This window comes from Ipomoea nil, unplaced genomic scaffold (assembly GCF_001879475.1).
Source record: "Ipomoea nil cultivar Tokyo-kokei standard unplaced genomic scaffold, Asagao_1.1 scaffold1407, whole genome shotgun sequence".
In the NCBI taxonomy this organism is placed as follows: domain Eukaryota; kingdom Viridiplantae; phylum Streptophyta; class Magnoliopsida; order Solanales; family Convolvulaceae; genus Ipomoea; species Ipomoea nil.
Window position 1 is genome coordinate 2,767,626 of NW_017617835.1, and position 142,153 is coordinate 2,909,778.

Genomic DNA, 142,153 nt, shown 5'->3' on the forward strand with positions numbered 1-142,153 from the left:
AATAGTAACAATAACAGCAAGAATCGCCGCCGTGCTAGCCTCTTCGACATGGTGGAGCTGCACAGCATCAAATCACAGCAGGAAGAAGATGATGATCAAGAACAGACCCCAAACAAGCACTCTTCACCTTCTTTCTTGCAGGCTCATGATAATAATGCAGCTGGAAAAGCCCTCAATTCCAGGGTTATAATGTCATCATCATCCACTGGTTCTTCTTCATCAAATGCAGTTCTTGATTTGGAGCTCACCATTGGAGCTCCCAATAAGAATGTGGGCAACAATAATACCTTCTAGCTTTCTCCATTGCACGTACAGCTCATCTGGTCGACCAATCTGTTTGTTTCAATTCGTGGGCACCCACAAAGTGTAGGGTTAGTTTGATTCCTACTAGCTGGGAGGTATAGGTCAGAATCGACTTATTACAGGTACCAGTGTACAAGCACTTTGAAAAATCAGTAAACCGTTAATTGGGCACCTCCTAGGTCGGTATGTATGTATGTAGTTTGTGTATCTTCAATAGCATTGTGGCTGTGACCATGAATTACATTCTTGAATTCCACTAATCTTCAATTTGTTTGACTTATTAATTAGGAGCTTAATTTAATTAATTTGCTGAAAATTTTCTCCATTGCACAGCTCATCTGGTCCACCAATCTGTTTGTTTCGTCGGCACTCACAATGTGTAGGGTTAGTTTGATTCCTACTAGCTGGGAGATATAGGTCAGAATCGACTTGTTACAGATACCCGTGTACAAGTATTTTGAAAAATTTGTAACCGTTAATTATCTAGGCACCTCCTAGGTCGGTATGTATGTAGTTTGTGTATTTTCAATAGCATTGTGGGCTTGTGGCTGTGACCATGAATTACATTATATTCTTTAATTCCACTAATCTTCAATTTGTTTCACTTATTAATTAGGAGCTTATTTTAATTAATTTGCTGAAAAAACAAAGGGCTTGATACTTGAAATAACCTAATTTATGCACTTTAATTAAGACTACTTTATGTTCTCTCTGGAAAAATTTTCTGTCATTTTCACATAGTACATTCACTTTTAAGAGATTGTGACCAATGTACCAACCTGGATGCAGGCCAGGCCTTGTTAATTAAAGCTAAGCCTTTTCACCTAGACAAGTATATATATATATATACTCCTATATACATATTTGTATGTATATATGTATAGATCTGTACTCACATATATATATATATATATATATATATATATATATATATATATATATATATATATATGTTCACATGCATGTTTATGGTGTGGACTGTGGAGCACATATATTTGTCTGCTTCTCACACCAGCATTTATGTGTTCCACATTTATTTGTTTCCATATCTACAAATTATATATAATGAATTTATATATCCCTATTATTCTTAAGTAGTATTCCATCAACTAAAAACCTATATTATACTTGGACTATCAGTTAAAAGTTTAAACTAATAGTTAAATTACAAAATAAATTTAGTCATACGTCATCAACTAGATTTGGTTGTATTACATTATTTTTGTTGGGCGGAGGCTTGAAGGGCTAAGTCTTGCATCATGTCATCGAAAGATAGTGCTGACTGTTATGCAAGTATAAGAAAATAAAGTTGCGTCTTTGTTACTTGCTATAAGTTTTGACACACTGGTAAGCGCTTCATCTATTAAAAGCATGTTGTGCAGTTAAGCGGCAAAAATTAAGGTTTTGTAAGGGTAAAGGTTATTTTATGGATTTTTTTTTTAATGATATCTTCTATTTATGGATATTGTTGCATGCAAGTTAAAGGACAAGAGGGGGGGTTTATTTACTTGTTTTCTTGTGATTCCATTCAGACGTACAATTCCTAGTCATCATTTCTGTTTGTTACAGACTTGGACCATTTGGAGCAGGACCAAAGAGGAGACTAGAACCTTTCCCTGTAAACTTGGGAAAAATTCTTATTATTAGACCCACAATCTCAATCATTGTTCTTATTTGATTTGATGTGGAGCATTTTGGATCGTCAGATCTCACCTTCAAACACTTCACTTTACCCTAAAAGAATTTATTTTATTTTATTTATTAATAACTTAATTTTCAAGTTTTGTCAAACTACTATACATATCTATGCACACAAAATTTTCACCATCACTAATCGGTCAAAGACTCACAAGTCACACCTTTCCGAAAGTAAATATATTATCCGAAGATAATAAACTTTAACAAAAATTATGAGAAAATGGGTAAAAACAAGCTCCCTAAGTGAAATGAATAGTGCAGTTAAGTCCATAACTAAAAAAAAAAAAAAAAAAAAATCTTTAAACTGAAAAATGTGCAATATAATCGAGTGCAAAGTGACATATTCAACAAATTACCGCTAATGTTATTTCAAAAAAAAGTAAAAAAAAATTACCGTTAATGTGAGGGACACAGGACTAATGTGAATCTAGATATAAAAATTAGGAATAAGGGTCAAATAGGCCATCGAACTGCACCTAATAATGCAATTAGGCCATCGAACTTTAAAAAGCAACAATTAGCTCCCTGAACTAACTAATTCTATTCAATTAGTCCAATTTGTAGGTTTTGGAGGTTATTAGCAGGTCACCCCTAATTTATAATATTTTTAAAAAATTATTATTTAAAATACTTATTTAAAATTTAAAAAAAAAAAAAAAAAAAAAAAAAAAGATACCGTCTGCCGGAGACGAAGAAACCTTCTTCGTCTCCGGCCATGGAGACGGAGTTAATTTCTTCGTCTCTGGCCGGAGACGAAGAAGGTTCCTTCGTCTCCGGCCAGAGACGAAGAAGTTAACTCCGTCTCCATTGCCGGAGACGAAGAAACTCTTCGTCTCCATGGCCGGAGACGAAGAGTCTCTTCGTCTCCGGCCATGGAGACGAAGATATTCTTCGTCTCCGGCCATGGAGACGAAGATATTCTTCGTCTCCAGCCAGAGACGAAGAAGATTTCTCCGTCTCCATGGCCGGAGACGAAGAAACCTTCTTCGTCTCCGGCGTGTCAATCTCTGTTTTTTTTTTTTTTTTTTTTTTTTTTTTTTTTTTTTTTAATTTTAATTATTAATATTAAATAATTATTTTAAATAATAATTAATTTTTTTTTTTGAAAAGAGGTAACCTGCTAACAACTTGGAAACCTACAAATTAGACTAATTGAATAGAATTTGTTAGTTCAGGGACCCAATTGTAGCTTTTTGAAGTTCGGTGGCCTAATTGCATTATTGAGTGCAGTTCGATGGCCTATTTGACCCTTATTCCTAAAAATTATATATATACTATAGACACACTAGATAAACTAAAAAATAAAAATAAGTGTATGGATATATTATCTTGTATTGGTTTAGGTGGTGGTAGGAAGTTATGGATTGGGTGATCAAGAAAGTTGCACATGTTCTCAACAAAAAAGAAAGTTGCACATATACATTATCGGCTTTTTGTTAATATCGTTGGGATATATATAAAGCTGTGAGGAAAGCAACCTGAGACAACCCACATCAGGACACTTTATGGACCATCTGTAATATGTTGTGCAACACGACAACTGGTGCTTGTAAACAAATCTATGTTCGATCCTATACAACCTCAACATATCCTCTCCGATGTTTCAAAAGAAGTGGATATTATTTAGTATGTGTGTGTGTGTATATATATAGGATTATATGAGAATAAATTTTTAAGAGAAAATAAAAAATCAATCTCAGTTTTACATCTCGAAAAATCAGAAGGATAAAATCAAATTAAAAAAAAAAAAAGTGCGGTGGTATTTCGTAATTATCATTAATTTTACTATGTAAACTTTTTTTTTTTTTGAATGCACTATGCAAACTTGAAACACTAAAATCTACACTTCTCAAAATTTTCACGTTTACACATTTAGTATTAACATATTGCACATTTAGTATTAAAAGATTGAACTTACAAAAATGCAAGAGTGCATTACACTTAGAGTTTATAGCTCTTGATATTTTTTTTTAAAAAAAATTTATCCAAACTTGCATATTTAGTTGTTACAATTGTAACAGATTCAAAATTATATTGTGGGTTTTTTTTTGGAATAGAATAAAATTATTTTTTAGAAATTGTTTCCAAATGTTTGATTAAATAAAATAAAATACATATTAATATTTATAATATTTGTAAATAATATTTAATTAAATAAAATTAGTTTGGAAGTTATTATTGAAAATTGTTTGAATAAAATTAAAAATATTTTAATATATTGCTTCTAAATATTTAATTAATTATACAAAAAGTGTATTAATAAAAATTAAAAGGCTTTCAAAAAAATAAAAATAAAAATAAAAATGAAAAGAGTTGTGGTAGAGTGATTATATTCCAATCCTTTACATAGGTACATTTTGGTAGATTCATGCATGCTTGTTATCATAATTTCTAGGTATCCTAGCTAGCTAGCTATGAGCTATCTAGGGTTTTTCTCATCAAATATATAGTACGGAGTACTATCTAATTAATTTCTCTGACTTTTGGCACAAGTAAAGGGGGACAAACAAGCTGTTGTTCTTATGCCATGTATCATTGTATATATTGCTAGTAAGCTTATTATTATTATTTTTACAGCGACCTGCCATGGCGAATAAGCTTATTATTATTATTTTTAATTGTTAAATATTTCAATTTTTATATTATTATTATTATTATTATTATTATTATTATTATTATTATTATTATTATTATTATTATTATTATTATTATTATTAGATATCCAAGACAACAAATATAATTATGTGGCATTACAATCACTTATAACCTAAATGTTAAGTGTAATAACATGTGAAATTAGATTAATAGCATTTTTTTTTTCAAATTCAGGTGTACTGTCTAATTGAAGCTTTTTCTAGTTTGTATGCTTAATTAATTAAACTTTTATGAATAATTAATGAGTTTATTTGATCACTCTTAATTGTTTGACTTGGTAAAATAGTTAGCTTATCAGTCAATTTTGGCTTATTTGATCATTATTAATTGTTTGACTTGGTTAAAAAAATCAATATAAGTGTTTGGTTAATTAGCTTTTTGTAACTCTAAAATGTTAAAATTCAAAAAGTTGCTCAAAGCAACTTTTTCAATTAGCTTTTTGAGAAAAGAAATTATACCAAACAGTTATTAGCTAAAAGCTAATTTACCAAACACCTTTCTACAATCAGCTGATGTTATCAACTAGTTATGTCATCTAATTAACTCAATCAGCTAACAGCTAACCGCTATCAGCTAACGTTCATTTACCAAACAGGGCCATGAAAAATTAAATTACAAATAATTTTAATCAAGTCTCGTAAAAAAGAACTAGACATATAAAAATGGGACAAAGATAGAATATTTATTGAATATATATAAATTAAATATTTGTACGTGTTTAATATATGAATAAATATTCATTGAGTTTTAGGTAATTAAATTAGCAACAATATAGGCATTGTGCAAAAATAAGTATCAAGCTAAGCAAGATATATGTCCAGCATTAAAATGACGAATATATTAAAATATATCATATTAAAGAAAATAATAAAAAAAAGTAATTTGTAAAATTTATATATATAGTCGAAAGTGTTTAATAGAGTTAAATTTTAAACAAAAATATTTGCATAGAAACAATTTCACATCTACGGTAGTCTTGAAGTTAGTAGAAAATGTATAATTTTTTTTTATATATATAATAAAATAATTAGTCAATTTTGTTTCATAGATTTTTTTTTTTTTTTTTTAATTTAGTTGAGAAATTAGTAGAATATGTTACTTCAAAACCTAAAACTTACATATACATCTCTCATCAAATTGATTTTATATCATAAATATAGTGTTTGAATTATAATACCGATAGAAAATTTTGTCTTATCGATCACATGCACACATATTAACCAATATTTTTTTTAATGTTTATTGCATTAGGCTCAGCTCGTTTGTGAAATATGTAAAATATTAAGTTGCAAAAGTGGCATGGGAGCTTTGAGGCTCCTATAAAAGGAGTCTTAATGCTTCAATTTAAAAATTAAGATTGCCTATTCGTTGATGGGCAAGCCAGCGAAACTAGCTCTTGTTATTCAAGGAGTTGAAATGGCTCTACAGTAATATATATATATTTTTTTTTAAATATAGAAGTGTTTTGGGGAAAATCATTCTCAAAAACACTAAGTGAAAATATTGTAAATTGCAATGTTTGTATTTTCAGTGGTTCAGAACAAATTGTTGCTTCAAACTGTTGAATAAATAAATACTTTCTTTAGCATTTTGATATTTGGGTTACATCATATTTACCAATCGCCCAATATCTTTTGGTTAAATTATAATTAAAATTTTTAAATTTTTATTACATCAAACTTCCTTAAATTAGAAATTTCTTTATCCACAATAATTTATTCAACAATAATGGTTGAACTAAATGAACATTGAACGCCAAGACCTTGTGGTCTAATGGCATCATACTCCCATATGGGAGGTTGTAAGTTCAAGCCTCAGTGGAGGCGTTATATTACATTGTAATAGAGTTAGTGGCGTTCAAAAAAAAAAAAAAAGAACACTGAGCAAAACACATAAAGGACTAGTACCGTCGATTCATCTATTGATCTTGTATATATGTGCATTCATTAAATATATTAGAACCCTTTGTAACAAAAATACTTGGTTACTATTTTAAAAAAATTTAGTAACAATTATAATGAATCTCCTATATTACATTGTATTCATATACTATGAGTTACATATTTAAATAAACAAATTCGACATTAAATTACTTATGTATGAACTTTTCATATATAATCTTGCATTGATATATTTTTAAATATTTATTTAATTATAAATATTGAACATTAACTCATTCGCGTAATGTGCGTGTAAAACTAGTTGAATGATAATAATGACAATACTTTTTTTTTAATACAATTGGGCATTGTTTAGATGTATCCCTTTGAGAAAAAGAAGTAAATAAAAAACTTAACCAAAGTTAATTTAATAGGGTAAGTGCATTTGTGTATTAAAAAAAAATCTACACTTTTTAAAGAAAAAGATATGAATTATTTAATTTGGATTGAAAAGCATAAACTTAATGATATACTCCGTAACATTTATCCACAACTCGATCTTTATATAAGATGCTTCTTAGAAAAAATAATAATTGATCGTCGGTTCCAACCCAAACTCAAGCCTATTAATTACACAATTTAGGCCCATACCCGGAAAATCATTATTGTGTGGACCATAATCCACACAAGCTGTATGAACCATATTTTATATATTGTAAAATAATGTACATTCAGTACAAATATAATATATTTTTAATATATTAAAAATATACATTATATTCAGGAGATGTACATTATTTATGTATTGCGTGTACATTATATTATATATGTACATCCAATACACAAATAATGTACATTTAGTATATTAAAAATTAAAAATGTACTTTTTGTTATGGTCCATACAACACTGTGTGGATCATGATCTATACAATAATTTGCCCCCAACACAAGTAATTTATATCATGGATCGGAGTCCACTTAGCATTATGGATTATGGATTGAAACAACGAGGTATAGAATCTATATTCGTAAGGTACATAATTTCATAACACAAAACATAAAAAATCACAACACAAAACGCATAGCATAGCATTATGGACCCAGTTAGATTGAAAAGACGATGTACAAAATTCAAACATAATTTCATAACATAAGTCACAAAAAATCATTACACAAGACACAAACGCATGTCATATATTTACTTATTTTTCAAATTTGATTTAGGTACATAATTTGTGTTCATAGATACAAAACTTCACAACACAAGACATGTAAATTAATAACGTAAGACACAATTATAAATTTGTTTTAGGTACATAATTCATACTTATAAAATCATAAGATACAAAATTTAATAACACAAAATAAAAAAAGTCCTAACATAAAATACAAACACATGAACCAAGTTCAAGTGCAGTGTGAACCCCGCCCCAACACATATAGTATACCAATTGTATGTGCAGATACATGCGAAAAGAGAGGGCGGCGAAGGACGGTGGACGGACATGGCAGCCGCCGGCCGGAGAAAATGGCGTCGAAAGCTATGAACCGATCGATAATTGGTAATTGTTAATCATTACCCGGTTAGCTCAAGATCATCTTTAAATAATAATAATAATAATAATAATAATATAATTTCAATACTGGTGGCGCTGTAGCAGTTCATGATTGAAGGGAAATAGGAATTAACAAGCCAAATTGAACTCAAACACCACTCCGATCGGGTTACTTGTATTCTCACTTTTTACTTTTGTTATGGGAATCAAGAAAAATAATCTACATAAACATTTGAGTGTAGGAAGTAAATTTGAGAGTCCCGAGTCTACTTGCTATATTCTAATTTATTGTCTACAAACATGACATGAATCACATGATTTGATTAATTCAGAATAAACATAAATAGAGGTAACTTCAGTTGAGTCAATAAGTTAATTTAATAATTACATTCTATGAGAATTGTTTATTGACTTTCTTGATTTGAACTGATCAACTATAAACAATTGATTTATTATATTGTGATCTTTTACCAGTTAAAATCATGACAACGCTCATATGCCGTGAAATGATAAATTTTTCTTTTTGAAAAAAGGAATGACCAATTAAGTCATAAAGTCATAGATTCAAAGATTAAAAAAAAAACAAAGATATATGCTTATAATATTTGTTGAGTAAAGGTTAGTGATAATGACCCAAAAATTAAGCAATTGATGATGATGATCTGAGGCTGCTGGTCCAACAGTCAACTTCGAATTATCGAGAATTCAATACCAAAACCAAAACCGCCCCCAGTTTTTAGCAATCCAATCAACTACAATTAAACAAAAATCTATACCAATTTGGTATGAAATGTCTCATCACTCTCTTATTCAACTTCAACTACTAAAAAAGCCCTACTTGACATGTAAATTCCAATGAGATGGAGAATACTCTCACATGCACTCGACCGCATTTTAATTGATTTAGTTTAAAGTAAAATTGACAGTCAATTTTAATGATAATTACCGTTTATAAATTTAAATAAAAGAAAAAGAAATCAATAGCTCACTCTTGACGAAATGAGATAGAACATGACATGCATGTATGCTTGGGATAAAAACTGGCATAAAAATTAAGAGTATGTATAATATTATTTCAGATATATCTCGTAATTTATCCTTTCACTAAAATACTAGAACAGTGACACAGGTGGGAAGCTTTCGAGTTTGGAGCGCAAACCCTTTCGAGAATAATCCCACATGGAAGGGTAACATTATTGTGCTCTAGATGCATCTTATCAGGGAAACTTTCCTGCAAAGTGAAGTTAAAATGTTTGATTAGTGAGGCAAATATCACCCATTCATCTTCTGATTCATAATCTAAAAACTATAAATAAAACCCCAATCACATGGCTGTTCATGAACTGAACCTGGATCTCTTTGCTACTCCCAATGTACTCATGAATAATCTCTTCTTCTTTTTTTTTTTTTTTTTTTTTTAACTGCAACTGTCATTTCTTGAAATTTTACTGACACCAGAAAGAATTTTCAACCCTCTTTCCTGTGGCTATATATAGCCCTCATTCACACTTGCTTTTCCATTCATTCCTTGATAGAGAAATGGAGATCCCTGTTATTGACTTCAGTAAGCTAGCTGGTGAGGAGAGAAGCAAAACCATGAAACTTCTCCACCATGCTTGTGAGAGATGGGGATTCTTTATGGTATATATAAAAACTATAGTGCCCTTTGCTCATCTTAATTATATTGCAGTTTCTTGTTGGTAGCTTTTTTTGTTTTTTTATTCCAGTTTGTGTGTATGTAGGTAGAGAATCATGGAATTGACAGAGAGTTGATGGAGAATGTGAAGAAGATGGTGACACAGCATTATGAAGACAGCTTGAAGGAAAGGTTTTATGCCTCAGATGTTGTCAAGTGTGTGGAGAATAAGAAAGAGAGTATCAGAGATGCAGACTGGGAAAGCACTTACTTCATTTGGCATCATCCAACTTCCAACATCAATGAACTCAAAAACTTTCCAAACAACTTTAGGTAAGTTCACCACTACTATTTCATTTTTTATAACCAAATTTACTGGACTATATTGAACCCCATGGACCCGCCCCCAGCCTGGAGAGGTAAATTGAACTAATTTAGTTTCGAGACACAATATCGAACTGTACACTTCTGCGCATAAGAAGTCCAATTTAAGCCCAAACTTGCCCCAGGCCCATGAGAAGATAAATCGAGCCAATTTAGCTTTGAGAGTTGAGACTCAACCTCAAATTGTACACTTCTATGTAAAAGGAAGCCAATCCAAGCCCAAACTTGCCCTAGACCCATAAAAAGGTAAATCAAATTGTACACTTCCGCATAGAAGGAAGCCAACCCAAGCCCAAACTTGTCCCAGGCCCATGAGAAAGTAAATCAAATTGTACACTAGCTTCTGCGTAGAAGGAAGCCAACCCAAGCCCAAACTTGCCCCATGCCCATGAGAAAGTAAATCATGTCAGTTTAGCTTCAAAACTGAACACCAAATTGTACACTTCTACATAGAAAGAAGCCAACCCAAGCTCAAACCCTCATTTTCGTGGCAGGAATTGAACCCTACCCACTACTGGAAGGAAATCTTTTAAGTGATGTTTCTTATCCACTAGATGAATATCCAAAGAGCACCACTACTATTTCATTGAATGCAAGGAACTTATGTCAAATATAAATGTGTAGTCTCGTATCAGCTTAACCTTTTAGTTTAGACGAAACACGTCTTACGTTCATGCCCCTCACATATAGTGTTACTATGGATTGGCTTAAAATGTATTGGTGAAATTTACAGCAAAACAATGGAGCAGTACATTGAACAGCTGATGAAGGTAGCAGAGGAGCTTTCAGAACTCATGTGTGAGAACCTAGGACTAGAGAAGAACCACATTAAAGAATCATTTTCAGGGAGCAAAGGTGAATCTATTGGAACAAAGGTGGCTATCTACCCAGAATGCCCAAACCCTGAACTAGTTAGAGGGCTCAGAGAACACACAGATGCAGGTGGCATCATTCTGCTGCTGCAGGATGATCAAGTCCCCGGCCTCGAGTTCTTCAAAGATGAACAATGGGTGAAGATTCCACCCTCCAAGAACAACAGAATCTTTGTCAACACAGGGGATCAGGTGGAGATTCTGAGCAATGGAATGTACAAGAGCACTCTGCATAGGGTGTTGGCACAAAATGATGGGAACAGACTCTCCATTGCCACCTTCTATAACCCTGCATCTGATGCCATGATTTCTCCTGCACCAAAGCTCTTGTACCCTAACAATGTCTGCTTCCAAGATTATCTGAAGCACTATGGAAGCACCAAGTTTGGAGACAAGGGCCCGAGGTTCGAGGCGATGAAGAAACTGCAGGCCAATGGGCATTGATCTGCACTCTAAAACATGTGTTTTCTTTCAGTTCTTAGCTTCTTGTGTGTTTAAATGGCCTTTTAATTTGCAGTCTATGTGAAGCTGCTTCATATATAGTTCATGATTGAGGAAATGTTTTGATGGTATGCAAAAGTCACTGGCGGACCCAGGAATTTTTTTCAACGGGGGGCAAAATTTTAAAGTAAAATTGATAACTAGAAAAAAGAAAATGAAACACTTAAAAAGTATAGCCATAAATAATATTGGATATAAGAAAATTATAAAACACATAAAAACATTATATTTTTATTCATAACAAAATATGAACATAATCAATTTGATAAAATAATTTAAATAAAAGATCCATTATAAATCACACATCTCATCTCATTATTAATATATAAATGAAGATTATATTATTGTGTTGAAGCAATATGCACTTTTAATAATAGTGAAAATGTGAAATAATGAGAAAAGATAGTGTTAATAGTGAAAGAATAAGAAAAGGCAATGTTGAAAATAAATGAAGGAGATTCAAACCCGGCCTGCGTCCAAGCCACCCATGCGCCCAGCCAACTGGGCTAAGCCACATTCAGTTGACATTTCTCTATTTTTTAATAGTTATACTTAAACCTCTACTATATATACACATATACATACAAGGGTTATATAAGGGGTGGGGGTGGGGTGAGTGGGGGCAGCTGACCCCACTGCCCCCACTGTAGGTCCGCCCCTGGCAAAAGTATCAATCTTTGAATGGTTCAAATAAAAAAGACTAATGCGACATGCCGCTGATTATATGCAAGTATCAATCTTCTTTTCTGAGTAGCGAGGAAAATTCGTAGCCTAATAATTGAACGGTTCAAACAAAAAAGATCAGACCAATTTGGTATACAAGTTAATTTAATTACATGTGCAGGGCCGGCCCTGGGGCATGGGCAGGCTGGGCCCCTGCCCAGGGCCCATCCCTAGAGGGGCCCATAAACTAAGATATAATAATATATTGTATATTGTATATATTACTTAGTATATATTAGAAAAAATTATTTAATTATTTTTGACTTAATAAATTCTTATGGAAGTCGAATAGATGGAAGATTCAGGAAGAATCGAAGAAAAGAAGCATCAACGCATCGCAAGTCACAACCATTCAATACCTCTCCGCCACAGCAACCGTTCAATTCCTCTCAAGCTAAATAAGAATGGGCAATTGAGGGGTGTGGGGGGCCCTTAGGGTTGGGGATTCAACCTTTTAGGAGGAGAAGAATGGGCAGTTGAGTGAATCGACAATCTACTTTCATAATCCACAAATAACAAATCTTCTCTGCGGTCAGCCGATCCTGATTCTGTTCGCCGCGCCTTCACCACTCCGGTCTACAATTGTAATTTGCAAAGGTATTTTAATTTTTATGATTTGGGATTTTTTTTTTGAAAGCTATGATTTAGGAATTAGGCCGTATTTGTTAACTGTATTGTTGAAAAGTCTATGATTTGGCCATTTAGAAATTGAGATTTGCATAATTGTAGAATGCACTGCATTAGGAATTTGTAGAATTAGATTTCTAAAACCTGGGCACATGGGTAGCTCAACTGGTCATAGAGGTGAAACTTTGGAAGAATGACCAGGGATTGAGTCTCACCAGCGGCAGTGTGGGAGCAACCTCTCAAAGTGAGGGGGACTTATTGTGCGCAGTGAGCACCGGTCTAGCCTCTATGGTTCATGTTCAGTTGAGTCACCATGATTTACATCCTCCCAAATGCTAGTGAGGGGGGCTTCTTGTGCGCAGTGAGCATCGGTCTAGCCTCTATGGTTCATGTTCAGTTGAGTCACCATGATTTACATCCTCTCAAATGCTCTGTCGGGCCGGGGTGTGGGGGGCCCTTAGGGTTGAGGTTCAGCCTTTTGGAAGAATGATTGCTGAAACCTCTATAATTTATTTAAGAATGATAATTTTTAATCGGGATTTTCATGGCTTAGTTTGCAGATTAAATAATTATCCATTTATCCAGAATTCCAAATTCTTAATTGTTAATTGAAATATTGAATAAGCTGTATTGTTAATTGGATAAGCTGTATTGTTGTATCTATTCCTTCTCAAAGTAAAATGGCATTTGTTAGATGCCAAAGTAATTTTTTGGTTTAATTTACTAATTACTTTGCTGTAGTGATTCATATTGTCTCTTTTTAATCTTTGTGGATTGTTCCTGTTGAATGTTGATGTCCAAATATTAATGGGGATTTATTCGGAATTAATTGGTCTGTTATACTTTTATTTATTTATGCAAAATATTAATCTTTATTTTTGCAGGGATGGAATGACATGAATATTTTTGTATTTAAAAAGATTGTTGAAAATTTTTTAATCTTATTTCATATTATTTGACATCATGATTTTATTAGTGTTTTTAAATTTTAATTTTAATTTTTCATATAGGGGGCCTTTTTTTCAATTTCGCCCCAGGCCTATAAAATGTTTGGACCGGCCCTGTACATGTGTAGACTTACAAACATACCCCCTCTAGATCATTAGCCATGTATAATTTTATTCTTTTGTCACTAAAAGCTAAGTTGAAAACACTTTTGATTTTTTAAAGTTGATTTTAAAGACAATATATATAATGTTTAATTTAAGAAAGTAATACTGTAATATTTTGGGATGTAATAATGTCGACTTTTTTTTTTAATAAAATAATTTATTACTGGATACTTATAACTCATATCTAGGGCTCAATATGGACAACTCTAGTTGTGACAAAGTAACCTATATTTCTTGTATCCAATACAACATGGCCAGGATGAACTAGATACAATTATTATTGCATGGACCATGATCCACACAATTGTATGGACTATAAATAAAAAGTACATTTTTAATATACTAAGGATACATTATTTATGTATGTAAGGTAGATTACATTTTTAATATACTAAGGGTACATTATTTTATATAATGTACTTTCAATACAAAAATAATGTATCCTTAGTACAGTATAAAAATAATGTACTTTTAATATATTAAAAATGTATATGATATTCATGGTCCACACAATAATTTGCCAAGTAGATATATAGCATATCCCCTCCAAGCATATATATATATAGTAACGAGTGAGGTTTTATATAGTAACGAGTGAGGTTTTGCAAAGCAAAATTTCTTGTAGCAGTAGGACCATGTACGTGCTACTAACCCATTCATACTGTCTAAATTTTTGTAGACAAATTAAAGGTGTAGATTTGAATGGATAGGAGAGATAAAAGGAGAGAGTCACATAGGCAATTATCAACACAATGTTGAAAATGTAATTAAGCATGAAAAAAGTCTACTAGTTTGAAAGAAAAAATACACACTTTGTTTTAGAGTGATGAGGAAAACTCGTAGTCATTACTTGAGGGTGTGCACTAAATAAATCTTGTGACCTTAGCCAGCAAAAAACCACAAGGATATAAATTAGCTTAGGTTACTCATAACTGATTGGCTCAATCAAACCATGAATGTCAATTAATAAGTTGCTCCTACTAGAAGTTGAACTTGTAATCTTGTGGTTACGTTACCAAGTCAACAGCTTGATCAATATGTCTGGGTTGCCCCTACTTGGTTATATATACTTGTTACCATGATATGGTATGAGGTTGAATTTTGTGCTTTTGGTTTTTAGAAAAGCTAAAGCTAATGATGAGAATAATGCAAATAAGTTAGCAGCAGCTTAATTATTAGGTTTTAATTACACCTAGATAGTATTGGGTTAGCCATAAGTAAAATGAAATGTGCATCTAATAGTCACACTTTGAATGTCAATGATTATGTTGGCATGCAGTAACACAGTGACACACTGACACATGATCGATCGAGTACTAAAATTTAATGATTAGACAAAGTAATTGAATGAGATTTAATAAGTAAAAGTGATTAATAATTAAAACAATAGTTGGCAAAGGTTTTCTATTATTATTATTATTAGAGAAAATGGTCAAATAAGTCCCTAAACTTTTATCAAAAACTCAATTAAGCTTTTAAATTTTCAAAAGTTGCAATTAAATTCATAAATATACTATTTTAGAGCATTAAAGTCCAGAAATCGGTTGGTAACCTGTAATTGTAGGTCATTAAAGTTCCGGCGAACTTTAGACCGATTTTCGGACCAAAAACACCGGCCACTCGGTCGCTGATCACGTTCATCTTCTATGGTGAAAGAGAAGGCAGACCAACTAATATGCCTTCTCCGATGAAGGGTTAGTCGCCTTCCCCTTAGCCGGGGAAGGAGAAGGCAGGCTAGTCGGTTTGCCTTCTCTTTTGCCGGAGAAGGTGAACGCGACTGGCGACCGAGTGGCCGGTGTTTTTTGGTCAGAAGTTTGTCGGAACCCTAGTGACATGCAATTGCAGGTCACCAACCAATTTCTGGATTTCAGTGCTCTAAACTAGTATGTTTAATTATAACTTTTAAAAGATTAAAGATCTAATTGATTTTTTGATAAAAGTTAAGGGTCCTTCAGGACACACACACACACACACACACACACACACACACACACACACACACACACACACACACACACACACACACACACACACACATATATATATATTCCCCCGTCCCCCGCTAAGATCGAGCTGAGCTGCTAGCTTTAGTCACAGATCGAAACCAACGTAACAACAATGGCGTCGTCGCTAAGCAACAACATAACAGCTTTCCTAAACTTCGTGGCCTTTATGTGCTCCATACCCATCATCTCCGCCGGAATCTGGCTGGCCTCCAAGGCCGACAACCAGTGCATCCTCTGGCTCCGGTGGCCCCTCGTCGTCATGGGCGTCGCCCTCCTCCTTGTCTCCCTCACCGGCTTCGCCGGCGCCTACTGGAACAAAGAGGGCCTTCTCGGCGTCTACCTCGTCTCCATGGCCATCCTCATCGTCCTCCTCCTCTCCCTCCTCATCCTCGCCTCCGTCGTCACGCCCCCCGACGGCTCCTACGCCGTCCCCGGCCGCCGCTACCACGATTACCGCCTCGGTGGCTACTCTGCTTGGCTCAGGGATCATGTCACCGGGGACGATTACTGGGCGGACATTAGGGCGTGTTTGGCTGCGGATCCTCATATTTGTCCCGCCATGAATAATAACTACTTCACTGCTCAACTATTCTTCGCCGCCCGTCTTTCTCCTCTGCAGGTAAATATTATTTTACTACGAGTTAATATTCATGTTTAATTCTAAACTTTTAATTTAATTACCTTTAATTATTATTGTTCTTTTAACTTTTAAGATAAACATTCATGATTTTTTAACTTTTAAAATTTTTTGTCCTAATTTTGCCCATACTTAACCTAACCAAAGGACCAGTACTTATTAAATTTAAAAGTTAAAATATCATAAGTGATTAACTTAAAAATTTATGACTAAAGACGAAGATATAACTATACTCGAAAGACCCAACTGGTATTTGCTCATTTACTACTTACTCTATTGTCACAAGCAATATATTGTCATATTACTTAAAAAGAAAAAAAAAATTAACGGAGTTACTTTCATTTGAATCGTGAATCATTATATTGTATTTATTAGTGATTAGGTAATTAAACAATATTTACATAACACTAATGAAAATCACAAATAAAATTTTCCTCTCTTGATCTCATGACAATGACCGTACAACTTTTATATGCATAACACTTTAATTTGAATTCATCCTTAAATTTCATTTTTGTCAATTTTTAGTGTATAATTATTAATTTTTTTTTTGCCATTTTTAATGTCTCTAACTACGAATTCAATAAAATTTTATCGGAATTCAATATATAAACAAATGGAAAAGAATTATTAAAATAATGTTTATTTTATTTCTATGTTTTTCTTTCTCTAATTTTCTATTTTTCAATGTTTGTTTCCCGTTTTTTAAAAATACAAAGTAAATGTATTATTTTTATTTTCTTTCTCAAGTTTTTTATTTCGGAAAAAAGATGAAGAATTTATCTAGTTAATATATATTAAGAAGAATATATTGCATGGGAATTAATTTTGTGTGGTTTATGAGCATGGACTAAAAGTAGATACTCCGTATTGAAAAAGTTAGAGGGGAATATTGGACCAACTTGATGGAAAAGTATAAATGGTATGGTATGTATGGTAAAGTATAAAATTAAATATGTTGGGAGAATATAATTTATTCGGCTTTTTGACTTCCAAAAGGTAAATAAAAACTTTAGCATTATTAGTAGTAGAAAAAGGTCTAATCATGTCTGCAAAGAAAGGAGCATGATCTAATTTGGCATTTTAAAAGCAAAATATATATTATAAGTATAATTATATATAATCTTTCTACAATATCACACGTAAAAATATAACTAATTATTAAAAATTAAAAGTGACATAAATAATTTTATAAATTGAAATGTTTGATTAAACTAGTGATATAAAATAATACCAAGTATGTTTTCAAAAAAAATAATAATAATAATACCAAGTATAATTTTTTATTTTATGTGAATGATATATTTAGGTATAATATTATAGTGTCGGTCTTATATGCATGACTATATAGACATTATGTATTATGATATTGACATCCTATCATGTGTTATACTTTTCATTCTATTAAAAATGTTTTTTTTAAATATAATTTTATTGAATACAGGATATTATCATGGCATGAAATTCTAGATCGATCACTAACTCTTTACTATAATTATAAAGTAGATAGTGCCCAATAATTAGGTCATAGTCATATCACTAAGCTAGCAAGCATAATTAATTTTGGTGTGTATAGTAGTTGCTAGTCAACTGGTTAAGAAAACTTGTGATTAGACTAAAAAAGATATAAACATTATATATTATGATATCGACATCCTATATATATATATATATATATATATATATATATATATTCTGTTATGCCTTTCATTCTATTAAATATGTTTTTAATATAATTTCATGATTAAATATAAGATATTATCATGGCAAGAAATCTTATATCACTAACTCTTTACTTTACTATAATTATAAATTAAAGTAGATGGTGCCCAATAATTAGTTCGTAGTCATTAGCATGACAGCTTTGATAATGAAACTTGTATTCAAAATTTACAATAATGGTTGCCAAACATCTTTTAATTTGAAATGTCACCCTTAATTTAATTTTTTTTTTTAATTTATAAACGAGCAAAGATTAAAATTTAATATTTATCAAATAAATTACACTAAAATTACTTCCACTCTCACATATATATAGTTTACCAGCCTGTAATCATGTTCTTGTCTACCCATAATTATATGATGGTAAATTTACATGTCGAGAATGTTAATGTTATGTGTTTTTTAATATTACATTAAGGCTGGGAAAATATTGTGACTATATATTGTAATGAATATTACGTTGCAGTCAGGATGTTGCAAGCCCCCAACAATATGTGGTTACCAATACGTGAGTCCGACAATGTGGATCAATCCAACTTATCCTATGATAGACGCTGATTGCTCCATCTGGAACAATGATCCAACCCAATTGTGTTATAATTGCGATTCTTGTAAAGCTGGGTTACTTGGAAATCTTAGAAGTGAATGGAGGAAGGTGAATGTGATATTGATTGTTACTGTAGTCCTCCTCATTTCGGTTTATTTAATTGCTTGTAGTGCGTACAAGAACGCACAGACTAAGGGGCGCAAGTAGAATTTGGTTCAAAATTATTTTATAAATATACAAGAACTTTAAATTAGTCGTGTCAATAAGCGCAAAGACTTAATTAGTGATATATGATAACAAAATATTCAATTTTTTTATATTCAGTGCTATCACTACACAATCTTCGATACAAATTATTACACTTATTTAATTTTTAAGTGGAAATAATTGGAGACTTTTTTGAAAACAATAGTTTTGGTTTTATTGTGGGTTTCTTGTTGCTTTAGTTAGTGAATGCATGTGTCTTTATTCTAAGTTGTACATTCTAGATAAGTGGAATGTGGACCAAATTTATAAAAAAGGAAGACTACATTTTCTTAGTTACCTAGCTAGCTATATTCTTAGCCTATATTCTATTGATAAAATGAGAATCCAATCCAAGGAGATCAAATTGATTCCTTACTTTATTATAAATATGCAAAATTGCAACATGTACGTTTATGCTTATCCATCCCCATAAGCCATTGCATGGTACGTGGTCTATGCATTTTTTTTTTTATTGGTATTTAATTGGTATATGTAGGAGGGGAATTGGCACCCATCTCAAGATTTCTTATATAGACATATATGTTCTTATGTAATGGTTTTATACTTTTTTATATATTTGGTAATTATACAATGTATTATCATTAATTTGGATATTAGATTCTTGATTATTCTGGAAAGTAATGAATTATTTACAAGAGACTTTAATTTCACCATTCAACAAAATCTTTATGAGTTAAAAAATATAGGAAAAAGGGTCAAATAGGCCATCAAACTTTAGCTTAAAAGTCAATTAGGCCCCTAAACTTTTTAAAGGTGCAATTACACTCATCAACAATTCATTTAGGTGCAATGAAGCTCAAAAACAAGTTAATGACCTGCTATCACAAGTTATTAGGGTTTAGGCCACCTTCCGGCGAATTTTTCGACAAAAAAATTTTTACCAGCAACCGACCTAGATTTGCCGAAAATTTCGCCGGTCACTTCTTTTGTCAAAAATTTCGCTGGTCACTTTTGTTTTTTTTTTTTTTTTTGCTGGAAGGTGGCCTGAACCCTAATTACCTGTGATAGCAGGTCATTAATTTGTTTTTGGGCTTCATTCCACTTAAATGAATTGTTGATGGGTGTAATTACACCTTTAAAAAGTTTAGGGGCCTAATTGACTTTTAAACTAATGTTCGAGGGCCTATTTGATCCATTTCCCAAAAATATATATTTGAACTGAAATTATTATTGTTGTTGTTATAAAGCATGCAAGAGCTAATTCAAATAGTTTAACAATAGCAAGGAAGCTTTGAGTCGGGAGTGACAAACTCTCTTGCGTCGTGTTTAGTATGAGTAAAAAAGAGAAATCAATTGTCTTGCAAGAATAGCTAATCGAAATGAGGTGATTCCGGTTTATATATATACTTTATACGCCACATGCCATGGTGGTGGTGATGGTGATTATACGTGAAATTTGTTTAGGTATTCCGAGGCCAAAGAGGATCCCTTTGTGACGAGGCAAGTGTTTTTTTAAGTGTCTTCCGTTTTTCAGATTAAAAAAAAAAAAAAAAAAAAAAAAATCTATGGCTAAAATTTTTTTTTTTAAAAAAAAGTAAATTGCTTTAAAAATATAAATATTTATTATTAAAAGGTCAGAAAAAAAAAAGTTTTATGAAAAACTCAAAAGAAGTAAAATGTCCCATTTGAGATGATATTGAAGCTGAGGCCTTTGGGCCAAGAAGGTGATGGGTCAAAACTTCTTGGCCCTGCATTGTAACACCAATTTTGATCCAACAATATTTCGAATTCCTTGTGACTTTTTTTTTTTTTTTTTTTTGGGGAAGAGAACAAAAAATCTTTTGAATCAAAAAACGTTGATTCAAGTAAAAGGGGACTAAATCGTTTAATCATGACCTTAAATGTTTGAATTCATATATGTATATAGTAACATTTTTAGTAGAGCTTCACCGGCTTAAATAGAGTCTAACCAAAATTCAATTGGATTAGTCTTATCTTGTAAGACACAATACTAAAAAAAGAGATTAGAAAACATACCTATCAAATTGTACCAACATTTATTTTCTTTTTTCTTTTCTACTAAATTATATTAGAGTCAATATTGTTAAAGTTTTAATGGAAATATAAAACATGTTTGTGTAATAATGTATACTAGTATTTGTCCCGTGCGATGCACGGAAAATATGTTATAAAAATATACCTTGAGGTTTATACATATATAAAATTTTTGTTATTTAATAATTATTATGTGTGAATTCCTATGATAAAATTATGAACATAAATATATTTACAATTAAAATAATATTTAAGGTGGATAAACTATATTAAAAATTTAGTACATAGTATTTAATATTACAAATTTTTAAGAACTTAGTAAACTACAATAGTAATTGAATTACAATTTTAGAATCACCACGGATCAAAATTTTTAGACCTTTGAGATTTCTAACTCTAGATGTAGCAACATACAATTGACCTTTAAAGACCAAAATCACAATCTTAGTTCGAACATTGATTTTTTCTTCCAAATACTATCGAATTAAGTGTGTAATCACTAACAGGGCGTTTGGTTGGAGGGAGGGAATTATGTGGGAAAGAAATTGTAATTCCATGGGAGTTGAATTACTGGGAATAAAGTGAGAATTTAAATTCCAGTGTTTGGTTGACAAGAATAAAATTACTGGGAATTTCAATTCCAATATTTGGTATACATGGGAATTGAAAGGGAATAAGTAATATAAAGTCAAAAATGTCCATTATTGTTGTTAGACATTAATTTTAAGTTAAAAAAGGAATGGGTAATTTTGACTCATCACTATCTTTTTTTCCCAGGAATTAAAATACCGGGGGGGACATGGGATTTTAATTCCATGAAAATGGGGAAATTGCAATTCCCTCCAACCAAACTACGGAATTTAATGGTCTTTGGAATTAGGTGGGAATTAAGTGGGAAGGGAATTTAAAATCCCTCCAACCAAACGCCCTGTAAAAGATGAGAACTAATAATTCGAGAATATAATCTTAATGCTACTAAGCCTACTTCACGTCAATTAAGTTGGAGAGTGTTGTTGGATAGTATCCGATGAATCCACGAATAACGCATCTTTGTCTCCATAGTCCTCAATATGCACATCAACAATCTTAAATATTAGGCCACCTAGCTATGCCATATATTAATTTCAAACTTATGAACTTTGGGGTTGCATGCAATAAAAAGTATATTTTAAATATACTAAGGGTACATTATATATGTATGTAAGGTACTTTCAATATAAAAATAATGTATTTTTAATATATTAAAAATGTATTTGATATTCATAATCCATACAATTATGTGGACCATCGTTCACACAATAATTTGCCAGTAGAAATAAAAATATAAATAAAATAAATAAATAAATAAATAAATAAATAAATAAATAAATAAATATATATATATATATATATATATATATATTAGAAACTGTCAGTGAAAATTATTATCATTATTATTATTGCAATTATTATTATTATTGTTATTATAATTAACAATATTATTATAGTCTTGTGAAAATTAAATGTTAATTATCACCATTTAATTTTCACAAGACCATATGGCTTTATTATATATAGGATAGGATTAATAAGTTTTACATTTTGACTTCTTAGCTTCTTTGTACAATGATAATAAGATATTCTTAAATTTATCATCTTTACCTTTTAATTTTCCATTTAATGTAAAACTTTGATAATATAATATTCCTAGACTAATTACTATTCTTGACTTTACTTATTACAAATTATTTTCAATATAATAATAATAATAATGAGCAATTTGTTGTTGTTGTTGTTGTAATTATTATTATTATTATTATTATTATTATTATTATTATTATTATTATTATTATTATTATTATTATTATTATTATTATTATTATTATTATTACATTTCTTTTTGTTTTTTTGCTCTTATTTTATTTTATTTTTGCAAATTAAAAATACTCATTTTGATTATATTGAAAATAATCAATTCTATTTTATATTGATTATCTTTCATATTTAACAAGTATATTAATTATTTTAATTTTTCACATTAGGTATTAGTTTAGTCCTGCTATGCAAGTATTTATAACAAATAAGTTTATTACAACAACAAATCATTATCTATCTTTATGATTTATTTATTTATTTATTTTTTGTATAGAATATTTTCTATTAGTTCTCTCAGGAAATTACAAATATTGAAAAAATATAAAAATTTCACTTTTAGGACAAGTTATATTGACTAAAAAAAATTATCAAATATTTTTTATTTAATGTGAATATTCTTAGCTTGTTGCATACTGAAATTTGTTGGCATATGATTGACTAATTTGCAAGTGCATTAAACTCTTAATTATTCATTATTCATTTTTTTTTTTCTTTTTAATGTTTGTGTATAACATTGATATGTTAGACATTAAAAAAAAAAGTCATAAAAAAATGTTAAATGAACAAACATCTTAATTAATTTTCTAGTTAATTTGATTCTCATGTTTTTAGGGTAACATAAAATTAAACATGTTAATTAATTTTCCTTGCAAAGTTATTCCCATAAAATACATTTTATGAAAATATCTTTCTAATAATTTAATTGATGGAAATGTACCAAACGCTTTCTAAGAGAATAGGATGCATGATTGTATTGCTTCAAGTGTTCTATACGTATTTTGAGCGTACTCATGCTTGTTACAATACCTAAGTATATATATTAGGCTAATAACGAATACAACAGTTAGTAATTGTTCAAATTATATGCAGGTGCAATGGCTCTTACATTAAGTGCAACAGCTCTGATCTTGTACTAAGTGTTTGTTGGGTTGAGCTTCCCTTTGGTAAATAGCCCAATTTGAACCAAGCCTTTTTATCCATTATATTTTTTGTTGGAACTACACTCATCTTGAGCCCTAATTATAATTATTACAATTATAATTATAATTATAATTATAATTATTATATAATTTAAGGAGATGGCAGAATCTTCCATTCTTACCTAATTGTGAAAGGGAAACCAATCTTCCTTTTTGGCCAAGGAAACAATTTTCCTTCTTTTGATTCTTTCCTCCAAATTATATATATGTTACGGCAGTAGGGCAGTGGTGTTGCGGTGAAACCTTTTGCTTCAATTCGGCAGAGAAGTTCCAGGCGGCGAAACAAAGTTTTTCTACATCTTTTATTATTCTGCTCGGCAGATAGAGAGAGAGGAGAAGAGCCGTGGTCTGCTAGGTTCTTGGGTGATTTCTTCATCATATACTTTTGAGAGGTCAGCTTTTTTGTTCCAGGCATCTTTGGATATTTCTTAGTATTCCTTTTTAGGCCTGTGGAACATAATAGAAGTCTTTGGCCTAGAGTTGTTGTATTTGATGATTTGTAGATGTTTGGCTCGTGTGGTAGCCTGAAACTTTGTACCCAAGATTTATTATAGTGGAATATTTGTTGGTGGTGGTCCCGTGGTTTTGGGGTTTTCCACGTAAATCTTGTGTCCTTGCATTGTTATTTATTTTTGGCTATTGTGTATCATCTTGTGTTTGTGCTCCTGTCGGTTCTGTGATTTTTCATTGTCGCAGGAAGTGGGATTTTCCCAACAATGTTTGGATTAACTTTCGGCTCTTGATCGTTAGGTACTATTGATTGCCTTAATTACATTGACTCCTTAACCGTTATAGACTTATAGTAATGTTTTGAGTTGAACTTGAGATCCATGTAATTATCTAATTATCTCATCATCTTATAATCGGGCCGGGTTTAAGTAATCTTATCACTAGAATAAAATGTTACATCATTTCATGAAAATGGCACACATACAATAAGATTTTTTTTCAGTGCAATGATACTCATCATTGTATGGTCACAATGATGCTATATATTTTGTTCTCATTATTGACATAGACATTACATAATTGTGAATTATTACTGTCGTACAAGAAACTCTAACTAAATAAAATATATAAAAATACAAACAATGCATGTCGCATGTACAAAAATTTTGTTTTAATGCTTTAAAATAATTCCCTTCAATTAATCTATGACAATACTTATCAATTCATAAATAAAAAAGAATAGTGACACTAATTGGTGGGAGGGCTACTGGAACCATAGTAACATGTTATTACAGGTTATTAACATATTTTTGGGCTTCAATACATCAAAATGTCATATTTATGAGTTTAATTGTAACTTTCTAAAGTTTAGGGGCCTAATAATTGACTTTTTGAATATAGTTTATGGACTTATTTGACGCTTTTATCTTTATTTTTTTGGTATTAATTTTCAATGGATATCGTCAAGGCGTCAAAAAGTTATAACCCATGTCACAAATCATGTCATTTTATACAGTATTTTAATACAAATAGCACTTTTAAAAAAAAAAAAAAAAGGCATAACCCTACATTTAACAAAATCAATGGGACATTGACTATGGTATGGAGTCCACCATTGCAAAACCAATGGTTTGTTTTTTTGTTATAATTTTGAAGTTGAAAAAATCAAATTATAAATAAAATAATAGTTTTATGCCCCTTTTGTCCTCCATTTTTTGTAGGGGTCATAATCTATGTACCACAATTATTGTCTAGGTGTTCTACTCCAACTAATTGTATGGTTCTAAGACTTGTCCACTTTTACATGTCCATCCAATTCTTACTTATCTTATTTCCCTGTTGGGCAAAAAATCCAAGTCTCAATAATTTCCACCAATCTTACCAAATCCTTTTAATTAATTTCTATTAATTTACACTGACAAAATTCAACTCTCAATCTTTTGTCATTATTATTATTATTATTTTTAAATAGACTTGATAAAATTTATATGTGGTGATATAATATATTATTATTATAATTATCTTGACTTAATTTGTTTTTTTTCAAAGTCTTTTAATATATTACATAAGTTGTCACGAAAATCAAATTATAAAGTCATGTCAATAATATCAGATCTAAATTATTGTAGTCGGCAAAATATTATATATATCTAGTTGATAGTCAATTACATGCAAAACACAATCACTAATTAGTTGGTTGATTAACCCATTGAAACTTCTCTACTTCATGCAAAACAGCTGTGATGGCAATTGTGTTGTTAATATATTTATTTATTACTAAATGAAGATATTAATTATACATGCACTTTGAATTGATTGCTAGCTATGAAATATGGGGTAAGTAGCTAGGTGTACCAAAGGGGCTCCACACTACAAAAAGGACTTTATATGGAAAAGTAAATTCTAAAACTACCCTTCATAGTGAAGTAGTGATACATAGCACCTTACAACTAAAAGCTTATGTAACAAAATTGTATGATAATGCTTGCAAGCTTGCATCAACTTTAATTTCTATACATTGTCAATATGCAATAAAAAGGGCACTCAATTTTTTTTTTTTATTGTATAGTTGCATGCATCTAGGTAGTAAATATCTATCCTAAATAGTCAAATTTACTAGATGGTTTTATGTATGATATTGTGTTGAAAGAAATTTGATTAAGTTTCATATATAAAAACCATATGATGATGAGGAGTTGTAGATTTAATTTTTAATTTGTATTGACAAATTCAAAATATATGAATTTGTTTTTTTTTTTTTTTTTTTTTTTGAATGCTATTGACTCTATTAGAATGTACTATCTGTTCATACATACTTTCTCAGTCAATGCTCCCACCACACTGAGATTTGAATTTGAGACCCGCTTGACCACAAGACTTTTGGCAAGAATTCGTTTCTTTAATTTATATACTTTTTTGAAACAAAACAAGCAAATGCCATTATTGAGAGCAAAATAAGGCACAAATTAAATACAAAGAGAAGAAATGAATTTCCAAATTTTGGACCAAACTGAGAACTCGTACAGTCGTACGTAGTCTTAGTAACAATATGAGCTACAAGATTCATTAATCTCTTAATTTAACATGATGAAGAGATGAACAATGACACTATCAATAGTATGAATTCATTTACTTATATATTTAATTCTTAAGATCAAATTAATTTTAATTGAATAATGTTTGGTCTTTTTATCTATTCATTTTACCATTGAGTATTTTTGTTATCACAACAAATGGAACCTAATAAGAATCCTATCAAATGTTTACTTTGTAAAGGCATATGTTCTTAAACCTAGCTATAGTGGCATGTGAATTGTGTTGTGATGCTAGATTCTTGGTGCTTATTTTGTCCACTTAAGTAAAAAGTGAAAAGAAAGCAAAAAGGTACATAAATATAGATCAAAGTGCACCTACAAGATTGGCTTACAATCATATATCGTCAAATAAAGTCCCCTCCTTCCCCTAAGGATTATATTGTTGAAAAATGGATACCTATTTGGAGTTCCATTATCAAGTGTAGTAATCCTATCCGATCCGTGCAAGCATTAGCCTCTTTATGAATGTGTCAAACCGGCCCGCATGAGCAGTTCAATTGGTCATAGAGGTGAAAGTTGGAAAGAATGAATGTGTCAAACTGAACACGCGCAATTTCATTATAATAACTTTTTAATTACATGATGAAGAAAATAAACATGAGAAGCCATACGTCATTTTCTTGCCAATTTTTTTTTAAATGTTAAAAGTCTAGCAAGTCTTTATCCAAATATTTTAAATGTTAAAAGTCTAGCAAGTCTTTTATCTTACTTAAAATCGTTGGAAACTAATGAAAAGTTTGAAGACTAAAGAGTCAATCCAAAAGATTCAATAATCCATTATTTCGTTTGGGCAATTACTATGCAACTTCATCTCTCTCTACAAACACATATAGAATTTGAATTAAATAAGAATGTAGCTTTAGAACACAAGTAGCTAGGAACTAATTATAGTTGTCGATCTAGGAATATCTAACAACTTTAAAATGAGGAGATATGGAAAAATAGTGTCATTTTGATAAATAACTCAAATTTTAAGTCCAAGTAGCAACATCATAGAGTGCACTTAGCAACACCAAAGAGTGCATCACATGATATATATATATATATATATATATATATATATATATATATATATATATATATATATATATATATATATATATATAGTGTTAATAGTAGTCAAATAAGTCAAAATTGGCCTATAGACTAACTATTTTACCAAACAGGGCTACTATATTGTTCAAAGTAAAATTAAACATTTTTTTTTCTGTGTAACCCATGATTTTCACATCGAACACAGTGACTAATTTCATTGTTAAACTGTGTGCACCTCTAAAGGTGAAATAGATGGTTTGGTGATTTAAAGTCGCTCCATATCCAAGGTCAAGAATCACCTTTTGACATTTTGTTAATTAAGGATTGATGAGTTCATTCTAATCAATTACATCATCAAGTTAAGTAAAATTAAATATTGATTAGTCAATTACTTAAGCTACCCAAGAATGTTGGGTCAATTTATTTTTCACCATTAATGATTGTTTGAATTGTGCTAGCAAATTAGTGGTCACAAAATAAATTGCACATTTATAAGTGGTCAAATAAGGGGAAAAAAAAGTTAAAGATGACTGATGACGTATAAATTTTTTAAAAAAAGTTTGATATAATAATGAAATAAAACTTAAGATGACGTATTTTAGGAAGAAAATATAGCAGTGAATCAGTGATGTTACAAGTTTAGAAATATTCTATAATGTCAAAAATATATGGTATTTAGAAGAGTTAATTTTACTGGAGGTCTATTGTTTTTTATGGTAATTTCAAATTTAGTCTCAGACTATCATTTTTGTCATTTTACATTCCAGATTATCATTTTTTGGACATTTTTAGTCCTTATCATAATTTTTTCTATTTTTAGTAAGCGCATTTTTGTCTCTTCATATTTTTCCGGTTTCAACCAATTTAGTTGGTTTAGGACTTTACTAAAAATTGGTTGAAAATATGGTTACTAAAAATCAGAGATTACCTAAAGTTCTAAATCAATTAAACTTGTTGAAACCGAAAAAATAACAAAAGAAAAATATGAAAATACAAAAACGCTCTTACTAAAAATAGAAAAAATCATGAGAATGACTAAAAATGTTTAAAAAATAATAGTCTGGGGTGTAAAATGGTAAAAATAATAGTCCGAGACTAATTTGAAATTGCTATAAAAAACAAGGACTTCCGGGGGAATTAACTCTATTTAGTAGAAATGAAAATGGTAAGATTTACAAATCTCCATAATTTATCTTTTTATTATCGTGTGAGGTTTATGAGAGAATAAATTTCACTTTGTGATATTTTTAAATTTTTTTATTATCGTGACCATAATAATTTAGGTGTATATATATAGCCATCTTCCCCCATCCATTTGTCCTCCCCCACACACACACTCCTTCCTCATTTCAAGGAGCATTCTTTACTCCTCCGTCTTACAAGTGGCCACCGCCAACCGCCGCCGCCACCCATCACCAGATCTCCTCCGCCGCAAAATTTTTTTATAAAAAAAATTGTTTGAAAATGCCTATTGATGTTATGGGTCAGCCCAAATTTGTGATTGAAGCATCAGAGGCGGAGTCCATGGCCCAATCAGTGGGCCTCCCCGGCGTGAGCCACCTCCTTCCGGCTCTCGTAAAGCCGGCGCAGGCACTCGCCCGCCCGCCCATCTCCAACTTCCCCGTCGCCGCAGTTGGGCTGGCCTCCGACGGGCGTGTCTTCATCGGAGTCAACGTCGAGTTCCCGGGGCTTCCCCTCTCGCACTCCGTCCACGCCGAGCAGTTCCTCGTCACCAATCTCCTCGCCAACGGCGGGCCCCGCCTCGTCTCCCTCGCCGTCTCCGCCGCCCCCTGCGGCCACTGCCGCCAGTTCCTGCAGGAGCTCCGCTACTCCTCCTCCCTGCAAATCCTCGTCATCTCCCAAACCAAAGACGACGACTCTGACGTCACCTTCAAACCCTTGTCCCAGTTCCTCCCCAGCCATTTCGGACCGTTCGATCTTCTCGACCACGAATCCCCTCTGCTCCTCGAGCCTCACAACAATGGCTTGTCCCTGAGCGACATCGTCGCCGCCGACAATTCGATCCTTCTGAAGATTTCGGCGCTGGAGGCGGCGAATGAATCGCACGCTCCTTATAGCCATTGCCCCTCAGGGGTGGCATTGATGGATTGTGAAGGGAAAGTATACAAGGGCTCTTATACAGAATCCGCCGCTTACAATCCCAGTCTTGGGCCGGTTCAGGCGGCATTGATCGCCTTCATAGCCGGAGGGGGCGGCGGATATGAGCGGATTGTGGCGGCTGCGCTGGTGGAGAAGGAAGATCCAAAGGTGAGGCAAGAAGACACTGCTAGCCTACTCTTGAAGGTCATTTCTCCCAAGTGTGAATTCAAGGTTTACCATTGCCCTTCTGATGCAAATCTCTGTAAAAAGGCTTCACCTTGAGTACTCAACACCATGGAATATAATTGTATGTTCCCCTCCCCACTGTAAAATACCAATCTATGTGATGATGAATCAATAAATGGAATAACAAATTTAACACAATCATTCTTGCTTTTTTCGAGTTACGAGGAAACCAGCCGACGGCAAAGGACTACAGGTAAACCAGCTTAGATTGTCCATAGCTGATCGGCTCGAACCATTGATAAGCTCCTCTCATTAGGGTTTGAACTTAATTGTAATCTTGTGGTAACCAAGAAGGCCAATAGGTTGTTTTCCCGTTAAGAGTAGAACTTGTAACATTGTAGTTACCAAGTCAGTCAATAGGATCAATTTGGCTGGAATTGCCCTTCAAAAATCATCTTTTTTCAAGAATTTTTTCTTTCTTTGTGTTTGAGTATTATAATTGCGGAGTCTTAATTATTGTTGTGGTAGCTCAAGAATCATGTTGATTGTCCTACATGAACCAGCTGGCCTTAGACTGGCAATTTCCATGTTTGAATATGCAAATATGAAATATCTATGCTTTTTACTGTTCTGTGTTATGGTCTAGGTATGTGCTTTACTATAGATAGCTGTTTTAAATTAGATTCAAGACCTAATCCTTGAATAAAGTATTGCAGAGACCATACCTGCTATTCTTGAGACTGTATGGTGGGAAAGATGCTGGCTTTTGATTTTGATTTTGATTTGTTGTTTAATTAATGCTTCTTTCGCTATTGTCTTGTCTAAGCAGATTTAACTTTTTTGTTAGAAGTAGACATGTTAGAAGCCACATAACCTCAGGATTAGCTTGACGTAATTCTGCAGTGCACATAAATCTTGACCAACTTAAAGTTTGAAAATTATGGAGAAAAAAACTGTATAATACAATCAGCACTAAGTTACACCAATGGCAAAGTTAGTGTCAGCAACAAATGATTTCATTAATCATTACAATCAAAAAGAAGAAAAGCCAGAAGAAGCAGTTTCTATCAAATTCACCTTGCCCCCGCCTTCCTCCTGGTCAATGGGCGCAGAATTATCAGCAGCACCAAACGCCCCGTGCGCCACCACCGAGGCGGTCCCGAGCGCCAGCGCCACCACCACGTTCGCGGTGGCCGTGGTGAGCAGCAAGGCCGTTGTGAAGATGGACAGCACGACAAGGACGACGCGCTCGTCCACGGCGTAGCCCTTAACGACGAGCGGCGTGTCGCGCAGGAAGTAGAGGTAGAGCCACGCGGCCATCATGAAGGTGAAGACGATGAGAGACCCCGGCTCCCATAGCAGGCTGAGGAAGACCACCACGAGGACGAGGATGGCATAGTTGGTGTAGAAATAGGAGACGTTTCCTTTGAGGCGTGAGAACGCCATGGCAAGGGTGCGCGGGGTGGAGAAGGAGATTACCATCTCCTTCCATGGCCGCCGCGTGGCGAGGAAGCCTGATCTCGCTTCCGCTCCATTGTCTGATGTCGGGATTGTGCCATAGGTTGTCGTCATTTCCAACCACTTCTGATTTGATTTGATTTGATTTCCTCACGAAAATGGTGAGGGAGGGGGAAAGAAAGGGAGATTGGGAAGGGGAATTGCTCCCTTTTGGTCTTTCATTCCCAGAAATTTTCTCAAACATTGACACATGTTCCCCACATTTGTCCATTCCTTTATTAACTCAAAACAAAAATACATACTATTTCTACCACCATAAAAACAAGTTTTAAATTTTATTAAAAAAAAAAAAACCACAAAGTCTATGCTCCAAAGCTGTGTAGTTGTGGAGCTTATTATCTATAAATATTGCCATTCAAAGCAACAACAAACATGAGAAGGTGTAACATATACACAAAAATTTCGAAACAAAACAAAGCTAAGAACTAACTAACAGTGGTTCAGAGCTCAAATTTTCCAGTTGGAGGAACATCACCTCTCATTACTCTCCAAGGGCCACCATAAAACATCGGTTTCATAAAAGGTACCATTTCACCAGGATGATCCTCCCAATACTTCTCCTGATCATCGGGGAAAAAAATAAAGGCTCGGCTCAACTTACACAGAAACAGTAATGCTATAACTTATAGAGTTGCTATAACTAAGACAGAATATTTAGGATTTCCTTCAATGCTATAACTAAGACACACTGGCAAACCTAGGAACAGAGAAAGAAATATGGTTCCTTATAATAAATTTCGTTGTGAAAACAAAAACTGATTATGGGGGGGGGGGGGGGGGGGGGGTGGTAAAGAAAAGACGGTGTCTGAAATTATGGTCCTGAGGAAGTGAAGCTGGGGTACCTTATAGAGTTGCTCAGTGATGGCTGCACCAACGACCCCGGTATAAAATGCACAGATGTAGATTGTGACAAGCGGAGTAAATGATCTTGGTCTCCTGTATGGCTCAACCATGTCCCAAAGAATCGTCCTTTCCCATTTCGTGTACAAATACTCTGAATATTTTCTAAACAAATAGGACACCATTTTCAAGCTGAGCTGCAAGAGGAAATATTCATTCAATTCGAGAACAGATATCTTCCAGATATGCAGGAACTAATGACCCAACTTCTAAAGAAAGTTCACAACGCAATGTAGAAAAGCTTCACCTAAAACCTGTCGGCAAATGCAGTAGCTAACGACATTTCTCAATTGTAAAATATAATCTATCAATGCGAATAAAAATATTTCCAAATACTGTGACTAAATTTCCGAGTAACTCAAAAAATTTGCATTAAGAATGAACCAATAAATTGTGACTTGGTTTACAAGCTGCCAGATTTAAACCATAATTTCAAGTAATGCCATATCTTGTGAGTTAGCACCTGGTTTTAGTCAAGCAAGAAGCTTTCTGAAACAATAATCAGAGATAGGATTAAGGATTCACTAAATTTTATAACTTTTTTATGATCCATATGACTTTTTATCTTGCTAGATACTCCATATATGGTATAGTAGCAGGCTAGCAGCACAACAAAAAACCAAGGTGGACTACTCAAATCTCAATTTATGTTAAAGAATGATTAATTGCTGTTAATCTAACTATAAATTAACACAGTTTAAATACCATAAGTTAATTGGCAACCGGAAAACTATGTGACATTTCAACAAACAGATTGTGTGCATTTGGCTTCATCCATTACTAGCATAAAAAGACTATATTTTTCTGAAAAAAAAAAAAAAAAAAATCTGTAATCACAATTCTCAAATGTTCTGTTATATGAATAAGCAAATAAGAAGGAGGTACCTAGGATGCGATTCACTTGATAATTGAAGGTGGAAAGTTGGGTTTGGGTCTTTGTGGAGTGCCGGCAGCAGAAACCCTTGATGGAATAATTGGAGGAACAACAGCAAACGACGTCGCTGTGTTGGAAATATTTTTTTTTTTTTTTGAATGAAAATAATTTATTGGAAAACTTCTTCATAATTCATAAATGCATGTATACTTGTATTGAGGATCGTGTCGCAAATTGCAGGTGTATATATATAGCAGTAATATTTTAAAATAAAAAATAAAAAAATTAGTGAGGGTCATTGCCCTGTGTTAGCTGGGCATGACCCTGGTTCTGGTTCTGGTTTTGGTGCGAAACCGACACTCTGACAATTTCAATTCCATTTTAACTGATTTTTTTTTTTTTTGTAAAATTCTATGTTCTATTTTTAAATGATCCAAATTCAATAATTAATTTTTTTTATTTAGAATTTTTTAAAAATGATTATATCAAATATTTAAACTTCTCTCTCTTACTCATCTCTACAAAAACTAAATAAAATCTCCAATTAATGAGTTTGCTTTAAGGCTATCCCATTAGAAGGATTTTCACAGTTTTTGAGAAAAATTTTGGCACGTGAAAGAGAGAGAAGATAAAATGTTTCTTGCAAATATAAGGTTTTTGCATAAATGTGGGATCCACTTTGCCATCCTCTCTCAATCTCTCTTTTGTGTGTTGTAGAAATATGGGGTCCACTTTAATTTTTTTTATTATTATTATAAAATTAATTTTATTGTTTTTTTTCTCTTCCATCACATTTTCTCTTTTCTAATCACCTCCTCAAAAATCACAACAAAAACCCCACTATTGAGGATTAAGTGATTTTTGCACCTTAATGGTGTCCACACGGCCACACCCCAACCCAGCATAATTTTGAAGGAAACACGTCCACGCCCCAACCCCGCATAATTGTGAAGGAATAAATTATAGTAACTCTCACGCGTCCGATTCCAACTTGGTAAAATAAATTGTGGAGGAATAAATCATAGTGACTCAAGTTGATAGTAACTTAAGTGGAAGGGCCCACATTGCAGCTGCCAATTGTCATGGCAGCCCATTAGGTGAGAGGACTCACACTGATGCACTATAATTGATAAGGCAACTCATTAGGTGACCTGGAAGGATTCATACTGCGGTTGTTGGGAGGATTCATACTGCGGTTGTTAGGGCTCGATCTTCCTTCTTTACCCATAATCTGCCATGTATGAACCAACTCAACTACCCCTGTGGACACCTTTTTGTTTTTGTTTTTCGTTGAAATGAAGGAGAGCATTGAAAAGAGGACAATAACAACGGTAGGACACTCCTAGTGTTATAATTATCTTCCAACAAAGTGAAAAACAATGTCAAAGAGCCTTTGATATGGTTAAAATTACTTATTGTTGTGTGATATGGCAGTGGCACTGGACTAGTGCAGTACAATTATACTGGCTTCCATACAAAGAATTGAACAAGAGTGGTACCATAATGATATATATAAAGTTGCCTACTTCTCCCTAAAACCCTTAAAAAAGAATGTAAATATACAGGAATGGAACTATGAGCAAATTGCTGCTCTGGGCTAGCTTCTGACTCCATCGAATCAAAGGGAATGCGTGTCACGCAAAAATCTTTCAATCGAGCTGAGGAACTATAAGGAAGAAGAAGAAGAAGACGATGCTGCAGGCAAATCCTTCCCCACTAAAAGGGGCTCGAGTTTGAGATGTGCTGCTGTCAAAAGCGGGGGGCCAATGCTGCACCGAGCTGTGTTGTGTAACTCGATAGCATCTCTTACTTTCTGAAACTGCACAAACATCATAACATCGATTTTAGCAAAAAATCAAGAAAAAAAATTCAAAAAATCAAGAAAAAAACAAATTTAAGGAAGAAATTCAGAATGCGAGTGGAATCAAGCAATTTGAGCCAGCAGTAGCAGAAAGGAAATGTATATAAGATGTGTGACTTACTTTGGCAAGTGAGCAAGTGAAGGACTCCAATTGTCCATCGCTCCCGCGATAGAAGTGGAAATATGGAAGGACCCTTACGTTCAAATTCTTGCACATAGGTTTGTTTTCATCGAAATTTACTTTTAGGAACAAAATTTCGCGGTGCTCTTGTGCTGTTCTACAAAGCTGAAACGAGAGAGCAACAAACGACATCAGATTCTTAAACTTTTTTTGGAGAAAGAAAGCTATTTGTGTGTTTTGAGTGCACTCTACATTCGAATGGGCAAATTACCCGCATAATCATAGATTTCGTTCCTGGTGATCTTTACTTCTTTAATTTAACCACACACATACAATCCTTAATTTTCTTTTAAAGGGTGGAAATAAGTGAAAGTTCACCACAAAACTCTAAACATCTAAAGGTTCCACCATACTAGAAAGCAGTTGAATCCATTTTATGAATCTTCCATCATAACTTGATACATATGGAACAAAAACTAACCTTTGGAAACAGTGCTTTGCAAGATGCACACCAGGTGGCGTAGAATTCAACGATTACTAGTCTATCTCCAGCCTGACTTAAAGCATCCAAGAATTCTTGCGTAGAATGAATGTCAATCATGTTTGGCCCTGCGTTTCTCTCCCACCATTTAGGAGCCTGGGCTTGAGCAAGAGTCGCATGTACCTGGTTAAAATCCACCAAGAACTAAGCAACCACCACAAAGTGAGGTCTTTCGAGCAAATATATCAGTGATATACATGCATTGCACTTGTTCGTTGTGCATTAAACTTGACAAACATCAAAGATTAACCTTTTTTTTCTAAGTGTGAAACATATTGATTAGCCAAATAGTTGGTCAATTCAAAAGATCTTGCAGACCAAGAAAAGGTCATTTTAGTGTCTGCTTAGAAAGTCTCCATGACGGCAACCCAGCCAAGTTGGTTAGGATGTTGATTAGGTAACTACAAAGTTACAAGTTCTACTCTGGGTGAGAGCTGTTTATTGAACTTCTTGGTTTGAGCTGGTCAGCTATGAGCAACCTAGATCGATTAGGGTCACAGGCCGAAATTTACCATATACACACTATCGGGCAGTGGTTGCGGGTTTCCCTCATCACCCAAAAAAGTCTCCATAAGTTTCATTAACATCAAGTTTGCATAGTAATACTAAGATCAGAACATCAGATCATGTAAAAACATAAATCATCTCACAAAAAGGCAAAAGATTTATTTTTTTTAGAAAATTGTGGATCATCTAAAAGGCTAACTTAAGCAAAATAGTGATGAGTATTAATCCTATGGATCTGAGCAAAACCAATCCTGAACAGATGCACAAACTCACTCCTCTCCAGAAAACTGAAAGAACACTATGCATCGCCTAAAGATTTCATTTGAAATTATGAATCCGACAAAAAATTCTCCAGAATTCAAGAAAACCCTGGATAAAGCACAAGTCTTTACCTCAAAAAGAGGGAATCTCTTTGCGGGTGTGGAGGCAAATCCTGGAAGAAATTCACCAGAAGTGGAAGCACAATCTGAAACAGAACCAACCCTTCTCTGCGATCTCTGATTAGGCGCAGCAAGAGGAACACTCGACTGCCCAGTATTCACAGAAGAACAAAAAGAGGCGACACTCAAAGGAAACCCAAGCGTCCCAGCCATGAAAAGAAAAAGTGAAAGAAAAAAAAAGATCTTTTCTTATTAAGCTCCTGAGATTATTTTTTTTTTAATTCTTTGTGAGTTAGTATTTCTGGGATATATATAGTGTGTGTGATTCTATCAAATCAATGAAAAGGATTGGCAGTGTGAAAAATGGAAGCCCATTGGAAACGACGAGTCTTTAATTGGTTTTGATTTTTGGTTTGAAGTGGCGAGGGTTGATCAGGAAGGAATTGAATTCCCACGAGATTCAATTTGTGTGAACCATATTGCTCAAGATTAGTGCAGGTGGACCGGTAAGCTCTCAAGATATTGGTGATTCCCTTTTTGGCGTTTTCGCTGCTATCTCCGCGTTTGGATGCATAATTCATGCATGCAATCTTCTGTTCCAACTTTGTTACCTCCTCTAATTTCCAATCCATACAAATTTTAATTTCATAAACTTTTTATAATCGCTACATAAAGGTGCATTCTAGAAAGTCAGCCTTACCATTTTAGCTGGCAAATGACTATAAAAGATAAACTAGTCTAGCTAAATGTCAATAAACAGTTCTCACGAAGAAGTATGTTATGAATGTCAATAGACATCTTTAACGGAAAAGTGTACTTTGAGAAAGTCATCGTTATAATCTTAGCCAACAAAAGATCATAAAAAGTAAATCAGTATAGATGAATGTCAATAGACAGCTTCCGTGGAGAATCGAACGTGAAAACAAAATAAAGAAATTATCCATTGCACGATATCGTATTAGAAGGCTACAAGTTCACTTTTTGCTAATATCTTCTCAATTGAACACCCTCTCGGTTGAATTTATCTCACAAAAATCTTTGTGGTACGGTTTACCTCTCATGTGTGGTTTAAGACTATTACACAAAAGCATAATTTACGCAATATACACCACCACCTCATCACCTAAAAAAAGTTATTATTATTTTTGTGATTTTGTGATGGGTATAACCATTCAAAACTACTAAATATTCAATGGAGGGGAAGTATGGGAATCATCAAAAGGATGGCATGAATATCATTTTCACAGCTTCTATGGTTGCAAATTTGCATACCTTTCCTGTTTAAGAACTTTCCCGAATTCCAGATACATACAAGTCAAACAGCATTCACCTCAATAATAACCACACATTTGTATGTTCATGTTATTTAGCATGTGAGCCTTTAAGAAAATGTGTTTTGTAACTTCTACCATTCACAATTTCACATAGACCGACAACCCGACAGGACACAAAGAAAGGTCTTCGTCACTTTTGATCAGTCAAGGTTTCCCAATAACTTCCTTCAGGTGCCCGGTGAGATTCGAAACCCCACACTGCCATTAGAGCAAGACTTTTGAGTGATCGATCGAACCAACTAAGCTAGCTCCCCGTGGTAAATTGAGACGTTTTTAACTTTAGCGACTAAAGAATACAAATAGATCAAATGTTTAGAGCATTATACTGTCATTTCATTCTTTCTCTATATTGGCAGCAAGAGTTATTATGAACACAAGATTCACATTCAGAACTCAGAAGCCAGTCCTGCAAAAACTACAACAACATACTTCATAAGAAAGCAAATAACATGATGCCATCATTTTACCGACCAATTCATAACGATGATGTTATGTCCTCGACTCAGATAAAAACGACTATTTCTTCTGTTACTTCTCATACATGACAAACCCTACTACGAGTTCATCTTTGACGATTTTCACTTCTTCAGAAAACACACATCAGACATGTCTAACTTGCTTAAATAGGCCAACTAGTCTTTGAATGACTGGTTGGGTAAAAGAACTTCATCTGGAAACGACACTGTCCCATTATTTTCTGCACCATCTATGTTCAGTATTGTCGTGACCAAATTGTATATCTGAACATTCTCAAAAGATGGAATTTTGCGGCCCCTGGCAAACTGAGGTCCGTGTGCAATAAAAATGGTCCTCATCGAGAAGAATGCGTTGTCATAGCCATGTGCGCCACCACATTCTGCAGTTTTTGTGTTTGTCTGCTCAACCTTAAACGCTTCATCAACTAGCCCAATGATCGGAGGAATCCGATCACTGTCAGAATAATGCAGCCTACTAGGCAGCTCCTCCTTAAGAGAAACCTTCAAATACTGCCCATTATTAGCTGACTTTAACCCCTCGTTCATCTTGGAAACAACATCCTTAGCTGAGTAATTAGCTGGTGGACGAATGGCAAGCAATGGAGTATAATATTGGATCCAATCCTCGGGAATTTTAATCCAGGGAGCCAAATCATCTAAAAAGATTAGCTTTTTATCACATGTGCCTACCATCCCATGATCACCCAGCATTATAATGGAAACATCCTCAAAAATTCCTCGTTCTTCCAAACCTTGAATCAACCTCCCAATCAAACCATCGATCCTACCAACAGCCTCGGTGATCTGAGGATCATCGGGCCCTACTTTGTGACCCTGGTGATCAGGGTCTTCAAAATACAACGTCATAAACGAAGGAATTTCATCATCAGGCAGATCAAAATACTTCAACACAGTATCAACTCTATCCTCAAATGGCACAGAACCATCATACTGCTTACAATAAAACTCAGGGCAAGTCCAAGAACCTTTATGTACCTCAGAACCGGGCCAGAAATAAGTTGAAGCTTTCAAACCATGATTCACCACAGTCTCCCAAAGCGGCTCGCCTAGCCACCACTTGGGTTCATGGCTTTTCATACTGAAAGCCTGGCCAGTGTTAGGATCAAGAAAGTAATTATTCACAATCCCATGATAAGCAGGGTATAAACCAGTCACAATTGAGTAGTGATTGGGAAAAGTTAAAGTTGGGAACACTGGGATTAAACCCAATTCAGCCTCAGTCCCATTCTTGATCAATCTATCAATATTTGGAGTCTGGGTTTTGTACTGATACCCAAACCTAAACCCATCACAGGAAATCAAGAGAACAACTGGGTGCTTGAGCTTTGTGAGTGGTCTGGCCACATCAGAAGAAGATGAGGACTTGATAGAGGAGAAGAACAGAAAGGCAAAAGCAATAGCTGCAGAAACAGCAATGCAAGTGGTGGCCATTAGAGCAGTGAAAATCAGGGCAGTCGAAGTGGGTTTTGAATTGAAAGAGATCAAGCCTGCGGTTGAGTTGGGAGGGTCTTCTTCTTCATTTGCAGGAATTAGGGTAGCCCCATTGTTTGATGACAACAACGAGGCTGAATCTGAACCCATCACACACAGAATCAAATCGCCGAAACCACAACGGATATTCAAATCAGAGATCCTGGTTATCTGGGAAGTGCCACTCTGACTCCCAAAACAAACGAAACCACTCAAAAAGATGCAATTTTTAACAAAGTTTCAGCTTACCTGCAACTGGGAATGCTTCCAAATCTCTCTCACAAAGCAAATACTTAAACTTTTCTTGAAAATGTGTGGTGGGGTTTCGTGATTTTCCTGTTGAGGATGATACTGAGTGAGAAACCGATGCCTGCTCGCTTGATTTGTTGAAGACCACTCTGTAATACTGCAAATTAAGAATTTTTTTATTTATCAAAAATGACTTTAAATTTTGATAGAAGAAGTAAATCCAGTAATCCATATGTTTAACAACTTTAAATTTTATATTATATCTTATCTTATCACGAGACTTGATGATTGAAATAATTTACAATTTAATTTTTTATAATATTAAATTTAAAATTAATATGTAAAAAATATGTATTTTAAAATAACATTAAAAATATTATTAAATATAAAAAGTTAAATTTTGAGAAAATAAAAAATTAAATTTAAAAATTATAAGTAACTAATAATAATAAACAAACAATTCCAATTAACAAGAATCCAATTGCTCCGCAACATATGGTTTTTTTTATCGTGATCTGAGTTTGGCCTCCGATCGTGGCTCTTTCTCTTGGTAGTGCCCAAGAGGGTTTCTCCCTAGTGATATAGGGCTTATATTTAAGCGTGGTTTGATGGATTATTCGTGGTATATCTTTTCGTTCCTGTTAATCTTTGCCTGTCGCTTTCCCTGTTACGACATGGATCTCCGACAAATTGAGGATCGATGTGCAGAATTGACGCTCGCAGAGGAGGAGACCGGCGGCATGGAGGCTCCTGATCATCAGCCGATCCCCGATGCGGCGATTTGTCACAATCTGGAGGGGTGATTCCTGACGGAGAGGCATATAAAATTCGAATATATGCAACAGGTGATGGCCTCTGTTTGGAGGCCGGTGATGGGCATGCATGTGACTCCTTTGACGGAAGAATTGTTCCTGTTCCAATTCCCTCATTCGAAGGATCTGCAACGTGTGCTAGATGATGACCCGTGGACTTTCGAGAACCACACCTTTGTCTGCGAGCAAGTTCCTCGGGAAACTAAGACGGAGGAAGTCAAATTGGAGTTCATCCCTTTCTGGGTCCAGGTACACGGACTGCCGACAGTGTATGCATCTCCAGATTTCTTGGCGCAGATTGGAAATTATGTGGGGAGATTTGTCGCAATCAACCCACTCAATTTTGGCGGATCTTGGAGAAGCTTTTTCAGAATCAGGGTCCGTATGAATGTTGCTTCCCCGTTGAAAAGGCGAATGAAACTGGTTCGCAAGGATGGCTCGACACAATCGATCTCGTTTCGGTACGAACGACTGAGCACGTTCTGTTTCTGTTGCGGGATCCTTGGGCATTCGGATAAATTTTGCAGGCGAGTCTATGAAGATGGCATCTTACCTGAGGCGTTTCCGTTCGGTGCGTGGCTGAGGGCGGGTCAGAGGAGACAAGTGAAGCCTGTGGGGGCCAAGTGGCTGTTGGCATCCTCTTCACTGCAGCCGATGGAACCTTCTAATGTTGTTACAAGGCCGCTTCCGCAGGCAGTGATGGCCATGGAGGAGAATGGAGGACTACAGGGGGATTTAAAACGACGTAGGGAAGAGACTGGTACATCTGGAGAAACTCACGAGGAGGATGTTACGATGGTGGAAACCACAAAAAACTTGTTGACGGCGGGCCTGGTGGACCAGGTTCGCCAAGCCAAATGAGCATTCTGAGCTGGAACTGCCGGGGTTTGGGTGGCACCCGGGCAGTTCAGGAACTTTTGGGCATGGTGTCCAAACAGCGACCCTTCTTCGTCTTTCTAATCGAGATGAAAGCAAAAGGAGATCTAGTGGAGCAGGTGAGAGTGAAATTGGGGTTCGAAGGGGTGGTTACAGTGGACAGACAGGGGGTACAAGGGGGCGGGCTTGCGTTGTTCTGGAGGGATTCTGAGGCGGCTTCACTTTTGAGTTACTCAGATCACCACATAGATTTGGAAGTATCTATACCCGGTCAGACTACATGGAGGCTCACCGGCATTTATGGCAGTCCAGAGAGATCACAGAGACAGGACACTTGGGATTTGCTTCGACAGCTTAGCCACGAATCGGCATTGCCTTGGATTGTCGTTGGCGATTTCAACGATATATCCTGTCCATCAGAGAAGTGGGGGATTCATCCCCACCCGAATTCACTGATTCAATGATGCTTTGGGCGATTGTCGTTTGCATGATCTTGGGATGGTGGATGGCAATTTTACATGGGTTAAGGGTCGGGGAACAGAATCATGGGTAGAGGAACGGCTGGACAGGGCGATAGCAACGGTGGAGTGGATGGAAATCTATGAAGAAGCAGTGGTCCGTAATCTCTTTACGATTAACTCCGATCATAATGCTATTTTAGTTGATACGGATTCACGTCCAGTTCGGGCTGCAATGCGTTCTTTCCGGTTTGAGTCCGCATGGCTGCTAGAGGAGGGCTTTGCGAAGGTGGTTGGCGAGGCCTGGCATCAGTCCACGGGGATGAATTTCCAGCAACGCATTGCGTTGTGTGGCCGGCGGCTCTGGCGATGGGGAGGGGAGCACTATCAACGGTTCGGGAGTCGAATCAAGGACCTGCGTAGTTCGGTGGAACGGTTAAAAGAAGATCGAAGTCCGCAGGCATCTGACGAGCTTTTATTGGCACGCGGGGAACTAGAGTTGTTGATGCAGCAGGAAGAAGTCTTTTGGAGACAACGATCGAAGCAGCTATGGATGAAGCACGGTGATTCAAACACCAAGTATTTCCATAAAACCGCCTCTGCACGTAGGCGCCGGAACCTTCTGCTGCGCGTAAAAGACCCGGGCGGGACGTGGAAAGAAGGAACCGTTATGCACACGGAAATATTGAGGTATTTTAATGAAATTTTGTGTTCCGAAAACAGCAACCCGGGACTGTTTCACTGTGTCCAGCGCGGGGTAACAGATGAGATGAATGGCGCATTACTGCAGCCATTCACAATTGATGAGGTGAAGGCCGCTTTATTCTCCATGGCCCCGGAGAAAGCTCCTGGGCCGGACGGCATGTCGCCGGCCTTTTACCAACATTTCTAGCCTATTTTGGGACATGATCTTGCTGTTTTTGTTATCAATTGTGTGGTGTTTAAGAGTGTGCCAGAGGGTCTTAATGCCTCCAATATTGTGTTCCTGCCTAAAAAGAAAATCCCGGAAAGAGTGTCCGATCTACGTCCGATTGCTCTGTGTAATGTGATATATAAGATATTGGCCAAGATGTTGGCTAATAGAATGAAGGGGAGTCTGACACAGGTTGTGTCTCAATCTCAAAGTGCAATCGTGCCAGAGAGGCTTTTAACTGATAATATTATTTTGGCGAGTGAAATTGGGCATTATCTGAGAAAGAAGACCAATGGGGTTGTGGGATGGGTGGCGCTTAAGCTAGACATGGCTAAAGCGTACGACCGTATGGAATGGGCGTTCCTAGAGGGGATGCTGGGGGCACTGGGATTTGATAGAGGGTGGATAGAGTTACTGATGTTGTGCGTTTCAACAGTAAGCTATTCTATACAGGTGAATGGGGAGGCCGTAGGCACGGTTTGTCCCACTCGGGGTATTAGGCAAGGGGACCCGCTATCCCCTTATCTATTCATTATATGTGCCGAGGGTCTATCCATCCTTCTCCAACAGGCGGAGGCAAGGGGGGACATTCATAGTGTGCGTGTGTCTCGGGGGGCTCTGGCCATAACGCATCTATTCTTTGCTGACGACAATTTACTGTTCTTCAGGGCCAATCAACAGGAAGTTATGAAAATTAAGGAGTGTTTGGACCGTTATAGTGAGGCATCAGGACAGCGGGTTAACTTTGACAAGTCAATTGCAGTCTTCAGTTTAAACACAGTTGATGCAATGCGATCTTTGATTTCGTCATGCCTTGGGGTGCGTATGGCCACTGACTTAGGCCGTTATTTGGGTCTCCCATCAGTCCTTGGTAGAAATAAATCGGCCACATTTCGATATATCGAAGAGAAGGTACGGGAACGTATTGGGTCGTGGCAAAATCATTTTCTGTCGAGAGCAGGTAAGGAGGTCTTGCTCAAAAGCATCGTGCAATCTATGCCTATTTTTACTATGTCGACTTTTCTATTACCACTCCGTACATGTGATATACTTGAGAAATTATTCAACCGATTTTGGTGGGGTGGCGGTGCAACAGGAAGCAGGGGAATTCATTGGACAAATTGGAGAAAATTATGTGAACCGAAACTGAGAGGTGGCCTGGGGTTCAAAAGACTGCACGAATTTAACCTCGCTCTTCTTGCAAAACAAGGATGGCGCATTGTAATCCATCTCGACTCGTTGGTGAGCAGGTTGCTGAAAGCCAAATACTTCCCGAATTGCGGCTTCATGGAGGCAAAAATAGGGGGCATTCCAAGTTATATCTGGCGCAGTATCCTCGCTGGGCAGGAAGTGTTGAAGTTGGGGTTAGCCAGACGAATCGGCGACGGTGTGGACACCAAAATCTGGGGATGGCCTTGGCTTGCGAACTCCTCCAACCCGGCGATCAATACTCCATGCGTGGATGAACTACAAGATGCTAGGGTGAGTGGTTTACTTACTGATCGCGGCTGCTGGGATGCAGAAATTGTGTCCGATATTTTCCAAGTCGAAGACGTCCAACGTATTTTAACCACTCCGGTTAATACCCAGTTCAAGGATTCATGGCGGTGGTTAGGAGATTTGCGGGGGATGTACACTGTGAAGCATGGATACCGTCTTATTACGTCCATGGAAGGGCAGGATGATACCAATGTGAGTCCTACGGCCTGGAAAAAGTTATGGTCACTGCCGGTCCCTCCAAAGGTGAGAAATCTACTTTGGCGGTGTGCTCGTGGGGTGTTACCAGTGCGCAAAAACTTGAAATTGAAGCGGGTGTGGATTGGCGGAGGATGTCCACTGTGCGGCTTCTATACCGAGACTGTTAAACACTTGTTTGGGGAATGCAATTATGCGAGAGAGGCTTGGGGAGAGGATGGTGTTTTACAAGGAAGGAACTTGCAACAATTTATGGACCAGTATCTCGGATTAGTCAATGCGGATCAAGCCGTTAATTTTGCTGCCATCTTTTGGGTAATCTGGGAGATGAGAAACGATGCGGTGTGGCGAAATGTTTCGCCGAATTTGGCGGGAATGTGTGTGCGTGTAGCTGAACATATTACGAGCTGGAAAACAAGTTTCCGCAGGGGAATGAGTTTGGATGGTCACACAGGCAGTGTGGCTATGTGGAAACCCCCTCCAACTCATATGTTAAAATGCAATGTGGACGCGGTTGTGTTCTCGAACGGAGCTGGGATTGGGGCTGTCGTGAGAGATCACGGGGGACGCTTTGTGGCAGTTAGAAATGGTAGCATACCGGACAGTAGCGACCCCCTAATGGCGGAGGCAATTGCGGCCAAGGAAGCATTAACATGGATCAAGAGTCTACACTATGACAATATTATTTTAGAGTCTGATTGCTTAAATTTCTGTAATGCTTTTAATTCGCGTAATTTTGATTATTCGTACGTAGGTCTGATTGTTAAGCAATGTCGGTGTATTGCTAATGACATCGGTAACATCCGTGTTTGCCATGTCAAGAGATCAGCGAATCGAGTAGCTCATGAGCTAGCACGGGCAACCGATTCTTCGACTGTCTCTAGAACGTGGGATTTTATCCCGCCGCTTTATATCTCGAATTTGTTGAGCTATTAATGAATTAGTTACGGTTTGTTTCAAAAAAGAAAAATAATAATAAACAAAGAATAAAGAGTTATAAATAAGAGAGAGGAACTAACGTTTTTGGAAATATGTTTTTTTCGGTGAGAAATAAATGACGTCGTTTCCGTCTACATTGCTCACAGTTGACTGCCCTCTATTCTTCTTCTTCCTCGTCTAGCAAAATACCAAAACCCCAACCAGCTTTACCTTACGAGAACCCAAAACGCCAAACGACAGCGTTTCAATCGCCTTCGACGTCCCTCTTTTCACTGCGGGGGGAAAGAGAGAGAGAGAGAGAGAGAGAGAGAGAGAGTTGATCAAGATTCAAGAATGGCGGCGTATATGAGTATGGGAGAAGCACACAGGCGAATCACAGAGTACCTAAACCGCTTCAGCGACGCCGTTTCGTCTCAAGACGGCAAATCCCTCAGCCGGCTCTTCTTCATATCCTCCAATTCCTCCTTCCTCCTCTCTCTATCCGATGCTCTCAACACATTCCAGGTATATTCCATGTCTATATATGCATTCTAATGCACTATGCACAGACACTAAAATGCTTTTTTTTTTCTTCTTTATAAACATTGACAGTTCATACTCTGAAGGGTAGGTGGATTTTGTTGTAAAGTTCTTTGCTTTGCTGTGATTTGGACAATAAAAAATAAGTATAGTAGTTTTTTGTCTCTCTGAAATCATTTAAATAGCTCTTGAAATAGGTTATCTGGTTGAACTAGATAGGTTCACATCCCTTTATAGCCATAGAATTTCACTCTGGGATATGAAATATTTATTTTGGAAGTTTTACATTGGAACTAGATAGCTCATGGACTGTTTGGAAGTGAATTTGTGTTTGCAATTTGATCATGATAACAGTGTATCGTTTTATTGGCAAAGAAGCAAACTTACAATGCAATATCCTAGCCCGTTTAGTAAACTATGAGCTCCACTTTTTCATGCATTACCGCATTTTGCTGAGTTATATTTTATAGCAAAGTAGGTGTATTTGAGACAGAGCCTTTATCCATACAAATGCTCGAGAACTTCTAGATTTGGTGTGTGCAACGCGTAATTGATTGAAGATTTTTGTTGTCTGTATGCAACAGGATGCTAGTAGAGTGATTAGACAATCAGAGTGTTCTCAGTATTCAGACCTACTGCTTCCTTTATTCCGTGCTTTCCAGAGTTATAAACTCAATAATTTGGTCGAGACATACCAGGCTTTTGAAAAATCTGCCAAGTATGTGAAGCTTCTTATCTGATTTCACCATGTTTAGCTCGAGTTTCTATTATGCTCACATTGAGGATATGATGTGATACAGTTCATTCATTCAAGAGTTTCGCAACTGGGAATCAGCCTGGGCTTTGGAAGCACTTTATACTGTAGCATATGAAATTAGAATTCTTGCTGAAAGGGTAAGACTAATGTTTCTTTGCTCTTCATTTTTTTATTTAGATGAATTGACGTGAAGTATTGATACATGGTAGTGAACTTGTAGGCGGATAGAGAGCTGGCTTCCATGGGAAAAACCCCTGAGAAATTGAAAGGGGCGGGATCATTCCTCATGAAAGTGTTTGGGGCACTTGCGAGTAAAGGGCCCAAACGAGTTGGAGCATTATATGTGACATGCCAGCTTTTTAAGATTTATTTCAAGCTTGGAACAGTACACTTGTGTAAAAGTGTAACGAGAAGTATTGAAACTGCTCGGATTTTCGATTTTGAGGAATTTCCTCTCAGGGATAAGGTCACTTACATGTACTACACGGGTCGTTTGGAGGTCTACAACGAAAACTTTCCCACTGCTGATCAAAAGTTGTCATATGCCCTGGCACACTGCGATCCTCAAAAAGAGGGAAATGTAAGGTCTGTTAAGGTGCACTTCTTATTTCAAATATAACTAGCACGTATCCAATAATCTTCTGGTTTTATTTAAGAAAAATTATGTGGTTTAAGTTGATTTCACGTCCACTTAAAGATGCGTATTTAAAAATTATTGACAGGATGATACTCAAATATCTGATACCTGTGAAGCTTTCAATAGGAATCTTACCTAAAAGTTTACTCCTTGAGAAGTATAATCTGAATGAGGTACATGTCTCTTATTCATAGTTAGTTTACCTAAAAACTCAATTAGAACGATGGGGAGATCTAAAGTTCCATTCCATCGATAGATATGCCAGTTCTTGATTTTCTAACACAATCTATATAATTTACATTCATACAGTACAGTAACATCGTGCTTGCTCTCAGAAGGGGTGATCTTCGTCTTCTTCGAAGTGCTCTACAGGAGCATGAAGACCAGTATGTTTACTTTGTCCTGGTTTATCTGCAAATGAATCAATTTTTTTTTTATTTTCTACCTACAAGTTTGATCCTTATATTACATGCCTATGATTAGGTTCTTGAGGTCTGGTGTTTATCTTGTCTTGGAGAAGCTAGAGCTTCAAGTTTATCAGAGGTTAATGAAGAAGATGTAAGTTCAAATATTAACGGAGTTGTCCTTTGTCCCATTTTTTTTTTTTTTAATCTTGGAAATTTGCTGACTAGAAAACTACCGTAAATGTTTTGGCAGCTACATTATACAGAAGCAAAAGGATCCTAATAAAGCTCACCAAATTAAGCTAGATTTAATTGTAAAAGCCCTGAAGTGGCTTGAAATGGACATGGATGTGGATGAGGTATTTCTCTTTTTACTTTTTCTTTAAACGTTTTGATTTTCGTTCCTCTGACACTGCTAAATTTTAATTGTTGCTTCGCGTTGTACAGGTAGAATGCATAATGTCCATTCTAATCTATAAAAATCTTATGAAAGGCTATTTTGCTCACAAGAGCAAAGTGGTAGTTTTGAGCAAGCAAGATCCCTTCCCCAAATGGACAGGTAAACCGGGCAATTTATAGAGAGATGTAGTGGCTCTCGGTGCAGAATGAGTCCCAAGAAGTTATGGCACTAGTCGGAAATAAGCTATCGCATTCCTCCCGAGCAACAACATCATGATGATGCAAAAGCCATTCTGCAAGGAATATTGGAGATCCCTTTATGGGAAGGCCATTCTGACATGAAATTGATCATAGTTGTAAACAAACCATGCTATATATTGCTTCATTTTTGTTTGTATTCACATGAAACATTTCCTAAGTTCCGAAGTAGCTATCTCTATCCTTTGTGATTGCTTTCTTTAATGATCAGTTTCCAGATTCTGACACTAAATAAAGACTTGACATTTTCAATTTTGTGCAAGTCTAAATGCAAGAATGTAGAACTACATTTGGGAGCATCAACATTAAATTTCCCAGTGGTCAATCCCCTAGGATCATATCAAGAAATGTAAAAATGTGTGGTCTTATTAAGTGGCAAGAGAAATTCAAATTCACTATTCGAGAGTGGACACTGCTTAAAACTCACAATCACTATTCGATGGTGTATACTACTAAGTACCCTAACGGGCAAAAGGATTACAAAGAAATACGTTAGTTACTCAATTAGCAAAAGGTTAATGAGTTGCTCCCAATGTCTTTACTCTTTATTTTTGTAGAGGCAAAAAAAGGAGACAAAAGAGCAAAAGGTGGAAGAATAGATTATGTTTTTACATATATAGGATATGGGAAGCAGATGGAGAAAATTGGCAACCCTAGAATAAACCTATGTAAAAAATATGACAAATAAGTTGACTCTTACACAAACACAAAAATGTTAATGAAGAACACAAGGTTTGCTCTACAAGAAAAACATGTATATTTAGTTTTTAAGCTTCATTAGCAGGAGGAAGCATGTTTTCTATGTTTGATGGCATTAGGGTGTTGAAACCATCGGCTGCAGTGGATATAATCATTCCTGGAATCTGGGAATGCCAGTGAAGTTCCTTCAAGTCTTTCTGACCCTGTTATTAGGCACAACTCAGTGGTGAGAATAAAGTTTGGTGAATATATACAAGTTTTCACACATCAGATGGAGGACAAAGTATAACCTGATGAACAAAGAGGAGTTGTGGTGGCAAATCAGTAGGGGCATTCACTTGCTCCTTGGTTTTTGCTTTGAACTCTGCTTCCTCTTCCTCATCTCTTTCTAAAGAAAGGTCCCATATTCTGTGGATTTAAATGAAAGTAAAAGAGTTGTGGCAAATCAGTAAAAGGCAATCACGTCAAAAATTGAATCATAAAGAGACAAATATATAGAACAATATGTATGTATTGGGCCCTTACGTTAGTTGATTGTCCGATGACGTAACTGCCAGTGTTGATGCTTCATGTGGACTCCATTCAATAGATGTTATGGGGTGTTTATGGTACTCAAAGTGGGCAACTACAGCATCTCCTTCCTGTGCAGCATTAAAAAAAAAGTAATGACAAATATTTGATTAAGGATAGTATATATTACAATTAAATGATTAATGATTATCAGATCAAGGGGTTGAACAAAACTATGGTGTGCCAAAGTACACTGTGCTTGATGCACCGTGATAACACACCAAGTGAACATTTAGTTCATTCAATGTAGACAAGGATTATCAATGCCACAGAAGCAGAATGTGTCATACCTTGAGTAATCTAAGATCTCGAATGGAAAATGTTCCATCATCACTTCCAGATGCCAGCATACAACTTGCCAACCTAATACAAACCAAAAAAGTAAATAAAAGCTAAAAAAAAATGCTGTGAAGTAGCAAGTAAGATAATGTTTATAGACCTGTTCCAGGATATAACATTCACATCAGCATTGTGTGCCTTTATTGTTGCTGCAGGAGATTTTCCAATGCGTATATCCCATATTGCAATATTTTTATCCACAGAGCAAGACGCAAATACAGAAGGTTCTGTGGGGCTCCACTGTGTAGGAAGTAGAAAGTAAATTGTTTAGATAGAAATGCAAAAAATTGATAATAAGTGTGGGGAAATTTCCCCATCCAGAAAATTGCAGGCCCAACACATCAAACAATCCCAGGCCTTATAAGGAGAGGCACCTGTAGGTCTTCAACACTTGCAATGTGTCCAACAAAAGGTTTAGAATCAATATTCCAAGTTCCCTCAGATGTTGGCTCCCATAGATGAATAGCACTCTTGCAATCCCCTTGAAAGATAAGTAGCAAAAAAAATAAAGTAAATAAACTAAGATGCAGAAGTCCATTATTATATAGATTAATAGAAACCATAAGATGTAATGGTGGTGTGCAGAAGAGTGAAAATTATGCTCTGCAGTACCTGATACAAGCCTTCCAGGAACAAGAGGACTCCAGTCGATAGCATACCCTTCGTCCTTATGTCCACCAAATTTGACTAGAGGTGATTGATTAGAAACTGCCGAAGCCCCATGGCTAACATCACCTTGTGATTCTGCTAAAGCATTTAAATGGGAGCTGAAATCCCAAATCTACACAGACATCCAATAATATTCTAATTACACATAGTTACTATATAGGAGTATACAACTAAGGATGGATAATCTGTCGCCTCAAGCACATTTTCAAATACTGTGTAGGCTTAACAAAAAAATATTGGACAAACAGATAACACCAATTCTAACCTGAACATGCCCACTGTCTGACCATGAAGCACATATATGTGGGTTCTGGGTCATGGTACGTATGCGGTTAACACACCCTTCATGAAACACCTTACGAATCTGTGGAAATGATAAGGAAATAGTCACTAGACAACACACAAATTCATAAATACATATACATGCATACATACATATATTAAAATTTTCCAATTGTGCATGAAGCTAGGAATTAAGAAATAACCTGTAAAACAGGTGCTCCAGATCCACCAACTTCATCTTCATCATCATCACTATCACTACTATCACTTTCCATATCAGTACCTTCATCATTGTTTGACTTTGGTACTAACTCACGTCTCTTTCCAGATATATTAGATATCTTAAATACTCCAATAGAATTCCAGGAGCTTTTCTCAGCCTAAAAGAGAAAGGAACAATAAAATAAATGAGCTTAGTACCTCGATCATTGAATGAGCTAAAGAAGTTCTGTTCAATATTAGGGACCCAAAAGATCAAGAAATACATTGGTAAACACGTTCTATAAGATAATTTATTACATTTAGAGAACATTAAGAAAAAGAAAATAGTTCACTTCATAATTGATCTCTGTGTCAGACCACACTTGAACTATCACTTTGTGGTTACTAAAGGAAAGAAAAAAACAAAAACAAAAAATGATTTGCTCGAATGGATAAACTTTGAAAAACACACTATTCCATCAAAGGTACATCATTGCTCCTAAATCCAAGCCAAGCTTAATAAAAACAGTCTTAGATGTTACATGTTAATCATTCCTCTTCAATCCAAGACTACTATATCTTTTAAAAGGCAATACATCATAAAATTGCATTAAAAAAATTATATATAATTGCCGAAAATTTTGTGGAGATCAACTGAAAGCAAATTTCACCTGTGTCCCTGCCACACAGTACACAGTATGTGGAAATTCTGTCCGCACCAAACCTAGAGAGTCGCGTAGAATATCAAAGCTGCCAAATCACAAACCAAATTAAATTGCATAATCATGGATAAAACACACTAGACTGCAAAACCCCGTGCATATGACTCATTCTAAAATGTATTCCAAATGAACATGCAATATATTCAGCAGCATGCCAAAGTTTGTTGCTAAGAGTAAAAACCGAGTGACCATTCTACTTTTCTTAACAACCTAGTACCAAGTAAAAACAAAAAAGGAAGCAGCTTTTATGCAAATACACAAATTTCATCTTCCGGGTGACAATTTAGTACCAAGTTAAAACATAACCAACGAAAGGCCTAGAAAATTTGCTGATTTTGCTAAAAAATGATCGTTCACTAATATCTAATTATACCTTAAGCAAGGCCAGCCAATGTGGAAGGCATGGAGTGAGTTGTATGCAGAAGGATCGCACTGAAGCTCTTCTCCTTCCTCTAACTTGTCTACTCCAGGTTGCCACACCTTCGCCGGCGGCGAAGGTATTGAATTCGATGACGATGATCCTTCTCCTTTCTTCCCAGCCTGATTTATTTTATTTTAAAAAAAAAAATCAACAAATTTATTGAAAATTGGCTTCAGAATTTGAAATTAGAGGAAAATGATTGTACCTTGTTCTTGCGTTTAGCTTTTTTAGGGTTTTTGAGGCTTCGAACCATCTTTGTTTAGGTTAGGAAGATGGAGAACAGAGTAAAACTAGCAGCTCAGACGGAGACGAGGGTTTTGGAGTTAGGGTTTTATGGCCTTCTATTTTCTCTCTCTGTTTTTGTTTTTCTAAATATATATATTTTTTAAATAAAGAATACTGGGCCGGGCCACTTAATTTCAGTTGGATTGGGCTTAAACAGACTAATTGGGTTGTAAAGTATTGGACAGTTATGCCATGAACCCGGGTCAAGATACACAATTGATATACGTTCACAATTCAAATTGTGAATATTTAGTATATAAATTGTGTATTTTTAAATCCGGGTTCACAAAATATTTGCCTAAAATATTATATTGTACGAGAGTTAACATTTATCTAAGTATCTAACCTCACTTTCAATAATTGTTATATCATAGACCAGGGTTCACATTGCACTATGGACCCTGGTTCATGCGTCTGTGCTTTGTTTTATAACTTTTTGTGCCTTACGTTACGAAATTCTGTATCTTATGAGTATGAATTCTGTACTACAAATTAGTAATTGAAAGTTTTGCTTCATTCGCCGCTGCAGGGTGCATGCATAGTTCAAGTCCTACTATACCACGAACAACAACTGGTGGTATGAATTTGACCTTGTTGTGGACATTAATATACAAGTATTTAGAAGTTTGTAAGTCACTTAAAGTGATTTCGTGATCCTTTCAAAAAAAAAAAAAAAATGATACCCGTGATTGACCTTTTCCACCAATCTTCAATACATGTGTGGTGCCGGCCTTAAATTTAGGTTCAAACTTCCATCAATGTTTTCCATGACAGTTGAAGGCATGAATTAGTATCTTATTGAACAAGTAGGGCAGGCAGGCCATTGCATATCGATATATATATATATATATATATATATATATATATATATATATATATATATATGACATTGATAGGGTGTTTTGAAGGTGACTCCAAAAATGTCATGAATTGAATGTGTGATGAGAAGAATTACTTCAAGTCTTAATGGCAGACTCGTGCACGCCATTCGCACCTTAATTCAACAGTTCTCTTTCTGTAATTTTCATTATTTATCCATAAAAAAAAAGGTTTAATTTCAAAGAATATAATTTTTATCATATATCCGGCCTAGTTTTATTCAAGAAATTATAAATTAGAAAATAATAATTATGAGCATCAATAAGTGTATATCACGTTAAAAGATATTGAACACGTTGTATTTTCCTTGAGTTAATACTGGTAATCGATTATAGTAATTTTTCTCAATTTCATCCTAAATAACTTTGGTGACCTAATGTAGTCCCGAATTTTTGTGTTTTCGCTCAATTTAGTCATCTGTTTGTTATTTCGTCAAATTGATATTAAATAAATGGACAATTTAGTAATCTTAATATTGGTCCCTCTTTACTCTCAAACCTACGAAGTGCGAAATCCCTCTTTCTTTTACGAATTATTCCTAGAACTACAAATCAAATTGTATATTTACAGGTTCCGGAGTAATTATAAGAGTAATTTGTAAAAGAAAGAGATATTTCACCCTTCTTAGGTCTAGGAGTAAAAAGATGTAATTATTAAAATTACTGAATTATCCGTTTATTTAACATCAATTTGACGAAATAACAAACGGAAGACTAAATTGAGCAAAAACACAAAAGTCTGTGATTATATTGAATCACCAAAGTCGTTTAGAACGAAATAAAAAAAAATGTTATAATCGAAGATCATTTTGAATATTAACTCTATTTTCCTTCTATATACATATGAATAGAAAATAATGAATAATAATTTTTAGAAAAAATGTCAATTAGGAAAAAAAAAATTAAAAAAAATGTAAATTACTAACATTTCGCTCTCCCTCAAACATATGTGAAAGTGTGTGTGTGTGTGTATATATATATATATATATATATATATATATATATATATATATATATATATATATATATATATATATATGGAAGGGTTCAGGTGCGGGTATAGCTTCCCGTGCGATTGTGCGGTTAGATTTGAGCCGTTAATCAAATTTAGATCAACGGCTTAAATCAATGAAAATTAAAAAAAAAAAAAAAACGTGTCTCGAAGAAAGAAGCATAAGCTAAAAATGGCGCACCTAAGTGATAGAAACACACACCTTAAGTGTTAAATCTTAAGCACAAACTCAGGCACATTAAGTACAAAACCTACACACATTAAACACAACATCACACACATTAAGCACAAAACCCACGCACTTTAAATATTAACTCACAGACTTTAAGTTTCAACAACTACTGACATTAAGTACAAAACCCATGCACATTAAGCACAACCTCACGCACATTAAGCACAAAATCCACGCACTTTAATTATTAACTCACAGACTTTAAGTTTTAACAACTACTCACATTAAGCACAACCCCACGCACATTAAGCACAAACCTCACGCATCTTATATACAAAACTCACGCATATTAATCACAGATTCGCTCACCTTAATTTTGACCTAGATGCAAAAACTACAAAATTACCACCGCGTTTTTTTAAAAAATTTTGGTAATCCTAGACGTTGATTTAAGCGAGATGAATGGCCCAGATTAAACCGCACAACCGCACCTGGGCACCTTAACCTCACCCGAACCTAATTCTATATATATGTGTGTGTATATATATATATATATATATATATATATATATATATATATATACTATGAAAAGGAAAATGATAGATATATACTATGAAGTATAACGCCTGCCACGTGTTCAAATTTTATTGGAGGAAGAAAATAAAATAGTTATTTTGGTGAGAAATAAGATAAAGAATTAGTTCCCAAAGTGATCCTTGACATTGTCATCGATTATAAATTTTACACAAAATGATCTCTTAATTATGCACACTTTTACTTTTTTTAATCATTCGTTAGTTATAATGACGACTAAATTGAGTGAATTTTTGCATAGTCGATGACTATTTTGGATGAATTGGTAGTGATGACCAAATTGAAAATTATGAGATAGTTAAATAATTATTTTGAGTATGATCTCGAAAATAAAACTTGGTTGTCCATATTTAAAAAAAAATGAAGGATGGAGAATTAGGGTTAGAAAAAAAAAATGAGATGCCATTTTTTACAAATGAGATAAATTTGAATGAATAAATCAAACATATTTATCCCAAAATGATGCATGTTTAGATTTCTTAATCTTTCTCTATGCATATGGACCAAAACAATGTGTATTTTCACTAAAATTCGTGAGTATTAGCAGCTAGGATCAAGAGCTCCAAACATCCGCCCAATTACAATCTGGCCTCCTCCCAACCTGTGACATGTTTTGATACGAATTGTCAGATAAAACACTTATTACATATACTATGTCAAAAATTATAACTAATAATTTTATTTTCTTATATTTACATAACATGCATGCACTTAATCAGCAACACGTTTTGATAGCAAGATGCTTGACTCGGGCAAAAAAGGTGTAGCTGCTCCATACCCAAAGCCAAGAATATAATTAATGGTGTGTTTGGTTCGCACATAGGAATCGGAATCGGAATGAGTATCAAATACTTGGTAATGGTAATGGGTTTTGGTGAAAGTATTTAACATGTTTGATAGTATGGTAGAATGAGAATGGTTACTAATAGTAGTGCTTGAGAATGAATAAGGGAATGAAACCCTTATTTTATTTGGGTATGGGTTTTTTAATTCATGGGGTATTCGAAACCCATAGTAGTGTTCTAAAAACATATCAACCAAACAGCAACAATCACTTTCATACCTATTCCTATGGGCAAAACCCACCAACCAAACACACCCTAAATCATTGACATTTGATTAAGGATGGATAAGTTCCTTCCCCTCAACCACAGCAAATGATACTAATTAATCCCATCCACGCATGTAGTAACGCTTTTGAGAAAACTACTACACTAACAATTATAACTAACACTTGATCAAGAATTTACCCCGCAATCAGTCCATCGGCCACATTTTAGTCTTCTCCATGTGTGCATAATGGATCCAAGTCAGATCTTCCAGCATCCTTGGGCCTTTTTACCATACAAACTTCTAGTGAGATTCGAACCTCTACAGACCCGTCATGATCTTTAAGTCAGACAACGAACCAACTATGCTAATTCCCAGACATAATTATTTAATTTGATTGCTTAATTGGTGGTGTTTTAATTTGCTTCTCCGTGAGATGTGTGTAACCCCAAACGCCTTATGGGAGCACCAAAAGCTACTGTACATAGTTGCAGGCTGGCTAGGGTAGGGTGTTGATGGCGAAACATGAATCATCATTGTTTGTATGCTTCTTAGGAGCCATTCAGCATTATTCAGGCCACCACTACTGCAGATCTGCAGTGTTTTCCTTCTCAATATCCGAACATCTTTCTTTGTCTTTTCTTGCTCCCATTCCTTTTTAATCTCAATCCTCAATGATCCAGTACCATAAAACACAACAAAAAAAAAAACGTCATTCGCTTGTACGAGAAACCGCCCAAAAAAAAAAAAAAAACATTATTAATATATTAGCTGGAATGATTAAGTGAGTACAGCCTTGTTATTGAAAACAAGAGACCAATATAATGGTGTCGTCCTTTCTTGTTCCATACTATCTCAACTTAGCCATGGACGACGACGATGACGTACGACAGACGATGATGAGTTCATTATTGCCACTAATTATTATTCTTAATTTTCTCGTTCTAACTTAACTATGATGTCTCATTGTCACACAAACTAGGCTAGGCTAGCTATATATCTACCTAGCTACCTGCTAAACAAACAGATCAGACCAAGAAAGAAAGAAAGTAATGATTGAAACTGGTGGGTGGGTCGTTAATTAGCTGTGAACCAGACCGCAGGATAGGGCCATTAGCAAGATGGCGGCGTCTTTCTCGTCTTGCGGGAAAACGCGGTGATACGCCGAGTTTTTGCTCAGTTTTATCAAGAAATCCTCGAACCCATTCATCTTATTCTTCTTCTTCTTCTTCGTCTTCTTCGCTTCGTGGTCGGAGGGCCGCTCGCCGGCCACAATCTTGTAGCGTTTCTTGAAGGGCGTGACTTCGTCGTGGTGGTGGTGGTGGTTAACGCCGGTGGCGGGGTTTTTCGCCGCCGCTGTCGTCGGCTTCTCTTTTGTTGGTTTCGCCTTATTGATGTTCAGTGAGGATTCTGCTGCTCCGGTTGCCGCTGCAGCCGCCGCCTTTGCGGCGGCCGCGGCCATAGCTCGCCTCGCCTTTCTTTGTCTTATTCCACACGCGTTGCAAAGCGACTAAATCAACACCCAAAAAGATTAAAATAAATAAATTAATTAATTAAATCTTGACAAGACAAAAATAAAACTATTTTAATTAAAATTACTTTAAAATATATTACTATACGAGAATTTTAGTACATACTCTAGTAGTATAGTAATAGTTTATATTTAATTACCTTAGGGCCTTTTGGACCGCTTCTCCAAAGAGGGGTCTTGGTAGTGTTACAATCAGCACAAACCCTAATTGGGACAACATTACTGCTACTATGATTGGAGGAGCTGTTGCTGCTATGCTCAGATTCCAAACAAGAAGAAGCCCTTTTCTGATCTTCAATAATCTTCATCATCTCAGTAGTAGCAGTAGTAGTAGTAGCAGCAACAACCGTAGTAGTAATAGTAGTAGCGGTGCTTGCCATGGTGGCTACCTGGCAAGCGCGATTCGATCCCGAGCTCTTCATCTTCTGCATCACCCTCATCTTTGAAGACATCCACTTAACAGGAATTATTCCCTCATCATGAGTATGATGATCATTACTGTCTTCACAATTAGTACTCCTCCATAAACTTGCCTTTGTTTTAGGCCCTTGATCATATGATCCACCATTTGCAGCATGATTATTATCAACCTGTATAAACATATTTCCAAATAAGTAACAAAAAAAAGGGAATTGAAATAATTAAACTAAGTGATCATAGCATGAAAGTATAGTATATAAATATACCTTGGGGTGTTGTGGATAGAAGAATTGAGGATCAGAATCATAGTAGAGCTGAGGTTGATTATCCCAGGATGATCTTGAGTTTAAGAAAAGATGAGATGGTTGGGAGTGAGCAGAGGATGATGAAGAGACATTATGGTAGTTTGGAGTAGTAAAATTAAGGTTATGGTTTTGATGATGATGATGATCATGATCTTCATTACTCAGCTCAAAAGGGAAAGGAGAAGATGAAGAATTTGCACTATAAGGTGGAGTCATGGCCGGGAAGATCAGATCAGATATGATGATGTAGAGGAATTGATCTGAATTTAACAACAAAAAATGCAACAAATTCTCTCTCTCTCTCTCTTTCTTCGTGTGATCCAAATGATAGGCTGGCCAGCTAAATATATGGTATTGGATGGGGGGTGGAATGGAGAAGGGGGCCAAAAAATTACAAGACTGTTAAAACTCTTTATTAAGAAGGTGTTGAGCATGAGGTCCGTTGAAAATTTAAGCTCGTATGTATGAAATAATGTTGGGTGTCGGTCAAGTTGGTCGAGTTCAGCCCTGTTCGATTCGAGACGAGACCGTGTGGTTTACTATGGAGGAATGTACGTGGTTAAATGATTAATGTCCACTCACTTATAACCAATTCATTTTAAGTAAGTGTGCTTGAGTTACATCAGTCACAAGATGACTGGTCCATTGGGAGATCCAATTGATATTAGAACCGAGGTGGGATTAGTGATAGAGGCCAAGAACTGAGAACATAACTGTGCGGCATGACTTTTCATGGAGGGATGTGGTATTTTTAAAAGAATTATATTTTCATATTGTGTCTGACTGAAACTCATCACATGCGAAACGAATACCAGTGTAGTATGAAAAAACAAAAACTAGAGTTGTGAATTCATAAGCTTGGTTAGCCTAATTGCTAAAAGGGAAGTCTCGTAATTTATACTTAAAGTTTCGTGTTATATTCATTTTCTTACATGATGTAGTGTCATAATTTAATAATGACAGTCAATACTAAATTAATTTTTACTCGGTATTTAATTAATATAGTGATACTTAATTTTTTATAACATGATATCTTTATACTATTCACTTATTCAATAATCACCCAAAATCTTAAAAATTGATCAAGGATTGCCGGATTGGGGGTGGGGAGGGGGGGGGGGGGGGGGGGCAGGTATTCACGTGACTTCATGACAACCAAACAAACAAGGGTTACAAGAGACAAAAGGAAAAGGAGAAGAGAAGAATACTACCACACGACCAAATGGACAGAACCCTATCTACAAAGTTTAAGTTTCATCCCCATACTTCTATATAATTTTTTTTTTCAAAATTAAAGAAAGAGAGAAAATTTACAAATATATATGTGTGTGTGTCTTAAGAGCATGCAACAGTTTATGGTAGCCACATAAAACATCCTCAATCACACACAATAAGCCCTTTTTATATTTTCATAATTCTAGGGTTTTCTTCATTGTAATTTAAAATTTTACGCATATTCATTTATATTACTTTAATCATCATATTCAATCTTGAAAATTTATAATGATCTATATTAGAAACTATTAGAATTAACTAGTTACCACTACGTTAAAAGTTATAGCTAGTAGCGAAGGCACAATTTTATTATACCGACCACATTTTCAAGAGGTGGGGTGCGTGGTGGACTTGGCCTTTCAAGTCCCTGTCCAACAATTTCCCTAGCCACCAATTGCTGGGCTTAGCCATTCACCGGCCTCCGCCCAACAAAAACACATGTACCAACTACCAAGTAGTTATCATCAATTGTTTATCGTTACATAAATATAAAGAAATAAAATCGTGTCTTCGTTACTAGTTAAAATTTTTGACATTGTAATAAGTATTTTATCCTGACAATTTTAATTTATAGGGGGGTGGAGGTAAATAACACATTTTCACCGCAATTTTGGGGTTTTCTTGATGGGTTGAGAGTTGATCTAGACAGATTAAAAAGAGATTTCATAATGTTGAAGTAATATTAGCCTCGAAGTGATACAAAAGTCATAATTCTACACTCCTACCCACAATTTATTACCTGACTATTTGATTCTTTTGTATGAAATTTAAATCCCATTCATTTTCAATTTTGTTCCACAAACTAAACATGCTATAATATATAGTCATAAACGCAGACTACATATTTCCATTCCACTAAATTTTAATTTATATGTTGTGCAATAAAATTATGTGAAACGATACAATTATGGATTTGGTACCACTGGTCCTCATGATCGGCAGAAAATCTAGACTTCAATTATATTGAACGTTAGATATGGAAAGATGAACCAAAAAGGGAAAGGGGGATACAAGTTGTGGCCTCTGAAAGCAACTTATTATATTTCTCTGCTACTAGCTAGCAGCTCAATCACCTCACATGAACATGCAATCATTTCTAATCGTCAGACCTTCATATTCCCAATTGAAAAAGGGTAGACCACCTAAGCAATATATATAATGCAAGTTGCTATTTAGGGAGGTAAATAGATATGATGTGATTTGTTTGGTACGTAGATAAAGGCCCTGTTTGGTAAATTGTTGTTAGCGGTTAGCTGATTAGGTTAATTAGAAGATATTATTAGTTGATAACATTAGCTGATTGTAGAAAGATGTTTAGTAAATTAGCTGTTAGCTGATAGCTGGTATAATTTCTTTTCTCAAAAAGCTAATTGAAAAAGTTATTTTGACTGAATTTTAGCATTTTGGAGTACAAAAAGTCAATTAACCAAACACTTATATTGATTTTTAAATCAAGTCAAACAATTAATAGTGGTCAAATAAGCTAAAATTGACTTAGAGGCTAACTATTTTACCAAACACGGACAAAGAGATAGATAAATGTGCAGATCATATTAAATAGGGTTCAAGTGGTCTAGCTTGAACTTCATGCTTTTTGACTACACTCCGAAGTTGCGGTCCTTGTTGTTTGAGGGTCTTTTGCTATGTGGTTTTGCTATGTAAAAATAAAATTATTCTTACAGTTAAGTTATGGTATATATAATTAAGATTAATATATGATATACAATTAGTATATGTTTGGTATATATGACTCATTTTTAGTTGGTTTATCAAATCATGTCATGTCGTTTAAAAAATAAAATTTTTGCTTTATTTTTCAGTGCATTTTCTTTACTGCTTGACTTGTGAAATGCCAAATCATTTTTGCTATCAATGAAAATAATCAATATGTGTTCGATTATTCAACATTATAGTAATAATAATTTATATATCGTACTTATCTTTTTTTATATACTCACATATTATTTTTAGAGTTCTTTTTAAATAAAATAATTTGTTCACCCGCTTATTTTCTTAATTACATGCTTATAAATTCTTTTACATTTTATTATTAATGTATTAAATAATTTTTTTTTATCTCTTTATAATTTTAATTTATTACTTTTTTTTCCCCTTGGACATTAATTTATTTGCATAGATATTTAACTAGAACATATCCATTCAAAAAAGAAACCCCTAGGCTTAGGAGTCCCTGAAGTCAAGAAAACACTTGAATAAATATCTTTATCATATCATACACTATTCATGAATCTGGAGAGATATATCAATAAATTCTGAAGACAAAATATTAATTTCATGAAGAACAAGTAACAGAATTAACCGACGCCAAGAAAAAATATCCCAAACATGAAAAAAGACGAACATTAAACGGCAACGATGAACAGGTAGTACGTAGGGGCAAAAAACACTATAAATGAACTTTTTGTCTGCATGCAATCAACAATAACGTAACATGCATGATAATATCGTAAATATTTCTGCAGTTAAAACCTGGAGTATATATATACGGTGGAAAATTGGGCCACGTATGAGGTTTTAAGATCATTCCCTGCCAAGTATATGAAGAGGTGGAGACAGGGATAGGGACATGGGTGAAGGGAAAATTCCGAAAATAATATGTGTATTTTAGAGAGTAAAACATTCAGACAAATGCATATAAGAATATTAATCTTAATCGAATCAATGAGCCCAATAAGGCTTGCCAATGCTTCATCTCAACTAAAAGTCTAAGTTGATAGTTGGATTGCACATTAATGGTTATATGCTCAACACGCCCCCTCACGATACCAAATCGAAGCATGTGCTCTATCAAGTCTGAGCTGATAGTTGGATTGCACATTAATGGTTATATGCTCAACATTGCCCGACCAAAATCGAACAAGCTGGCACAGTTAACATCTCTATATGTCGGTGAGAAAGAAAACATCGGAAGTGAATAAAAATTCTGACCCACTTTTTATTTTGGGTGAAGAGGGAAACATGAAACTACTAGGTAAACTCCGCTCCTGCGTAATAGTTTGCAAATCACACACATGAAAAATAAATAATTACACTAGAAAAATTCGATGCGATGAGTTTGAGCGAGAGAGGGTGACATGACATTCAGGTACGATCCACTTTTTTATTTTGAATTAACCAGAAGTTGTCTCCTTAGTCAATAGTAAAAAATGAGATAAAAAAAAAAAAAAAGTATAAGTAGCTACATATAGTATTATTCTGAAAATATAATTATGATGTGGTCTGTCAATGATATAGTATGTAAGTCCAAATGCAGGTAGTTTTCACATTGGTGCTTCAAAATCTAAGGGGCCATGGCCTCCAGGCTAGATGACAGCAAGTTTCAATGTCAAATTGGGCCCACATTACTGCACCTCCTGTCTTTGCTTCATTCTTGATGATAAGCTGTCAAGGTTCTGGCCTGGCATTCCTGGGCAGTGGGCAGTGATAGAATTTAGTAGAAAAATATGGTGTTGGTATGGTATGGATCGGAGGATATTTTTAATTAAGGAAGATGCATATATATGTTATAAGAATTAGTATTAAATATATTTCCAACATTCTAGTGATTCGTTTAAATAAAAAACATTGAGAGTGAAGGATATGACCAATCGTTATATCGTGCACCAGTCCGTGCCTCTCAAAACGACGTCGTTCTGTTAAGTTAAAAAAAATATCCATGTTTCGAATGCACATAAACTCATAACAGAATACACATAATTAATTTACATAATACCATAATATACATAAACTCATAACACAATACACATAAACTTTTAAGTGAATACACATAATGGGTTTGGTTAACATAATACACATAAAACTCTTAACTGAATACACATAAACTCATAACACAATACACATAAAATTTTAACTGAATACACATAATGAGGTTTGGTCTGTTCGGATGGACGGAGTGATGTCAGTATGACGTCAGCATGAAACAGCGTGTTTTGTGCCTGGGCGCATATTGCTATGTACGCCGTGGTCCACGATATAAATTGCCGGATATGACTAATGAGAAATTAAAATAAACATTATATAATGGGCATTAAGGTACGACCCAAATAATAATTAAAGTGAGAGGTGGGCTTGACTAAGGGTAATTTAATTAGGAAAGTAGAGGTCGGTCTTTTTTTAAAAAGAGGGCTAAGGGTGCGTTTGGTAGTGTGATATGGAGAAAAATCTGACAAAATAAATGGTGGAGAGGAGCGATTGGTTGGCGACCCTAATGCCGAATCTTGATAAACGATGAGTGGCGAACCCCATCGCAGGAGGCTGGCCGACGAACCACTCCTGGATCCGTTATCATGGCATTTTTTTGCCCCTTGCTGGCTTGCCTTAATTGGCCGTCCATCGGCGATTGGAGAGCCGCGACTTAGTTCGTTCGTCTATGGCAGATCACTTGGGTGAGTGGAAGGCTATTCGTCAAAGGGGGCGAACCGCTCAGGCGAGCCCTACAATGAAGTGGCATGGTGGGATTATGTGTGCGATCTTCGGGCGGTAGGCGAGGACCCTGAATGTGCTTTGCGACATAGCGCGTCAGGAAATGTTTTGCGAGAGAACACGACACCTGGTGGGACACACATATGGCAAAAGAAGACAAAGCATTGTTGTATGCGCCCATGTCCACGACATGAGATCCTAGGAGTAGTATAAAAAGGAGGGGGGGGGGGTGTCTCGTTCAGACCATCGCCAACTTTTCTTCTATCTTGACTTCTCACTCAGTCAACGACGCAGTATGTCAGTTGTGTTTGCAGTCCATTAGTTAGCAGTGGTAGTCCGGCCACCCCCTGCGGTTGAGCTTGGTAGTTGGGCACCTTAGGCCAAATTTATTCACTTTGTTTATTTAGTACATTTGTATTATTTTAAAGGTTTTGGACTTAACCTATAAAATAATGCATCTTAAACTATAAAAGTTACGCACCTTAAGCTTTAAACATACGCACCTTAAGCTATAAAACAACGCACCTTAAGCTATAAAACAACACACCTTAAACTAGAAAAAGTGACACACCTTAAGCTTTAAACATACGCAACTTAAGCTTTAAACATACACACCTTAAGCTATAAAACAACACATCTTAATCTATAAAACAACGCACCTTAAGTTTTAAACTGATGTACCTTAAACTACAAAAGTGACATACCTTAAGCTTTAAACATATGCACATTAAGATATAAAACTACGCACTTTAAGCTATAAAACTACGCATGCACCTTAACCTTAAGTTAAACTGATGCACCTTAAACTAGAAAGTGACGCATCTTAATTAAGCATTAAACATACGCACCTTTAAGTTATAAAATCACGCACCTTAAGTTTTGGACTTATAAAAAATTACCATAATGCTACCACATTTTTTTTAAAGGTTTTTTTCAATCTGGATTGTTGATTTTGGCTAGATAAAGAGCTGAGATTAAACCTTATCTTTCACTTGCAATTTATTACTGCACCAGATCATATATATATATATATATATATATATATATATATTCATGTAGCTATGTGTGTAAAAAAAAATCATGTATGTTATGAGTATCGTGACGACGTGACAGGCTTAAATGTTCTTATGTTCATTCACTCATATATGGGACCAAGCATGTGTGTGGAAAACCATGCATGTTAGGAAGGAAAGCTATAGAATGCAAGCAGCAACAAAAGTTGTATTCTGATCTGATGCATGATTATGATGTTATAGGTTTAAATTACTTGCCATGGCGTAAAGTGGATTACAAATTTTTTTTGAGTGAGGATAGAAACCTGCAGTCACTATCTAAAAGTATACTAAATCTTGTCTTATGATTTTAGTCGGTAAATGATCACAAAGAGTAAATCAGCATAAATTACCTATAGCTGACCGACTCAAATTAAAAATGTCAATAAGCTAATTTACTGAAAGTTGAACTTGTAACCTCGTGGTTAATTAAGAAGAACTGAGTTACATTTTCTTAATTTCCCTATACTATACAAGCGAATCATAAGACATTATCTTCATGATTTCGGCAAGCCAATCAAAAGCTCATAGTTAAGTTGTATTGTCTAAAGATTGCAGGCAGGCATGCAACTAGGAGATATAGCTTATCTGCAATTGGGTTTTGGTTTCATGGATGTTCCCAAATTCCATTTATAGGTTGAACATGACTTGTTTGTCCCAAAATCCATATATATATGGAGTCTCGGTCGAATGCAATATTGCGAACTGCAAACCTTTAGTTTTCTTTCTTCCCAAACGGTTGAATCCCAACCCTAAGGGCCTACACACTTCGGCCCGACAGAGAATCTGGAAGGATGATGTGCGGAGGTTCGGAAGACCCAGTCCAATATCATATTGTTGAAATGTGACCATTAAATGTTATATGTGCAAGTATCATGAAATAAAGTTGTTCATTCACTAGCTATAATTTTTAATTCGACCTAATGGTAAGCGCTTTTATTGAAAGCATGTTGTAAATTTGTAAGGCTGGTTGTTATAGCTAGCTTGATCCTCGCATAGTAGGAAATAAATAAAGTGTTACAATAAAATGTAACGGAGGGAGTACTAATTAAAAAGTATTGACTAAATTCAAGTAAAAGCGATTGAGTTGTTTAAACATGAGGTTAGAAGTTGACTACAGCCTATGTAATAAAGTATATTATGTAATTGAAGCTAATAGTGCTAGCTAGGGGGGGTTATCTTGACATGGAAAGAAAAAAAAATATTACTATAATAATATATATTAATTAATGAAAAAGTATTGACTCATCAAGTGAAAGACAAATGAGTTATGAGTCGCTTAAATATGATGTTAGAAGTTGGATTTGTGTGTATGCAAGTTTCAAATAGGACGGATTAAGATTAGACAAGTAAGATATGAGATATGCATATATAGATTGCGTATCTACGATCAATCAACAATGTGTGCTTATAATTTTATATCCAATGATTGTTAATTAGTGATCATGAATCAACCATATATCAATATGGATAAGTTGGATATTAATAAGAGAAGTTGAGCACCACACCTCATGAGATTGTTTTAAATAAGAGAAAAAACTCAATAATCGTATAATAATAATAATAATAATAATAATAATAATAATAATAATAATAATAATAATAATAATAATAATTTTGGTCCAGCCAAGCGGTGGTTTATTCCATCTCAACAATTTCCAAAACCGGGTCGATGGACGACCCGTGAGGGCCTTACCAGAGTCGAAAGCTCTGGTGAACTCAGTGTATTGATTGTGAATTAGAAAAATCTTGTGTCGGATGTCAACCACATTGATTAGCTTAGGAGCAAAAAGTGAGTGATACCAACAATTAGGACCATGTTCTACAATTATTCTATAATTTAGAGACGAAAAGTGTAATTTTTCAAAATTTCTTTGAATACTACTGACACTATTACAATGTAATATATGTCCATACATACTTTCTCAACCGATTACAGTACAAAGAATCAATGTCTTCACTTGAGTTTGAACCATCAACATTCCATTTGGTCGAATATAATTTTCCTAATCAATTATGGAGTAGTTATTTATTTAAGGGCAACAAATGGAATTTCCATAACTTGGAGATACTAAGCGGAATTTTACCAAATTAGGAATACCATCAGACAAATTATTGTGTGAATCATGGTCTATACAGTGTTGTATGGACCATAACAAAAAGAACATTTTTAATATACAAAATATACATTATTTTTGTACTGAATGTACATTGTTTTTGTACTAAATGTACATTATTTTACAGCATACAAAATATGGTCTATACAACTTGTATGGACCATGGTCCACCCAATAATGATTGATCATTACCAAGGGATGGGTAAAATGGGAGCGTTATGTTGTGCAACCGTCTGCACCATGCATGATGCACACGGTTGCAAAAAGACGTCGTCTTGACGTTCGACTTTAAAATAAAAAATCAGAATTGCATAATACTACACATAACACATCCATAACTTCATAACTGATGGGGATATTGGGTGTGGGCTAGAAGACCAAAACAGGCTGCGCTGTTGGGCTAGGAGTGGAGGGGTTCCCTGGGCCGGGTAGGGTGCCACGTCGCCAGGCCGGCCGGCCGACACCCGCGACTAGGGGTGAGCAAAATATCGGTTAACCGTCCGATAACCGCTAATCGATAACCGAACCGTCCGAAAAAATCGGTTATCGGTCGGTCATGGTTATCACTTTAAAATAATTGTCGATTTTTCAATTTTTCGGTTAGTATACGGTTATTAGAGGTCGATTATCGGTCACCGACCGATAACCGATATATAGTATTTATATATATTAATATATTATATATCTAACTTACACTATATAGATTTAGCCCATTCAGCCCATATTTAATAGCCCACGCCCCATAACTCGGCAATTTATATCCTACACCACGGCGCGCGTTGCACTATGCGCCCAGATGCAAAACGACGTCGTTTTAATTATATTTTTTTTTTGAAATTTCCCGCCCCAGTGAATGGCAGTAGTTTTTTCTTAAAAAAAAATCCGCTGTTCAAGAATGTACATAATGTTATACTAGAATACACATAATGTTATACATGAATGTACATAATTATATAACAAAATATACATACTCTTTTTAAAAGATAATACACATAATCTAACATAATACATAATAAACATAAACTTTTAACATAATACACATCAACTCTTAACATAATACACACAAATTTTCTGATTCGGATGTACATAATTGTATAAAAAGAATGTACATAATTGTATAAAAAATAAACATAACTGTATGAACCAATACACATAACGTTGTGAACAAATACACATAATCTCAGCAACTTCCTACCGCGCCTCCCAACACTACCCTAAAACGACGTCGTTTTGGGAGGCGCGCGGCGCACAGTGCTATGTGCGCCGTGGTGTAGGATATAACGATTGCCACGGTGCTAATCACTTCAGAGTTCAGTCGTTCACTGCCTTCAGCCACGCTCACTGTCTTGCACTCTTCTTCTCGTCTTCGCTCTTCACCCTAAAACCCACGCCCACCTTCCACTTCCACTTCCACAGACCGTGACCACGGTACTTGATTGGTGTAATTTGGGGCAAACAAATAATACCCGGAGTATTCGGGTTGTCGAACCACAGGGAGATGGTGTACTAAATACTAATTACTTGCTTACTTATAAGAGCTAGTCTGATCGAAACTTGATGGTTGATTGGTTGCATAAAATAGCGAGCAAGAAATTAAACAAATAATAAGGTTTCGTAAACAATAGAGCAAAATGGGATTCTTGGGATCACAATGTTTAATCACCTAGTGCCAATTAACGTTTGTAATGTTTGGTTCGGAATTAAGATCTGTGTGGGAATGCAAAGTGGAATCGAATTACTCCCGTAATCTCTATTCCTAGTGAATTTCCACTCCCATGGCTTGAACACCCAATAAGATCAAAGATCAGCATTCAATTATTCCTAATTACTACCATCTCCCGATGAGTAACAATCTGGAATTAACTTCCCCTAATAAGTTCCCCTTTCCCAAGGTCTAACTATTAGGTGCAATCGTGTGTGCCCTAATTTATGCCCCAATTCCCATTGGTGACACAATTTTGACTATGAAGCTAGTAATTTAGGCCTTTAATTACCAACAACAACAGGTTAAGACAAGACTGCAACACAAATCATAAAACCAAACATAAACATATTAAGAAATTGACGAACAAGGCACATAGGTTCATAAACAAATTCACCCAAAAATCCCTAAGGAGTCTAGCCACTCATGGCCATAATAACAGTAAATTCAATGCTCAAAGATAAACAAATACCAATGAGGATAAGAGTAAGAGTGAAAGAGTTCTCCCGAATCTTTCTAGCTAGTTCTCTATTCCAAAGCTAGTTGTAAATCTTCAAGTTGGTCCTCTTTGTGCTTTGCTCTTGATTGCCTTCAAAACACCCAAATCGCAGAAGAAGAGAGAGCCTAGGGTTGATAGAAGATGGTCCCTTTATAGTAGAACCCTGGTGGCTTCAATTTAAGAGTCCTTTAAGTCAACAGCTGCCCGCGATCTCGACGCGTCGAAAATCTGCTTGACGCGTCGAGCCTCCAACCTGTGCGATGTTTGAGGCTACTGGAAATTTTCGACGCGTCGAGGCATGGGCTCGACGCGTCGAATTGCTGATGCTTCGACTTCTTCCTCTTGTGCTTGAAATTCTCCCCTTTCTCTCACGCTCACCCTGTAATGGTGAAGAAAAACACTACCGAACACCGTAAGACATTCAAAACAAGTGTAAAAACATAATCTAACGAGAAAGCAAGGAAAACAAGCAATAAATGGACATGATTCAATAACTTTGTTTCTAAAATGAATCAGAAAAGCTATAAAAACATGCACAGATGTGATAACATCACCCCCTCACACTTAAGACTTTGCTTGTCCTCAAGCAAAGCACTAAATCAAACCACAGGTCAAAACACAAGGATCGCTCCCAATTTCTCGTGCACAACTTAGCAAAACCACAAGCCAACTCACTGCAGGACACATGCTTCCGGAATCATCTCTGCTTGGCACCCGCGTTCTACTCCCAAGCCAACATACAAGCACCCAAATTGTTAGTAGTGAGAAATCTAGTGTGCACACGTACTCAGTTAGGTTTATGCAAAACACGGCATCAGAAAAACATCCTAGGCTTGCCCTTCCTACTCCTCCTGAATAGAACTAACATTGCATGTAGAGATCAAATAGGTCTTCATTAAGCTTGTAATGGGGCTAAGGGTCACGGTTTATAGAAAAAAACAGGTAAGGAATGATAACAAAGGGAGAGAATGACACAATTATCTATAGCTTTTCAAAATTTGGAAGAGATGAGATAATCATAATTCCAAGGAGCAACTTCCTTTTAAGAACTTAGCAACTCTTTGGTAAAGTGGGGATCCAAACTCAAAAGCTTTCAATCTCTTTTTTTTTTTTTTTTTTTTTTTTTTTTTTTTTTTTTTACTTTTCTTTGTCTATGGACATCTTTTGGATATAGCAAGATAATTTCAATCCAAACTTTCATGACCCCCACACTTGAACACTTGTAACACTAGCTGCTTTTTATCGTAGCACAACTCCACAAAACTCTTCTTACGGAAAAGATGAAGATAAAAGTTTCATTCTCTCAAGGGTGGAAGGGAAATATTTGGCTAAGGGCTAAGGGTTATGATAATGGGGTAAATCAAAGAAAAACAATCACAAAGGGGTAATAAGTGCTTAGCACTTATTATAAAGAAAATAAAAGGCTCAAAGGGGACACAAAGGATAACACATACGTAGGGACAGGTTTAAAGGCTATGAGCTACAAAGGATGGCCTAAATCATTTCAATATATGCGAAAATTAGACTAAACCTGAGGAGTAATGAGACAAGCCTTCGTAAGCCAACTAATTGTCGGAATTCCACATAAACTTTCGCTAGCACATGCACTAACCACTAGATCAAGAAATTAGTCCGATTATGAGTGGGTGACAAGTATATTAGCAAGGGAAATAAATCACTGAAGTGTTACACTATGATTTCATCCATGGCATAATGAGATGCAGCAAGTTCCACCAAAACAGACCACTACCCGACACGAGAGAGCGAGAGCAATTAAGTATCAAGACCAACAGTTTAATGGAAATAGAGGCACATGAGTCATTCAAGCAAGAATTCAAGTGAAGGGGGCGAAATGGAATACGAGAACAGACTAAATAAAATTAAAGTGCAAAGACTAAGGAAAAGAAAGGAAATACTTCAATCCTTCCCCCTCATACTTAGAGAATTACATTGTCCCCAATGTAATAAATTAAGTGAAGGAAAAGGAGTTGGAGTATTGCCGTAGAACCTTCTACTGGTCGGTATCCGGAGGTGGTGGTGGTGGGTAGTATCCTCGATAGAAGTCCGGGATGTACCGAGGATCTTGCAGCCAAGGTGGTGGTGGTGGAAAGTTCGGCTGGAAGCCGAGATGGGCCTGATTCTGCTGGTGTATGGAGGTGCCCATGAACCAATTCACCTCATCAGTTCTGCGCATGAAATCCTGCCAATCATGAGGGAAGGCAGGTGCAGGGGCGGGTGCAGCCATCTGTGGGGCAATCGCATCATCGCCTTCTTCATCATCTTCATCGTCTTCCTCCTCCCCGAATTGCTGACCGGTCTTGTAGCGTTTCTCTAGGTAATGCTCGGATATGAAGGCTTGTGGAGCTAACCTGACCTCCTGGGATTCATCAATAGGAACCCCAGCCAGCTGGCAAAGATGCGTAATGAGGTAGGAGTGGCCGAGGTAGAATCGACCCTTCGCATCGGCAGCTTCGCGGATATTGCCGTTGATGATATGGCCAATGTCAATAGTCTTGTGTTGCCGGATGCAGTAGGTAAGGAGCACTAAGTCCTTTCGGACAGTCCCCTTGTGAGAATTTAGGACAAGCCTCGCTTTGATGAAGTCCAAGATTCCCCTGTCAGCAGTCTGAAAATACTTGTAGTCCATGTGGGAGGCTACACCCCCCCTGATATTCCATTCGGCCCTCGGGTGAAAGAATTGTGCAATACGGTTCAGCAACTCTTGGTCCATGTGGCCACGACGCATATCTCGATTAAAGTAATCATCGCCCATGTAATTACGCGTACCGTAGTACGTATTAATGGCCTCCGCCGAGAAGTCGACCGGAACGCCCCGGACAATACAAACATTGGTTTCGAGGCCATCCTTTGCATTCGCATAGAATTCCCTCACCAAATTGGTAAATGCATCTCCTGGTTGAGCAAGGAATCGGGGCGCCCAATTCCACGCTTCCGGGACCACTATATGTGCGCCACGTTCTTTCAGAACGGGCCGGGCAGATATCAACTGATGGTACCGTTGAGCCGCTGCGTCTGTTACAAAACGTTCATATTGTGCAGCACGTTGTGGTTGTTCCCGGACCTGCGAAGATTCGGCTCTTGGCCGTTTGGACGGTGGACGAGCTCTTGGTGCCATAGGAAAAACCTACAAGACTCAATAATAAAACAAAACTTTCAAGTACCTGATCAAGAATTTATAGCCAGAATATCAAAAGTGCGTCCAAGGATTTCAAAGTTTTCAATTAAGGGCACAAACTTCACTTGGGCATTTAATCAAACACCTTGTGGGCATGAACTTTAACACTAGTTTTATGTAAAATTGACATATCAAATTCATCCCACAAGATCACCACACATCAAAACAAGGATGCCTATCATCAGCAGTAAGGTCTACAACCATCCTAGACTAAAATAAGAAATTAAAATTATCAAAACAAAGTGGAATTTAGCTTAAACAACCAACGAAGAAACCTAGAAAATAGGATCAAAATGTGAGTGCAATGGTTTCTAATGCAACAATTACAACATGTATATAGCAACAATCAATCTTTAGTAATCAACAAAGGGCAATTTATCTACTAAAAATTCAAAATCAGGGGAAAAATTCGCGGGTAGGGCTCCTACCCAAGAATAGAGCAAAAATGCACCACCAAATCAAGAAATTAAAAGTAGAAAAGAGTGATTGTTGCTACCTTGTAGGTTTAGGAAGTGAATGGAGAGGAGAACCAGAGGGTTCGGACCTGGGGTATCTTGGGCGAGTGGGAGATTGAGAGAAAATTATGAATTTGGGGAGAAAAATGGACCGCTGGTCGCGATTTAACCCATCTGTTCTGTCGCGTCTCGACGCGTCGAGCTTATGGCTCGACGCGTCGAAAATTTCCAGTAGGGAAATTTTCGAGGCACGTTGGTTTCGACGCGTCGAGAACTGGGCTCGATGCGTCGAAAATTTCCAGTAGGCAATTTCATCAAATCAGTGGGAGCTCGACGCGTTGAGCCTTGGGCTCGACGCGTCGAAGAATTCCAGTATGGAATTTTCCCACCTAAGTCGATTTTTGGCCTTTTTTACTTAGTCGAAAACAACCCCTATACTGCTGTTTGCCACAGAAACCAGAAAAAACACTCAAATTTTGTAAAACGAACTAGAACGGAATAATTAGCAAGAAATAAAAATGCGATAAATTAAAAGATAACATGGGGTGCCTCCCATGGAGCGCTAAGTTTAACGTCGCTAGCTGGACTGTACCTCCTTTCAGGTGTCACATGTAGGTCGGGAGATGAAGACAATGTATCACATTGACCCTAGGTTCCTCGGGTGAATAGTAGTGCTTTAACCTTTGCCCATTGACCGTGAATTCATCTTGTGTTCCTTGAAGCACCACGGCACCCGACGGATGTACCTTAATCACTTTGTGTGGCCCAGTCCACTTGGATTTTAATTTTCCTGGGAATAATTTCATCCTTGAATTGAATAGAAGGACGTCGTCTCCTGGGACAAATTCTCTCTTTAGAATGTGCTTGTCATGCCACCTCTTGGTCTTCTCCTTGTAGATTTTCGCATTGTCATAGGCTTCGAGCCTGAATTCATCAAGTTCGTTTAGTTGATGCAGCCTCTTCTCACCTGCGAGTTGCAAATCCATGTTGAGCGTCGTGACTGCCCAATGGGTTTTGTGTTCTAACTCCACGGGCAAATGACAAGGTTTCCCATAAACAAGTCTGAAAGGTGAAGTTCCAATAGGATTCCTGAAAGCGGTCCTATATGCCCACAATGCATCATCAAGCTTCGCGGACCAATCTTTTCGAGATGGATTGACCACTTTCTCAAGAATGGATTTGATTTCTCGGTTTGACAGTTCCACTTGACCATTGGCTTGGGGATGATATGGTGTGGAGAATCTGTGATGAATTCCATACTTCTCAAGAACTTTCCCCAACGCTCTATTGCAAAAATGTGTCCCATTATCAGTGATCAAAGCTCTTGGTACCCCAAATCTTGCAAAAATATTCTTCTTGATGAACTTAATAACAACCTTGGAATCATTAGTAGGACAAGCAATGGCTTCAACCCATTTGGAAACATAGTCTACTGCCACTAAGATGTATTCATTACCAAAAGACTTGGGGAATGGACCCATGAAATCCAAACCCCAGACATCAAATAGTTCCACTTCAAGAATACTGTGTTGAGGCATCTCGTTTCTCCTTCCCACTGTGCCTACTCTTTGGCACTTATCACAACGAGATACGAAAGAATGTGAATCTTTGAATATACTGGGCCAATAAAATCCTGACTGTAAAACCTTTTGCGCGGTTCAAGAAGGTCCAAAATGCCCTCCATAAGGCGATGAATGACAATGCTTTAAGACACTTTCTACCTCGTCCTCGGGCAAGCATCTTCTTAATATTCCGTCTGCACATCTCTTGTATAGAAACGGTTCATCCCAAAGATAGAATTTTGCATCAGTTTGTAATTTCTTCTTCAATGACCTAGAAGCATTTGGTGGAAATTGTTGACAAACCACATAATTTACCAAATCTGAATACCAGGGCATAAAAGCACGAAGAGCCATCAGTTGCTCTCCCACGAAGTACTCATTGATTGGAACCTTCTCTCCTTCAGCCACTTCGTTTTGGTTCTCTAATCGGGACAAATGATCAGCTACAAGATTTTCCGTTCCCTTCTTGTCTAAGATCTCCAGGTCAAACTCTTGAAGCAGAAGGGTCAATCTCATCAGTCTTGGCTTGGATTCCTTTTTGCTCATCAAGTACTTCAATGCTGAGTGATCGGTATGGACAATGACCTTGTACCCGTTTAGGTAGGACCGAAACTTATCAACAGCAAAAACCACAGCCAGCATCTCCTTTTCTGTTGTGGCATAATTAACCTGAGCCGCATCCAGAGTACGGCTTGCATAGTAAATTGGGTGTAGGCACTTGCCCTTCTTTTGACAAAGGGCGGCCCCCACAGCGTAGTCACTAGCATCGCACATAATCTCAAAAGGTAAGCTCCAATCTGGCGGTGACATTATGGGAGCTGTTGTCAATGCCTTCTTCAATCTGCAGAAAGCTTCAAGGCAAGCATCATCAAAAACAAAGTTAGCATCTTTTAAAAGCAATTGAGTTAAGGGTTTAGAGATTTTTGAAAAATCTTTGATAAATCTCCGGTAGAACCCTGCATGGCCAAGGAAACTCCTTATTCCCTTTACTGAAACCGGTGGTGGCAATTTCTCTATGACTTCCACCTTGGCCGGGTCAACTTCAATGCCCTTTTCTGATATCTTGTGTCCAAGAACAATCCCTTGTTGTACCATGAAGTGACATTTTTCCCAATTAAGAACGAGGTTTGCTTCTTGACACTTTCCTAATGCCTCATCCAAATTATCTAGACAATTATCAAACGAAGAACCATAGACAGAAAAATCATCCATGAAAACTTCCATAGTCTTCTCAACTAAATCGGAAAAAATGGCTAACATGCACCTTTGAAATGTAGCTGGTGCATTACATAACCCAAATGGCATCCTTCGATATGCAAAGGTGCCATAAGGGCATGTAAACGTAGTCATCTCTTGGTCATCAGGGTGGATTGGGATCTGAAAGAACCCCGAAAAACCATCAAGAAAGCAAAAGTAAGAGTACTTAGCCATCCTTTCAATCAACTGATCAACAAATGGAAGAGGAAAATGATCCTTCCTGGTGGCATCGTTCAACTTTCTGTAGTCCGTACACATCCTCCAACCAGTGACTAACCTGGTAGGAATGAGCTCATTTTTCTCATTGCGGACTACAGTTGTCCCCCCTTTCTTTGGGACCACGTGAATAGGGCTGACCCACTTACTGTCAGGAACAGGATAAATGATGCCAGCCTTCAACAATTTTAGGATCTCTTTCTTCACAACCTCCTGCATCGTAGGGTTTAACCTACGTTGGTGCTCAACACTGGGTCTACGCCCATCCTCTAAATTAATCCTGTGCATGCAGTAGGAAGCACTAATTCCAACAATATCATCAATAGTGTATCCAATGATTCTCTTATGCTTTCTTAACACATTTAATAACTTTTCCGTTTCATCATCTTTCAAATGCGCACTTACAATTACTGGGTACGTAGAATTTGGACCAAGATAAGCATACCTCAAGTTTGTTGGTAAAGGTTTTAATTCTACCTGTGGTGGTTCCTTTTCCTCAAGGTTACGGGCAAGGAATGCTAGTGACAATTCCTGTGATTCCTCATCATTCGTACCATCCTCCAAGCCTTCATTCCTTGTGGAATCTTCACCTTCAAGCTGTAAAGGGTCATTGGAGATCCATTTACCCCTCTCATAAGTCGCAACACATGAGTCGATTTCGTCTACATAGAAGCAAGAATCAAGACAAGATGATTTGTTAGCCAATTCAAAAACATTAAATTCAACTTTATCTTCTCCAATCTCAAGAACTAAAGTTCCTTTTTTGACATTGATTATAGCTCCAGCGGTTGCCAAGAATGGCCTCCCAAGGATAATAGGAATTTTAACATCTTCTTCCATCTCTAAAACCACGAAGTCTCCCGGAATGTAAAATTTGTCAATCTTCACTGGCACATCCTCCAAAATTCCGATAGGATATTTCACTGATCTGTCCGCCAACTGAAGAGTTATGGATGTAGGTTTTGGCTCTCCAAGTTGCAGCTTTTGGCACAAAGAATAAGGCATCAAACTCACACTTGCCCCTAAATCGCATAAGGCCTTTTGAACAAGTGATCCTCCGATAACACAAGGGATAGAGAAACTCCCTGGATCCCTAAGTTTTGGAGGAAGCTTGTTTTGAATTAAAGCACTACATTCTTCACTTACTGCCACTGTCTCACGATTCTCAGCTCTCCTCTTGTTGGATAAAATCTCTTTCAAGAACTTAGCATACGAGGGAATCTCGGTCACAGCATCAATAAAAGGAATGGTGATATCCAGTTGCTTGATCAAACTGTAGAAGTTTGCTCTTCTTTCCTCTTCCCTAGATTTCTGGAATTTTTGTGGGAAGGGTAGAGGTGGTGTATGTTTCTTTGCGGGTTCAATTTCTTGTATCTCATCCTCCTTATCTTGAGCAATAACACCCTCATTCACTTTCTCATTTTCACCCCCTAGATTCTTCCTGACATCGTGTTCCCCATTTGGATACGGTGGGTCCAATAATTGCTTCCCACTCCTAGTGGTGACAGTGTTCATGTGTTCTCTTGGTTGTTCGGGCATAGCTGGCAACTTACCAGTGACTTTAGTACTTGATATAGATGGTTGATTCGCTAGCTGATTTTCAAACATATTTTGGCGAGTGTCCATCCGATCCAACCTCTCTGTAACCTCCAGCTGACCTTTAACCAGTTTTTCCAATAATAATTCCATATTCGACTGGACTGGTGCTTCCACATTAGGCTTGGACTGATTTACTGGAACCTGATATCCTTGGTTCTGCCTGAATTGCGGTTGATGATTTCCTCTAAAATTTTGCTGCCCCTGAAATCCTGGTGGTTGACTTCTATTGTTTAAGTACTGGGGATTAGCCGCCCCAGCTGGATTACCCCAAGAGAAACCAGGATGATTCCTCGATGCATTCGGATTGTAGGTTCCTCGTTGCTGGTATGCCGGTTGAACACCACCATACCCAACCACATCAACTTGCTCCATTGAAGCTTGAGAATCAACACTGAGACACTCCTCTGAACTGTGCTCTCCTCCACACAACTCACACATCAGTACAGGTCTTGAAGGCGTAGGAGCTTTAAAATCATAACCCGAAGCTTGATTCTTGATAGTAATCTGAGCCAACTGCTGAACTAAAGTGGCCACATTGTCGAACTTAGCCGATAGAGCGGATATCTGATCAACTTCAGACACGCCTCCTATCAACCTCTGGGGAGATCTCTCTGAATACCAAGTCGTCCCATTCATCGCAACCTTTTCCAACAATTCTTCAGCTTGATCTGGCTCTAGAATTGTAAATGATCCTCCCGATGAAGCATCGACTAGGATTTTTGAATTGTCCAGTAGTCCCTCATAGAAGGCCATCATTAAATCCCAATTCTGAATACCGTGATGAGGACATTGTATCCTGACAAGCAATAAATGGACATGATTCAATAACTTTGTTTCTAAAATGAATCAGAAAAGCTATAAAAACATGCACAGATGTGATAACATCAGTACTCCACACGGACCACACCCATGTCAGTTTCACTCCAATCCTCTACGGACTACGACTCTACGACTCTACGCGGCTACGCCTCACCGCCCTCACGCCCTCTCGGAGTCTCGGCCTCTTCGTCCTCCGACGCCACCTTACCTGCTTCTTCTTCCTGCTAGAATTTCTCACTGATTTTGTTTGTGATTGGCACTCTGGTAGTATTAATGTATTATTTGACATTTTAAGCTGTTGATATTTTGGGTTTATTTTGGCATTTGATATTTTGAGTTTATTTTGGCATTTGATATTTTGGCAGTAAACAGGATGCATTAATGTATATATGTATTTTGAATTTTGACTTTGGATTGATTATTTTGTTTTAGGTCGATTTTTTGGTAACCGACCGAAAACCGACCATCGGTTATCGGTCGGTTAGGACGGTCAAAATTGACGGTCGGTTATTCGGTTTTTCGGTCGGTTATGTAACCGACCGACCGTTTGCTCACCCCTACCCGCGACATGACCGGAAGGACCGCCGGCTGGGGCGCTGGCCCTAGCCGGCGACGACACGGCCAGCGAGCGACCCCGGGGCCCTCATCGGGGGGCGGGGTGCCACGCCGTAGGACTTGCCGTCGCGAGGCTGGCGACGGTGCGATCGGCGCGCCCGGCGTGCGGTCGGGCGCGAGGGCAGTCTCTGGGCGAGGGCCGCACGGGGTGGGGGGTGCGCGTAGTAGAGCGGAAGTTTTGGAGGCGTGGTGAACATGTGGGGTGGTGTACGGGAAAAGGGGGAGTGGGGTTTGAGTAACGTGGGGCGGCACGTGGAAGTCTGGAAGGGGAGGGAGCAAGCTATAAATAGGGGTCCTGGACTCCTGGCAAGGAGCAACTCAGACACGACAAGCACTACGATCTAGTGGTCTTGATTTCATACTCTCAATCCAGTCACCTGTGTTCGATTCCTATTAGTAGCATAATCAGCTATAGGCCACCTTGTGGGCCTTGTTCTTTGCATTTGGGGCCTGTACCTTGGGCTTTTGTACGCATTGTTCTGGGCCTAGCGCCCTACCCCCGTTTTGTACCCCTGTACCTGGTTTATGGTGGACCCGGTCCCAATAAAACCATCAATAACTATAAATCCAGAATTGCACAACTACACATCCATAACTTCATAACTATACATTCAGAATTGCATAACTACACATCCATAACTTCATAACTATAAATCCAGAATTGCATAACTATACATCCATAACTGCATAACTATACATTCAGAATTGCATGCATACCTACACATCCATAACTTCATAACTATACATTCAGAATTGCATGCCTAATTACACATCCATAACTTCATAACTGTAAATCCAAAATTGCATAACTATACATCAATAATTTCATAACTATAAATCCATAATGTAAAATTATAAAATTATAAACATATGTTTACATAACTAACGGCAATCGAAAATAAATTTTTTTTTTTTTTTTAAGTAAAACAACGTCATTTTTGCATCTGTGTGCACTATGCATGGTGCACACGGATGCACAACATAATTTGCGTTATTGGGTTTGAAAGATGAATTCTGGCTTAATAAGTCCACTCAGGCCTATTACCAATTTGTATGGGCTAGTATAACACGTTATTGGGCATCTAAAACCTTTTCAGAATGAAATTAATCCACTTTTTGCTTATTCCAAGCCCATCACTTTTATTCTCTCGTGTACTACCATATATATATATATATATATATATATATATATATATATATATATATATATATATATATATATTATTTTATAGATTAATATGTGGTTTAAGCGAGTTAAGTTATTTGTAAGTTAATTACTCCCAATTTAATGAATGTTTGAATTTGATTTAATTACTATCAAACTGAGCTCAAGCTTTGAGTAATGAGTCGAACCGACTTTAAGCATTTTTAATAATCAACTCAACAATTTCATGAGCTTAATCGGTAGTTTCGACTTTTTGAATCAAGTAAAGTTTTGAATTTTGGCTATTTAGATTTGGTGTGACTCAACTATGCTTGAATTTTCGAACAAGTGATGACAATTTGGGAAAATAACCAAATTTAAACTACACCGAGATTAATCATGTTAAAGGATATTGATAAATTTTCATGACAACAATCTCAATATTGGATAGGTTAGGTTCCTTCAACAAATTGACTACCAACCACACGCCGAGGCTAATTATATTTATGCTGGGTAAGATCTAGGGTGTTAAAGCATAGTAATTATATATTTTTAGACTTTTGAATAAGTTGAAAAAGACTTACGTCGTCTCATCCATGATCTATGAGTTAGTTATGTTATTGTTAATTGTATTAGCGGAATAAGTTGTTAAGAAGGTGTGTAGAGGAGGATTTTCCCAAAGAAAGCTGGGACAATGACAACAGCTCGTGAGACTTTAAGTTGGATCAAACACCATGGCTATACTCAAGTCACTGTCAAAACTATCACTTTAATTTACTCGTTGTCTAGTATCTCAAATACATCTAGTATTGTGTCTTTCTTTGATCACTTGCTTCTTGATATTAAAGATATTTAATTTTGAACTTACGCAAGTGAATATCTCTTTTGTTAAGCAGTATGCGAATATTATTCATTATCTTTTAGAAAATATCTTTCTATGTAACTTTCTTTTCTTTGTAATGAAATTATGTTGGATGGTAATTAATATATAAACCTTTCTTTGAAAAAAAAAGAAAAAGAAAAAAAAAAAAGAAGCTAGGTTAGACCAACAAGCAAACAAGGCTACGGCCGGCACAATGAATGTGGATAATGGTCGGAAAAGAAAGCCGCTAAAGATTGGTTTGGATAGGCCTAGTCATCATGGCCCCACGCCACGTGTTATATTATTTTTCTTGATTCTCATCCCTTCACGTAACCTAAAATTAATGGAAATACATTTTCCTATGATTCTGACCAACTTTTAAATATATTTTTTCTGCCATAATATCCAGGAAAATTCAAATTAAAATTTAAAAAGAAAAATCTTGTCGAGTATAAAAAATGACCTCTGATGGCTGCTTTGATCATATCATCTTATAAGCTATCCAAAATGATAAAATTGAACACTACTTTGGTACTAATTTAATGATATTTTCGATAAAGCTAATCACATATATTCATTAGAGTTATATATAACGAGAAGGGAAAGTAGTACTTTAATATTTGTCATATGCATGTTTTTTATTTATTTTTAAATGTAAATTCTTGTTAGATTTGTTGTTTAGAGGGATCATCATAACATTGATTGTTCAGTCTATGAGGAGTGATAAATTGAGATAATGAATTAAAATTTTTTACATACTTGTTAATAATGGACTGATATATTCTCCGTACATATTGATGGGACTCGTCATCAAAGATATCAAATTCAACTCAAGTCTTTGAAATAGACATATGTATATATATTCTAATGTGGCATGCCGTGGCTTAATATGCATGGCATCATCATCAAATTAATTAATTAATTACTTAATTATTTCTTGATAATAATTGTTACTTATGGTAGAACTGTCAATTGGCCCAACTCACAAAATTTGATATATTTATGGATAGTATATAAAGAGAGAGAGAAAAAAAATTGCAGAAAAAGAAGCTAAATTGATTGAATCAAAATTAATTAGGGAGTTGGGGGAAGAAAGAACGATATTGAGATAATGAGATGTTACTTAGTGGGGGTACATCACATTTTTTGTATTGCTTATACATTAAAAGTAAAAATAAATAAATAAATAAATAAGAAGAGAAAACTAAAATACTCTCAAGAAAATTATTTTTTATATTTCAACTTTCAAAACATATAAGCGTATCGATATGATCGAATGAATATATAAAAATTATTGAATTTATAGTATATATTTAATTTAATTCCATCTATAAATCGATTCAAATTTGATCCAAAATATTAGGAAAATGCTAGTTCTTTCAAATCATTTAAATCAAATAAAGTTTGTATATGTGACTTAAAAGATAAATTGTTGGATAGAGGTCTCTTATGTGGTTTGCAAGCTATTGTACAGAAGTAAGGTTTATCAATGCATACCATCGAGTAATGATGGCAGATTTCACTCATCGTCAAAGAAAAATTATTGGGCAGAGGTCGTGAGGACTACGTCTAGTATCTTGATCCTGCCATCGGAACTTGACATTGACTACTAAGTAAATATAAAAAAAAAAAAAATTACATCTTGATTATTAATTATAACTTTTGACATAATAATAATAATAATAATAATAATAATAATAATAATAATAATAATAATAATAATAATAATAATAAACCACTGCTATCTAATTGACCACGTACGCCTTCTCATTCACACCTCATGAGTATGTTGTCCATCTGCGTTTTTCACATATTGTTTGATGAAAAATAATTCTAGAAACATACTACAAATTAAAGTTCAATTTTCATACCCGACTTTACTAATTATAAGGGCACCACAGGAAATTGCATATTTTTGTAGATAAGTACATAAATAGTGTGAGTTTCCATTCATATATCAACATCATCCATTGATGTGAATTGCTAGCTAGCTTGTGATGTTTGACTATAACAAACCCTCAATCAACCTAATTAGTTATCCAAAACCAACCCACCATAACTAATTTGAACCTCAATTTTCATCATCTTTATGATGAGGGTTAGCAAGCTAAGAGGTTGGTGTTGAGCCACATGTCTCTTTCATGGCATTATTTGTCTCTAACTATATATGTCTATATCTATCCTATAATACTCCATAATACACATTAGTATTCAACTAACATGGTATAGTATAGGTGAACATGGCTTAGGTTTGGTCAACTTCTCCTATAAAGAAATTAAACCTTATATTTTATAAGGAAATTGCATGGGTCATTTATTGGCCGGGTTGTCACTATTGTGTGAAACCTTTGAAATATATGTATATGTATAGTTTAGTCCGGCCATGACTTAAAAGCTTTGACATATGAAGAAGGCAAATTTCAAATGGAAGGGTTGGTGGTGGTTGCAACAAAAAATGAGTAAATGACCCATGGAAATTAATTAATAATCCTATTTATACCAACTTAATTTGTGGGTGCAGTGGTTCAAATTTCAAATATGTTATTATATCATATTATTACGTAATGTTACGATGCACAAAAATTCTATAAAACATTTTAGCATTATTTTCTCAATTTTAAAAATAATTAAAAATATACTTTGCCATTTTATTGTATAATGTTTCTTTTTCTCATTTTCATGTTAACAACCAATTTATCAAACATTGCATCTTTCTACAATTAGCTAATGTTATCAACTAGTCAAACCCACTAACTCAATCAGCTAACAACTATTTACAAAACACCCTCAATGTTTTGTATTTTTTTAATTATAAATGCATTAAAAATTATGCAGGGGGAATATACGTGCGCATGGGTTGAGATGATAATATATTGAACGATAATTTTATTAACTAATAGAATATTAAATTTATGCATGCCATTGTACTAAAAGGATCTTTGCTATATATAAATACGATAATTGTTGTAGTCATTAGCTTTCAATATTGGATCCAAAATGGATGACTATTACACTTTCTGTTCTGTTTTATGTATATGTCATTTACTACATGCATGAGTATCAAACTATTTTTTGTTTTGATTGCTTATTATTTCATTTTTAATTCAATTCTAAAATATAATTTTTATGTTTAATAAAAAATTTAAATTTAATTTATAAAATTTCAAATATTTTTTACCAAGATTTAAGTAAATAATATATAACTTAATTAAATTGTAATCCGTTTGCGTAAATTTTCGTTAATAGAATCAAACATTTAAATTGACAATAGTCTAATAGAGGAATTGTGTGTGTGTGTGTGTTTATATACATATATATATATATATATATATATATATATATATATATATATATATACTGTCTTACCAAAATAGGGTATTTGACAATTTGGCCAGACTATTTGTTCACATGCAACAAGGATTGAAAGCACTTGAGATTATTTCGCCTCCAAGTCACATACATGTTTTGGCAAAGGACAAATGGGGCTTATCACAGTCTAGGAATATTCTTGTGAGGCGTAGTTGGTTGTCTTTCAGGGTAAATCCCTCCTTTTGATTCTAAAAAATAAAAAATAAAAAAAAATGGTCCCTTCCTACGCGCGTGTTGCTCGTTTGTGAGTATGTGTGTATATGGAAGGTTATCATTTTAGAAAGAGACACCAGAATATGACGCACATACTGAAAAGTTCTCTTTGTATGCATGCGCATACATATTTATATTAGTATTGTAAATAACAAAATACCATTGTTAGGAAGAAAAAAAATGATTATTTTGTTTGATTTTTATTATTAGCTAGCTAGTAGTAACTAACATTAGAAAAAACCATCTTAACTACTTTCGTTGATGCAATTAATTTTCACTCCCATCTGGTGTAAGTGTGTAACCAATCCATCTTTGTTGAAACTGCATGACAATGACAGTGGTACTTATCTTATGTTCTAAGAGATTCTTAATTTTTTAATGTATAATAAATTACCACATTATTACAAGTTTAGTTTATTAATAACTTTTTTATTTGATCCTATCAGCTATAGACAACTTAGATTGTAATCCTTTACTAACTAGAATCACAAAATATAATTTACCTAATGCATACGCTCTAGTAATGATTGCAGGTTTCTCGTCACTCAAAAATTTATTATGTATATCATATTATAGTAGATGTGAGAGAGCCATCAAAGCAATAATATTGGATAAGGTTTTGATAGCACATATGCAAAGTCACGAGGTTACGTTGCCTATCTGTTCCACTTTGACATTTGGACTCGAGGTGTCCGAGATTTCGTTCTGAATCTTAATTAATTGTTGAGTGCAATTAACATTATCTTTAATTGTTGAGTAGACTAACCACCAAAGCAAAACCCTTTCCTTGCTTTATCATTAAGGATACTGATTTTTTTTTTTTTTAATAATACAATGTTTACAATAATCGGCCGTGTAAATTAATGTATGTATGTATCCAATTTCATGCTCGATTGAATTGAAAATAATAGTTTATCTTTAGATATAACAAATAATGAATTAATGTATGGAATATGACTAGTTAATGGACAAGTTCCTTTCATGGTCCAAACAATAGACACAATATAATGATTTAATTATTATACTCAATGAATATCTTGGTCTAATGCAATGGATGTAATTAATAACCCCTAAACACAAGGAGTTTGACCGCTCTCACACACTCTGATCTGGATAGCATTTCTTTTTTAATCTTATTAAGTATCGAGTAATCCTTTTCTAATTAAGTAGCCCTTTCCAGTCACATACTGACATACTGATCTTTAAACTAGAAAACAACTAATAGGCAATCTAGTTAAGATCCTAACTCCATCACAAAAATTAATTAGTTCAAGAGTAATATTTGACCCCAATTATTTAATAACGAACCACTCTCCTATTTTTGAAAGATCGGAATTGATGTAGAACCATATCATATTTAAATTTATGGATCGGAGGAATTGGTAATACGATAAAGTTTGTATTTCTTTGAGATGAAACAATATAAGGTTGATGGGTAGGTTAAAGGTTCAAGTGTTGCTTGGTTATACGTGGTTGGAGATAGCTAGCTGATTCAGATGAGTACGTAGTTGGTTGCTTGAGGGGAACGTCGTCTACCTAGGAGTCAAAATCATCATTTATATATATATATATATATATATATATATATATATATATATATATATATGACATGCACTGTAGTGTTACTGTTGCAGGAACAAAATTAAGGATTTAACGACCCCAACTCCCGATTAACAAACGACATATATGGACCTACATCAACTTTCATGGCCACCCAAACCAAGCTGTTTGGATATGTACGAAATTATGTCTGCTTTTATGTTATGTGGCATTCTCATCCATAACTAATATTTTTCAACCTACATCGCATCCATTCCTTTATTTATTTATTGTCTAACCATACCGTTAGTTAGAGTGCTGACTTTAGATCAGGTGTATGGCCGACTACTTGAGCTAACCCAGCGAGGCAAAAGGCTAGCTAGCTAGTCCATTATTTTAGCTCTTAGACCAACTCAGCCATCTTGACTTTAAAAAAAAAAAAAAAAACAAAAAAAAAAAAAAAAATTCTTTCTCATTGTCAAATTCGATGAGTCCAAATTAATTAATTTTTTGTCTAACCATAGGGGCCAAGTTGGTCTATAGTTAACCGGTAATAATCACAAGGTTTTAAGTTCCATGTTTTATCGTTGTTGGAGTGCTAACTTTAGATCAGGTGCGTGGTCGACTACTTGAGCTAACCCTGCGAGGCAAAAGAATAACAATTTTAATTTTGTTGTCGGGAATTAGATTTAAACCCATGCCCTTTCGGACCAGTACTTGAAACTGACGCCTTAGACCAACTCGACCATCTTGACTTGATACTTTTTAATTCTTTCTCATTTTCAAATTAAATTTGATGAGCCCAAATTAATTAATTTACTCTCACTCTTTCCTACACAAACTGTCACAGTCAAAATAGACTTCTAGAAGAGAAAACGAAATGAAGATTAGTGCACACAGGAGAAAATTGTATAGGGTACGTAGAAGTATACATATATTTTATTTTTGAATGTACCCAAGGTTTCCACCGTCAGACACAGTGACTAATCCCTTATTTAAAGTTGCTTGATACTCAAAGTCAAGAATCGAACACTTCCCTTCCACTCAATCACACTCTCATGTTGTAGAAGTATACATATAGTATAACTAATATAAATGACTTCTACATTCAAAAAAATATAAATGACTTCTTTTGCCCTCTATTTTCTTTTGCCCTTCGAATATAAATGACTTCATAATTATTTGCTAATAATTTAGTACTCCTAAAGTCAAGCAACTAGCTGATTCCTATGACTAAAATAGTATGTATCGAACACAAACAAATCCAATCCTTGAAAGATGATAATTATAAATTAAAGAACAAAATTCTGGTAGGGTTACGTTGCACGTAATTAATCAAATAAAGATGGGCTGTGAATTGAAGGAACAATGGATCGGAGCTGGCGGGGGCCTCTCATCTTTCAAATTCCACGTCCCTTTGCTTAATCTTCATATATACATAATTAATTTTTGTTTAGAAAATTGACGCTTTTGACCCTTAATTATTGCGATTTAGTCTTTTTTTTATACACCTTAACCTATAAGTTAGTAATATATATTCAACGTAATCCCAACCCTAATTGGAATATAATGACACTCAAACATGAAATCTTCATTACAGAAAGTAACAATGATATCATCATACCACAAAGTTTTTTGCCGATTTAGTCTTTTTTAGTTTTTAATTTTGAATTATATTCAAGTGGATAATTTTACCCGACCTTTTAGCATAACTCTTAAATATCAACAATGCTTGGAAATGTAAAATTTGGAGAGATTTTATGTACTTTTAAACTATCCGTTACATTTAATTTTTTCCCCATCAATCAAATAAGTTATCATCTCCATTTAACAAATAACATAAATTACATTAAAAAAATTTAAATTTTAAGTTCTCTGATTATTCTATCAATATTTAATGTTAAGGGTTGTGTAAAATTAGCTACTTCGAAAATAACTGAGAAGAAAAGTATGGTGTGCCTATAATATAATTAAGGGAGGAATTACCACTATAATTCATAATTTACATTTTCTCTTGTTTTGTATTAGCAGCGTGTCAAAGACATGATTCAGATTCTAATATTCTATGCGTTTTTCACTTTTTCACGTTAGAGATCGGTTTAAGGAAAATGGTATAGTCGTTTAAAAGCTGAACAATTAATTAATTAAGTTTAATTTAATTTTATAAATTAAAAATATAGAAAAAGAATTAAAGGCAATAAGATATTGTATTACGTGTGTCCACGTACTGCACATTTCATTTTCAACTACAGTAAATTATTCTAACTTGTCGGACTCCGATCGAATTTTACTTTTGTTGTTTCACAACTAGACTTTTGGCCAAATTAGCCAAAGTATCCTACTCCATATATAATAAAATATTCTTTATATATTTTATAATAAAATATTCTTTATATATTTTTTGAATGGGGAGAAAAATTTGTAATTTATTATTACTTTTAATCCATTACATAAGTATCAACCTGCATATATCATCTGAAAGCATATGTTTCTATTTAATAACTCAAAAATTACACATGAAAGGTAAATTATACTGAAAAGATATTGTGTGATGACCTTAATAAAGAGGGTGTTAGCAAGAATCGAAATAATAATAATAATAATAATAATAATAATAATAATAATAATAATAATAATAATAATAATAATAATAATAATAATAATAATAATAATATGTGTTTAATCGTTTCAAGCTTCATCATCTTATAATAATATTTTGTTGGTGACTAAAATTCTACCAGGATAAAAGGTTCGGTATGGCTTAGGCAAGAAGGTCAAAGAAGAAACGTAGCGTTTCACATTTTATACACAAACTAACTAGTACTCATATAAATATTGAAAAATAAATTTTATATAAAAAGAAAAAGAAAAATTTTATAAGTTTTAAAAATATTAAAGAAAAATGCAATTCACCCCTACATTTGCCACTACACTTTTATTGACAAATTATATCATGGATCAGGCCGGACCTATATTGGATCATACATCCAGATTAGTATAAATCAAATATGAGTGCAAGTTCATTATAAAAAATTAACAATAATGCAGGTTCATTAAAATGACATCAATTGATTAATTATCACTTAATAATATTTTTAATAAATAAATTTAATGTATAAAAAATTTATTGTAAAAAATATCGCGTTAAGATTTTTTTAAAATAACACATATATTGTTTTTCTTCTTCAATATATCATTTCAATAATTGTGTGGTGGACCCATATTAGTGATTTAATGAACATGCACTAATTTAATAAATTTGTAGTAGTTACTTAATTAACGTATATTAGTGACTTAATGTATCTAAAATAGTGACTTGGTGAATTTATAGTAGTAATTTAGTGAACCTGCAATAATGACTTAATGTATATATATTTTAAAAAAATTATATCAAATTACCACCGTATAGGATACTAAGGGTGTGTTTGGAAACCCGGAAAATGATTTCCATAAATCATTTTTCGGGTTTTCACTGTTTGGAAAGAAGGAAAATGTAAAGTCAACGGAAAATGAGGCATTGGTCAATGGAAAATGAGCGGCATTGTTTTTCCGGAAAACAACTTCCCCTTTTTTTAAGGGGAAGTCATTTTCCGGATGTTGACTTCTTCACTTTCAACACTTTCGCGTTAGTTTCTTCTTCATCTGCTGGCTTCGGAAACAAGTACTCACTGGTTTCCGGCGTCCTTCCGAAAACCAGTGAGCACTGGTTTCCTTTAAGCTTTGGTTTCCAGGGGAAATCTGGTTTTCGCCGGAAACCAAAGGTTTTTTTTTTTAAAAAAAAATAAAATACCCATCTGGTTTCCGCACGAAAACCAGACATGATTTCCGTATCGGAAACCATGACATGGTGTCCGTGCGGAAACCAACGAAGATCTTTTTATTTTATTTTATTTTATTTTATTTTAAATTTACTTATTTTTTTTTAATATTATAGGATTATATTGAAAATTATTTTAGTATTATTATTATAAATATTTTTATATTCTAAATAAAATAATTAAAATATTTATTTATACAATTCTACTCATTTTTCAGAAAATGAACCAAACACACCAATGTAGTTTTCCATAATGCAACCAAACACCGGAAAAGAAAATGTTTTCCGGAAAATGACTCATTTTCCAGAAAATATTTTCCAGAAGTCATTTTCCTGCTTTCCAAACGGACCCTAAGTAATCGCCAAATCTTGAGACAACTCTAGCCAAGTTGGTTAGATTGTTGACTTGGTAATCACAAGGTTTCGTGTTTGATTCCATGTGAGAGCTGTTTATTGGCCTTATTGGTCTGAGGCGATTAGCGTGGACAACCTAGGTTGGTACCCGATGATTTATCTCATTGTGGTCCTTTGTCAGCTAGTGTCACAAGGCAAGTTTCACTCAAAGCACTATTTGGATAACAACTGCGAGCTTTTCCATAAATCAAAGTAATCGCCCATCAGAAGAATAGCACATGCATGTGAAAGCCTAATCAATGATAACCTATTGAATATGTAAAATTATGACTCAATTGCACTTTTTCTTTACCAGTTTAAGTGGTCTAAATGGAGCGTTGTTTAATTTGGAGACTCAATTACACTATTTAGTCCGCTTAAAGGTCTTATTTGACAATTTTTCTAACAAAATTATAAAAACAATGTGTTTCATTTATATAGTTATATATAACTAACCTACGTTACTATACTTACATTAAATAAAAATATTTATATTTGACAAAACAAACATTTTTTTTAAAAAAAATTCTAATGTCATGCATCTAATAATGTTTTTTTTAAAAGATAAAATGAATTATTATTTTATTGAAACAAAAAAAAAATGCTTAAAGTTTTTTAAACATGCAAATATTATATTAAAATTAAAATATTAAATTATCAAAGCACGAATAGATACAATCAAACTTTTCCTAATTAAAATATTTTTTTTTTGTGACGAGAAAAATTCACAATCACTATTTAAATCTAATGTGACGGTTTCGATTGAAAGAATATTTGTAAGAATTAAACTCGTGACTATCTAATTACAAAAATCATGTTTCACCTACTCAATCAGCCATATCAACTTGTTACATTTTCTCTTGTTACGTGAACAGGGGTGGGGTGCATGATTGACAATTTGCTGGTAAAATAGTGGCTAGCTTTCACCAGAAAATTTAATTTGATGAGTTTCATCTCATGGGTTACACTGCCAATCTACCATGGCTAGCTTCTTGTTGAAGAAAATATTTATATTTGTATTCATATTTACATTTCTCATTTAATCTTAACAATTTTTTTTAATGAGAGTGTTATTATTTCTGGTAAGTTTTATCAATTGGTAGACGGTAGTACATTTAAAAGAGTTAAAAATTGAACTTTTAATCTCTTAACTCAAAGTAATAGATGAATGTGCCCAAACTATAAAATTTTATGTCTAAAGACAAATATGAGAATAATCCTAATTAAGTTGACCAGATTATTGACTTAAAGAAACGGCGCGCGGTCCATGATATAACGGTCCATGATATAACGACCCATCAATTATGGAAAAGTTTATCTTTTGTGGTATTTGCTAAGTAAGTTCATTGAACTTCATTTACTTGCCATGCCAAAGTAAAAAGTCATTTATTGAAACGATGAAAAGCTTAATTAGTTAGGAAGTCATCACTGTCATTCTAACAAAACAATCCTAACTGGAATATAATTGCCATTTTTGATGGGCAAGAATTTCCAAATTATGGTGGTTCCTTGCACACAATTTGAAAATCCATTCTTGTTATTGTAATTTGTAAGGAAACTGTGGGCCCCACTCCCTCTTTTTCAAAATCTATATAATGCAGTTGAGTCTCTCAGTTCCCTCAGGACTCTCCTCCATAAAGAGAAACACACAAAACTCATCTTTGTTATATATACACAATACAAGTAAAAAGAATATAGAAAGAGAAGGCAAAAAGGACAAGGCAGAGGGGGCATTCTTTTCTCTTTCTTTCTTCCTGATGTTGATCAGAGGGAAAACATAAGAAAAAAAAAAGTGGGAAAGCAAAAGAAAGAAAAGTAGCAGTGAAACATCAAACATTATTAGTTTAGGTTTTGATAAAGAACATGTTGGGGTTTAAGAATTGCAGAAGCCATTTCCTGGTGGCGTTTGTGGTGGTGATTTTCTCATCATTGGCCTGTGGTCCAGTGAGAGCCACAGTTTCCTATGATGACAAAGCCTTCATCATCAATGGCAACAGAAGGATTCTCATCTCTGGTTCTATTCACTACCCAAGAAGCACTCCTGAGGTACCAAAATGCTTTAATTTTTCCCAACAAATTTCTTCATTTTCCCCACTTTCCCTATGTTTCCATGCATTCCTGAGATGTGGGTATATCTTGTTTTGCTGCAATTTCATCTATTTTGGTCAAAAAATTTCATCTTGGACTCATCAGCAAGTACCCATGCACATGTTTGCCAATTCTTTATTTATAAATTAAAGCTGTGTGCTTTGTATATTTTATGCCATATTGACAAATGGGCATTTCTTATTTTGTGGTAGTTCTAATTTTTTCAATGGGTTTTGTTATTATTTTTAGCTAAAATTGTACTTTTTGGGGGTTTGGTTTGTTTGGTTTAGATGTGGCCTGGGCTTATACAGAAGGCTAAAGATGGAGGATTGGATGTTATACAGACTTATGTGTTCTGGAATGGGCATGAACCATCTCCTGGAAAAGTAATGCCTTAACTCTATTAATCTTTAATTTTCCATGCCCATTATATTATATGCTATTTGTATTTAAAATATGAAATTTTAATTTTTTTTTAAATTTTTGTTATTTTTCCAGTACAACTTTGAGGGGAGATATGATTTGGTCAGGTTCATCAAACTGGTGCACCAAGCAGGGCTCTATGTTCATCTTCGTATCGGCCCTTATATTTGTGGAGAATGGAATTTTGGGTATGATTTTATATGAGCCTGTATATATAATGCATATTTAGTTCTTATTATTATTAAAAATAGAAAACTGAGTTGCTGTATTATATTGTGGTGCAGGGGATTCCCTGTTTGGCTAAAATATGTGCCTGGGATGGAATTTAGAACAGACAATCAGCCTTTTAAGGTTGTCTACCTAATTGTCTTTGTTCATAATTTTATAGTTTTCTTAAATGTTTCCTAAACTACGTTTCGGTTTGGTTGTTGACTGTGATTAAAAGGTGGCTATGCAAGGATTTGTTGCGAAAATTGTCAACACGATGAAGTCAGAGAGGCTGTTTGAACCTCAAGGTGGACCAATTATTATGAGTCAGGTTAGAAGATGGATATTATTGGTTTGTCTTTATTGTGCTTCTAGAAACCCAAACTCTTTTTACTGCAGATTAAAAGATATCTCATGAATTCTTTACTGCAGATTAAAAGGATTTTCTTTAAAGTAATCTCGTGAGTTCTTTACTGCAGATTGAAAACGAGTATGGACCGATTGAGTGGGAAATCGGTGCTCCAGGTAAAGCCTATACAAAATGGTTTACACAAATGGCTGTGGGTCTCAACACCGGTGTTCCTTGGATCACGTGCAAACAAGAGGATGCCCCCGATCCCATGGTAAGAAACCTCAGCTCGATCGGTCTCTTCTTATGATTCGAGTATGAATCCATGAAAATTTTGATGTCCTTTTAATTATTCCAGATAGATACTTGCAATGGATTCTACTGTGAAAACTTCCGGCCACGCAATCCCCACAATCCCAAGATGTTTACAGAACTCTGGACTGCATGGTAAGCCTCGAGAATTCAAACTATGGGCACTTCTCTTTCTCTCCTAGCTAGCTTTATTATGTTCTTCTTCTTCTTCAGGTACACAGAATTTGGAGGCCCCGTTCCTCGAAGATCTGCAGAAGACACCGCTTTTGCAGTTGCAAGGTTCATCCAAAATAATGGCTCATTCTTCAACTATTACATGGTTGGTTGTCACGCTTTTCTTGTTTAGATTTTTTTTTACAGTCAAAGCGTTAATTTTTCCCCAAAAAGGTCTTACTTGTTTAACTGTCTATCGTGTCTTCAGTACCATGGAGGGACAAATTTTGGCAGGACTGCTGGTCGGTTTATTGCAACTAGCTATGACTATGATGCCCCGCTAGATGAATATGGTATGATACACCAGATCATATATATCATGATTAAAGTTTAAAATGAAAAGAATATAGAGCAAAAGATGATTAGATATATATGATGTACGTTATAGGGCTACCAAACGAACCGAAATATGGGCACTTAGCAGAATTGCATAAAGTGATCAAGCAAGCTGAGCCAGCTTTAGTTTCGTCGTATCCCACAGTGACATGGCTTGGCAAATATCAAGAGGTAATTGTTGGTCGGTTTCATCGTCTTGACTACTTTTCAAACATAGGTACCTGTCCTTAAAACCTTAACAATGTTTTTTGATTAGGCTCATGTCTTTAGTCCAAAGTCGGGGGGGCATTGTGCTTTGTTCCTCTCCAACTACGACCCCCAATACTCAGCAAAAGTGACGTTTTGGAACAAGCAATACAATCTGCCTCCTTGGTCAGTTAGTATTTTCCCCGACTGCAAGACCGAGGCTTTCAACACCGCGAGGGTAAGGAAATTAAAGAAAATGGACTATCTAGTTCTGATTTTCGATCATTTTTAATGTGATTCTAATCTGCAGGTAAGTGTGGGAAGCTCTCAGATGAAGATGGTACCCGTAAAGAGTGGATTCTCTTGGCAATCGTACATTGAAGATACCCCAACCGCTGATGATGGGGAGTCGCTTGTAGCAAATGGACTATGGGAGCAAGTAAATGTAACCCGAGACAACTCAGACTATTTGTGGTACATGACAGAGTAAGTATTCGATATTTCCATTTCTCGAAGAATCAGTACTACTAAAACTAATATAATCTCGCGATTGGTTTCTCAGTGTGAACATTGCATCTAACGAAGGATTTCTAAAGAATGGAAAAGACCTCGTTTTAACTGTTATGTCTGCTGGGCATGCATTGCGCGTTTTCATTAATGGTCAATTATCAGGTATTCCTTGGCTAAACGAACCGTATTTTTTAAGGTTTTGGCTTCTCCATCTTCATTTGCTTATTTCGTTGTGCCAGGAACTGTGTATGGGGAACTGGAAAATCCAAAACTAACGTTTACTGGGAATGTAAAACTAAGGGCTGGTGTTAACAAGATTTCGCTGCTCAGCTCTGCTGTTGGCCTCCCGGTTAGTTTTCGACTAATTTTTCCAAGCTAATCCTAGTTTTACACTACTTAAAACCTATGTGTTTTTCAGAATGTTGGCACGCATTATGAGCAATGGAATACTGGAGTTCTCGGCCCTGTCTCGTTGAGTGGTCTTAATGAAGGGACAAGAAACTTGGCTAAGCAGAGATGGTCTTACAAGGTTTTGATTTCTTCGTTTAAAACTCAGAATCTTGTAAATTTCTGATGCCAACAATAAACAAAACCGAAACCTTGAATTGTTTGTTTGCAGGTTGGGTTGAAAGGCGAATCCTTAAGTCTCAATACTATGAGTGGAAGTTCCTCGGTGGAATGGGTACAAGGTTCCCTTCTGGCTAACAAACAGCCCCTAACCTGGTACAAGGTAAACTACTCTGATACTCTGATACCATGTTATAATTTAAGATTAGGTACTAAAAAACTGAATCCAATCAGTTAATTAGTCTAACCCATGACCTTATAAACCCATATGTCTGTCTCTTATTTTTTCAACGTGGGTCACTCTTAACAATACAAAAGCAAGAAATGTGTGCATAATTGAAACATGTGCTCCATCTCAACTAAAAGCCTAAGCTGATAGTTGGATTGCACAATAATGGTTATATGCTCAACAGTTTATGTTAAACTGGAATTACGGGTTGTTGTTCCAGGCAATTTTTAACGCACCGGGAGGAAACGACCCGGTGGCGCTGGACATGAGCAGCATGGGAAAAGGCGAGATATGGATAAACGGGGAAGGCGTCGGGCGCCACTGGCCTGCATACACTGCCCATGGTAGCTGTGGTCAGTGCAGCTATGCTGGAACTTATAGTGAGACCAAATGCCAGACAAATTGTGGGCAGCCTTCTCAAAGATGGTAATAAATAAATAAATAAATAAGCCCTCTCTACCTGCACTTTGCCAAATACAAGAATGTTTAATTTGCTGAAATCTTTACTATATATATATAATCGTTGAATTTCAGGTATCATGTCCCGCGATCATGGCTGAAACCATCTGGGAATCTCTTAGTTGTGTTTGAAGAATGGGGGGGCGACCCGACTGGGATTAAATTCGTTACAAGAACCAAGTAATAATTAGTGATCACAGATCAAGAAAGAAAGAGCTTTCTGAAAATCTTTCTTCTCTGCAATGTTAGTTTGAAATAAGAAGATATGAAGCAGGTTGGGATATACAACTATACAAGTATACAAGAAGCCATATACATAGCTAGAGATACAAGCATTATGTGTATATATTATATACAAAGCTACAACTTGTGGCTTACACAAATTTGGTATCAACAAAATTGTTGAATATGTAGAGGAGATGATGAAAGAGATGTATAATTTTAGAGCAATAAAGGTACCTTTTTTTTTTTTTTTTTTTTTTTTTTTGGTTGTAATATACACCAGAATTAATAATACAATGCTATTATTATCAAATTATTCTGCAGCTAATGATATGAGTACTCACTAGTTCATTAGCAGAGAACCAAATTTGTTGAAACCTAAAGAAAAAGGAAGAAAAAAACATGGCTTTCTTTACCCCTCTAACCCAATAACCAGGTTTCTCTAAGCCACAAATGGTAGCTTTTTTTTTTTTTTTTTTTGGGGATGACGAGAAACCTGTTTTGCACTGAGTAAACCTCGCCTTGTGACTCTTGTCGGCAAAGGATCACGAGGAATTAAACTAGCTTAGGTTGTCCATAGCTAACCGGCTCAAAGAAAATCAAAAGGCTACTCTTGGGAGTGGATCTTGTAAAGAATATTATATATTTTTTAGATGGTAAGTCTATTAAAAATTTAAAATAGCAGTAATAATAAAGAATATTATATATGCAATTTTTTTTTTTTTAAGTGAGATATACAATCTATCTACTAATATAAATCCATAACTAATTAATTATAAATTCATAAACTTTGCAACTTTAACATTACCATTAAATCCAATATATCGTCTATTAGTCCTTGCCAAATGAACCTATACAAAGGCATGTATGAGGTGAGGTGAAATTCAGACCCATTCTAATCCTAATTCCTAACTGAATTGCCATTTTTGATGAGCAAAATTTTCCAAAAAATATGGATCCTTGTACTCATTTTCGAAGTCCCCGAGATTGTGGGCTCCATTTCCTATTCTCAAAAGCTATATTAGTTTGGTTTTAATTCACTGGTTGGATGAATTGAAGAAGATGGTGATGTTTAAGAATTGCAGAAGGCATTTTGTGGCGGTGGTGTTGTTCTTACTGGCGTGTGCTCCGGCCAGAGCCAAAGTTACCTACGATGACAAAGGTTTCATCATCAATGGACAGAAAAAGATTCTCATCTCCGGTTCTATTCACTACCCAAGAAGCACTCCTGAGGTATTTTTGGTTCCATGCATGCATGCATTACGGGAAAACCCGCAATTACTACCAGAAATTCGTTCCAGGTGAAATCCGTCCTGTGATCTTAACCAGCAAAGGATCACAAGGAGGTAAACCAGTCTAGGTTGTTTTCAAACTGAGAATGAAGGCGAATAGACAGCTCCTATAAGGAGTTGAACTTGGAACCTTGTAGTCATTAAGCCAATTGTCCGACTAACTGGCTGGGGTTGCAATGCATGCATGGATTCACCAATTCTTTAATTATAAAAATGTGGGCATTTCTTATTTTGGGGTATGTAGGTCTAATTTTGTTGGTTTGGTTTAGATGTGGCCTGATATTCTAAAGAGGGCTAAAGAAGGAGGCTTGGATCTTATACAGACTTATGTATTCTGGAATGGACATGAACCATCTCCTGGAAAAGTAATGCCTGAACTATATATATATATAAACATTTTAATTTTACTTTTCTATGCCCCTTATTATATGCTGTTTGTATTTAAAATATGAAATTGTTAGTTTTTCAGTACTATTTTGAGGGGAGGTATGATTTGGTCAAGTTCCTCAAACTGGCACATCAGGCAGGGCTCTATGTTCATCTCCGCATTGGGCCTTATATTTGTGGAGAATGGAATTATGGGTAACATTATTTTATATTTAGTTATATATTATTATGATGTAAAGTGGGATATGATCCTAGCTTAATTGTATGAATTGTGGTGCAGGGGATTCCCTGTTTGGCTAAGATATGTGCCTGGGATGGAGTTTAGAACAGACAATAAGCCTTTTAAGGTTGTCTACTTAATTAATTTGTTCATATATATTTTGCTATATATTCTGGTTTGCTAAACTATGGTGATTACAACAAGGTGGCTATGCAAGGGTTTGTTGAAAAAATTGTGAACATGATGACTTCCGAGAAAATGTTTGAACCTCAAGGTGGACCTATTATTATGAATCAGGTTAGAATTGAAGGAATTGAAGATGGATCGTATATTTGGCTTAATTGTGTTTATCTACAACCATAGCTAATAACTATATATTGTCTTTGTGTTTTCTGCAGATCGAAAACGAGTATGGACCAGTGCAGTGGGAGATTGGTGCCCCAGGTAAAGCTTATGCAAAATGGTTTACACAAATGGCTGCCGGTCTCAACACTGCCCAACTCCCTTGGATCGTGTGTAAACAAGAGGACGCCCCCCCTCCCATGGTAAGTAGACTCTAGTTTTTTTTTGCTGATCAGATTGTTGATTTGATAACCACAAGATTACAAGTTTAATTCTCGGTAAAGTGGCCAATTGGCCTTCTTGGCAGGAGCCTGTCAATTATGGGCATCCTAGGCTGGTTTATCCCTGGCTGGCATTGCCAGCCAGGGTCATGGCTACATGTTAGCCTATTAGCGTTCTTGGCTCAATTCCATCAACTATGGGTATGTTATTAGACTACTTTACCCTTGCGGTCCTTTGCTGGCTCCGGGTTTTCCTAGTCTTGCTGCTGTGTGATTCAACACAATTCTCATCTTCTTGATACATACAGATTGATGCTTGCAATGGATTCTACTGCGAAAGCTTTCGGCCACACAATCCCAACACTCCCAAAATGTTTACAGAACTCTGGACTGCATGGTAAGCCTGGATGGCCTAGAAAAGATCGAATTATTCTAACTCTTTCTCTTTTGATTCACTCTTTGCTTGCTTGCTTCCATGAATTCAGGTATACAGCATTTGGAGGTCCGGTTCCTAGAAGATCTGCAGAAGACACAGCTTTTTCAGTGGCAAAGTTCGTCCAGAATAATGGCTCATACTTCAACTATTACATGGTTAGTTCTTACCCTGCAGGCGTATATGGTGATCAGATTTTTAAATTTAATTTCTTGGTCTTACTTGTTTAAGTGTTGTGTTTAGTTCCATGGAGGAACGAATTTTGGTCGGACTGGTGCTCTATTTCTTACAACTAGCTATGAGTACGATGCTCTTCTCGATGAATATGGTGTGTGACTATATATTATCTGTATGAATGATCAAAGCTTAAATTAAAGCTAGCAGAATATTAGATGATGATATGTATGTATATGCATGCAGGGCTACCAAATGAACCCAAATATTGGCACTTAGCAGAATTGCATAAAGTGATCAAGCAAGCTGAACCAGCCTTAGTTTCATCCTACCCCAAAGTCACATGGCTTGGCAAAAATCAAGAGGTAATTAATTATTACTTAGTTTCATCATTCTCGAACAACAAGCACTGAGTAAACCTGACCTTGTGACCCTAGCCGGCAAAGAACAGCCTATAGCGACGGACTAAAACAAAAAAAAAAAAGGTCAATAGACTATATATTCACTTGTAATGTTACCAAGTTAACTAACCATTATTATTATTATTTTTTTTTGAATCATAGGCTCATGTGTTTAGTGCAAAAACTGGGGGGCATTGTGCCTTGTTTTTGTCCAACTCCGACCCCCAAAATGCAGCAAAAGTGAGCTTTTGGAACAAGCAATATAATCTGCCTGCTTGGTCAGTCAGTATTTTCCCAGACTGCAAAACTGAGGCTTTCAACACTGCAAGGGTTCACGCCAGAGCCCCTCAGATAAAGATGGTACGAACCAATACCATATTGTCTTGGCAGTCCTACATCGAATATCCTCCATCCGTAGGTGATAAGGACACACAAGTAACAGATGGAATATGGGACCAAGTCGGTATGACCAGAGACGCCTCAGACTACTTGTGGTACACCACCGAGTATGTCCATCCATCTTTTTTTTTTCTTTCTTTTTCTTGAGTAACTTATATGGTTGCCAAGTCAAAAATCCGTTAACCAAGAAGTCCAATAAGTGCGAGTCGAACTTGTAACCTTATGGTTACCAAGTCAACAGTCTGACTAACTTGGCTGGAGTACAGTTGCCCAATGCCCATACCTAACCAACCTAGGTTCCATAGCTGATCGGAGTAAACCAAGAAGGCCAACAGGCCACTCCTACTGGGAGTTGAACTTGTAACCTTATAGTTACCGAGTCAATTGATTGGATTGCCCATTTCCATGCATCTTCTACCTAGCTTGCTAGCTTTGCTTCATATCAGAAATCTTCCATGTTATATATGCAGTGTGAACATTGCACCTAATGAAGGATTTCTGAAGGATGGAAAAGAACCAGTTCTAACTGTCCCGTCTGGTGGACATGCACTCTACGTTTTCATTAACGGTCAACTGGCAGGAACTACATATGGGACACTGGCAAACCCAAAACTAACATATTCTGGGGGTGTAAAACTAAAGGCTGGTGTTAACAAGATTTCCCTTCTCAGTGCCACAATTGGTCTCCCGGTTAGTCACTTAATTAGTTTTCAACTCTACTGTTAGTTACGCTTTTACAGTACTTACAACCTAACCTATACATGTATGTATAATGTATGTATGTGTGTTTCCATTTCAAGAATGTTGGCAAGCACTATGAACAATGGAGTTATGGAATTCATGCCCCAATCTCATTGAGTGGTCTTAATGAAGGGAAAAGAGACTTGTCTAAGCAGAAATGGTCTTACAGGGTAGGGTTTCCTCTTTTCATTTCTTTTTTTTTCACGTAACCGAGAGAATGAAACTAGCTAGCATCATTACTCAAAGGTATGCACTGGATAAACCCTACTTTGTGACCTTAGCTGGTAAAAGACTACAAAAGGTAAACCAGCCTAGGTTGTTTTGAAAAGGACACTCTAACCGACAAAGGATCACAGGGAGGTCAACCAGCCTATACTAGGCTGTCTATAGCTGACTGGCTCAAACCAAGAACTCCAATAGGTCACTCCACTGAGAGTCGAACTTGGAACTTTGTAATTAACGAGCCAACCGTCTAACCAACTTGGGCTCGATTATTACCTCATTTCATTGAATGGTTGACATACAGGTTGGTATGAAGGGTGAATCCTTACATCTGAATACTGTAAGTGGAAGTTCCTCTGTGGGATGGGCACAAGGTGCACATCTGACTTACAAACACCCCCTAACCTGGTACAAGGTAAATTGTAGCTAACACAACTCAAACCTAAGCAATATTACTGTACTATATATATATCTACTGGGCTTATAATTATCCATTCCAGGCTACTTTCAATGCTCCTGACGGAAAAGAACCGCTGGTGTTAGACATGGGCAGCATGGGAAAGGGTCTGGTATGGATAAACGGTGAAGGCGTCGCCCGCCACTGGCCGGCAAACACCGGTCGTGGCAAATGTGGTACGTGCAGCTATGGTGGATTTTACAGTGAGACAAAATGCCTGACCAATTGTGGGCAGCCTTCTCAAAGATGGTAATTAAGCCTTCTCTCATCTCCACTTGTCACGTACAATATAATAATAATAATGTTTGGTGAATTAACTGTTCGGGCCATTCGGGTTAATTTATTGAATTTCAGGTATCATGTGCCGCGATCATGGCTGAAACCAACTGGGAATCTCTTAGTTGTGTTTGAGGAATCGGGCGGCGACCCCAAGGGAATTTCATTGGTTAGAAGAACCAAGCTTTGAGCAAATTAAAATCTTTCTTCAATTCGAACTCTGCAAATATAATCTTTCAATTCTGAAGATATGATATTCAACCAGCCATGTTATAAGCCTACCATTTGTGGCTTATAGCTTAGAGAAATCTGGTTTCAACAAAATTGTTATTTCGCCCCAAAACTCTTTTAATTTGCTGGTTGAATTTCTTTTAATTTGCCCCAATGCCCCACATTTTGGCCCCGACAAATTAAAATTGTTATTTCAATTCATTCATTTGTTGGAATGTCATTTGTGAATGGAATAATTTGGGAATGATTGCATTGTTTATTTCGAATCAATAACAACTTAGGAACAAGCAAGATCACACACCCTTTGACATAATTAAGGTGGATTTAATTTCCTTCCAAAACATTTTCAATTAAAATATTATCACTTTCCTGCATACAAGATATTTAGTTGTCTCTATTATTAAGAGGATTGTAAGTATGTATTTTCTATTAATTAAGTATAATTGATGGAACTAATTTTTTTTTTAATTTATATAAAAAAATTTTAAAAACTAACTCAATATATAGGGATTAAACAACAATAATATAACGAGCAAGAGAAAATATTATTGTTACGAGGATGTGGAATTTTTTCTGTGCAGTCTGCCTACAAACTGATCGTAGATCAACATGAGAGCAACACATATAGTGATTGGAAACGTATTTGGAGACGAAGGGAACTGCTTCGTCTCCAGCCAATCATGGAGATGGTCCCTTTCGTCTCCATGGTCGGGCCGGAGACAAAGGGTCCCCTTCATCTTCGGCGAGCCATGCGGGTTTTTTTTTTTTTTTTTTTTTTTTTTTAAATAATTATTTTCTTTATAATTTTAAAAAAAAATTAATAAAAGAACCGACACGTTAGCACATTAACAAGTACACAAGTCATTTTAGGTTAAATTTTATGAATTTGTATTGTTCAGAGATCTAATTATTATTATTATTATTTTTTTTTTTTTTGAGTTCAGTGACTTAAATGCACTTTGGGGGTAAATGAATGGCCTATTCAACCCTTATTCAAAAAAAAAAAAAAAAAAAAAAAAAAGCCAACAAGAATTTGTAATTGGCCAAATCCCATTTGATGTAGATAGCCTTATTCTAATCCTTGAGAATTAGGATGCTATTACACCTCGGCTCATTCATGGTCTATTGACTCTATTCCCTATACGACGGCAATTTATATCATGCACCACGGCGCGCGTTGCATTGTGCGTTCAGATGAAAAATGACGTCGTTTCTATTATTTATTTATTTTTTTTGAAATTTCGCGTACCTAGTGTTTTGGCAGTTAATTTTCCTTTAAAAAAATCTCATGTTTAAAAATGTACATAATGTTATACTAGAATACACATAATTGTATACATGAATGTACATAATTGTATAACAAAATACACATACTTCTCAAAGATGGTAATTAACTCCTCTCTCCGCCCACTTGCCATATACAGTAACAATATTTGGTAAATTAACAGTTCGGATCATTCCTGTGAATTTCAAATATCAGGTACCGCAATCATGACTGAAACCAACTGGGAATCTCTTAGTTGTGACCCAAGGGAATGCCATTGGTTAGAAGAACCCAGCATTGGGCAAATTAATTAAAATCTTTTCAATTGTGAAGATATGCAGCAGCTTGGGATGGTAGGCTTATTTGTTGTAATGTCATTTGTGAAGATATGTTCCCTTATTCATTCAACCCTAGCCCAATCAACCTACTCTTTACCAATTTAGTGCAATCAATTCCTAAGTTGTAGCCAAATCAGGATATATGGATGCATGCAATGTAGCCTGTGGGTTACCCAATTTACAAATGTAGGGAGTCTACTTTAAGAGCATAGACTCCCCCACCCTCACTTCTCCAGATTTGACATTGAGATTATCATGAGCTAGAAATTAATTTTTAAAAAAAAAAATTTAAAAAACGTTGTGACATTTTTATAATTATGATAGTACATTTAAATACATTTAATAGTCACATGATGATAAATAATATTGCATTATTATATATTCTAAGTGCATTGTACTTTCACATATTTGCAATTGCATTACAAAATAGACGAATAAAATTAATATGTATGTTCTCATGATTTGAGATTATTAATTCTCACAAGGTATATATATATCTGTGTGTGTGTGGGGTACTCGAGGAAAAATTTGGGTCACGAGCAACGATATGGAGAAGGGTTTGACTTTTTTGTTGATCAAACATTGGTAATGATGCTTAATTAACCACAACCCATATTGTAATTAATGAGATTAATTATGCTTATTTGGATGGAATCACTATAATAATAACAGTACTGCCTGCATTAATTATTCAATTGCTACTTAGTCAATGCTTCATTCACCCCCTCCATTAACCTTTATGACCAGAATATAGATTTTGTTCATAACTACTTTTTCACCTCATAAAGAATCAATACCACTAATTTAGTTCACAATAAAATATTTTTTTTTAAAAAAAAAAATCTTTAAATTTGTGGGAAAACATATTTTACCTTAGCTTGTTTGATTAGATTACTTAATTAATTTTTTATTTTTTTTAGTCAGGCCATTAGGTGTCATGAGCAAGTCCTGGCCATATTGATTTTTTTTATATGGAGGTTCAGGAGAGCCCACTCACACCAACCAAGCTAGTTTATTTAATTAATTATTTTATCGTACTACATTATTTTATGATATTTTAACTTTTATTCTCATTATAGGATCATACGTAATCATTCTAATTTCACCATACTACCAAATATGGAAAATATTTTCACCAAAATCTATTATCATTACCAAGTACAGAATATTTGATTTTCATTCTGATTCTAATTCCTAGGTAGGAACCAAACACACCTTAAGGATTTCATCGGCTTAATTATTTTACTTTGAGTCAGGTTGGTTTGTTGTTTAACATTGATTGGTGGATTCTTAAAATTAAACAGTAACTCCCTACAAAAGCAGGACTGACCAATTAGAATTCCGGTAAATGTTCTGCAGTAAATATTTATAATAAAAAAAGTGCAAATAATGATATGATGAAAGGTAATTAGGGTTGCGGAGAAAACATCTTAATCCGACACAAAAAGAGAATTAGCATCATTAATCTTTTAGAGCCACCTTTGAGACATCAAATCTTTGTACAGTCTTCAATCTGCACTGCATTTCAAGAAGATTTTAGATAAAAAGATGAGAGATTAATTGAGTGATTAAAAATAAATTTATTAAAGTTAGTTACACTGCTTTACCAAAGAAGTTTATTTATGATTTAAAATATATATGGATGAGTCGTGATTTGTGACCACTAATATAATTAACAATAAAATAATTAGATATTTAATTATTTTTAAAAAATAATATACAAGTACAACTACATATAACATGCATGATGTGATACTTTAGTTAAACAATGTATGTGTATTGTGTTTAGGTAAAGCGGTATACCAAACTACTTAGATAGTACAAATCTAGTCGAGATTAATATTCAATAATTCCTTTGAATTAAAGTGTTAAATATGTCCAGATTGATAAATTTACATCGAATACAATAAATTAGTATAATTATGTTTGTTAAATCAACAATAATTAAACATGTTTAGTGTTTGGATTCCAGAATATAATGCGCCAAACAGTTCCAAGAACACATATGGGGCATAACTAGCACTTGACAAACGTCTTGTTGTGAACACATTAATGCAAACCTCAGCAGATATTTTACAAATTTGAAAAACATTTTTGGTTTTGGGACATGACATAAAGACAATAAAGAAAGATGAACAATAGTTTACCACTGATGACCTGATGATGCCTAGATCACTTATAACATGAATTCAGATTTTTTTAATTATTATACTTAAAATTGTATTGTAATGGTGGGGTTTGACCGAGTCCAACCCCTGTTCGATTCGAGACATGACGTTGTGGTTAAATGGTTAATGTCTACATATTTATCACCCATTGGTTTTAAATAGGATATAACTTTGCAGTAATTTACAGCAGTCACATGATGGAGAAATCCAATTTAATATTTTGTCAATTTTTGTTCGGAATTCAAAGTTTACCTATTTTTATCTAAACTACTCCAATTCTATCTATTTTAGTCAGAAACCTTGATATAATGTAGGAATTGTGAAACCTTGAAATTTTACTTTGATGACCATTATTCATTGACAATAATATATATATGAATGATATCTTGATCAAATAATATAATGTTTCATGTTACTTATTTCTTGATATTGGAACTTCATTTTATATATACACATTGAGTCTACACCATTGATTTAATCATGGCCATACATTCGTGTTCAGTTGGTGGGCCGTTGATTTACCTGATTCACATGTGAGGTTGGTGAAAGGAATCATCAACATATTATTGGTGTTTTAATTTGGCATATATCACACTACTATCCTTCTTCCTTGGTATACATTATCCACGTCTTCTATGGTGTTCTTAGGAAAAATGGTGTTTAATGTAGAATGAGCAGTCAAATGATTTATGAATTTTATTGTTGGTAATTATGTATCAGGAGGGTCAGGTGAGAACATGTTTCTTAAGTAAAAAGTGAGTAATGATCTTATTCATTTAATTTAGATAGATCAACCGTTAAGAGTTGTTGAAAAATAATGAGACAATTAGTAGTGAGTCAATTTTATAAATATTGCAAACTTGAAAGTTTGTAATGATTATAAAATTGACGCGGTATTTTTTTTTTTTTTTACTGAAACCCTATACCTTGATAGGTGGTTGTGATTATTGATCCTCATTTTGTACCGAAAGACCATAATCTCATCTGAATCATCATCATCTATATATATATATATATATATATATATATATATATATGTATGTGTGTGTGTGTGTGTGTGTGTGTGTGTGTGTGTGTGTGTGTGTGTGTGTGTGTGTGTGTGTGCATGTGCATGCTAAATTGGTACTCTCAATTGGATAGAGTACTTGAACGGGTACTTGGTTCAAGGGTACTTGTTACTATGTATGTTTATGGTTATGTTTCTTGATCTTATGTACTAAAATTGATATTCTGTAAATAAATTTTGTTAATGAACTGACTGAATTTTTACGTCATAAATAAGTGACGAGTATCTTAAGCATTAAACATTTTTTAAAAAGAAAACAAGTGTAGCAATCACCCCGATAATGTGGGACAGAGGTGGATATGGGGCAGTTGCAACTTTTGGGGCAGGGAAGTATCATCAAACAAGGAGGACACATATATGGAACAGAAGTTTTGAGATTGTTGTTTGGTAGACCACTTGGGCTCCTTTTTTGTTTCCTCATCTTCTCTTAGGTACCACCCCCCCAAGAAAAAAGGTTTGTCGGTCGAAGATGAGCTAAAATTGTAGCTTAAGTGGGAGTGTCACAAGGGCATTAATAATATATAAAAAGAAGTAGAGAGGGTCAAGAAAAGTAAAGTCATGTCTTTATTAGAGTAATAAACTATATAGTCCGCACAGACAACTCAGTTAGTTTTTAGTGTTAGATTGTAGGAAAGAACACAAGATTAAGCTCTGACAGTTGCAGTGTAAGGTTACAATTAATGTAGTGGGCACCAAATACTGATCCTCTGTTTAATGGGTCATTAAGATAGGCGCGAGAGGGTTTGCCTAGGAGTAATAAACTATGTAAAATAATAAAATTTGGGGTAAAAATAAATGAATTCTTTAAAGTTTAAAGGCAAAAGATAGGATAGTACTCCTTGTGTGTATATGTATATATATATATGTTTGATTCTTGTTCAGTAAATCACACTCACCTCACAAACTGTTTCACTTCATTTCTGTCTTGTTTGTGTTCTATCATTTGCCTGTGTGAGACTCATAGCCAAGGCAAGCAAAAAAGAAACAATAATGCAGGCGAAGAAGCCAAAAGTGGTGATAATTGGAGCAGGAATGGCTGGGCTGACAGCTGCAAACAAGCTGTACAGAGGTGCAGGGTCAAGGGGGGTGATAGAGGTGTGTGTGGTGGAAGGAGGGAAGAGGATTGGTGGGAGGATTAACACCTCAGAGTTTGGGGGTGACAGGATTGAGATGGGTGCAACTTGGATCCATGGAATTGGTGGGAGCCCAGTTCACAGAATTGCTCAAGAAATCAACTCCCTGGAGTCTGAGCAGCCATGGGAGTGTATGGATGGTTTCTTGGAGGAACCAGTGACCATGGCAGAAGGTGGATATCCCCTCAACTCATCTCTTGTTTCCCCAATCTCCAATCTTTTCAAGAAACTCATGGATTTTGCTCAGGGGGGTTCTTGTTCTTCAAATGGCTGCAGCAGCAGGGATAGTGGTGGCACTGGAAGTCTCAGTGTGGGGTCTTTTCTTCGAAAGGGGCTCGACGAATATTGGGAATCAATGAAGGAGAGGGAGGAGGTGGAAGGGTTTGGTGGTTTTTGGTGTAGGAAATCACTTGAGGAAGCCATTTTTGCCATGTTTGAGAACACTCAAAGGACTTATACCTCAGCTGGAGAGCTGCAGACTCTTGACTATGGTGCAGAAAGCGAATACCGAATGTTTCCAGGGGAGGAGATCACCATTGCCAAGGGGTATTTGAGCATAATTGAGGCCTTGGCATCTGTATTGCCTCCTGGTTTGATCCAATTAGGCAGGAAAGTGGTAAGAATTGAATGGCATTCATTATCTTCTTCTGCAGAAAATGGGAATAACAATGGTGCCATTAGGCCAGTGAAGCTGCATTTTATGGATGGATCAATGATGGAAGCTGATCATGTGATCCTCACAGTCTCACTGGGGGTTTTGAAACAAGGAATCAAACAAGAATCTTGTCTGTTTGATCCCCCACTCCCCAGTTTCAAGAATGAAGCCATTTCCAGGCTTGGTTTTGGTGTTGTCAACAAGCTGTTCTTGCAAATTCACCCTTCCATCAACCTCCCACACTTACAAATGGTGTTCCACCAAGCAAAGCACCACCACTCATCAAGAATCCCATGGTGGATGAGGAGAACTGCTTCTTTATGCCCAATCTACACCAAATCAAGCGTCGCTCTATCGTGGTTCGCGGGGAAAGAAGCTCTAGAACTTGAGTCTCTAGATGACCAACAAATCATTCATGGAGTTTCAACCACAATCTCCAACTTCTTACCCCATCAAATTTGCAATGGGCACACACAGCCTGAGTTTGTCAAGGTTTTGAAGACACAATGGGGCACTGACCCTCTCTTCTTGGGCTCATATAGCTATGTGGCAGTTGGATCAAGTGGAGATGATTTGGACACCATGGCTGAGCCACTCCCAGTAAACAAAGGTACCCATTATCATGGCAATTCTAGTCCTTCATCTTCATCTTCCCCCCCTCTCCAAATCCTATTTGCAGGGGAAGCAACACACAGAACCCATTACTCAACAACCCATGGAGCTTACTTTAGTGGCCTCAGAGAAGCCAATAGGCTCCTGCAACACTACCACTGTACTGAACTATGAAGAACAAGAACAAGAACAAGAACAAGAACAAGAACAAGAAGAAGAAGAAGAAGAAGAGCTTAGCTTGCTGTTATTGTATTATTATGACAAAAATTAGGCTCATTTTTTTATTTTTGTGATCAGTATTAATTATTTTCTCTACATTCATCTTGTTAGCTCTCTCTCTCTTTCTCTGTGAGAGAGGAAATGAAGGTGGGATTAAAGCAGCTGTCTTGGAAAAACCAGGAAACATCATTAACCTTGATGTCTTTACTTCCTTGGAGCCACAAAAAAGAAGAAGCTTCTTTGACAATGCAAAAAACTGTGATTTTTAGCTTTTCTCTTTGTTTGTGAGTTGTGTGTTGAGAGCTACTTTTTGTAGGAGTTTTTAATGATATCTTCATCTGCTAAAGGCTAAAGCAAAAACCCATAACCAAAACTACTTATTATTATGCTAACCATATAAATAAAAAGGATTAAATAATTTGAAAGCTAAAGACTAAAGTGGCAAAAAGAAGAGGTTAAAGAAGCTTTGGATCTCATCATTCTTTGGAGTCTCTGATCTTTTAACAGGACAGGATCCGAAAAAACCGGCCAATCCCCCCAGTTTCAACTTCTTTCAATCAGATTTTTTTTTTTAATTTTTTTTTTGGGGTTTTTGCATAAATATTTATAATTGAATTCTTGCACCAGATCAAACTTGCACAAGGTATGCCTATACCTGGGTGAAATTATGATGTTTTCTGTCACTGGGAATTTATTGAAGGATCCATGTCAGGGTCCCATTTTTCTGTACCATTATGCTGAAAGTGAAATTAGGGAAATCTGATGATACATTGCAAACACTTTTATACACACACACACACATGTATTTACATATAAAACAATCTCTCTTTGTACTATTGTTTTCTGCACTTTTGATAGGTTAAAGGAAAACGATATATCAACTCTCATGAAGTAGTCACATGGCATTGGTCTATTGGATGAGAAGTCTTTCACTTTAGACTTATTTTTAGTGGCAGGGTGACGTTTGTGGGTATTGGTCTATCGGATCAGAAACCCCACTTAAGAATTACTTCCAGCAGCAAGGTGGCGTTTGATTTTTGCCACAAATATTGGGGGTTCGAGTTCAGGTTGGTCTCCGCACAAAAGTGTATAGTTTGGTGTTGAGTCTCGAAGCTAGATTGACTAAATTTACCTTCTCATGAGCCTGAGGTGGGTTCATAGGGTCCAGGATATTGTCCGAGAAAGATGGGAAATCTAGGTTATAAAAAAAAAAAAAAAAAAAAAAAATCATGAAGTAAAACTCCCCTCTCCTGATTTTATTCATAGAAGATGAAGAGTGTGAAAAAAACTGTAGTATACTCTTTTTTGAATGAATCAGAACATGCCACATAAGCAGAGAATAAAAATTGGAGTAAAAACTAGAGTACGTTTAGTATTACTCCAGTCCAAAAACAAAGAGTTGAAGGTTTTTGCAATATCAAAACTAAATATAACACTTTTGGTTCCTCAGTTTTGGCCGTAGTTTAGATTTAGTCCCTCAATTATTTTCAAAATGATGGGTTTGGTTCCTCAAAATTAAACTCGGGACTAAATGCACTACTTTGATAATACCTGAGACACTAAATCTACATTTCAGTTATAACTGAGGGACCACAAATATCGTTTTCTCAACTTTACTATAATAAAAAAATAATTTTTTACAGTAGAAATGTGTCTGCACATAGATAGATATATTGTACAGTAGAATTGAATTTCTTTCTGAAATTCAAATTCAACATTATTTTTTTTTTCTTTTGGAATCTCCAAAATGTCCTTGACAAACAGACAGTAAGTAGGGATAGTTATGGCCATATCTGGTGAAAGTTCTGATTTTTATTTTTTTGTGCAGATAGGGGTTTCTTAGGTTCAGACCCACTAGAAATGAAAGGTCTCATTCCATGCATATGCAGACATACCAAGACAGTTAAGCCTCATTAAACCTCAATAGTGTTTTTTTCCCAACACTTATGTTACCACATAGAATCAATCTTCTGAAACTACAGACAGAACAAACAACAACAAAATCCAATAAATCTGCTTAGTTAGCCTTCTTGTAATCTTGTTGTGCCATTATTTTTTGACTGAAAGATGGAAACTTGCAGTCACTATTCGAGAGTGTACATTGAGTAAACTCCGTCTTGTGGTTCTTTGTCAGTTATCTTATGGTTCTTTGTCAGCCATAACGACAAAGAACCACTGACAAAGGACCACATCCCAATGAGGTAAATCAACCTTGGTTACACATAGTTGACCTGTTTAAACTAAGAAAGTCAATACATCGCGCAAACTCTGAAAGATAGGTATTGTTTATGTTTTTTTTTTTTTTAGGTAGAGTTAAGATATCGGAATTAATTAGAGTTGACCCGTGGATTCATAATTGATGTAACCTTGGATTTTCCATCAACTATTGTGGTAATGATTTCCATATGTTAAGGAAGATGAGAGGCACATATGTATATAATTACAAGTCTTGATCAAGTGTGGGTGTATCACAATCTGCAAAGATTTTTTTGAAATTAATTGTTGGATATTGAATGGTCCAATCAATGGAGCTGTTCATCAAGACTCCATTATTGCAAGATTTTGCCAAGCTCTGATCTCTCCCCATGAAAACTGGAATGGCCCACTTGATACCTCTTTTTCATTCATCAATCACCCTTTGATCATTGTCCATATCATATCATTTCCCAACCATCCCCCCCTCCCTTCTAATTAAACCATGATTTTAAAGAGAAACTAAATTTTTTATCCCTAAGTTATAAGGTAATGAGGAGTCGGTCATTACGTTACCTATGTCATTATTTTTAATTTCTCAATTATCAGCGAAGTAGCACTTTTGAATCCTCCATTAACAGGTCTATCATAATTTACAATTACTTTTCAAAAAAATTAGTAATTTTGCTCTCATATTTCTCTTGTTCCATTCAAATCACACCCCAATTACACAATTTAGTGACAAAAAACATTGACCACTGACCTACATATGTCAGTGGTTTACGTTTATGCATTTATGACCATTAAGTTGTGGAGTTAGGGTACAATTTGGGGGAAGAAGAAATAGGAAGTGAAGTTTCATTACTAGTTTGATTAACTAAAGTTATTACAACTTTCAAAAAAAAAAAACTAAAGTTATTACAACATTTCGATTAGTGGTTTTTCTTGGATTTTTTGCAGTCTTTTGCTTATGCAGAGGGGGGAGTAGAGATGAGAGACTTTCTACGACATTGAGGGGTTTTAGCTTTAATTTGAGTTTTTTGACAACTTTTGTCCGCTAATCTGCTGACAAGTTTTTTTTCTCACTCTTTCCTCGTTGGCTTGACAAAGCTGACAAAAATTTAAGATATATACACAATCATTATTTTCTGAAAGCATACACAACCATTGTTGTTGCTATTAAAGAGTCACGATTATTTTGATAGACCCAATAATAAAAAGATAAAAACACCATTTCACTGCCAACTTATAAACTAAAAGTGGTAACATTTATAATATAAAGACTAAATTTGTTATTTCCCCTAAAATTTTCATTTTTAAATGAAACCACGTTTCATTATTACACTGGTCCTACTGTGGTTTGATTCAACAATATATATTGTTCACCCTCCCACTTAGTGGCTAATCAAACAAGTTTATTACTAAGTTTGACCCCTTTCAACTTTACCCTAATGATCATCATTATCATCAGAATTAACAATAATGCTCTTTTTTGGGATTATTTCTTCAACTTGGCCTGGGGACCATAATGTGACAGGTTTTAATTTAAAAAAAAAAAAAAAAAAAAAAATCTAATTGAGGGCCATTTAATTTAACATTCATCATCTCAACTAATCAATATTAACTAGTCTTCAACACACCTAATGACCACTTTCTTAGGCTATAAGCATTGTGTGCCTAATCTTTTTATTTAAATAAACTTTTATATGGAAATTCTACAATATCAAATCAGTAAGTGTTGGGTTATTTTTAACCCCTAGTAATAGATATTAATTAGTAAGTGTTTTTTTTTTTTTAAATTAGTATGCATTTGTTAGGCTTGAGTAATCATTCAATTTTCTATTAGGGTATTGGCAAGAACCAAACTCATAACATTTAGATATAAAATCATATTTCATCCTATGACTGTCAAAGCGGGCTGATACAGTCCATTAGCCCCGTCCCACAACGGGCCTAATTTTTTGTGAACTTTTACAGGATAGCCCGCGAGCTGGGGTTCATGTAACCCTAGCCTGCCTCATGCGAGTTGACAGGTTCCGCACATTTTTTAAAAAAGAATTCATGATTTCATGAAAAAATATCTTTAAAAATTACAAAAATAAAAATACTAACAATAAATATATTAAAATCATATTCAAGTTCAACCTTAAAATTTTTTAATCCAAAACAATGAAACACACTAAAAATATTAATATTCAAACTTCATTTTCTTTGAACAGGGAAGTTAGATTTGGTTGTGATGTGATTGAAACAGGTCTGGCTGGGATGAAATTTAAACCAGACAACAACAAATGTTTTAATCTTAATTAGTCAGATTGATACTAACAAGACATCATATATTTTATTTTGTTTTTTTTGCTTTTCTATTTTCTCGTTTGGACAAGCAATAATTATTTTATCCTTAATATTTTTTTTTTTGTTGGAGTTTTGCTGATGAGCAGTTGCAACAAAGCTTAGATCACCACTAATTTTGCAGAATATAAATTTAGGGGCATAGGTTTAATTACTTGAAGTTGGCATCCAAACCACTATTTAAAAAAAAAAAAATTATTTATAGTGAGAGCATCAACTGTCACCTCCATCATTTCTTTCTTCATTTAAAAAAAAAAAAAAATCCATGTTTTCCCCGCTTCAATCTATTGGATTATATCTTAGACTTTATAAACTCGTTCTAGATTCATAAAAAAAAATAAATCGAGCAATATAGCTTTGAGATTTAACACCAAATACGTATAAATGAATCCTTACCATACTGCTAAAAACAAGTTTTAAGTAATACTTCTCATCCATTACACCAATGTTATTACGTCTCCATCATTTCTCAACAATCTTTAAAGTTAGAAATCAGAATAACTTTTCCATTCCAATATAATTAGGCCAATGATGATAATGAGATTCAAAGGGAATGTGTGTTTGTGTGTATATTCTTCAGTGGCGGATCCAGAAATTTTTCTCAGTGGGGGCGAAACACTAAAACAAAAAATATAGTTTAAAAAAATGAACACTTAAACCTATCTATAAATATTGTTGGATATGAGCGAAAAATAAAACACATCAAAGTTTTATAAAAATATTTATAACAAAATATAAAACATAATTAATTTGATAAAATAATTCGAATAGAAAACACATTACAAATTATAAGTCTCATTATCAATATAAAATAAGGATTAATAATATTAAAAAGTCATTAAAAATTGTGTTGAAGCAAAAACTCAAGCCACTAATATTAACACTAGTGAATATACATATTGAAGCTGATAAAATAATTCGAATAGAAAACACATTATAAATTATACGTCTCATTATCAATATAAAATAAGAATTAATAATATTAAAAAGTCATTAAAAAATTGTGTTGAAGCAAAAACTCAAGCCACTAATATTAACACTAGTGAATATACATATTGAAGCCGCAAGAAAAGATTGAACTCTAGACCTTTTGAAAGGTGAAATGTATGATTTGCCAATTAATCTAACTCAACTCTTATTAATATTTATTTATTTTCTTATACCTATATTAAAATATGTACTATATATACGTATATACATATAAGGGTTATATATAAGGTGGGGGTGGGAGAAGGGGGGGCAGCTACCCCATGCTGGATCCGCCCCTGTGTATATTTATTTATTTAACTACTAAATATTGTATTGACACCCACCCTTAGCTCGCTTGCTCTAAAGCGGTCAATGATAAAAAAAAAAATGTTCTTTAATTAAAAGGAAATAAATAATTAATTAATTAAAGAAGTGAAGTGATAAGGGAATCTAGAGAAATGGCTTGTAGGCAAGTAGGTAGGGCTTTCCAAGACTTTTTTTTGAGATAAAAAATAAATAAATAAATAAAAATTCTTGGATGCTCATAATGGAAACATACATGTTATGATCCACAACAGATGTTATATGTCTCAAATTTGTTTATTACAAAGGAAGAGGGATACGGGATACCCATACAATCTATGCTTACAACGAGGCTCAAAACTTAGACCTCTCACATAAGGGAGCAATCCAATACCAGTGAACCACAAGCCACTTGGTCTATATGTCTCAAATTTGATATATATAAATGTGTGCGCGTGTGTGTGAGGAGGGAGGTTCAAATAATAATATGATTTTTCTATAAAATAAAAAGTGAAGACTAATCACAGTTATCCATCATAGTTCATTTATGTTTGAGTATTTTAATAAAAAGAAAAAAATATAGTTAATTTTATAATTATTACATTTATAAAATTAACACCGTCATTTTTCCTTTATTTTTCAGTCATCCTAAATAGTTTATCTACCCAAATGGATGAACTAAATCAGCCTTCACATTTTACCTAGAGTCAGTTCTCACTTGAACCCTATATAAGGGTGCACTTCTGTGAGAATTGTCGGTAGGGATTGAACTAATTGGAGTCATCCATCTAGAAAGATATAAGGGATCATAAGCAATTAAAAAAAACGCAATGACATTTTTGTAAATAACTCAAACTTTGAAGTGCAAGTAAAAGGTGTTTGAAATACAAATAACAAGTGCAACCGTGCAAGTAAAAAGTCCAAGTAACATCACTGTAAAGTGCTTTACCTTTCACATTTGGTGCAATTAATGATAACGTTAATTGCACTTAATATTGTTGCTTGAGTGTACTTTATATTGTTGCACTATATGATATTGTTAAGTGCACTCCAAAGTGCTATTACTTGCACTTCAAAGTTCATGTGTACTTTATATTATTATACGCTATGTTGTTGTTAAATGCACTTTATAGTGTTGTTACTTGCATTTCGTGTTATTTATAAAAATGTCACCGTATTTTTTTAAAAATTGCTTATGACCCATTATTCAAAGGGAATATATACACATAAAACTGATTTAACTACTAAATATTATATTGCCACCAATCCTTGCTCTAAAGTGGTCAATGATAAAAAGATTTCCCTTTAATTAAAATCAAAGAAGAATAAGTGAAGTGATAAGGGAATATAGAGGGCTGGCTTTTACGCAAGTAGATTGTAGATATGGCTTTTCAAAGACTTTTATTTAAAGGAAAAATAAAAATAATAATAATAAAAAAAGTATTCTTAGGTGAATTGAACCATGTGTTCCGTCTGAACTAAAAATCTAAACTGACAGTTGGATTGCACATTTATATTTATGTATTATATATGCTCAACAAGGTGCTCATAAGTAGAAGCACACTTTTTATGATCCAAAGCATTTATCGAGATTCGAGGATAACTAGTTTGGCTGGCGTGAGTGACTGTGCAATCTCATCCCTTAAGAGAGGTCGGGAGTTCAAACACCTTCTCGTATGAAAAAATCAATATGGCCAGCACTTTACCCTTAAAGGTGTCTTCTATAATTAGGGTCTGTTCAGGGCATCTCATGGTCCGAAAAAAAAAAAAAAAAAAACATCTATCGAGGATAACATTATCGTTGGTGTTTAGAATTTAATTTTAGGTGGTTAATTTAGTACTCTAGAATCATATTGTGCAATAAGGTAGATGCTTTGATTATGAGAGCACTAAAATCTAGATGTTTATATTGGTACTAGCATGCGCAAAATTTTATACTCAATATTAAAATACTTATAAATAAATATAATTAAAATTGTTTTAATTCAAATTATATTTTGCATTTTCATAAAGTAGTAAATTTTAACTATCATATTTGAAAATATATAGAAAAAGGAAAATATGTGATGCATTGGCTAATAACTGATACTACATTTTTTTTTTTAAATCCAAATTTATTGTCAAACGTTTCCAATTGCACAATTCTAATTACAGAAATACTATCACATTTTTTCTTAATTTTTAACCATTAATCATCTTAGATGAACAGGTGAGATTAATTCGCACATCCTCACGAAAAGCCTAGTTCTCATTTGAATTTTTTTTCTCTTAGGTATAAACAACAAGTAATTGTATGGAAAAAAAAAAAAAGTGCAAAATATAAAGATCTGTCCTTGCACAACAGTTGAAAAATAAATGAGAAAAGAGCATCTTGTAGGATGTGTCCTGTAATTTTGCATGATTCCACAAGTAATGGGCAGGCCACCAGTGTACTCTGTATGTCACCTTAATTACTAAATAACAAATTTATGATATGATGCCATTATAGCACTGTGGACGTTTCAGATCATCATCATACTTTTACTCTACTCTCATCTCTCTTTTCCTGCTTATCATATCCTCCCCTCCTTTTACTGCTTCCTCTTCTTTCTCTTTTAAGCCAATAATAGGATCAACCCTACTCCTGTTCACTAAAAAGGACATCTCTTCACTTCTATTAATCTTTTTTTTTTTTTTTTGTAATTTTTCCCTATTTTTTTCTTCATCGGGTGAATATACAATTAAACGTAAGAACCAGTAGATGGTACGTTACTAGAATAAATTATTATAAGAATTAAATATAACACCTCCAAGCAAGCGATAACTACCCTATAAAAAGAACAACACTCACCTTAGGCCATTTAGGCAAGGCCTTGAGGTTATAATTATGATCCTATATATCTTTAAGTACTTATTAGTTATTGATATTGTAACTTTTTGGTACAACAAGTGGTGAGAATAATGAGATTCGAATTTAAGCATTTTTTTTTTGTTTTTTAAAATGTAACTTATCACCAAATTATATTCAGGAATTAGGAGATATGAATTTGTGTGCTCTATTCAATTTCGTTACTATTGCAAATTAGGAGTGTAAACGAGCCGAGCCGAGCATGAGCCTACCCGTTAATGATAGCACTGCTCGAGCTCGGCAATTGTCGAGCTGATCGAACTCGAGCTCGAGTTTAAGCTTGAATTTGAGCTCAATTTTGATCTCGAATTTGACCTGTTTGATTTACAATTTAAACTACTTTGTTTTATGACTTTTATCCATACATAATTATTAAAATGTTTTAATTTCCCTCCCCTAATTATTTTTATATACTAAATATAATATAATTATATTATTATATTATATATTATATATTATATATTATATTTAAGGCTCGCGAGCGGCTCGTTGAGCCGCGAGCCTACAATACATAAGCTCGGCTCGTGCTCGTTTAATCCACGAGCTGCTCAAGCTCGATTTTGAACGAGTTCGAGCTGAGCGTTGACCGAACCGCTCGCGAGCGGCTCAGCTCATTTACACCCCTATTGCAAATCGGTTATTCAATAATTGTAAAATTTTCGAAGTTATATTATCAAATTATAATATTTTAAAAGTTACATTATTGTATGGAACAAAAGAGAATAAATAAAGGGAATAATCACAGCCAAAATAACTAATGGTACAAACTTGTAACCACAAAATCATAAGTTCGAATCTCAATCCTTTAGGTTTGAGCCATTAAGCTAGGGTACGCCACTCAAAAAGAGAATAAATAAAAGGTTGTTTTGAGCAGAATAAAACCTTTGTAATTTTCGCTCACACACACACAAAACCTTTGTAATAATAATAAGGGCTCTCATGTTATGTCACTATCTGTAAATCAATGGCAGAGACCATTTGGACAAATCAAATCTCAAGAGTTTGTAATTGTTAGAATAGTGGTGGGACAAGAAGGCCCCCCGTTGTCACTGGTTTTAGTACTCTTGTTTTTCTTGCATCAGTTCCACGCCATATACAACACAATCTACCAAATCTACAGTGAACACTTGGAAATTGCAATTTGCAAGATTGTGGGAAAAATTACGGAAATCTATGAATCTGAGGTCAACAACATAATTTGGTAGTTGCCTAGGTATGGGTGCACAAAAGCACAGCCCTTTAAACTAGTTGAGAGAATCTCACCTTAAAATAAATCAGTTTATAATGTCTGTCACAAGTTGAACTAACTAATTAGTTCAATTTAGCCCTTCATTTGCCCTGGGCACATCTTAAATTCTAACACCCAAAACAATTTTAGCAAAATAGTAAAGTTACAACTTCAAACAACAAATTATATCATCAACTCCAAGAGTCTGTGACCTTGATCAAAAAAATAAACATATAATATACTAAAAATGAATATGTATCAACATATAATGAATCGCACAAACCTATATTTTGATTATTTCCCTAACTAAAAAAAGAACATATAGTAGGTTAAAATGAACGTGCAATATACTAAAATAAACATGTATCAAGGTCTAGGATACAACATAGACTTCAAACTCACTAGGTACTCCATACGCATTAGGAACAAAACAATCTGTTAAATAGGATAATCAAGCACAGCTCCAAATATCTTCAGTCACAAAAAGGTTATAAAGTTAACGGGACAGTCCTAACAATGGGTTCCCACCTACAATGTTTGGATTGGTACACTACTAGACTCATACTTCAGAGTAATGAGTACACAAGCACTTAATACTTAGGAATCAGATTTTGGAGCGCACTTGCTTACATGGTCTTTGAATTTTTGAAGCTCGGCCAGAGCCTCCTCTTCAGGACGATACAGCAAATCCAACATCCGCCATATCTGCAGGGACCAATTGAAACATATTAGGGAAATCAAGAACGTGGGAAAAGACTGGTTCCAACAATTACGTTTTAAATGTCAATACCTGTAGTGTACCACCTCCACCTGTGGAGTCACAGTCATCAGATACACTTACAATTGTCCATGGATCAGCCACATTCCAGTGGAAGTCAACAATTTTATCCCTGAAATCAAGATAGATGCAAGGAATTTCTGTTATGGATTTGCACTATGACAGAAACAGAACAAAAGTATTGGAGATTTATATAGTAATGAAGTACTTAAGGTTCAGACATGACAATCAATAACTTGAATACTCCATAATATTTTGGTGTTGTAAAGTTTAAATTTTTATTTTAAGTTGGTAGGAATTTATTAATCAGAATGTTGGTCATCTAAAGTTAATTGTTTGGGTTCTGATAATCTTATGGTTAAGACATTACAGAATAGTTGTCTTCTGAGTCATATGTTTTATATATCAGAATACATATATAGGAAAGTTCTATGGAGCCGGAGAGGCACAGTGCCGAATTCCAAAAGTAGAATATGCATGTGGTCTCACAAGATGTTGTTTAGTCCCAAGACAAGTCCTTTAACCCTATATATGGTTAAGCATATTTTTTCATTTATTGTAAGGGTTCATTGCCCAATGCTTAGTGAGTTGTCAAGTTTAAATGCTTCAAATGGGTGTCGTTAAACCGTGTAATGTTAAGATTCGTTAAAAATCTTATTTACACTACTCTAGTCATATTATTACGTGAAATTGCAATATTCAATAATCAAACTTTAATTCCAAGCTCTAGACGAATTGAAACAATTACCAATACTCTTCGACTCATATGGTCATGAATTGAAAGCTTTTTATTTATTTATTAAAATTTAAAAATAAAAATAAAAAAATACAACCACCACCGAGGACAGCCACGGCTGTCTAAGATGACGGACATGGCCGTCTTCCAGATCTGGACAATCTGGAACGAGGTCAGCAACCATGAATTTTTTTTTTTTAGACGGCCATGGCCATCATTGTAGACTGGTTGTCCTTGACGTGGCTGTCCATGAAGGAGACAGCTACTAGCGAGGATCGCCAGTGGCTGTATTCTTCTTTTTTTTTTTTCTTTTTTTTTTTTTTAAATTTCTAATAAATAAATAAATAATTCTCAATTACAAGTTACAAATATTATTTCAACTACTCTGGTCATATTATTACAATTACAAGTTTAAAAATGTTATTTCAACTACTCTAGTCATATTATTACAATTACAAGTTACAGATCTTATTTCAACTACTCTGGTCATATTATTACAATTACAAGTTAAAAATCTTATTTCAACTACTCTGGTCATATTATTACAATCACAAGTTAAAAATCTTATTTCGACTACTCTGGTCATATTATTACAATTACAAGTTATAAATTTTATTTCGACTACTCTGGTCATATTATTACAATTAAAAGTTACCAATCTTATTTTGACTACTCTGGTTATATTAGTACAAATATAAGTTACAATTCTTATTTCGACTACAATGTCATATTATTACAATTACAAGTTATAAATCTTATTTCGACTACTTTGGTCATACTATTACAATTACAAGTTAGCAATCTTATTTCCACTACTCTTGTCATATTATTACAATTACAAGTTACAAATCTTATCTCGAGTCTCGACTACTCTAGTCATATTATTACAATTACAAGTTACCAATCTTATTTTGCCTACTCTGGTTATATTATTACAATTCCAAGTTACAAATCTTATTTCAACTACTCTAGTCATATTATTACAATTACAAGTTACCAATCTTATTTAGTTATTTCAACTACTCTGGTCAGTTATACAATTACAAGTAACCAATCTTATTTCGACTACTCTGATCATATTATTACAATTACAAGTTACAAATCTTATTTCGACTACTCTGAACATATTATTACAATTACAAGTTATAAATCTTATTTCGACTACTCTTTTGAATTGAATATTTGTAAAACAATCAAGTTAATTTTAGTACTCCGTATAAGATAAGATATATACAAATATATGATACTTCCTCAGTCCCGAAATGAATGTCTCATTTGCTTTTGGCACGGACTTTAAGACAAACAAAAAAATGAACTCTCTTTCCAGATATGCCCTTTTTTCTTTTTTGAACGTAACACTCCTTTTTGCCCTTATCTTCTCAAACTTACAAGTTGCTCCGTACTATTCTTCTTCTTCCTTCATCTACTTTTACCCCTGAGTACTATGCTACAGGCATTTCTTCATCTTTCATCACACAAACACTCCATAAATTTTTGTTTTCTATTCTTCTCTATACACCTAGTAATTATACAAATAATAATAATAATACGGAGTAATAATACATGACCTTAATACTTCTAAAAATCACTAGATCTGCATTCAACTATAAAAATAGATTAAAAAAATCATAGATTGTGAAGTTTACAGATCTGATATGAAGGACTGTAGATGTTGACAGCGGCGAGTGATCAATTCAGGGAGTAATAAAATTTTGGCGAGAGTATATGTAAGTTGCGAGTTTTGAAACCCATTAATTGCAAAAAGAAAAGAAGAAGATGATGATGGATGGGGATTCTGAAGAGTAAAATTTCAAAATGGAAGTGAGAAGAACAAAGAAGAACATGTTCTTCTTTAAACTTAATTGGCAGAGCTTTTGAGGTTTGATAGGTGTACGCAGTAATAAGTATTGTGTGCAGTCGTGGTTAAAGTTTAAAGGGTAATATTGTAAAAATACAAATATAATGATATTTGGAAAGTGGACAATATTTTGGAACGGACAAAAAAGGAAAGTAAGACAGGTAATATGGGACGGATGGAGTATATTAAAACTCAAAAAATAAAAATATTATAAATTAACAAGGAAAATCATATATAGTGTAATTTTGTTTTTATTTTTGCTATAATTTTTTAATGAAATGTAATATATCATATGTAAATAAAATTAATTTATTATTAGCTGTTGTGAGTGAGGATTTGATATTTAAAACTTCCCCTCCATGGATAGGTGACCATGTAGGATGATGAATGTATGGCCTTCCAATTCAAATACAATGACTGTATGGCCTTCCAATTCAAATGCAATGACTCACCTAATAGATGTATTATATTAAAATTTAATAAATTATTTAATAATATGTATTCTAATTGAAAGAAGTTAATTTGATTTTTGTTAACTCCTTTTATATCCTTTATTTTATTTTTATGTATTTATATATTTTGTTAAATACTTATACATAAGTTTTATATTATTAAACATAAATTATATCATTTGATATGGGATGATCAAATGGCATAAAAAAAAAAATGGGAATCACAAAAAAAAAAAAAAAAAAAAAAAAAAAAACGGTGCAAATGGTAGCAACTATCTTCAGAAAACGATATGATCAAGAAACATGAAGAAAGCAGGATAAAGGCTACTACAGAGATTTAACATATATAAATCCAGTTCGAGCACTGATAAAGTGTATGGTATGGTACCAACCTGTGCCCAGCATGCTGGAAAAATAAACCTGGAGCAGGTGTCTCATTGTCCTTCTCACCAACCTGAAAGAATATGGAAAGAGGCATCTCATAAGATTGTCCATATGCTAAATTAACCTTGGAGCAATTATGTCATTATTATTGCATTAATTATTTTGCTTGATAGTTTTTCCTATGATCACTTTACCTTATCGTAATCCCAAATATTCAAACGACCATCCTCTGCAGTACTCCCAAATACAGAGGACCTGTCTGGACACCACTGGGGAAAAAAATCATTTCAGTCTAGCTGTGGCGATCTGAAAATCTTCTAGCAAAAGTATTGAATGTGAATCAGAAGTAGAATGAACAAAACAACCTACTTAATACCTGCACACAAAGAACTGCTGCTTTGTGATTTTCAAAGATATGGACTGGTGAGCCAACTCCATTCGAAGTTAAACTACGTCGATCAAACAAGCGGACAGAATTATCTGCAGATCTGAGTGATATCACACATTCACACAGAACTAGTGAGTCCTTCATAACAGTGATTTTCCATATTATTGATAAACTGGATTTGCTGAAAAGTTGTGGTGAGAGAAGTACCCAGTGATAATAAAGTTGCCATCATGAGGATTCCAGTCAACACAGTGGAGATCAGCATTATGAGCTTTTTCAACCTATATACAGAAAAGTAGAGACCACCAACTTATGTAAGAACTTGGAAAAGAAATTTCTTATAATAATCAATCGAATAAAAACGCACAAAATAGAATAGAGATTCAAACTACAAAAAGATCATTCAACCTTTACAACTGGACTAGTACCAACTCGAGCATCCCATAGAATGAGACATGAATCATCACCAACACTACAGAATTCCTGTGAACTGTGCCAGGACCAAAAACGAAAGTAAGAAGACTGATAAGAAACCTTAGATCACAAAAGAATATAGGAGGCTAAATCCAGCTACCTTGATGGGCAGAACTGAACATCTTCAACGGTATCCTCATGGCCTTGGAAGATTCCACGAGCTTGAATAGAGGGATTATCACCAGCCTTAATAGATGAACCAGCAGGTTTTTGTGCATCTGTGCTCAATGTTGATATATGATCTTGAATACTCCACAGTACCACAGATTTGTCCTTTCCTATAAAGTAAAAAATAAAAATAAATCACACAGGCATGCACAGCTCATCTTGATGTACTCAAAGTATCCATATCATTATATTAGGCTAATGAGGAAGTTTCAGTGTGACAAAAATGAGTAATCAACTTATATATGGAAGAAAGTAATTACGGAGTATAAATTAGCTAGATAACCTAAGATGCAATCACACCATAAAGATTGAGAGTACAATCACATAATAGTGGAAAAAATTCCAACCTCCAGAGAGCACAAAGGGTTCAGTGGGGCACATTGCCAATGCAAATTCTGCATTCTCACTATGTCCAATCAATGTCTGGTAGGAAAAAAGGAGGGAAAAACAATTCAACTAGTTGGTTAATACATTAAGAAGAAAATTAAAAGTGCAACATATATTGTTAAACTAAACCACATTTATTTTCTCCAAGAAGGTCTAGAATTGAACCAACACTAAGAAAGAAATTGAGGATTTCAATAAGAAGAAAAAATAACCCTTACAAGTATAATTCTTTGCAGTCTACATCACTCGTAAAGTTCTTGACTTAGAAAGAGTACATGGGTTTCAAAATGCAATACAGACCCAAAATAGTTCCCATTCTTGTGTTTAAAAGAAGAAACATTTGGAACTTGTAATTCAGGAATAATAGTTTTGATAACTTCACCACTCATCATAGATTCATATTTCCTCAAAACTCCAGGACTTTATAAGGCATATTTGTTTGCCCATAAAATTCTTGCCTTATACCAGTCAATGACTTTCAGGATGCAAAGAGAGAACAGTGTTTACCATTATGTTCAAAATCAACAAGTGAGAACATTTGGAATATGAGATGCAAACATAACAACTTCAATACCTTCCCCTTAATCATATATGCCAAAAAAGACAGGAGTTTGTGAACTACAGTATATTTCTTAATTCAACCAATAATAATTTACATTTCTATCTCAGAACATCATTACATCAGTGCAACTCTTATAAGAAACAAATGCAGAGCCCTATTTTGTTATACTTTTGAAGTTAATTTGTACCATATTTGCAAAGGAAATATTTTTCAGACAACCAGCAGATGTGTATAAGTGTATAACTACTATTTTTCATATACAATATCCCTTTGCATCTTAAGTCTGAGACCGCTAGCCAGTGAAGTATCTGTGAACTTAAGTTATATATTGGAAAGATAAAATAAATGCTAGAAACTATAAAAATCGCCAAAAAATATTTTGGGGAATGAGAGGATACAAACCAAATCTGGGCGTGAAGCAACAGCTCCAAGAACAGCATGTCGATTAGGTTGGGCTTCCACATCCCAAATTAGAACCTAATGCATAATGATAAAATTTGTCAAATGATTTGTCTTTCAAATAACTAACTAGGAGAAAATATTGATAAGGTGGAAAGGGAGAAAATAAAATATTAGAAACAAGAAGACCTTAAATATCTAATACAAATGCTTACTTCAGGACTATCAGTATGGGTTGCCACTATGTTTTTATTTTGAGGAAGCTCTCTGATTCTGTTAACCTGCAATATAATAATGTTCAAACAGGACATAAACTTCATCTTTCAGTCATTATGCCTAAATACCACATAGAAAGATCTAAAAGAATAAACCACCAAGCTTATTACATTTTTTTACTTTCCTAATGTCTTACCAACTGACATAGGATAATTATAAGGATAGGTTATAGGTACTATATTTCTCAAAACCTTTTTCCATATCTCCTCACCTAAGGGTTCTATTATTTTAAACTCTTTTAAATGTTTTATTATGCCTTTTTTTTAATTAAGTAGACCTTATTAGGACATGTGTATTTAAAATATTTGTGTACAATGTTTTCATACCTCCCCTGGGTGTATAATGGTTTTGTACTTCTTGACATAAGGTGAGCGTGATTCTTCATTGAACTAGAAATGAAATACATAAATCAAATCAGATAGAAAGATTAGAGACAAGTACTTAAGAAGGATAAATAAGGCAAACTTTGAATATAAGATACAACATAATTACGTGTGATATGTGACTGTCTGCTGCAATCCTGGGTCGAACCACATCACAGTTGGCTACAATCAAAGTGTTTGGCACTGATTGATCTGTCTGATGATGAGTGAGGAAAGTGAGTCAAATAGATATCCGAGAACAAACAAATATGGAATACTAAGCAACATGTAAAATCTAAAAATAGGAGATGAAAACTACATAAGCCACATGGCAGTGTGGAAGCAATTAAATAAAGAAGTGAAAGCACCAAAGATCACACCTTCAGACAACAATGTGCCATTGCAGGTATTGAAGATGGTATATTTGTGTAACCGAAATCCAGATAAATATGTATGTAGAAAGGAAACAATAGTTACTCTATTTTACATAACTATTACAGCACATTTGGTTCACGAAATGAAAATTGGAGAACATAAAAGGTTATTCCATAAAGTGGAATAAATGAGGAATATGATAGGAATTCTATTCTATTATTTGGTTCATAGAAGGAATAGCTATTCCTAGCTTGTCAAGACTAGCTAATGCTACGCCTCTCCTCGGAAATTCCTCTAGCAAAGGGAACCACTCATTCCTAAGAATGATATCCCCAGAAATAGAACACTAAACCTACTGGCAAAATAGGCCTATTCCCAATAATGTAATTTCATTCCTGACTTATCCATAGCATCATATCCATCAAGCAACTAAGTCCCACCCCTGCCCCAAAAGAATTGGAACCTCAAACAAGATCAGACAAAGAGAAGAAACTCTGCAACTAGTTTTACTTGCCTACAAACACGGCCATTACTCCAATGTAGCATGATTTTAACTATACCAGATTTAGGAGTGAAACTAAAATTGTTGATACTAACTATTTTGATATAAGAAAACATGATTTATGGCAAAAGTAGGCAAACCTGTTCTGAAAGATAAAGTCGTTGGCGGTTTTTGTGACTGTGCTGCTCAACCACAGGACCCCATCTATCCATTCAAATATTAATATGAGCATCAAATCTGAATAATGTACAGATTCCATCCATTCCAAAAAGTAAAAGTATAGTTGATCAGCCCCAGGTTGAAACTGAAAATACATTACAGGGTAGAAGGGTTCACCACAACCAGTATTTTAGCTACACTAGTTAAAACTGTCAAGAGATCCCATATGGCCATATGAGGCAAACTTTGTAATGAACAATTTCCATTTGAGTTACTTGGCAATTTCCTCCTTTGGCCAATTCACTTAAACAGAATACCATACCATAATGGTTGATCTGTGATCTCAACACAATAACCTATATAAACCAATTTATACAGTAAACAAATGGTCCTGACTCTTATTTAATTATAGTGTCAGAAGAATATTCAATCAATTATGTTTCCTTAAAAAGTAGGAGAATGGAATATTCCAAAGTTTGGGCCCTTCTGCTTTCTCCCCTATTTCATCACCTAACACAAACGTAAATTCAGAAAACATAAACTTCTATCACCAAATCGCAACACTTCACAAGCTAACAAACCTCATGCATACAAAAGCAAGTAAATAAAACGCCATCATTCTCACACAAATCTTTAGGCAACTTTTTACCAGCATTAACAACTGCACATATACACTAACAAGCAGGAATAGAGAGCTCCTGGGAGCAGATCAGGAACTCTAGGGTTTGAGATCGCAAACACCAAGAGAAATTCTCCCAAAAGCTGAAGAACAAAGAAAAAAAAAAAAAAAACGATAGCTAAAACGGCGTCGTACCGGCAGGACAGTGACGGCCATACGAGGTTATGATTAGCAAACCAGTCATAGAGGACGGGAACGAGCGACTTCCACTGCGCGTACTTCTCGTCAGCTGCGGCAGCGGCGGCCTTCTTGTCAGCTCCAGGTCCTCTCATCCTGGGGGTGGCGCCGGCAGCGGAGTGCGGCTGCTCGCGATCTCTGTCCTCCTTGGACTTGGCAGAAGAGCCCTTGGGACGGCCGCGCCTCCTCGGCTGCTGCTGAGGAGTTTCCATGGCGGAGTGAGCTAGCTGGACCTGACCTACTTGGAAATGGTGACAGTAGAAGGAAGCAGCAAAACAGCGGGGGTTTAGATGAAATGACTAGAATAGACTGGGAAGCGACAATGCGAAAGACACGCACTTGGTGTGAACTCTCGAGACCTATTTATGGAAATGTCAATTCTATCAACCAAAAGTCTTTGAATTTTGAATTGTGCTTTCCTCCCCTCTCTCCAAAATTATTTTCCTACTTAAACGGACCCTAAATTCTAAAATTCAATATTAGGGCATTTCTTTCAATACTTAGCATCCCAACCATTAAAAAAAAAAAAAAAAAACAAAACAAAAAGTGATGGGAGGAGAAAAAGAGGAGGAAAAAAAACAAGGAAAACAAAATAAAACAAATTATATTAAACGCATCTAGCGAGTACGTGCATCGCACGCAATGCGCACCAACAGTAGTATAGTAACAATATAGAGCAGCAGCAAAACAATAAGGGGGCGTTTGGTTCACGGAATGTTACAGCAGTCTAGGCAACTGTATCCAAATTGTCGCGAATGGTAAGTCTCGCCACGAGTTCCAATCCGGTGACTACCTGAACAATCACACAAGCTTTCCTTCATTAATTCATTGACTCTTTGCCATGATTACAATCCTACTCCGACTGAAACTGTATCAAAATCTATCTCGCATTAAGCACACTTATTTGAACCTCAACCGAGATAACAAAACTCTCCTTGAATTTAGCCCTAGTTTGATCAATCGGAGGCCTCTCCTATATAAATCGCCCTACCAAGGTAATTTTTTCTTCTTTGGTAGCTAAATCCTTCCATTCAACCTTCTCAAATTTCACTAATGGTCTCCCTTGTTTCAAAACAATTGGATTTAAATTTGAAGATATTAGATTACTTGCCTCTGCGTTTTTACCTTGTTGATTCGATGGAATTGCCTGTTGATTTTGATCGCTCCGCATCGCATCTGCATAGGATCATAATAGAGTCTTAGGAAGCCGCTTCCCTTAATTGTTCCCAGCCTCAAATTGAATTGATGCTCGTTCTAGAATTTCCGGATCGATCGAGATAGTAGGTGCCTTTCCGATTTGGCTCTGCATCACCGGAGCAGTCTCTGTTGCAATTGAAGCATTTCCTTCAACTTATGCATTTGTTTCCAGGCAGATTTCATTTACTGGAGAAATTTCTGAGATTTTTTTCAGATTCCAGCGACCGATCGATCGCCGGACCACCACTTGCCGCCGAACAACAACTTTTGCACTTATCTTGCTTATTTTAGTTCCCATAATATCCCTCAAAATATACTGTCTAATCTGTTGGAGGATCAAAACGGTTAAAAACTTAATAGCCAAATGATGTAATTAGCAAAGTCAAAATGACTAGGACCAAAATGGTGAAATTAACATAGTCGAGGGACCATTTTGGTAATTTGCTCATTTGACAATTGTTGTAACTTTTAATTATAAACAAAACAAAACAAAAAAGAAAATGTTATTGTTAGTTGACGACCACCCTCAATGCACCCATGCACGGCATGTGCCCACTAGACACTGTTGGTGCACGAAATGCGCACCAACATTGTTTTTTTTCTTCTCTAGTGTAACTCACTTTACATAACAAAAGATCATTTCTCAAAGAACCCGTATATCCTCTCTTTTATTTCTCCCATCCACCTAAAAAAAAAAAAAAAAAAAAAAAAAAAAAAAAAAAAAAAAAACCCACTAAAAGCTCCATAAAAACTTTTGTTGCACATGCTCTTAGAAGTTAGAACATCCGAGTGAAATAGCTTCTTTTATTGTACTCTACCCCACATGTCTTTTGAGACTCCAATTAAGACCCACAAACTAAAATTGGGATAGTTCTTCCAAAAAAAAAAAAAAAAGGACATTTGTTTCACTACATTTTAAAGGGGCAATGAATGTTACGGTCATGGGGCAGACTCAAAATGATTAAACTTGAAAAGTTGTATAAATGAAGTACAAAATGTGAATAAATCGAGAATTTGGGGATAAAGGCATAAATGTTAGAAAATCCAAGAGTAGAGGAGACATGGCCCAAAGCTGGCCGAGGTCGCGTTTCTGGGTATCATGACCACCCATCACCACCCTCCCTCAACCCCACCCAACTTCATCATCGTCATGGGCTCATGGCTAATGTCTCAATTTCTAATTTAGATATGGGGATCTCTAATTCATATATCATGGCGAAGATGCAAATGTGTTGAAGTGAGGCAATGGCGATGTAACATTTGTCCAACAAGAAAAATGTAAAGTTTCATTGGTAGGGTTCCTGGTTTAGTAGATTTATAGTTTGATGAGGATTACATATCATAGATGCTCCGCTCAAATACTCAAATTAGTTCTAACGACACTGTCAAAAAGCATCACTCGCGTAGAAATTGCAAAAACAAAATTAGGTCTAGTACGATGTTAAGTTATCAAACGTAAACACCAGAGGAAAGCAGTAAGAACAAGGATCCAAAACCCTGCACAAAGAAAATGGAGGTCTAAGATGAGCAACATACATGAAACAAAATGGCAAATACTGTAATATTCGGTATTTATTGATAACGTACCAAGAATACTGATGCCACTGCACCTGTGGTGAGCTCCTTGGCAAGACTCAGATTCTTTCTAGAAGAAGTAGCCCCATAGCTGCACACAAAAAAAAAAAAAAAAAAAAAAGGTGTCTTATTACCAGATTACATGGTATATAGGTCTTTTGAGGAAGAGAGAGAGCAAGAATAATGTCCTTGTTTTCAAAAAAGAATAATGTCCTTGTAAAGAGCTCGTTTATGTGTATATTTTTTTGTGCTATAGAACTCAATATTAGCCTAGCAGAGGATGAGGGGACAAGAAGCTTTACACTGATTCCTTTCTATTTAGAGATATAACACACACACTTTGAAACTTTCATTTCTAGGCATATCATTATGTTGGATAGAAAAACCTTATATCCAATATGCCTCTCTCAAGCCCCTAAACCCTATCCAGTATCCACCAATAGATTAAATTCAATGGGAAAGAAACCAAGTCATATACAACAATTTGGTTTCTCTTCTTCTCTATCATATCCCAACATACAAGAACACCTCCAGAAGATGAGACATAAAATCACACTTATCCTCAGCCCCTTTCTTTTAGGATGCAAACACTTTATTTGGCACAGCTAGCTGATAAACTAGCAGTTGCTAAGTAAACTAGAAGTGTTTGGTAATTAAGTAGTTAATTAATGTAAAATGATGTAATTTTCTTTCCTTCAAAAAAAATCTTAAAACAGCATACTAATAATTTAATCTATTTTTATTTACGACCAGAATGTTTTATTATAGATATGTTAAATGTTAAATTTAGATTATATTATATTGTATTATATTTATGTTTTATAAGATTAAATTAATCACTATTAACACTTATTTTGTCATTTCATAGTTGAAGAGAAAAGAGTTAAAATCACTTTGTAATTAAAGGGAGGGACGAAAAAAATTATCAAAAGGGAGAAAATGGTGGAAGAGAGAGAGAGAAAAGAAAAGAAAAAAGGTTTTTAACTTTTTGTTATGTCATTAGTGTAAAAGTACAGGGGTAAATCGAAATCTAGTTTGAATAGTTCTAAGAGGCTATAAATTACTCCAAGTAGTTTTTCATAAGCAATCTTTTTTTTTAAAGGTTGCTTACCAAACATCTCTAAAAGCCAGAGGCCAACTTTTTACCAATAGTGCATTTGGGAGAGCGGCTCACCACTCCCACAAGACCCTTACCCCAAGTCCCAACATAGAAAGGGGTTGGAGTGATTAGGGCAGCGGACCGCTCCAACTACAGCATTCCTAAAGAGGTGATTGGAGAGCAACTAGAGCAATAGACCACTCTAACTGCTATTCCAAACATAACCCAAGTCAATAAGCTATTAGCTAGCTTATTGGTGCTGCCAAACACCCTCAATGAGCATGTCCTCAAAGTTTGGTACCCTTTGCATCTAAGATGCCAATTACTATTATGGCCTCTATTCTTAGTACGATTCTTTCATTTCCATTCAAAGCACCAGAGGTTCCTCCAGTAGCCACATCTCACTGCATGTGTCACTTGGAAAGGATGAGGCAATTGAATGCTAAATGCTGTCTGCAATATCCTTATATAGAAGCACCATAATAGTAGCTTCAGTGACTGCTCATCCTCTTTTGTTGGGAGGGTCTTTGGATGGGGTTAAAAAAAATTGTCTAGATTTGTACCGACATTTCAAATTTTGGTTCAAAATTAACATATCAAAGATTGAAGTTTTAGCTATAATTATCTATCATTTCAAAATCAGTGAATTCAAGTAATTCACTTGAAGTCTTGAACATTGTTCATATGACACAGCTAAATGTACCACCGTAGAGAGGATCAATATCAAGCTATTCATATCCAGTAATGAATCTCTTCTCCAGCAGTGTATAAGACATAAATCAGATGCCTTCCATTTGACAACTGAATACCAGCAATTATCAAATCAAATAACATCTAATTGGGGGTAACCCCAGCCAAGTGGCTACGGATGCAAACTTGTAACCACAAGGTCACGACTCACGAGTTCGAATCCCAACCTTCTTGGTTTGAGCCGGTCAGTTATGAACAACCTAGGCTGTGTACCTCCTCGTTAGCCCAAATAACGTCTAATTGGATACCTAACCAACATAGTTCATTTTATCCTTTCCAACAAACCATTTAAGGAGAACATAATTCAAATGCAAAACCTAGAAAAAAATCAACAAAACAATAATGCTTTTCAACATCTGATATCTAATTATAAAGGTTGCTCTACACTATCAAAGACAACAGAATTCATTCATTCATTTACTAAACTGCAAATGCATCCCTCTGAATGCAATAAAACATGCTAACCAGATAAATAAAATATTAAAAGGCAAACCCGTAAATATGAAAAATGGATAGATCGAGACTAACATGAAGAAAAAGGCGGTCACGAGGAGACCAACGACGAGCATGAAGAACGCTAGGGTTGGATACATCGACTCCGGCACCGGGCTCGAGATCGGCTTCGCTGATTGGGCCTTTAAAATCAAATTACACACCAATCAGATCATTCGATTATCGGAACAAATGAGGAAAATTGAGAGAAAACAGTAAGAGTATACATTTCAGATACCATTTCTGGAGATTGCAAGCTAGCGATAGATCTTTTGTCTCAGACCTCACCGGCGGAAGAAGACTCCTTTTACTGAGAAGTGAGAAACACCAGTCTAGTACACAACTTCTCCCTAACGCATGTGTAATTTTGACCGTCGATCTATCTTGATCATTTTTATTTTTATTTTTGTTTTGTTTTGTTTTGTTTTTTGTTTTTTGTTTTTTTTTTTACACCAGTTTAGTACACATATAACCGCATTTTTGTAACTTCGTGGCATGACAAGAAAAAAATAAATAAATAAATTATATATATATATATATATATATTTATAGGAAATGTTTTTAACTTGGGTAAGAGTAAATATGTAAATCAATAAATTCTGTCATTCTCAGTCATATAAGAAAATAGTTTAAAAGTCATATGTAACTGATTTGATATTCGTTTACATGTTAAAGTTTAAAGTTTAAAAGTCATATGTAACTGATTTGATATACGTGTAGATGTTAAAGAGTTTTGAGTCAAGTCTTTTCTTCAACTAAAATTAAAATGTACAAACCAAGATTATACAGAAAATCAGAAATAAGACACTTTATATCTATAATCTCTTCAAAATTCAAGATGGTAACTAATGGCACATAATCTCTTAAGTATAGTTATGGAGCACTAATAGCACAATCTCTTAGACACAAACTCTTCATATCTTATCACAAAATATAAAATCCAATGGAGCCAAATGAATTAAACCAAGAGAGTGTGATATGGCCTATGGTAGCCATCCAGTACTGCTGGTTCTCCAAAGGCCTGAATTAAATTGGTCTGTATTTTTGTTTTACTCGAAATATTGTGTTGATCACGACCATATTGCAGTGCCAGCCAAATTTGCAATGCTTGTGCTTTCCAGGATTGTGCAGTCTGCTGCGATTGGTGAGATTACATCCTTCCATTGCAAAGATACTACGGGATCTGAACATTTCTAATGTATGCAAATGACACGAGGTTAATAAGCAGTACATGACATAATAGTGTAGAACATGCTTCAATGGCATAATGGCATGAATTGACAAATGTAAAAGCAATAACGGCGATGACAGACATTGTTCTGTTTTGGTACCTTTTGGCGTTGAATCACTGAGTTGGATCATATTCTTGAAATCTGCTCTTGAAAGTCTCAACCGTTTTTATTTCTTCCTCTCTGCTTAGCTTACAGTTCCTCCAGTCAGCCCTATCTGCCATATTCAACAAGCCAGCCAAAACCTGCATGTTTTGTACAAGTTTAAAATCTAGACTAGATTGACACGTCTACTATACAAAGTATAGCTGTCTTAGTATTGTTGGTGGAGCACATCTCTGCAGCAAATTGACTCAAATTACGACCTTTATCTGGTTATGGTTAGCGTTTTTATTGTTGCCAAGGATACCAATTGGAATGCCATTTGCATTCTAGTTTAGGCTGCTATTAAATATTTGGTTCTTATGCAGCAAGGCATTCTTTACCAGTTCTAAACTATTCCTTCTAAAAGGGGGAATTATGCAAGGGGAGATGGTTCCTAATGAAGATTGATCAATTTTTATTTATTTTTGGGTGGGGTGGGTGAAGGAGTTGTAAGGAGGATCTTGCAGCTATATTTATCGGGCAAGTATTGTCTAGAACATGAATTGCACATTTATGTCGCAACAGACGAACAACCCCATTTAATAGGATGTTTGTTAGAATCTTACCTCACGTCCAAACTGAGCAGGGAACTTTTCATTCTCCTCCACAGAATGTGAGAGAATTACACCTCCAGGAAGTTCCACATAAAATAGGCTGCAAGAATGATCAAACTGTGTCCGCAATAGTTGTCGCCCTGCTATAATGAACAAAAAGATAAGCAAGATGGTCAGAAACATGATACCTGTGACATAATTCTTTATGGTTTACTTCTCTTTGAGGTTTTGGTACTGGATTTTTGCTGGTACAGATGATAGTGATGTTTACCTTTGATTGTTTTAAATTTAATCCCCAATCTTTCAGCAGCCAAATCAAAAATTTTTTGAACAGAGGACGCCCTGGCTGATGGGATAGGAACTACCTGCAAGCATAAAGAGTAAGAGTACGCAACTACGCATAACTTAGCCAAGCAGAGAAACAAAGCATTAACCATCAAAGGCAGGAGGAAAGTCCCATTCATTCTGTTCAGGGCTTCATATGAGTGAGCCTTTATTAGCAGAGATTATCAGGTACGAATCCTTCACATGTACATGCTAAGAGGCAAGAAACCAGGCTATGAGATCTTGTAGTCACAACTCATAATAACAGTACCATTCTATTTGCTTAGGTTTCTCAAACTCACATACTATAGATAGCATGATACAAAAGCAATCAGACTCAAACTTAATGCAACTATAACCTTGGTTCAAGTGGCCAAAAAAGAGGCCTCCTACCCTAAAAATAAAAAGAAAAGAAAAGAAAAAAAAAAAAAAAAGAAAAGAATAGGCAGCATCACCACGTCACAACCTAAGTTTGAGATGATTATGCTTCATCATATGGCAGAATTATGAAATGAGACTTTAAGCCAAAGTATCATCTTGAATATATACCATAACCAATAGGGGAAGCACATTTATGACACAGATACTCAACTCCTTGATTATCAAGGATAATTCCAAGACTACTAGCAAACTGATATTACCATTAATTAAGACAAATTTCAGTGTTGTTCTCCATACCTGGAGATTAGCATGAGTTCCTCGTTTAAAAACCCACTCAAAGAAAACTGCCTCCTTTCCTTGCTTTTTGAAGTAAGCCTTGAGACCGTTCTGAAACCTTTCTAATTCCTGTTCACATTCAGATGGTAGAGATAAGGTGTTAGGTTCATGCTCAATGGGCAGAATCAACACATGATCTGGTACTAGAGGTCCTTTAGCAAGTGCACAGTAGAAATATTCTCCAACACTCGTGATCAGATGTGACTCCACATTGGGGCTTGACATACAAAACCAGCATTCTCTTGATCTGGAAGAAAGCATCTGTTATAATCATAAGATTTTACCATAAACAGAATATTCAAGGAAATTAGGAAGAAGGTAATAAACATTGTGACTATATCCGGTTGCATAGAGGATTTGAGTATATACACCTGGTGGAGCTTGCAGCTTTAGATCGAGACCTGTCAGATTCATCTTGTAAATTGTGCTTGAATTTGCAATCTGGACCTCTCTCACATTTCCCTTTGTTGAGAAAGTCAAAGCACATACCCCTCATGTACTGTTCCATTGCTTCTTCATCATGCCGGAAGTGGCATTTCTTCCCATGTGGACAAGTCCCAGAAGAGACAAACTTAAAGCACAGCCTATCACCATCGCCATCTCCATGTTTTTGTCTTTTTTGAGAAGCATCATATCGCCAATACTGTGAGTCAAAAGTACTATCATCACCAGGTCTTTTAGCTGATCCCTCAGTTTGGGCTGGTTTGCCAACACACACGTATGGAGATAAAGTAGTGTTTGATGGCTTTGTGCTTAACTCAGCCTTAGACATTGAAGCTGCTGGAGTGGGAGAAATTGCATGAATGAATTTCTGGATAGCATGAAATTGGAAATGTGAGTCATCAAATGCCAAGGAGTACTCGTGCCTATCACTATTACAAATGTAGATTACGTTTCAATAGCTAAACTTCTTTAGAAGTAAATCTAATTATCTTCCTCCAAAATCAACCTATGTTACTAAGTGCCTATAAGATATATCCACCACTATGACAGTAGTGAAACAACTTCTAGCCATTTTCACCAAGAGAAACTTTTATTGGAAATCAAGTCAACAATCTTCTGTCAAAATCAAGTGTGTAACATCCAAACCATGTAACCATAAGTCTATAAGTACACAAATGGATCAATACAATTTTACAAATGCACAAACCCATCTGTGCACAGAACTGATGTGAAAGAGACGGTGAATTAACAATACGGCAGAAAAAGTCTTTTCTAATTCCTTTCACAAAAGTATTAAGCACCACTTATATCCTCACTAGTCCAAAACTATAAGTTTTATGAAATTGCTTAGATCAGAGAAATATTTATTACCGAATAAATTTATCAACAAGTATAATCACCTAAAAAGGATATAAAATAATTTACAAAGTGCAAATATAAGAAGCATGTCAAGATCAAAGAAAAAGAATGAAACAGAATTAAAAACAGGAAAAAGAAAGGCCATGAAGCAATGTCAGAACCTGTTTATCTTTATTTCCAACAGATGCTAAGCCTAGAAATCGAGTAACATGTGCAGCATCAGCATTGACATATGGTTCACGATCATAGAATACACCCATACTTCCTGCAATATGGTACCTACAATATGCACAACTTTTCATTTGGGGAAGTTTCAAACTATTCTAGAAATCCAGTTGATTACAACGACCATGATAATTTGGGAATGTGATACAGAGAAAGAGCAGGCACCAAAGGGTAACAACATTTTTTATCTTTCCTTTCTTTTCCATATTTAATAGTGCACTCAGGCAGTCAGGTGAATGAGTCAATGAAAACATTACTGTTTGCATATATTAAACTAAAATCCATATCAAGGTAATCTGAGTGGACTATATTCCAAAGATTGCTAATTTTGTACTGTAGATTACTATTATCAATTTCGAGACCTTGTAAAATTTTTACATCTGTTTGAGAATTGAGACTTGAAGTCATAGTCACATTGTAATCACATATTCAAATGTGGTCAAATGAGAGTAATGAATCTAGATTCTCTTATGTATCTATAATAGCCTATAAATACTAGGGTCTTGTAATCATGCAAACTATCTACTTGCGTGCCACTTTACCAGAAAGTGGTTGCCCTTTGCCACCATTTGGACCTTCCACCTTCTTATTCATTAACAGGATCTGTAAATCTAACGGCTAACTAGTCGAGCCATTCTATTACAGCAAAAGCAGTAACTTTCAGAAGCTTGATAATATATTCAAGGCTAAGAAAGAGGGCATTGGTGCATCCTGTGGTAGAAATGAAGCTCGGAAAAGCATTTGTGAAAAAAAAAAAAAAAAAAAAAAAAAACATCACAGAAAGTAAAATAAATGAAACCATAAAAGTTTACATATTGCTGTTATTACTTTAATGTCATCCTGAAGAATGAATGACATGATATAATCTTCTTGAGATCAAAGCAATAAATAAAGATGGATTTGTTGTGATGTGATCAGATTTGTGACAATCTAAGAGAAGTAATGAACACCAATTGACTACCTTGTTTTCAGGAAGAGAGAAACTCACCGGGGCTTTATCTCTGCTACTAGTTCAGACACAGTGGAATCACTGCCTGATGAGTCTGAAATTTCTGGTGGAATAGCAGATCTAGTTGTGACCCCACTTGGCCATTCATTAGTGATATCTGATTAAGGAAATAAACAACTGTTCCTTGCAGACTGTTGACATACAAACTCCCAAATAGAGAGCAGGAAAGACAGATCATTCAAAACTGACAAGGATATGTGAGGAATATGTCTATGACTCCTGGCTCCTCAGCTAACGCTCTCAGTGCATCAACATCATCTTGGCTGTATGTGCCGAATTGAGAACCAGTTTCAGATTTCCTACCAGATAAGTAGGCCACAGATAAACCTAGATATGAATGCAGTAGATCAGCTATATTATGAAAATATAAAAATTGAAACTTGTGCTAACTGGACTCTGGACTCTAAAAATTGTCATTCAGTAGAGCTGAGTGCAGAACACAGAAATGGAAAATTTGATACTCAGTGCATGCTTAATGAGCTTTTCTGTACCATAAGCTGATAAATAATCAAAATTCAGGCATATAACTAAAGCATACATAAGCTGCACTTGCCTTGTTCACAGATGGAACCAATACACAGTAAACTACATCACACCAGTCTCAACTCTTGTTGGCATCAAGAAGGAATCGTTCAATAGCATTCCATCAATACTAAAATGCATTAAAGATTCAACACAGCAGAGTGAATGCAGTCAATGCACTATCCAATATGAACCCAATTACTCAATTAGCCACCTAATCCAATATTTTGTCAAATTTGAAATTTAAAAGAGAAAAAAACTTGAACACATAATGCAGATACATTTAACAGAAATGCAGTATTCCACATGTTACATTGTCAGAACGCTTAAATTTATAGGTTATTACCATGAAGAGTGAACTTTCCACTGCCTTTCAACCAATACAAATTATCGCTTATTCTCAACCCGTCCATCTTAAACCCTTGATTGCCCGATTCCTTCGAAGCCGCCGACAGAATCTTCGGCGCACCGGCGCCATAGTCGCCAATGAAGTAGGTCGGAAGAGGAACTTTGGAGCGGCCTTCTATGTATCCATTAAACTCCTCCAAACGGTCAGCCGTTTCCGGGAAGAACTGCCCCACGCACAGCAGCGCATCGAACGGACCCGCCGCTTTGTTCACCTGAAAGTGAGAAATAAAATAAAATTTCAGCAATACTACTATAACAGTTGCTTAACTGCTGAAATGTATACATATGCACATGTGCTAGCTGAGAGAGAGAGACCGAAGAAACGCGTTTGAAGAGCTGGTTAAGACGGCCGGCGACGTCACCGCAGAGAAGGATTCTCGGCGGAGCCATGACGGTGTGTCTCTGTTCGACGGAAAGGGCAAATTATACCCTTGATTAAATTTCATTTTTAATATAGTGATGGTTGATTATTAATGTATTATTATAAATTTATTTATAGATAGTATAATAAATAATGATTCTTTATCTAATGAATTTTCAAAAAAATGTTGAGAACCTCATACACTATTATATTTGGGTCAAAGTGTAGTTGTGTGAGACCGTCTCAACCTATTGAAGCACAAAGAGTCAATAATGACATGCTTGAACTTATAATCTTTTTATATGAGAGTC

At 35.2% G+C, this 142,153-nt stretch overlaps 17 protein-coding genes and 1 long non-coding RNA gene across 25 annotated transcripts in view; 10 read left to right on the top strand and 8 right to left on the bottom strand.

Moving 5' to 3' along the window:
• Positions 1-882, top strand: part of LOC109186930 (transcription factor MYB1R1-like) — a 1,771-nt gene extending 889 nt beyond the window's left edge. Inside the window, exons 2-3 of the mRNA XM_019337127.1 lie at positions 1-273; positions 610-882. The exon at positions 1-273 is cut by the window's left edge and continues 164 nt beyond it. Coding sequence (XP_019192672.1) covers positions 1-273; positions 610-720 — 384 coding nt within the window. The 3' untranslated portion in view covers positions 721-882. The remainder of the gene's footprint in view (positions 274-609) is intronic.
• An 8,710-nt stretch (positions 883-9,592) lies between these two features.
• On the top strand, positions 9,593-11,507 carry LOC109186912 (1-aminocyclopropane-1-carboxylate oxidase 1). The gene is made up of 3 exons (XM_019337101.1): positions 9,593-9,733; positions 9,835-10,061; positions 10,846-11,507. The coding sequence occupies exons 1-3, from the start codon at positions 9,632-9,634 to the stop codon at positions 11,426-11,428; spliced, it is 912 nt and encodes a 303-aa protein (XP_019192646.1). The 5' UTR covers positions 9,593-9,631; the 3' UTR covers positions 11,429-11,507.
• Positions 11,508-15,994: 4,487 nt separating this feature from the next.
• Positions 15,995-19,175, top strand: LOC109186913 (tetraspanin-2). The gene is made up of 2 exons (XM_019337103.1): positions 15,995-16,572; positions 18,779-19,175. Exons 1-2 carry the CDS (start codon positions 16,066-16,068, stop codon positions 19,064-19,066), a joined length of 795 nt encoding a protein of 264 aa, XP_019192648.1. The 5' UTR covers positions 15,995-16,065; the 3' UTR covers positions 19,067-19,175.
• A 10,136-nt stretch (positions 19,176-29,311) lies between these two features.
• On the top strand, positions 29,312-30,521 carry LOC109186119 (cytidine deaminase 1). Its single transcript, XM_019336027.1, has one exon. It carries the CDS (start codon positions 29,499-29,501, stop codon positions 30,414-30,416), a length of 918 nt encoding a protein of 305 aa, XP_019191572.1. The 5' UTR covers positions 29,312-29,498; the 3' UTR covers positions 30,417-30,521.
• A 729-nt stretch (positions 30,522-31,250) lies between these two features.
• On the bottom strand, positions 31,251-33,815 carry LOC109186141 (PRA1 family protein F1-like). Its single transcript, XM_019336061.1, has 3 exons — positions 33,624-33,815; positions 32,681-32,875; positions 31,251-32,398 (listed from the first exon to the last, which is right to left on the bottom strand). The coding sequence occupies exon 3, from the start codon at positions 31,890-31,892 to the stop codon at positions 31,353-31,355; it is 540 nt and encodes a 179-aa protein (XP_019191606.1). The 5' UTR covers positions 31,893-32,398; positions 32,681-32,875; positions 33,624-33,815; the 3' UTR covers positions 31,251-31,352.
• A 1,181-nt stretch (positions 33,816-34,996) lies between these two features.
• On the bottom strand, positions 34,997-37,501 carry LOC109186096 (thioredoxin-like 2, chloroplastic). The gene is made up of 4 exons (XM_019335998.1): positions 37,035-37,501; positions 36,076-36,258; positions 35,595-35,759; positions 34,997-35,431 (listed from the first exon to the last, which is right to left on the bottom strand). The coding sequence occupies exons 1-4, from the start codon at positions 37,233-37,235 to the stop codon at positions 35,279-35,281; spliced, it is 702 nt and encodes a 233-aa protein (XP_019191543.1). The 5' UTR covers positions 37,236-37,501; the 3' UTR covers positions 34,997-35,278.
• Positions 37,502-38,840: 1,339 nt separating this feature from the next.
• LOC109186768 (ectonucleotide pyrophosphatase/phosphodiesterase family member 3-like) lies at positions 38,841-40,665 on the bottom strand. The gene has a single exon (XM_019336891.1). The coding sequence runs from the start codon at positions 40,432-40,434 to the stop codon at positions 38,989-38,991; it is 1,446 nt and encodes a 481-aa protein (XP_019192436.1). The 5' UTR covers positions 40,435-40,665; the 3' UTR covers positions 38,841-38,988.
• A 2,093-nt stretch (positions 40,666-42,758) lies between these two features.
• On the top strand, positions 42,759-46,262 carry LOC109186235. The gene is made up of 2 exons (XM_019336162.1): positions 42,759-43,526; positions 43,665-46,262. The coding sequence occupies exons 1-2, from the start codon at positions 42,759-42,761 to the stop codon at positions 46,260-46,262; spliced, it is 3,366 nt and encodes a 1,121-aa protein (XP_019191707.1).
• A 141-nt stretch (positions 46,263-46,403) lies between these two features.
• Positions 46,404-49,501, top strand: LOC109186769 (enhanced ethylene response protein 5). Its single transcript, XM_019336892.1, has 9 exons — positions 46,404-46,769; positions 47,369-47,502; positions 47,585-47,678; positions 47,762-48,126; positions 48,264-48,351; positions 48,488-48,564; positions 48,662-48,736; positions 48,836-48,941; positions 49,030-49,501. The coding sequence occupies exons 1-9, from the start codon at positions 46,599-46,601 to the stop codon at positions 49,159-49,161; spliced, it is 1,242 nt and encodes a 413-aa protein (XP_019192437.1). The 5' UTR covers positions 46,404-46,598; the 3' UTR covers positions 49,162-49,501.
• A 309-nt stretch (positions 49,502-49,810) lies between these two features.
• LOC109186090 (glutamate-rich WD repeat-containing protein 1) lies at positions 49,811-53,493 on the bottom strand. The gene is made up of 12 exons (XM_019335990.1): positions 53,348-53,493; positions 53,095-53,261; positions 52,671-52,749; positions 52,002-52,178; positions 51,782-51,880; positions 51,460-51,628; positions 51,222-51,328; positions 50,948-51,087; positions 50,799-50,871; positions 50,464-50,579; positions 50,229-50,346; positions 49,811-50,141 (listed from the first exon to the last, which is right to left on the bottom strand). Exons 1-12 carry the CDS (start codon positions 53,393-53,395, stop codon positions 50,007-50,009), a joined length of 1,428 nt encoding a protein of 475 aa, XP_019191535.1. The 5' UTR covers positions 53,396-53,493; the 3' UTR covers positions 49,811-50,006.
• Positions 53,494-57,877: 4,384 nt separating this feature from the next.
• LOC109186121 (GATA transcription factor 21-like) lies at positions 57,878-59,775 on the bottom strand. The gene is made up of 3 exons (XM_019336029.1): positions 59,352-59,775; positions 58,806-59,255; positions 57,878-58,644 (listed from the first exon to the last, which is right to left on the bottom strand). Exons 1-3 carry the CDS (start codon positions 59,604-59,606, stop codon positions 58,216-58,218), a joined length of 1,134 nt encoding a protein of 377 aa, XP_019191574.1. The 5' UTR covers positions 59,607-59,775; the 3' UTR covers positions 57,878-58,215.
• Positions 59,776-93,160: 33,385 nt separating this feature from the next.
• On the top strand, positions 93,161-97,888 carry LOC109186746 (beta-galactosidase-like). The gene is made up of 18 exons (XM_019336863.1): positions 93,161-93,580; positions 93,913-94,008; positions 94,121-94,233; positions 94,330-94,396; positions 94,491-94,583; positions 94,732-94,875; positions 94,960-95,048; positions 95,127-95,232; positions 95,335-95,419; positions 95,515-95,633; positions 95,719-95,886; positions 95,959-96,134; positions 96,211-96,320; positions 96,398-96,507; positions 96,577-96,687; positions 96,778-96,888; positions 97,175-97,380; positions 97,489-97,888. Exons 1-18 carry the CDS (start codon positions 93,398-93,400, stop codon positions 97,595-97,597), a joined length of 2,196 nt encoding a protein of 731 aa, XP_019192408.1. The 5' UTR covers positions 93,161-93,397; the 3' UTR covers positions 97,598-97,888.
• Positions 97,889-98,697: 809 nt separating this feature from the next.
• On the top strand, positions 98,698-103,657 carry LOC109186236 (beta-galactosidase-like). Its single transcript, XM_019336164.1, has 16 exons — positions 98,698-98,868; positions 99,197-99,292; positions 99,397-99,509; positions 99,595-99,661; positions 99,739-99,831; positions 99,933-100,079; positions 100,406-100,494; positions 100,583-100,688; positions 100,774-100,858; positions 100,951-101,069; positions 101,268-101,611; positions 101,975-102,194; positions 102,305-102,415; positions 102,772-102,882; positions 102,968-103,173; positions 103,279-103,657. The coding sequence occupies exons 1-16, from the start codon at positions 98,698-98,700 to the stop codon at positions 103,388-103,390; spliced, it is 2,190 nt and encodes a 729-aa protein (XP_019191709.1). The 3' UTR covers positions 103,391-103,657.
• Positions 103,658-108,815: 5,158 nt separating this feature from the next.
• Positions 108,816-111,158, top strand: LOC109186747 (probable polyamine oxidase 5). 3 transcript variants are annotated; one of them, XM_019336866.1, is made up of 2 exons: positions 108,816-108,822; positions 109,237-111,158. In XM_019336866.1, exon 2 carries the CDS (start codon positions 109,258-109,260, stop codon positions 110,839-110,841), a length of 1,584 nt encoding a protein of 527 aa, XP_019192411.1. In that variant the 5' UTR covers positions 108,816-108,822; positions 109,237-109,257; the 3' UTR covers positions 110,842-111,158. The 3 variants fall into 3 exon arrangements, with proteins under 3 accessions (XP_019192411.1, XP_019192409.1, XP_019192410.1); XM_019336864.1 differs by lacking the exon at positions 108,816-108,822 and having other exon boundaries at positions 109,063-110,851; positions 110,882-111,158; XM_019336865.1 differs by lacking the exon at positions 108,816-108,822 and having other exon boundaries at positions 109,063-110,843; positions 110,876-111,158.
• Positions 111,159-115,489: 4,331 nt separating this feature from the next.
• Positions 115,490-132,476, top strand: LOC109186637. Of its 2 annotated transcripts, none has more exons than XR_002055153.1 (3): positions 115,490-115,503; positions 125,348-125,352; positions 132,404-132,476. It is a non-coding gene; the product is annotated as an uncharacterized LOC109186637 (long non-coding RNA). The 2 variants fall into 2 exon arrangements; XR_002055154.1 differs by lacking the exon at positions 125,348-125,352 and adding an exon at positions 121,768-121,774 and having other exon boundaries at positions 132,404-132,473.
• LOC109186635 (WD-40 repeat-containing protein MSI4) overlaps positions 121,144-142,153 on the bottom strand; it is a 21,537-nt gene continuing 527 nt past the window's right edge. Inside the window, exons 2-16 of one of the 2 annotated variants that reach the window (XM_019336707.1) lie at positions 129,893-130,161; positions 129,060-129,123; positions 128,173-128,259; positions 128,007-128,069; positions 127,620-127,685; positions 127,408-127,482; positions 126,404-126,479; positions 125,989-126,166; positions 125,823-125,904; positions 125,622-125,695; positions 125,403-125,514; positions 125,221-125,295; positions 125,035-125,096; positions 121,609-121,708; positions 121,144-121,523 (exon numbers count right to left, since the gene is read on the bottom strand). In XM_019336707.1, coding sequence (XP_019192252.1) covers positions 121,416-121,523; positions 121,609-121,708; positions 125,035-125,096; positions 125,221-125,295; positions 125,403-125,514; positions 125,622-125,695; positions 125,823-125,904; positions 125,989-126,166; positions 126,404-126,479; positions 127,408-127,482; positions 127,620-127,685; positions 128,007-128,069; positions 128,173-128,259; positions 129,060-129,123; positions 129,893-130,146 — 1,476 coding nt within the window. In that variant the 5' untranslated portion in view covers positions 130,147-130,161 and the 3' untranslated portion in view covers positions 121,144-121,415. Of the gene's footprint in view, positions 121,524-121,608; positions 121,709-125,034; positions 125,097-125,220; positions 125,296-125,402; positions 125,515-125,621; positions 125,696-125,822; positions 125,905-125,988; positions 126,167-126,403; positions 126,480-127,407; positions 127,483-127,619; positions 127,686-128,006; positions 128,070-128,172; positions 128,260-129,059; positions 129,124-129,892; positions 130,265-142,153 lie in introns of those variants that run through there. The other variant, XM_019336708.1, reaches the window with a different exon arrangement.
• Positions 132,391-135,413, bottom strand: LOC109186636 (transmembrane protein 258-like). The gene is made up of 4 exons (XM_019336710.1): positions 135,286-135,413; positions 135,084-135,190; positions 132,719-132,797; positions 132,391-132,628 (listed from the first exon to the last, which is right to left on the bottom strand). The coding sequence occupies exons 1-4, from the start codon at positions 135,286-135,288 to the stop codon at positions 132,581-132,583; spliced, it is 237 nt and encodes a 78-aa protein (XP_019192255.1). The 5' UTR covers positions 135,289-135,413; the 3' UTR covers positions 132,391-132,580.
• LOC109186633 (zinc finger CCCH domain-containing protein 64) lies at positions 135,779-141,928 on the bottom strand. Of its 4 annotated transcripts, none has more exons than XM_019336703.1 (11): positions 141,797-141,926; positions 141,420-141,693; positions 140,749-140,878; positions 140,531-140,641; positions 139,479-139,596; positions 138,387-138,826; positions 137,977-138,262; positions 137,246-137,339; positions 136,987-137,117; positions 136,404-136,521; positions 135,779-136,116 (listed from the first exon to the last, which is right to left on the bottom strand). In XM_019336703.1, the coding sequence occupies exons 1-11, from the start codon at positions 141,869-141,871 to the stop codon at positions 136,097-136,099; spliced, it is 1,797 nt and encodes a 598-aa protein (XP_019192248.1). In that variant the 5' UTR covers positions 141,872-141,926; the 3' UTR covers positions 135,779-136,096. The 4 variants fall into 4 exon arrangements, with proteins under 4 accessions (XP_019192248.1, XP_019192249.1, XP_019192250.1 ...); XM_019336704.1 differs by having other exon boundaries at positions 136,987-137,114; positions 141,797-141,925; XM_019336705.1 differs by having other exon boundaries at positions 135,779-136,240; positions 136,379-136,521; positions 141,797-141,925.

Excerpts from the sequence above, each read along its gene's own strand:
- LOC109186090 (XM_019335990.1), bottom strand. The coding sequence starts at position 53,395 with ATGGTTCGAAGCCTCAAAAACCCTAAAAAAGCTAAACGCAAGAACAAG. Across the intron at positions 51,629-51,781 it reads CAGACAGTGGGCATGTTCAG|ATTTGGGATTTCAGCTCCCA; the intron begins GTTAGAATTGGT and ends ATGTCTGTGTAG. Across the intron at positions 50,872-50,947 it reads AATGTTATATCCTGGAACAG|GTTGGCAAGTTGTATGCTGG; the intron begins GTCTATAAACAT and ends GGTTTGTATTAG.
- LOC109186633 (XM_019336703.1), bottom strand. The coding sequence starts at position 141,871 with ATGGCTCCGCCGAGAATCCTTCTCTGCGGTGACGTCGCCGGCCGTCTT. Across the intron at positions 137,340-137,976 it reads GAACTCATGCTAATCTCCAG|GTAGTTCCTATCCCATCAGC; the intron begins GTATGGAGAACA and ends TTATGCTTGCAG. Across the intron at positions 136,522-136,986 it reads CTGCTCAGTTTGGACGTGAG|GTTTTGGCTGGCTTGTTGAA; the intron begins GTAAGATTCTAA and ends CAAAACATGCAG.
- LOC109186636 (XM_019336710.1), bottom strand. Across the intron at positions 132,798-135,083 it reads GTGACCGCCTTTTTCTTCAT|CTATGGGGCTACTTCTTCTA; the intron begins GTTAGTCTCGAT and ends TTTTGTGTGCAG. Across the intron at positions 132,629-132,718 it reads CAGTGGCATCAGTATTCTTG|GGTTTTGGATCCTTGTTCTT; the intron begins GTACGTTATCAA and ends TTCTTTGTGCAG.
- LOC109186769 (XM_019336892.1), top strand. The coding sequence starts at position 46,599 with ATGGCGGCGTATATGAGTATGGGAGAAGCACACAGGCGAATCACAGAG. Across the intron at positions 48,127-48,263 it reads CAAAAAGAGGGAAATGTAAG|GATGATACTCAAATATCTGA; the intron begins GTCTGTTAAGGT and ends AATTATTGACAG. Across the intron at positions 48,352-48,487 it reads AGAAGTATAATCTGAATGAG|TACAGTAACATCGTGCTTGC; the intron begins GTACATGTCTCT and ends ACATTCATACAG.
- LOC109186121 (XM_019336029.1), bottom strand. The coding sequence starts at position 59,606 with ATGACTCCACCTTATAGTGCAAATTCTTCATCTTCTCCTTTCCCTTTT. Across the intron at positions 59,256-59,351 it reads TCTATCCACAACACCCCAAG|GTTGATAATAATCATGCTGC; the intron begins GTATATTTATAT and ends ATGTTTATACAG. Across the intron at positions 58,645-58,805 it reads GCGGTCCAAAAGGCCCTAAG|TCGCTTTGCAACGCGTGTGG; the intron begins GTAATTAAATAT and ends GTGTTGATTTAG.
- LOC109186768 (XM_019336891.1), bottom strand. The coding sequence starts at position 40,434 with ATGGGTTCAGATTCAGCCTCGTTGTTGTCATCAAACAATGGGGCTACC.
- LOC109186236 (XM_019336164.1), top strand. The coding sequence starts at position 98,698 with ATGGTGATGTTTAAGAATTGCAGAAGGCATTTTGTGGCGGTGGTGTTG. Across the intron at positions 98,869-99,196 it reads ACCCAAGAAGCACTCCTGAG|ATGTGGCCTGATATTCTAAA; the intron begins GTATTTTTGGTT and ends GGTTTGGTTTAG. Across the intron at positions 100,689-100,773 it reads CATACTTCAACTATTACATG|TTCCATGGAGGAACGAATTT; the intron begins GTTAGTTCTTAC and ends TGTTGTGTTTAG.
- LOC109186746 (XM_019336863.1), top strand. The coding sequence starts at position 93,398 with ATGTTGGGGTTTAAGAATTGCAGAAGCCATTTCCTGGTGGCGTTTGTG. Across the intron at positions 94,397-94,490 it reads CAGACAATCAGCCTTTTAAG|GTGGCTATGCAAGGATTTGT; the intron begins GTTGTCTACCTA and ends TGTGATTAAAAG. Across the intron at positions 95,887-95,958 it reads AGGCTTTCAACACCGCGAGG|GTAAGTGTGGGAAGCTCTCA; the intron begins GTAAGGAAATTA and ends TCTAATCTGCAG.
- LOC109186141 (XM_019336061.1), bottom strand. The coding sequence starts at position 31,892 with ATGACGACAACCTATGGCACAATCCCGACATCAGACAATGGAGCGGAA.
- LOC109186913 (XM_019337103.1), top strand. The coding sequence starts at position 16,066 with ATGGCGTCGTCGCTAAGCAACAACATAACAGCTTTCCTAAACTTCGTG. Across the intron at positions 16,573-18,778 it reads CCCGTCTTTCTCCTCTGCAG|TCAGGATGTTGCAAGCCCCC; the intron begins GTAAATATTATT and ends ATTACGTTGCAG.
- LOC109186096 (XM_019335998.1), bottom strand. The coding sequence starts at position 37,235 with ATGGCTGGGACGCTTGGGTTTCCTTTGAGTGTCGCCTCTTTTTGTTCT. Across the intron at positions 35,760-36,075 it reads GCAAAGCACTGTTTCCAAAG|CTTTGTAGAACAGCACAAGA; the intron begins GTTAGTTTTTGT and ends CTCTCGTTTCAG. Across the intron at positions 35,432-35,594 it reads TCACTTGCTCACTTGCCAAA|TTTCAGAAAGTAAGAGATGC; the intron begins GTAAGTCACACA and ends ATGTTTGTGCAG.
- LOC109186912 (XM_019337101.1), top strand. The coding sequence starts at position 9,632 with ATGGAGATCCCTGTTATTGACTTCAGTAAGCTAGCTGGTGAGGAGAGA. Across the intron at positions 9,734-9,834 it reads AGAGATGGGGATTCTTTATG|GTAGAGAATCATGGAATTGA; the intron begins GTATATATAAAA and ends GTGTGTATGTAG. Across the intron at positions 10,062-10,845 it reads AACTTTCCAAACAACTTTAG|CAAAACAATGGAGCAGTACA; the intron begins GTAAGTTCACCA and ends TGAAATTTACAG.
- LOC109186747 (XM_019336866.1), top strand. The coding sequence starts at position 109,258 with ATGCAGGCGAAGAAGCCAAAAGTGGTGATAATTGGAGCAGGAATGGCT.
- LOC109186119 (XM_019336027.1), top strand. The coding sequence starts at position 29,499 with ATGCCTATTGATGTTATGGGTCAGCCCAAATTTGTGATTGAAGCATCA.
- LOC109186235 (XM_019336162.1), top strand. The coding sequence starts at position 42,759 with ATGGTGGATGGCAATTTTACATGGGTTAAGGGTCGGGGAACAGAATCA. Across the intron at positions 43,527-43,664 it reads AGCCATTCACAATTGATGAG|AGTGTGCCAGAGGGTCTTAA; the intron begins GTGAAGGCCGCT and ends GTGGTGTTTAAG.